Here is a 125,936-nt window from a genome sequence, read left to right on the forward strand (position 1 = left end):
TCTCCAAGGGCCAGCCCAAGGGCTTAGCCAGCTCAGCACGGCCCTTAGATTTCAGCATGTATCATTTACATGGGCCCCGTAGCAATACGGGCCCCAGACACCAACAGAGACCCTCGCTGCTGCAGGACCACAGACCCAGACATGGCCCTCGGCAGCGGCTTGTACATCACTATGGCCCCGGTGGCAGCACTAAGGTTGGCCTGGCCCCAGCAGCGACACAGCCTTGGACACCAACATGACCATAGGTGGCAGCCCAACCTCTGGATGTATGGCTTTTGGTGGCAACATGGGCCATGGACATCAACACAGCCCCTGGCTTTGGCAGTATCACAAACCTAGACGCCCAGGCCTAGATGTCACCATGGCTCTGGGTGGCAGTGCAGGCCACTCTGATCTGTATCACCCCAGTGGCAGCATGTCCCTCAGACACAACATGGCCTCAGGCGTCAGCCCAGACTCCGGGCACCTGCACGGCCTTTGGTGGTAACAGGAATCATGAACATCAACACAGACCCTGACTGCAGTAGGGCCAGGGACCCAGACATGGCCCTTGGCAGCAGCCTGGGTCCTGACATCACCATGGGCCCGGGTAGCAACCACGACACCCACATCAGTTCCTGCCTTCGCCTTTTTGGATCAGCCTCTCTCCACAACACATGTACCATTCCCTGTCTCTCTCTCATTTCCCCACCATATCTTTGCTCATCATGATGGTGCCCGCCCGCCCGCCCGCCCGCCCGCCCGCCTGACACTGCAAGGCACCAGGCAAGCCTCTGGTTGTCTTCTATCCACCCAAGCCAAGCAGCACCAGATGGGCCGGTGGGTGTCCTCCACCTGCTCCCCACTGTGGGCCCCTGGTTGTCTGATTTATTCCATTTCATACCCTTTCTTTTTACTTCCTATGTAAGTAATTGTTACGCTATAGAGTTTAGTTCTTACAGAGAAAAAAGAACCACTTAGAGAAGAGGTAGGAAAGGTGAGATAAAAGAATGTACACGAGGCAATATCTCATTAAAATAAGCATAAAAATAGACATTTAGAAAGAAAATAAAAATTACTTTAGGCTCATTTGAACCTTTACTTTTTAGAAAACAGCCTGGTGTGTGTGTGTGTGTATTTTTTTTTCCCCAGACAGGGTCTTTACATAGCCCTGGCTGTCCTAGAACTCACTATGCAGACCAAGAAGCTGGCCTTGAACTCACAGAGATCCTCCTGCCTTTGCCTCCCAAGTGCTGGGATAAAAGGTGTGTGCACCACCACTCCCTGCCTATTCAACTTTATTTTTCTTTTTAAAATTTTATTTACTTACATTTTATGTATGAGTGCTCTGTATATATACCTGAAGGCCAGAAGAGGGCACCAGATCTCATTACAGAAGGTTGTGAGCCACCATGTGGTTGCCGGGAATTGAACTCAGGACCTCTGGAAGACCAGCCAGTGCTCTCTTCAGCTCCCTCAACTTTTTTTTTTCCTGTAAAGTATCTGACTTTATTTATTTATTTATTTATTCATTCATTCATTCATTCATTCATTCATTCATTGTACAGGTATGAGTGTTATGCGTGTACGTATGTATGTGTACCAAATGTGTCCTGTGGTGTGCTCTGGCCAGAAGGGGGCGTCAGATCCCCTAGAATTGGAGTTACCAGTCGTGAGCCACCACAGGGTACTGGGAACTGAACCTGGATCCTCTGCAAGAGCATCAAGTGCCTTTCACTGCTGAGCCATTTCCTAGCTCCTCCTTCATCAACTCTTAACAATGAAGGCTTTGTTTCCTGTAGTGGTGGTTGGCTGGATGGAGCTCACCTTAAATCCAGATGATTTTATGCCTGATACACAGCACCATGTATTCAGATTCGTCTCCCCTGTTCCCTGGCTTCCCTCTGTTGGAGCAGCCATCTTTGGGACATTTACTTTCTGCTCAGGGAAGAAATGCACACTGTTCTTCTCTGGGAAGCTCCACGTTGGCTGGCATCCGTAAAGGGATTGCTGAGTCTTCCAAAGGATTAGCTCTGACCACAGGTTCTTTCCTGGCTTGGCACTAACACTGTTGCCTGCCTGCTGCCTTTGTTCATGCTCATCTGCAGGTAATTTACAGTCTGGTTCCTTAGGACCTGATCCCCACGGTATCTCCCTAACATGTTCACTAATTTTTTGTTTGCTTGTTTTTTTTTTGTTTTGTTTTGTTTTTGAGACGGGTTTCTCTGTGTAGCTTTGCGCCTGCCTTTCCTGGAACTCTGTAGTCCAGGCTGGCCTCGAACTCACAGAGATCCACCTGCCTCTGCCTCCCGAGTGCTGGGATTAAAGTAAAGTAACTCCAGCCTTCCCTGATCTCTGGCTCTTAACAATCTTCCTGCTCCCACTTCTTTGATGGTCTCTGAATCTCTGGGGAGGGGATGTGATGTGACATATGTCCCGTTTGTGACTGAGCACTCCACTGAGAGTCATTCTCTGCACTTGGACCAGTGGTGAGTTTTTGTGTTAACCACCGTCCGCTGTACAAAGAAACTTCTCTAGTGAGGTCTGAAGCTGCACTCATCATGGGTAGAAATATCAATTTAGAGGGCAGCTTGACACTTCCTGCACTTAGCAAAATAAGAGGAGTAAGTTCATCTGTGGGGCCTGTGAGCTAGTTTGTAGCCCGATTTCCGGCTTGTTCTCACAGTGCTGGAAGGTGCTGTGCGGGCTGCTGTCCGAATAGCCTTACCCAACTGTGAACATGATTTTTTTTTTTTTTTTTATGGTGAGAACACTTGAAACACTCATGAGCAAGTGAAGGAAGGAAAGAATAAATTCAGAATTGAATAAGGAATTAACCTCCTAAGATGAAAAATTCAATAACAGCTCCTTGATCAGAGGTGGGCAAAACTCAGCAAAGACATAGAAATTCGGAGAAAACAGAAATCCTAGAAATGAAAAACTCTAATCACTTAAAAATTCATCGGAGAGTGATGTGATCCTCTGGCCTCTGCCTCTCAAGTGCTGGGGTTAAAGGTGTGTACCACATGCCAGACATCTTATACTGTATTTTTAAAAACCAACTCAAAGCCGGGTATTAGAGCATGCATACATTTGTGACCCCAACACCTAGGTGAGGCAAAAGGATCTCACTTATAACCTGCCTGGGCTACATAACAAGTTCATCCCACTGCACCCCCAAAAGAGAGAAAGAAAAAAGCCTCAAAGTAGATTAAAGACCCAAATCTACGACCAGAAACTGTAGAGCAGTGCTTCTCAAAACTTCCTAATACCCCTTAACACATTCCTCATGCTGTGGTGACCCCCAACCATATTTCATTGCTACTTTATAACTATAATTTGTTACTGTTATGAATTATAATATAAATATCTGATCCCCAAAGGGGTCACAACCCACAGGTTGAGAAATATTGCTGTAGAAGTATTGGGGGGGGAACAGGGTCCCCTATGACTCAGTTGGGCAAGGATGAGAAAAAAGGTTCAGATTCAAGATGAAGAAAACACTTATGGCCAATAGAAATACTTTTATTTATAAAATAGCTACTTAAATATAAACATCTCTAAGTAAAAACACTTCATAAGAGGCCCCGACCAGTGGAGCAGAAGCTGTGGCTGGGGTGTCCACAGGCATGTCCTGATTCACCAGGATTTTAAGGCCGGATGGAGGAGCAGCGGCTGGAAGGGTGGTCCCGGCGGGCTCTCTATCTGGGGAAACCTGGAGTTTGAGAGCCGCGCCGAGACAAGTCTCGGGCCATTTCTTCACGCGAGGTCTGGTGAAGGCCTCCCAGCCCTGGGTGTGAGGTCTCATTAGGCACTTCAGCATCTGTTTGGCTTTGAATACTGTGAAGTATGGCAGTTGGTGGTGAGAAAGGAAAATTCTATTTCCAAGTCTGAGACAAGCTGCGTCCGTGGCCGCTGGTCCCACCTCCTTCAGATAAGCCACGACTGTCGTTGTGAGCGTGTGTGGGGCACAGATGGCAGCAAAGTGCTCGGTGGGAGAGAAAGGCATCGGCTTCCCCCAGGCTCGGCTGGCTGGAGATTACTGCAGAATGAATACTTTCCGGGGCCAGCTGGAGTGCTGACCCCGGGAGTCCTGGAAAGTGTCAGTTATTGTGTTCAGGGAGAAAGGTTAGGAACTGTCACACAGAGACCATATAAGGTTGATGAGTATCAGGGAGAGGCAGATGACCATGTCTGACAGGGAAAGAGAACCTTCCAGATGCAAGGTCAAAAGAAAAGGAGGACCATAAACGCCTAACAGAAGAGCAGTGAAAACAATAAGGTTAGCATTTCATGAACGAGGCGTCAGGAGCATGTCAGAGAGAAGGGGTGCCGGGCACTGGAGGTGTCTCAGACGTTTTGATGCACCAGGCTTTGACCTTGACAGAACCTTTACCTCGCATGGAGGCATGATGGCAGAGCTTGCTCCTCTTCCTCGCCGCTGACTGCTCAGTGGACCACGGAGGATGCAACAACCAGGGCACAAGCTTCCTGCAGGCAACACTGCTTTTCTGATCGGAGACTTCCCGTTTCCCAAAGCCGACGCCAGCACCTGGGCCGCTTCCTGTGGTCAGTGAATCATTGGCAAGCCCTGGGGTCCACTTCAAACTCTAGGGAGCATCAAGGTGTCCAACCCGATTGAGAACAAAGCTTATCTTGCACTCCACGACGTTATGGTAAGCAGTGTGGTGGGGCCTGTGCTCAGGAACGGGGGCCTGGAGCCCACCAGAACCTTTCAGCGGACTGAAAGTGAGCCAGGGAGGGTGGGGTAACCTGGGCTCAGGTGTACTCAGTTTTTCGGATATAATTGGAAGGGACATAGCCCTTCTTCCCGTTAACTTCAGCCAACCACCACTCTGTATTGCCTGTGACATCTTTAAACTCAAGGATCCTGAGTCTCTGATTGGCTGACACACTCAGTTCATTTGGGTTTCGTGCCTTGAAGGTGTAGACGGCAAAATAGACCTATGTGAGGGAGAGAGAGGATTAGGAACCTGCCTGCAACATGCTGTGAGGCCAACAGTCTGTACTGTGCCCACCGACCGACCACCCATGGGCCTCAAAGTGGAACTTCTTTCTTTTTTTGGTTTTTCATGACAGGGTTTCTCTGTGTAGCCCTGGCTGTCCTGGAATATTCTCTGTAGAGCAGGCTGGCCCCAAACTCAGAGATCCGCCTGCCTCTGCCTCCCAAGTGCTAGGATTAAAGACAGGCGCCACCACTGCCCGGCTGAAAGCTGACTTTAATTAATCTAATCTGATTTAGAGTTTAAAGAGCTACATATGGTTGGGTAGTCCATAATGAACAGGCAGAGGTAGGGGGAGTGCCCCCATCAGCAGGCCAGCCTAGGATACGTGGTGAGACCCTGTCTCAAAACCAACCCCCTCCTCACCCCTCTACCCCCCCATCCCACAATGCAGACTTTTCACTGTTTCAGAACAGCCTTAAAGAACAGCAGGAACCTTTGGTCAATATGGAAGATAGATAGGCTGGGAGGGAACCTTTCTATCCCCAATTCTGTACTCCTCCTAGAAATTCTCAATTAAGATAGCTCAGAGCACAGGGTTAGCCTGCTCTAAACCCTGGGCTCCATTCCCAGAACAGGAAAGAAAAACAAAACCCCGCACCAAACTAAAGTAATTATACGTGATTAATCTCAAAGCAAGAAAGGTCAATCTGTAAGTGCTGTAAAGAGGACACAGGGTACAGCATGGGGGTGTGGGATGCTCCTCGGTGATGGGAGAAGCCGTGAGGCCCCAGGGACCAGATACACACCCCAGGGCCATAGTTTCAGGACAGACAGGCTCAGGAGTTGATGAGGCTAGAACTGAGTTCCCTATCAGTAAGTCAGAAAATGCTGGAATACTTGCCCTAGGCTATTGGTAGAAAGAATCGCCTGCCACACAAAATCAAGCAGGCGCCACACTTGGCTGTGGCATGGAAGCGGAACTGGGAGATGGGAACTGGCTTTTGGAGTCCAGACTCCAGCCTCAGCAACACAGCACAGGCCACATCTCATGAGACTAACTCGGAAACCCACTGCTTTGTGAGCCTGGGCCACAAAGGTGCAGCCTCCAATCAATGTGGGGGACCAAAGTCTGTGACGGAAAGCCAATGCCTGGCTCTCAAGGCAGGAGCAGGCCATCCCAAAACAGGAAAAGCTGAACCAGCACTGACTTTCATTTCTAAATTCTAGAAATAGCTGGGTGGACAAAAAAAAAAAAAAGCCTGAATGGGTGGGTTAAACAGCAGCCCTGGTACGCACTGGAAGAATGCATAGGCTTGAAGAACAAACGCAGATTTCATCGTGGCATCTTTTAATGCCCAGTGACACAGCAGAAGGGTCCTGGGGATGGCTGGAAGCGTCTGTGGAAGCTGCAGGAGAGGGGGCTGCTCCCGAGGACAGCAGGGTTCTGGGGCATGGGACAGGCTAGAGTTCCAGCCCGGCTTGGCCCTCTCCTGAACTCCCTCCACATCTGGCCATGCTGTGGAGCCACCCGGGGGCGGGGTGTGCGTACCTGGTTGCCTTCCGTCTCACCGCCTCCAAGCCCTCTGTTTCTGTCTTCTGGAGTCGGATAGGCTCTTGTACTTCCTTTTATGGAGTCATTACCTTGCTCATGTCGCCCTGGTACAGAGTAACCGGCCACCTCTGGAAGCCTGGCGCTTCGCTGGCAGCCCCTCGGGGTTGAAGCAGGTTGGCTTATGTCTCGGGCGCCATCTGCAGAGTCCCCTGGCCTAAGCTGGCAGGTAGAGTCTGGGTCTGAAGAGCACCTGGAAGGTCCGGTTTCAGGACTCGTGGTGTTCAAGGCCACACTGGGAGTTCCCGGGTCACATTCCTTGAGTGAGGACGCGTCCTGGGGCTGCTTCTGGGGAAGTCCTGAGGTGAAGGACACAGTCATGCTGTTGGAGTTGAAGGTCAAGGTGTTGTTGCTGTTCTGCCGCTGCACCCGGGGGGAGGAGCTGCCGAGCTCCGACTCCGTGGAAGAGTGGCTGCCCACGGAGGCGTCGGAGTGGCTGCGCCGAGGATTGTAGGGCTTCAGGAAGGAGCTGTACACGAAGCCTTTGGTGACTGCAGAGGGAAAGACGTCAGTTAGACCTGCAGCAGAGGAGGGCCGAGGGCGGGGAACAAGGACTCCGTAAAGCATAGTATAAAAGCTAAGTCAGTGGGGCTGGACTGATGGCCGCTCTTCCAGGGGACCTGGGTTCGATGCCCAGCACCCACATGCCAGTCACAACCCTCCGTAACTCCAGGAGGTCCAACACCACCTTCTGGCCTCCACAGGCACCAGGCACATATGTGGTGCACAGATATGCACAGCCAAATTGCCATACTCATAATAAATTAAAAAAAGACAGCTAGAGCAAGGAAGACAAAACCAAATGCTTAGTGACGCAACAGCTTGCAACAGCCGACCCCAGAAGATGCCCCACACCCGCAGCTACCTTCCAGGTCATCCTTATGGCTGCACAACACTAAAGTGACAGGATGTCTGTGGACAATTGATAGGACAGCGAAAAGAACAAAACAAAACAAACCACATTTGTTTAAAAATAACTAATGACCAAAATTCAGTGGCTCACACTTGTGACCTCAGCACTCAGGAGACTGAAGCTGAAGGATTACTGCAAGTTCAAGGCCAGCCTTGTCACAAAGTGAGAACTTGCCTCAAAATAACAAGGCCAAAAACAAAGAGGAAACAAAAGCATCCCATTTGGCAATGGGCACAGAAGACAATGTATCAGGGATGCCCAGACCACGGAAGAGGAGACTTGGGTAAGCTCAGGTTCAATACACCGAGTCTGGCAAAGGCAGATTCAAGGCTGTCCTGGTACTGAGCCCCTCAGAAAGGCCATCTGCACCCGTCCCCTCCATACAGGAACCATCTTAGGGTCATGGAACGCTGTGCACTGCTGAGTACTCTAACACAGGACGCTGACCCTCGGGTCAAGTTCACAGCCCTGTCCAGTGTGGGCACGTCAACAAATCGCCTATGAGGCGACAGAGGGTTCTGGGCCACACATTTCAAACACAGAAACATCGCTCGTCATTAGAAAGAGAAATCTGAGGAGCACAGACTCTGGGCACGTAACTCGATGAGCGAGGAACATCTCCCTCATGGTTTCTTTTTAATTAAATGCTGGTATTTTAGTCTTATCACATTTTCCTTGTTTCTGTCCCAGGACTCTGCTCACAGAGGAATTTTGGCTTTCTAGAATAGAGGGACAATTCTGGGTCCCCACATGGCAGGCTGTCTTTGGACACAGCATGAGGGACGTCAGCAGCATGAGGTACATCATCCGGCTTTTTACATGGATCTGGAGTCTGAACTTTAAACCCCAGACCTGTAAAGTACTTCATCAACCTCCCCGGCCCAAAAGATGCTTTTAAAGAAACCCCTAAAGTGCTAAAAATTGGCCTATGCCCCCAAATTCTATCTAGAATACTTAGGCCAGGGGCTTTGGAACTCATAATTTTTTTGGTTTGAGGAATGTCGAATATTTATCTATTTCATAACCCTCCACAGCAAAATAGACAACAATTCCGCTTGGGAAAGGTAAGTTACAGCTACAAACCCTTCCTGCTGCTCTGTCCGGTTTGACAAGAGGACTCTGAAAGGGCCCTGTTTTCTAAACTTGCTGGATTTGGGAATTGTGGCAAAAAGGATTATACCAAAGTCCATAATCTTCCTCCAAAAAGAGAAAGAAAATGTGAGGTGTTTGATTTCAAATCCCTCTCTAAACGGCCCTGAAGTAGGAACATTATTACAGGGGACACTAACAAGTCACAGGCTTTTAATTCACTCACAGTTTACAGACGCGGAGGGCAGCTGCCTTGGTGACTTGGAAAAACATGGCAACAGTTTCAGGATAAATAGATAACAGAATCGTCTCTGAAAGTTGACCGGACAAAAGCAATCTGACGCAGGCAGCTTCACTATCAACCTGGGCACCACACCCTCTAGAAATCAGGACAATTCTAAAATTACCCCCCCCCCACACACACACACCTTAACCGAAGGCTCACATTCCTTTTTCCTCATTCAGAGTCACGTTCACCCACAGCCTGGAATCCTCACCTCCATTGTCGATGAGCCAGCGGTTCTGACTGCCCATGGGGTCTTTCTTTTTTATCACACCCACCAGGTCGCCTTCCAAAAGGGAGACATCCAAGTCCTGAGTAGCATTGAAGTTCCGTTCCACCTGGAAGAGCTTTTCAGGTGGGTACCTTGCCAGCAGGGAGGCCCTCAGCTCTTCTGACTGCAGCATGTAGCTCGGCTGAGGAACAGACCAAAAAAAACCCACTGTCACGCTTAGCCCAGGACCATAAGAACCCACTGTCCCCCAGCCCAGGACCATAAGAACCCACTGTCCCCCAGCACAGGACCATAAGACCCCCCACAGTCACCTTAGCAGTCATATGTAATCTCAGCCTGCCATCTCAGAAGTGAGGCACAACTCTCAGGCACCCAATTATCTACAAAAGACCCTTTCATAACCGAGTCAGGCTGTGTTAGGTAAAAATCGTGGTCCTTTAGGCAATGTTTTGATGTCTCTGAAGCCATGAGGCAAGCTAACACTCTTATTTTATGAAAATAAAAAATAAGATTAAAATGCTAAACAATCTAATACTGGGGCCGGGGGAGGGCAGCAGCCAGTAGCAGAGCACATTCTTAGCATGCACAAGGCCCTGGGTTCAATTGCTAGCAGCAAAATAAAATGAAATTTAAAATGCAAAAAAATAAATAAAATCCAAATACCAAGTATATCACTAGATCTTACATATTGTTGGATAAACCTAAATAGTGAGAATTAAATTAAAGGTAGAGGCTGGAGGGATAATTCAGAGGGCAAGGGAGCTCACTGCTCTTGTAGAAGACCCAGCATCCACGGCAGATGCTAGGCTCACAGCCATCTGAAACTGCAGCCCAGGGAATCCTGTGCCGCCTTCTGGACTCTACAGGCACCAACATACATAAACACGTAATCTAAAATAAAAAATCCTAAAAATGAAAACCTAGCGGGCGGTGGTGGCGCACACCTTTAATCCCAGCACTCAGGAGGCAGAGGCAGGCAGATCTCTGTGAGTTTGAGGCTAGCCTGGGCTACAGAGTGAGTTCCAGGACAGGCTCCAAAGCTACACAGAGAAAACCCTGTCTCAAAAAACCAAAAAAAAAAAAAAAAAAAAAAAGAAAAAGAAAACCTAAAGGTAAAAATAAATCCAGTTCTCCCTGTATTATAACTGACTGACTGTGGGATTCTATGGAGCAAATATCTAAGGAAGGAAGATCATGGGTCGGTCCTTCTGGCTAGGAGCCCACATGATCTGGTGTATCCTTTTTTTTTCAAGACAGGGTTTTTCTGTGTAGTTGTGGTACCTTTCCTGGATCTCGCTCCGTAGACCAGGCTGGCCTCGAACTCACAGAGATCTGCCTGGCTCTGCCTCCCGAGTGCTGGGATTAAAGGCGTGCACCCCTGCCGCCCAGCTGATCTGGTATATCTTACCGCTAATTTTAAAATATGAAAAAACTATGTTAAGAAACAAAACACCACAATTACTACTCCAGGTGAAAAAGCCATTAATAGTGTGGTTATGCTAACTTCCCTAATACATGACCCGACACAGGCCTGAATGACTCTCTAGTTCATTTCCCTTAATTAACCCATCATGTATTAATGCTTTACTAAGATCCAAGAATGATTTCAGAAGGCAACTTGAAATTCACATCAAGACTCCAGCTGGTCCCAGTCGGGTACCAGAGCCACATCAGTGATGCTCAGGAAATAGAGCCTGTGATGGAACAGGCCTGAAACAGGCCCGATAACCTCTTACTCTGCATTTATTATGAAAAGTCAAAACTCCCACTAAGCTGTCCATATGCAGAAGCACACCAGACTCTTCCATATTAATAACGTCTATCTGCACAGTGCTTACGTGCTGGGCAACCCCACACATTAACTCATTTAAATCTGGTATCAACTACCATCTGGGTTAGAGATGATGAAGTGGCATGCTTAGATGCCGGGTGTGTATCTATCGGTCCTGGGAGCCACATCAGGTACCTACTCACCATGCCAAGGAGGGACTTCCGGGACGACTGGCGGTCTGTGGTTTTCCTCTCAAAGGGCTTCCTGGGAGCGGGGAGGGACTCGGGGAAGAAGGTGAAGACCTGAAGCTGCTGTAGAACCCGGCTGTGCTCCTCATGGAAGATGGTGATCAAGTTGCCTTCTCGGTCAGTGGCTCTCAGGAGCTGCAGACCATAGGGAGTCCAAACAGGAAGAAGAACACACAGATGAAAGGTCCCTGGGCCTGGCAGTCTTCAGAGCCAACTACTCACTACAGTCAGCTGTACTTGGCTGCGTTAGGTACCAAAATGGCAGCCGATGCAAGAGACAAGGAGCTCGGTCACTGCCTGTGAGCCAACCCATCTAGAAATGGCTCAAGATGGAAAGAGATGATTGAACAACCTCAGACTTCAAGACACCGAGAACGGACAAAGAGTCTCTGGTGGGCAGGACCTAACGACTCGACCAAGACTAGAAAGCATCAGCTGTACTGCACAGCTGACTGGGCGCCAGCAGCAGGGAGGACTCACCGCCAGCAGGGGGGAGGACTCACCGACAGCAGGGGCTGCAGCTGCTCCAGGGCCCGCTGCACGAAGTCACAGTGGGCTTCGGCGTAGCCGTGGATGCAGTTGGTGAAGAGGGCCTGGGCGTACTGCTGGAACTTGGGCAGCTCGTCCAGCAGCTGGGCGTTCAGGGCCTCGTAGTTGTTGCGGGCCGACTGCAGCTCCTCCAGAGTCTTCTTGTCCTTCAGCTTCTCCGCCCGCTCAGTGCAGTTGTAGAAGTCCAGCAGCTTGTCGAAGCGCTTCTGCACCAGCTTGTGGGGCCCCGTGAACATGCTCAACAACTGGTTTAAGGGATTGATGACGAGCCGCTCGGTCCTCTCCTTCTGTAGGGACAAAGACATGTCGCTGGTTGGTACCTCATTTTGTCTCCAAAGCACTTTACAGTTGATCTGATCATGTTTTTTGTTTTTGTTTTTATTTATTTATTTATTTATTTTGAGACAGGGTTTCTCTGTGAAACAGTCCTGGAACTCAGAGATCCGCCTGCCTCTGCCTCCCGAGTGCTGGGATTAAAGGCGTGCGCCACCACCGCCCAGCGATTTGGCCATGTCTTATACCCTCTTTGCTCTAGGGCCCAAGGTGATCCTGTGCAGACCCACAGCCGTGCCCTACTGTGCTTCACCTGGCAATTCTCACAACCGGACCCTTGCCAGCCAGGCTCCCCCCGTTAGCTTCTTTGCTGATGAATAGTGAAGTATGCCTCAGTATGATGTGTGATTGGTCTATGTGGCTACCCCATGACATGCACTGGTCTACACAGCTTGATTTTTAACTGCAGATGAGTCCTGAAGTCTGGGATTACACCCTCTCACTTATTTTGAAGTCATCACTGCATGGTAATGCCCACTTTACTTTTCAGAGGGTTTTTCTCTTATTCCTTCTAGAAAGACAGACAATGAGGGTATGCCGTTAAACACATAAACATGTATGTAAGCACTCAGCAGTGTGTTATCTGCATGTGTGCAGGAGCGTGTGTGTGCAGATGTCAGAGGACACCCTTGGTGTCGTGCTCAGGGGCCGTTTACCTAATTTCTGAGAAGGGGTCTCTTGCTGTCCTGAATACACCAGTAAGCTTGGCTGGCCGGCCAGTGAGCCACCTGTCCCTGCCTCCCCAGTGCTGAGATGACAAGCATGTGCCACCACACCTGCTCTCTTTTAACAAGAACACTGGAGCTACAACTGAGGTCCTCAGGCCAGGCATGGTGGTGGCATGTGCCTTTGGGAGGAAGAGGCAGGAGGATCTCTGTGGGTTTGAGGTCAGCTTGATCTACAGAGTGAGATCCAGGACAGCCAGGGCTCCACAGAGAAACCCTGTTTTGAAAAACCAAAAACAAACAACCACAACACAAGTGCTTGGATCCTCAGCTCTTTGCCAGCTGGGCCGCCCCAGCCCAGTAGCACGTTACTAAAGGGATTTTCTGCAGGCGCCCCTGGAAGTTTCCCAGTGTGCACACCGCCCGCTTTAGCCCTACTCGGCCTGCAGAGAGTCCAACAAACCCTAACCCCGCACGGTCTACTGGCCATCAAATGACTGCACTCCTCTTTGGAAGTTCCCCAGCAATCTGCCTGCGGAACTTTCTCTAAAAAGCCACTTACTGTATGAAAACCTACTTGATGATATTTTAACTGCAAAAGGACTATTTAGGAATAATTTGTTTTGAGATCAGAATGCTCAGTGACTATGCCAGACTGAATTTCCTAGCTTCTCTCCACAGTTTACCCTCGGAAAGGAAGAACCTAAGTTATGGGAAACCCCAGAACACTTACAGGTCCTCCTACCGTCCCTCCACTGGTCACACTCTATCTTAAACTCAGATGTGGCACACAAAAGCTTGTGACTCTGGCCTCTGTGGAAGGGACTTCTGTGGGAGCTGCCTTTTGAGGGGACCCTAGGAAAGGAGGCAAGCCTTGAAAGGGGCTGGACAGTCACTTACAAAATGTGTGAAGAGCTGGTCACTGATGTGGCGATGCACCTTCTCAAACTGCTCCAGGTCGTGGTGGCCCCTCTCCATGCACAGATCCCACATGCTCATGGCGGCCACCACTTTCACACATGCAGACTCCTGGAGCCGTGGGAAAGACATGAGTGAAAATACGAAGAACTTTCTGGTCTTCAACAGTCACCCTGAGCAGTAGCTTGTCCTGCAACCTCCCCTCTCTCCTGTAATATTTTCACTTTGAAATAAGCATGCCTTTATAAATGATGTTTGGGGCACAGAGACAGGATCTGCGGTTATGGAAAAACTGGTGAATTTATCAGTTTAGTGTTTTTCTATACCCCAGTAGGAGAAAGTTATTTTTTTGTTATTGTTTAAGTTTTAAAAAAAAGCAGGCCAGTGATGCCGCACACCTTTAATCCCAGGGGTTGGGAGCAGGTGGATCTCTGAGTTTGAGGCTAGCCTGGTCTACAGAGAGAGTTCCAGGGTAGCCAGGGCTACACAGAGAAACCCTGCCTTTAAAAATACAAAGACAAATAAAGATTAAAAAAAAAATGTACATGTATGTGCACATGGGCCCCTGTGGAGCCTGGAGGAGGACATTATCCCCGGAAGCAGGAGTCACAGATGGTGAGTCACCGATGTGGGTGCTGGGAATCAAACTTAAGTTCTTCAGAATGGACCTGAAAGAGCTTTTCTCTCTTTGATTAGGGAGTCTTCACGAATGTGTGTGTCATTCCTGAGTGGGAGCCACGCTAATCTTGTCTGTATTGTCCTGATTTTAAGTATATGAGCTGTCAGACCAAGTACCCAAGAGGTTCTTAATTCACCGTAAGTAAGTCAACTCGGAACCAGAGGATTCCTGCAGGATTAATGAGCAATCCCTCCCTGCTCAAGTCTTGGCTCACACTGTCCCTTCCCGAGGTCTGCTGCTTCAACCTCCCTCTTGACAGCCTGTCGCTCCCCGCCCCCCCCACTCTGGCTCTGCTGACGGCTTCCACTCTCCTCAGAATCTTCCCATCACTACTGCGGCCTCTGTCAGATGATGTGGTCCTCTAAGCCTTGTTCGTGTCTCCTTGTCCACGCCCACTGAGATGTGAGCTCCAAGAAGATCTGTTGTGTTTGCTGGCTCAATTACCACGTGCTGACGAAGTGAACCCCACAGGAGAGGGCCCTGACCCACCATGACTATTTCTGAGTCCTCAGCTAGACTGTCTACTTGGCACAGTGACTGACGTTTTAAGTTTGGGGAATGCCTACTGTATTGATATTAATGCAGATGAAATCCAAATACTTAAAATCTCCATGAGTACATTTCAAAGATCAACAAAAATCCCCTTAGCAAAAACCATCTTAAAATCTTAAAATCACATGCATATGGGGAGTCTGATATTTAAAAAAGCCTATACTTTGTCAGCAGGATAAACTGAAAAGAATCCCCAACTCTTCTCTAGAGAACTAATGCCAACGGTGATGGTTTTCTCATTTCCTCTTAAAGAAATAGCTGTTCACAGGGTGTGGGGGTGCAAATCTGCAATCCCAGCATTCAAGAGTTAGAAGTGGGAGGAGCAGGAGTTCATGGTTATCCTTGGCTACATAGTGAGTCTGAGGCTAGCCTGGACTACCTAAGATTTACAAACAAAACTCTTGTGAAGCCCCACATGCGATGAACACAGGAAGTGCTCGGCCAGCGAGCCTCCACACACGAGCTGCCGGCTCTAGCGGTCTACGGCTGCTGGGAAGGACCTTTCAACAGGGACAGAGGTGTCCCATGCATGTCTCCTAACCTGCACTGCGGTCAGAGCCACACCACCCATCAGTCAAACGACTGTGAGTTAGATAGGCCCTGCCTTATCCCTTTGCCACTTTCTACTGGAAAAAAAAATTGAGACAGGCTTGTGCTGCGGCCCATCTGGCGTCAAACCACAGCAATCCCTCTGTCTCAGCCTCCTGAGACTGGGAGAACACACCATGCTCACCTTACCCTTTGTTCTTTTATATTAAACATTTTTTTTTCAAATCAAGAAATCTCTTTGAAAGGAAACAATACTCACTTATGGGAGAATACAGCAGACACCCTACAGTGCCTACACACAGTGTTCTAATCAAGAGAATTCCAAGAAAAACAGCAAGGACCCAGGCCCACGTGACCGCCTGGTGCCTTTAGCTCCTCCTGTTCCCTAGGGTTCTTGGGGTCCCGACAGCTCTACTTTACAAGGTGAAAGTTAAGATGGCTGATCATGGTGCTCACACCTGAAATCCCAATACTCAGAAGAGGGAAGAAGAATCAAAAGTTCAAAGCCAGGGCTGGAGAGATGGCCCGGGGGCTCAGAGCACTTGCTGCTCTTCCAGAGGACTGAGTTCAGTTCCTAGCCCCTGTGTGGGGTGGCTCACAACGGCCTGTAACTCCATCTCCAGAGGATCTGGCATCCTTGGCAGGCACCCGCATGTATGTGTGCACATACCCCCACACAGGCACACAAATAAAAAACAAGTCTTCAAAAAATGTCTAATTCCATCTTACAATACATAGACACAGCCAAATTCAGAAGGGCGCCTCCATAGCTCTATAACCTTTGTTCTGCCCACCTTTCGTTATCCCAGCCCCCAACTACGGCAGGCATTCCCTGGGAACCCACCAGCCAAGCCTGCCAGAGAAGCAGGTAGGCGAGCTTCAGATCTTCTCTCTCCCTTCTCCAAATCCAATCCCCCTGTCTCATCCCCAGCTCTGTTGCAGACTACCTGCTGTGGCCTCTCTTCAACACCCCACCACACCCCCCTTCACAGGGGATTAAATAGATCCTGGTGGAACACTCTACTGTCCTTCTCTCCTGTGGATCCCCACTGCTCCCCTCCTAGTCCATCCACAATCCAAAGTATCAGCTCTCAATACCTAGGAACACACTGAAACCAGAACCCCCAGGGGTCACACCCAGCAGGATCCCAGAAACATTTCCTACCAGGCAACAGCCTCCTAAGAACCAGAGAGGGCAACAGAAACCAAGGAACAAAACACCCACCCAACAAAGACAAGACCAGATATCAGCCTCTAGAATTACAATCATCCCAAATCCGGATGCCTAGATCCCAGCCCACACTACTATATGCAGTAAAACTTTCAATCACAAGATGGAGAAAGAAAGGCATTCCAAGACAAAACTCATATAAGCAGTCAATATCTACAAATACAGAAAGTGCTAGAAGGAAAACTTCAACTGGAAGAGGTTAACCACAACCAAGAAAACACAGGGAATAAGTAATCTCAGGCCAGCAAATCAAAATGGGTTGGGGGGAACACACCACAAGAATAAAATAACAGGAGTCAACAAACACTGCTCATTTACAGCTCTCAACGTCGATGGTCTCAACTCCCCAATGAAAAGACACAGACTAACAGAATGGATTCGAAAACAGGGTCTACCCTTCTACTGCAGCCCAGAAATACACCTCAACATCAAAACAGACATCACCTCAGGGTAAACGGATGGAAAAAGATCCAAGCAAATGGGCCTAAGAAGCAAGCTGGTGCAGCCATTTTAATATTTGACAAAACAGACTTCAAACCAAAACTAATCAGAAGAGATAGGGAAGGACACTAGATTCTCATCCCAGGAAAAACCCAAGAGGGCATTACAATTCTTAACATCTATGCACTAAACACAAGGGCACCCACGTTAATAAAGGGAACACTACTACAGCTTAAATCACATGTTGACCCTCACACACTGATAGTGGGAGCTTCAATACCCCACTCTCACCAGGGGACAGGTCATCCAGACAGAACTAAAAAGAGAAATACTGCAGCTAACCGATGTCATAAACCAAATGACCTAACAGATATTTACAGGACATTTCAACTAAAAATAAAAGAATATAACTTCTCAGCAGCTCATGGAACTTTCTCCAAATTGACCACATAATCAGATACAAAGCAAGTCTCAACAGCTACAAGAAAATTGAAAAAAAAACAAAAACAAAAAACCTACATCCTTTCTGACCATGGATTAAAGCTAGATTTCAACAACTACAGAAACAGAAAGCCCACAAACTCCTAGAAACTGAACAACTCTCTACTGAATGAAAAATGAAAACATAACATCCCCAAACTTATGGGACACATGAAAGAGGTGCTAAGAGGCAAGTTCATAGCACTAAGTGCTTACATAAAGAAATTGGAGAATTCTCATGCTAGTAACATAGCACATGGGAAAGATCTAGAACAAAAAGAAGTCACACCCAAAACGAGTAGGCAGCAAGAAACAATCAAACTCAACGCTGAAATCAATAAAACAGAAACAAACAAACAAATAAAAAACAGTGCAAAGAATAAATGAAACCAACAAAGAGTTGGTTCTTTGAGAAAATCAGTAAGATTGATTGACAAACCCGTATCCAAATTAGCTAGAAGGCAGAGACTATCCAAATTAACAAAAGTAGAAATGAAAAGGGGGATATAACAGACACCAAGGAAATCCAAAAACTCCTAAGAACAGAATTTAAAACCCTATACTCTACTGAATTGGAAAATCTAAAAGAAATGGATAATTTTCTTTTTCTTTTTTCTTTTTTGGTTTTTCGAGACAGGGTTTCTCTGTGTAGCTTTGCGCCTTTTCCTGGAACTCACTTGGTAGCCCAGGCTGGCCTCGAACTCACAGAGATCCGCCTGGCTCTGCCTCCCGAGTGCTGGGATTAAAGGTGTGCGCCACCACCGCCCGGCGATAATTTTCTTGATAGATACCACTTACCATAGTTAAATCAAGATCAGATAAACAATTTTAAACAGACCTATAAGCCCTAATGAAATAGAAGCAATCTCCTAACCAAAAAAAGCCCAGGGCCAGATGGTTTTAGTGCAGCATTCTACCAGACTTTCAAAAAAGAGTTAATGCCAGGACTTCTCAAATTATTCAACAAACTAGAAACAGAAGGAAAACTGCCCAATTCATTTTATGAGGCCACAGTTACCCTGATACCTAAACCTCATTCATAGAGACCTAATAAGGAAATAAAATTACAGATCAGTTTCCCTCATGAACATAAACGCAAAAATTCTCATTAAGATACTTGTAAATTGAATCTAAGAACATGTCAAAAAGATCATTCACCATGATCAAGTAGGTTTCATCCAGAGATGCAAGGATGGGGCAACATATGTAAATCAGTAAATGTAATCCACCATATCAACAAACTGAAAGGCAAAACCCACATGATAATCTCATTTGATGCAGAAAAGGCCTTTGACAAAATCCAATACCCCTTCATGATAAAAGTCCTGGGGAGATTAGGGATACATGGGACATACCTCAACATAATAAAGGCAGTTTATAGCAAGCCCACAGCCAACATCAACTTAAATGGAGAGAAACTCAAAGCAATTCTGCTAAAATTAGGAACCAAGGCTGCCCACTCTCTCCACACCCATTCAATATGGTACTTGAGTCTCAGCCAGAGCAGTAAGACAACTGAAGGAGATCAAGGGGACACACATTAGAAAGAAGACAAAGTATCTTCATATGAAGATGATATGATAGTATACGTAAGTGACCCCAAAAATTCCACCAGGAAACTCCTACAACTGATAAACATTTTCTGCAAAGTAGCAGGATACAAAATTAACTCGTGAAAATCAGTCTTATACACAAATGACAAATAGGCTGAGAAAGCAATCAGGGAAACAACACCCTTCACAACAGTCTTAAAAAATATAAAATAGCATAACTCTAGCCAAGCAAGTGAAAGACTTGTATGACTAAAATCTTTAAGACACTGAAGAAAGAAATTGAAGAAGATATTAGCAGATGGAAAGATCTCATGGACCAGTAGAATTAATATAGTAAAAATGACCATCCTGGGGCTGGAACTGGTTAAGAACATTGGCTGCTCTTCAGAGGACTCAGGCTTAATTCCATGGCTGTTCACCACTGCCAGTAACTCAAGCTCCAGGATATCGGACATCTTCACAGACATGCATACAGGCAAAATACCAATGCACATAAAAATAAAAATAAAAAAATCATTTTTTAAAAAAGGCCATCTTGATCAAAAACACCAATGACAGTCAATGTTGGAGAGGATGTGGAGCAAAGGGAACACTCCTCCACTGTTGGTGGGAATGTAAACTTGTACAACCACTGTGAAAATCAGTATGGCGGTTTCTCAGAAAATTAGGAATCGAACTACCTCAAGACCCAGCCATCCCACTCTTGGGCATATACCCAAGGAATGCTGATTCATACCACAAAGATACATGCTCAGCTATGTTCATAGCAGCACTATTTGTAATAGTCAGAACCTGGAAACAACCTAGATGCCCATCAACGGAAGAATGGATGAAAAAATGTGGTACATATACACAATGGAGTACTACTCAGCAGAGAAAAACAATGAAAGCATGAAATTTGCAGGCAAATGGATGGAACTAGAAAAAATCATCCTGAGTGAGGTAACCCAAACCCAGAAAGACAGTCAATGGTATGTACTCACTCATAAGTGGATTCTAGATATAAAACAAAGAACAATCAGACCACAGCCCATAGAACCATAGAGGCTATATACATAGTATGGAGGTCCCTAGGACGACTGTGGCTTATAATAAATTTCGGTTTTACTCAATTATTGAAAAAAAAAAATAGCCAAATGAATGGAAACACATGAACTATGAACCAAAGGCTGAGGGGCCCCCAGCTGGATCAGGTCCTCTGAATAGGTGAGACAGTTGATTGGCTTGATCAGTTTGGGAGGCAACTAGGCAGTGGGACCAAGTCCTGGGCTCATTGCATGAGTTAGCTGTTTGAAACCTGGAGCTTATGCAGGGATCTTGGCTCAGTCTGGGAGGAAGGGACTGGACCTGCCTGGACTGAGTCTACCAGGTTGATCGCAGTCCTCGGGGGAGGCTTTGCCCTGGAGGAGGTGGGAATGGGGTGTGAGCTGGGGGTGTGGGAGGGGGGAGAATAGGGGAACCCGTGGCTGATATGTAGAACTGAATGGTATTGTAAAATAAAATAAAAGGAAAAAAAAAAAGGCCATCTTTACCATTCTACAGATTCAATGCAATCCCCATCAAAATTCCAACACAATTCTTCACAGATCTTGAAATGACAATTTTCAGATATAATAAACCTGAATAATCAAAGAACTACTGGAGGTATCACCGTTTCAGATTTTGAGTCACACTACAGAGCTATAGTAATAAAAACCACGGTACTGACACAAAAACAGACACATTGATGACTGGAATTGAACTGAAGACCCAGACATAAATCCACACGCCTATGAACACCTGATTTTTTGATAAAGCCAGAAATACACACTGGAAAAAAGAAAGCGTTTTCAACAAGTGGTGCTGGTCTAATTGGATATATACATATAGAAGAATGCAAATAGATCCATGTCTATCACCCTGCACAAAACCCAAGTCCAAGTGGATCAAAGACCTCAACATATGACCAGACACACTGAACCGTCTAGAAGGGCAAGTGGGGAACAGCCTTGACACAGGACAAGACTTTCTGAACTGAACACCATTAGCACAGGCACCAAGATCAACAATCAATCAATGGGACCTCATGAAACTGAGAAGCTTCTGCACAGCAAAGGACACATCATTTGAAATGTGGCAGCCTACAGGATGGGAAAAGATTTCTCTAGCTCCACATCTGTTAGAGAGCTAATACCCAAAATATATAAAGAACTAAAAAAAACTGGACATCAAGAAAACAACCCAATTTTAAAATGGGCTGCAGATCTAAACAGAGAATTCTCAAAAGAGGAAACTCAAATGGCCAAGGAACATGCAAAGAAATGTTCAACATTCTTAGTCATCAGGAAAATACAATTCAAAACTACTTTGAGATTCTATCTTACACTAGTCAGAATGACTAAGATCAATAACACAAGTGACAGCTCACACTGGTGAAGATATGGAGCAAGGGGAACACTCCTCCACTTGCTGGTGGGAGTGCAAACTCATACAGCCATTATGGAAATCAGTGTGGCAGTTCATCAGAAAGATGGAAATCAATCCAGCTACACCACTCTTGGGCCTACACACAAAGGATGCTTCATCCTACTACAGAGACATTTGTTTAATCATGTTCATTGCTTCTCTATTCATAACAGCCAGAAACTGGAAATAACCTAGATGTCTACCAATGGATGAATGCATAAAAAATGTGGTACATTTACAAAATGGAATATTACTCTGCCATTAAAAAATGAAATTATGGAATTCACAGGTAAATGGATGGAACTAGAAAAAAATCATCCTGAGTGAGTTAACCTAGACCCAGAAAGAGAAATATGGTATGCATTCGCTAATATGTGGATATTAGCTATTAAGTTAGATAAGAAAGCTAGATGGTAGAACCACAGAGGTTAGGTGTAGAGTAAGGGACTGGGGGGGAGAAAGGAAGGGGAAAAGAATAATAGTTATGGATAGACTGTGGCGGTGGGGAGGGTTGAGGGGGAGGACAGAGACAGGGGATGGACTGGAACAGGAAGATCAAACAAGAAAGGGGAGGGAAGGTGGGGATGAGGGAGGGACAGTTAAGAGTCATTTGGGGGGTCATAGAGAGACCCAATACAGTAGAAGCTTCCTAAATTATGCACATATAATGAAGGCAATCTGAATAAAATCGCCAAATAACAGGGAAACAGCACTGACTAGATATCTTTCAACACCAAATGAAGTTTCGGCACTGGGAGTAGGTTACATCTAATCAAGTTGTTGGAAAGGGGTCCTATGAGAACCCCCAAACAACCCAGGCTGTTGCAAAGGCTCTCCACAAACTGATGGTAAAGACCTTAGTGCTGAAAAGAACACCCATGCAACTCACTGAACGTGGAGAAGCCAAGCTGGAGTCTGCCTAGAGCCTTCACGCCTGCTGCTCGTGTTCTTGGTCCTGGAAAGGCACTCTGCATGCTACCAAAGGAGACACGTACACACCGTCCCAGCTACAGACCCTTCGATCTACAGTGTGCCCCCCTGAAAGATACCCTGGTGCACGGTGGCACAAAGCTCGTGGGAGTCACCAACCACCCTCTGATCTGATCGAAGGCCCGCCCACTCCATGAGATGGAGCCTGGGTGGCCAAGAACATGACACTAGATAGCCCAGGGACCTAGGGGAAAACCAAATACTACTGTTCTACTAAAGGAACCTAGCAATAAAATGACTCCTGATGACACTCTGCTATCCTCATGGATCAGGGCCTTGTTTAGTCATCATCAGAGAAGCTTCCTCCTGCAGCAGATGGGAACAAATGGAGACCCACAGCCAGACACTATGCAGAGAGTGAGAGACCTTGGAACACTCTGCCCTAACCCAGATGCCACCATCAAATCCACCTGCCCCCGCCCCCTTAGGGCTCAGGGAATGCTGAGGAAGAGAACTTGGAAAGAGTGTAAGAGCCAGAGGGGACAAAGGGCCAGCAAGGAAACAACGTCTTCTCACACAGCAGGACTGACCCTTGTGAACTCAGAGACCGAGGCAGCAGGCCAAGGGCCTGCGTGGGTCAGTACAGAGGGGCCCTAGAGAAGGGAACACATGTCCCCAGCCCTAACCCAGAAGGTATCCCCAGTTGATGACCCCCCCAACACACACACAAATGAAAAGTTGGTTTTCTCCAAGGGAGTCTCAGCAGGGAAGCAAACTACTCTTAGGGTAGAGCGCATGCCCAGCAGCAGATGACCAGGAGCCAACAAGCAAAGTGGCATGTTTGGGATTCCTAGTCTTAGAATGTCATGTCAGGGCTTTCTTTTCTTTCTTTCTTTTTTTAAATCTATTTTAATTTCTATTTTTACATTTATTTATTTTTTTTAAAGTCCTACAGATTTTGCGTTTTTATGGGATTCCTGGATGTGGGACAAATATTTCTGTTTCTTGAGCCTTTTGTTTTGTCCTGTTCCGATTTGTCTGCTTTTGTTTTCTCTTACTACATTTTATTATTATCCCTAGGTGACTGTTTTCTAATGGGAGACAGAAAGAGGGCGGATCCAGGTGGGCGGGAAGGAGGGGAGGAACTGGGAAAGCAGAGAGTGTGGAAACCATAATCAGACTACATTGTATGGAGAAAGAAACTATTTTCAATAAAAAAAAGAACATACAGTGCTTATCTTCTAAAGGTGGACGAGCGGTCATTTCAGTCCAGAGCGCTTTCATGAAACAGCGTGCTGTGAACAGGTCAGAGGAGGAAGAGTGACCCGAACTGACACTCACCCGGATATGCTGGAGGTAGAGGGACAGGTCTCGGATAAAAGATTTAATCAGTCTCTCCTGCATCCGGAAGTTCTTTTCTGTCTCCTCAAATACTTCATCTTTCAGCTGTTCAAAAGGAGTGCTTTTAGAGATTTGGATTTTCTCTCAATAAGCCTGATTGGCAAAAACATCTTAGAAACATCTTTTACCAAAACAATGTAAATTTGCTCTTCCCTTAATCTTATCAAACTGAGTTTGTATGCCTGCCTCGATACTGTGAAATCTGAAACAGACGTGGACCTGCCTACTTCCAAACTGACACACTGACACTCTCTCCTCTCTCTCTCTCTCTCTCTCTCTCTCCCACCCACACACCTCTCTCTCTCTCTCTCTCTCTCTCTCTCTCTCTCTCTCTCACACACACACACACACACACACACACACACACACACACACATACACACTCACGCCCCTCCCCTGCTCTCCATGAAGGCTCAGATGAACTCAGGTTCAGAAGCATGCTTTCACCGAACTCCTGTTTAAGTACGATGGTGTTCAGAAAGAAAACTCGAGACGTGGAGAGTGAGTCTCTTCTGCCATGTATTCTCCACTCCCGTTACCATCTGTGTGTGACCACAGGATGAAGCCTGGAGACTTCCAGGTCTGCAACTGCCAAGCTGTGGTTCAAATTGCTCAATCTCTTACTTTCCCATTTCCCTCCTCACAACAGAAGGCATCCATCTAGATGATCTCTTAATCCCTTCTAGCTTGTACGCCTGCACTGTGGATCAGGTTCTCCAAATAGATCAGAAGCGTCTTGGAGGCATGAAGACCACAATAACTATTACAGGTTGGCCCAGCTGGCCTCCTCATTTGCCTCTGTGCACATACATTATAAGCAGCTTGGTGGCTGCAGGGCCCTATCTCCACTAACTGGCAAAACCAGAAGAGGCACCAAGTACGGTCCTGTGCCAAGCCACGCCAGCTGTCCTCAGGACCCTGCAGCGCTGTCAGACATGCTGGGCCTGCAAGCGTGGGTCTCACCTGAGGAGCGAAGCCAGTGAGGTGTTTCAGGTGGCTGCTGACCCGGTTGGACTTCTTGATGATGGAGTGGATGTTCAGCTTGGAGATCTTCTCCATGAGGCTGTCTTCGTCCCCCTTGCGGTACTTAAGCACTAGGGTGCAAGCCAAGGCCACTGGTCAAAAAAAGCCCCCCTCTCGGCCTGAGCTCAGCGGGTCTCCCAGCCCAGAAACACAGGGGTTTTTAGTGAACATAAAATGCAATTAACCCAAACAGGAACGAGGGCTTGTCTTCGGTAACTTAAAACTGAACAGACAAAATTCTAGTGAAAAACCAGTCTGGACAGAGGCGTGGCTCCCCAGGCAGAGAGAGCGACTGGCAGCCAGGGACGTCTGTGAGTGCAATACCCAGGTCTGTCACTAATCAAGGCTCAGCTTAGAAAAGCCATCTTACCTCTTCGAGCTTAATATTTTTGAGCCATCTAAGGTTAGTGTATGATGATCGCATACACAAATGAGATATTGACAGACAACCATTTCACAGGAAAGCCCCTGTGTCATACTTTAGGCATATTCGCAGACAGAAGTCTGGAGATTACAGTCAATGTGGGGCGGAAGGGACACCCTGTCACCGTAGAAGAGGACACTGTGTCAGGAGGCTGAAGCCAAAGGCTGCTCCAACAGCAGAGGGCTCCGGACGCCACAGCAGGCGAAGGCAGGGCTGGGGTTTCCATGTGGGTTACTCGGGCACAGTGCACAAAAGAGCCGGGAGAAGCCGAGAATTCTCCACAACGACCTCTGAACCCTGACTCAGTGCAATCACCGCACTGCGCCTGTTGAGGATTCTGTCAGGACTGTGACAGAGAACAGGAGCTCAGCTCCTTCTGTGGGGGAGCGAGTGGGCATCCCGTCAGCCCACTGCCCAGGGCTGGGACGGGAGCGGAGGGCGCTATCAGAAAGCAGGTCCCCGGGCACAGGTGGTAATAAAAAGGGTCGGGGGAGGGCGTGGTCGGGAGTTTTTAAGACAAAAAGCCTGAATTTAGCAGGCAGCAGCAACACTCGAATTAGATGAGTCAGAAAATAACCTAAGCAGGTGTTGAAAAGGCCTGCTTTAGGGGACCTGACGGGACAGTATGTGACGAAGACCCCTCATGTCACCACTGTCTAGTCCAGTGGCTCTCAACCTTCCTAATGCTGAGACCCTTTACTACAGTTCCTCATGTGGTGGTGACCCCAACCATAAAATTATTTCGACTCCATAACTACAATGTTGCATCTGTTATGAGTCACAATGTAAATATCTGATATGCAGGATATCTAATATGCGATACCCCAGGGGCCGTGACCCACAGGTTGAGAATCACTTGTCTCGTCGTCTACACATCTCCTGCAGAGGCATTCTCTGTCCCACCACTTCCTGCTTAATCATCCCATTTCCAGCTGTCCAGAGTGGAGGTTTGTTATCATCAGCCTGTGTTTCTCAGACCACAGCTGCCCCCAACTCCATCCCCGTTTCCTCCTCCCGGGCCCATCACACCTAGTGCCCACCTTCTCTAACTCTCGGGAAGTAATTCTTTGGAGAACAGCCCTCTCAGAGCAGAGCCTGGCAGCGGGATGGCCTCTTTACAGTAACTGTGCCTTTCTTACCTAGATCCTTCCGCCGCTTGTATTCGTTAATGTTAACATTGATTTCCTTCACGGCCAGCACTGCACTGGTTAAGGGCACTTTATCGGGGTGGGACTCTGGGGTAGAATTCAGCAACTCCATCAGCAGCAGTGGGTAACGCATTATTCTCTGCACGGGCTTGATGAGGAAGGAGCCCAGGTTGATATAATTGGTGCAGCCCCTGTAAAGGAAAGCAGAAAAGGACTCCAGCCAGCTGCCAATGCCACAGTGTTTCTGGATGTCATCTGCTCTCCCTACAGACAGTTTGGTCTTTGACTCTGCCTTCTGTTTTCACTTATACAACAAATACAGCCCTGTACCGCAGAGTGACGGCTGTACTCTGAGAGACGCGACGTGAAGTGACGATGTTGTACTAATTCTACAAAATGTACACCCAGCGAGACAGCCAGGGTGCCCCCAGGGGATGTGAGCTTCAGGAACCACTGCCACCATACAGGCGGCTAACTGCTGACTGGAAAGTTGCCATATGGTTCGTGGCAACATTTACTGGGCACCTGATAACTATTAAGCACTATTATAGGTGCTTAACAGCAACCAAAAGATAGCCTTGCTGTGGTGGAAGAAAATAAGCACTAAGCAAATTAATAAAGTGGTATTTGGTGTAAGTGCTATGAAGAAACATGGCAAAGTAGGTCTAGATTTCTGTCTATAAAGAAACGAAAGCAGCCTTCCAGGGGCTTGAAGACTCCCCTGAATAAATGGTGTGTGCATTAGGCACCAAGTGGAGGGGACTTACCATTCGTTGTACAGGCTCCTACAGGGCGGAAGCAGGAGGGAAAAAGAGTGGATTAGAGATGGCACTGATCTTCTCACTCTTCCCACAACAACCTACTCATCAGACAAAAGCCCCACGGGATAGAAGAACACCATGGATGCCAGCGGTGGGTATCCCTGTCTAGACAGACAGCCGCCAGCTTCCTGGCTGTTTTGTGTCTCAAACTTCCGACTCAGTTTGAGACACATGCAATTCCTCCCTCCCTCCCTTCCTCCCCTCAGACAGGTCTCACTATGTAGCCTGGGCTGGCCTGAAAGTCACTGTGCAGACCATGTTGGTCTTGAACTCACTGTAATCGTGCCTCAGCCTCCCAGAACTGAAACTAGAGGCACATGTCACCACCCCTGGCTTGCTAACCAAGCCATTACAACGGAAAAGTCACTTAAGATTTCCATGGCATCATGGGAAGGAGCAAGATACAGCACAGGACACAGGATGACGAGTCACTTATGTGTGATGTAAGGTCGGCAGGTAGACATGATAAGCACGGGGAACATCTAACAGGCGGGAACGAGAGCAAGGGCAGAGGTGGGCCCATCACATCGCCTACTTAAGATCTGCCAAGGAGTCCTGCAGATGCTTCTGGATCTTCTCATCCTTCTCGTAGATTTCTAGCAACGAGATGGCTTCATCATGGTTCTGGCAGTAAACCCTGTACGTTCCCTCAAGTTCATCCCGGTGATCAAGAAACACGGGTCCTTTGGAGCACACACAAACATACACTAACTTAGTCAGGACGACTCTTGGTATCCTAAACCCAAAGCATATCTACAAATGCATAGTCATTCAAGTTCACCTGCTACAAGAAACAATAAGATAATCTGTCAAGCTAATAGATACTCTTGTAATAGAGTAAACTGGAAATCATTTAAGCCATAACTGAGAGAACTATGCTACCCATGCGTTTATTTTTCAGAACATGTATTTACACATTCTGCCTTAAGACAGCTTTCAGTCCTCTTCATGAAGACAGAAAATAGCATCCACAAACACTCCCCAAGTGGTCACATGACCAGGCCACATGACCCTCTTGCTCTATATTCTCCAGGAACATCTGTACAAGGATGAAGAAATCCCTCTACAGCAGTGGTTTCTAACCTTATGTACAACATAAAAGCGTAAGGGTACAAATACAATTTACTACACTTCTTGAAATATCTGTGATTAAAAAGCCTCAACCTGTAATATGATGTGTTTTTCTTGTTCTTTGAAGTTTAAAATCTATTTGTTTGTTTGTTTGTTTGTTTGAGACAAGGTTTCTCTGTGTAACAGTCCTGGCTGTCCTGGAACTCCCTCTGTAGACCAGGCTGGCCTCCAACTCACAGAAATCCACCTGTCTCTGCCTCCTGAGTGCTGGGATTAAAAGAATGTGACACCATCGCCCAGCTTAATTTTTTCTTTTTTTGTGTTTTCCCTGCATGTATGTATGTGCACCATGTATGTGCCTGGTGTCCATGGATGCCAGAAGAGGGAATCAGATCCCTGACACTGGAGTTACAGACAGTTGTGAGTCACGATGTGGGTGCTGGGAACCAAACCCAGATCCTCTGTCTACAGAAGCAAGTGCTCGCTACTTGAGCCGTCACTCCAGCCCCTCACACATGCTTCATTATAGATGACAGGATGCAGCAATGAGCTCGGCCATCTCCACATGTTCACTCTATGATAGAGGTAAGCAACTAAAACCAACATTTACATCTGGCCGGGGCGGGGCGGGGGGGGGGGGGCTGAAACTCATGGTAAATGAAATAGTCTAAGGCGAAATGAACAGATGTGCCAGTTAGTGACAAAAATCACAGGTGACTGCTTTCCCTATGGTCACACTGCAAGTGAATTTTAAAGTTCAGCCAGAAATCAGTAAAAGTAAATAAAGAGGTAATGTTTCTTTTCTCTCCAAATTCACAGACTCTCGGCAGTCTATTCATAGGCCACGTGGTCAGTTAGCACAGCACTGACCCCGAAGTACATTTCTACACAATGATTTATTTTATTTTATTTATGTGTGTGGGCATGTTCTGGTGCTCACAGAAGACAGAAGAGGGCATCAGATCCCTGGAGCTGGAGTGCAAGCAGTTGAGAGCCACCCGGGAGGAACGCTAGGAGCTGACAGCCAGTGATCCTGACTGAAGCCATCTCTCCCGCCCACAGGCTTTCCAGAGCAGCCGCCTCAACTCTGCATTCTTCCTCTTTCCTTCATTCCTCCTTCTGTGTGATTTGTTAATGGCTCACGATGTTTTAATTTACCTCTCTCAGCCTCAAAGACCCTCCCCTCCTCGGAGGCTCGATCTCTTCCCACTCACTCCCTGCTGAAGACACGGGCCTGAGGTTGGCCTGAGGCTGGCTCTGAGGTTGTCTGGCTCGAAGCGGCTCTACTCATTGTCACGCTCCTGGCTCCCTCCCACGTCACTGCCACCTTCCTAATGTCTGCAGACCCTCTTCCTAACTGAGGCTGAACCTCGCGCCTGGGTCTCAGCCTTTCTGTCTCTGAGGCCGAACTACTTTCCCATAAATGCCTTCAGCATATCGAAAGCCGACACCTAACTTCGCGGCTGATTTTTGGTGAGAATGGAAGAAAGAACTAAAAATAAACACAACACCGTATGACGGTAGGGCTGTGGCTGCTCTAATTCCTCACTTTGTTCTTTTCTACCATGCATACCCTAAGAGACAGTGTAGACTAAGCGTAGCTCAGAGGTCCACTCAAACACCCTGTGTGGCCAACACCTACCACTTAAGAGTATGACATCTTGATCTGGAAAGTTCTAGGAGATAAAATTACCTCAGCCTAGAAGCAACTCTTACAAACTGTAGAGCAAAGCTCCCCCTTGTAAGAACTCCTTAAACGCCCCAATTCATGAAGGGAACACCCCATTGTCCTTGCCTGATGCAGCCAGGAAGGGGAGAAGACGCTCCACACTCTGAGATGCTACTTGTGTGGGGACCCTCTTGATCAGGTGGTCATCTGCGCCCTGACTGTGTCTGCCCATGTCACCACATGCTCCCCCTATCCATCTTCTAAGAGTGCTACCCCTCAAGCCCCAAACACCAGCTGGTACCTAAGACACACCTTTGGTTATGGAATATTCCTTTACACTGTGTGAAGATGTATCATTGTGACTGGTTTAATAAAGAGCTGAATGGCCAATAGTTAGACAGGAAGAGGTTAGGTGGGACTTCTGGGGACAGAGAGGACTGGGGAGGAAGAAAGGTGGGGTCGCCAGCTGGACACAGAGGAAGCAGGACATGCAAGGGGAGAGTTAAAAGTCATGAGCCATGTGGCAGCACACAGATGAACAGAAGTGGATTAATTTAAGTTAAAAGAGCTAGCTAGAAACAAGCCTAAGCGAAGGCCAAGCTTTCATAATTAAAGAAGTCTCCGTGTTGTTATTTGAGCCGGCTGCTGGGACAGAGACTCTCACAACCTTTGGCATAAATAGGAGCAGAGCGGAAAGTCACTCTGGTGAAGTCAGGACCACCTGAGGGCCCAAACATAACACATAACGGAACAAAGAGGGAGAACAATAAGTGCTTAATCCTCTTTAGATGTCAGCTAAATGTCTCATTTTTCTTCTAATTTAAATAAATCATCTGCAGGTATTTCAAATGCACGGCAAGATCTTAGACACCAGCCTTCACGCCTTATTACTGAATCCAGGCTGGTTCACCAGGACGCCAACCTATGTTCCCTTCTCACCTCCCTAACAGCCAGGTCCCAGCTTTCTAACTGCTCAGCAGCAGCAGCAGCAGCAGCAGCAACAGCAGCAGCACTAATCTAGCATGTGACTATACTGTGTGACAGTTTAACTGTGAGTCTGGAGGACCAAGACCCGAGTTTGAGTTATGAGCCATGTCACCCGGGCAAACTTCCTTCCCATGGTCTCTTTCCCATGTAAATAAGGTTAGAACGTCTAACGTCACAGGAGGAAACCCCTGAGATCCGGCCAGGCTGTATACATGCTCTGGCTTCACCTCACGGCCTGTGCCCTGCCTTCAGGAAGGCAGGCCCTGACTCTGCTTTGATGTCAGCCTTAGGGAGTCAGGCAAGTGCGGCGTTAGGACCCCACTCTCTTTCTAGAAGTCAGTCTAGGCACAGGCATGGCAACTACCACCAGACAATGACAAGGAGAAACCAGATGGAGTTCTGGAAAAGGTCTGCAAACGTAAAATGGCACTCTTATCTCTTTGAAACAGGGTCTCGCTATGTAGCTCTGGCTGGCCTGGAATTCAACATGTAGACCAGGCTGGCCCGAAACCTGCTTCAAGCCTCCTGCCTCTGCTTCCAAGTGCTAGGACTGTGGGCATGCACCCCATGCCCAGCCAAAACGACATTCTTAAATGACACAGGGGCCCCTTTGCTAGATGGTGCTGAGTTTAACAGGGCAGCTGCAACTGGGAAGAGCTTGTTTATGTTTCTATTAAAATAGCAATATTACAGTGTTCCCCCTCTCATGACTTCCCAACAGAGTATGGCATAAGGGGTGGAGGGACCCTTCTCAGAGCCTCCTGTCCCAGGTTTTCTCTCACTCTTGGCTCCCTCTGGTGACTCTCCTTTATGAGAAGAGTCCACTGAGAACAGTTGGCCAGGCCAACAGCCCAGCTTCAACCCCAGGAGAACCCTAAGCTAGAGCCCCTGTCCTAGACCCTTCCAAGTCCCTACCCCAGAACCTAGAGATGTATGCTTACTGAGTAAAGTCGCTAAGTGCCCACTTACATGGGACAATAGGTAATGATGGATAAGTTCCCTTGGCTATAAGAATCAGATGAATGTTCTTTGAATATTTTTTATAATTATCCACAAAAATTTGAGACAGGGTCTCACGTAGCCCAGGGTGGCCTCCAACTTGCTATGTAGCTGAGGATGACCTTGAACTTCTGATCTTCCCGTTACTACCACCTGTGCTTACAGGTGTGTGTGACATTCTAGCAGCAAACACACTGTAAATCACCACTGGGAGACATAACACAGAACTGAGATAAACGCTTCTAAAAATAAATACTGAATGTGATCCCCTAAGTTGATCTCATATTCCTCCAGCTGGAAAACCATCATATCTATGACACCCAAAATTTCTATGGCTAATACACTAACCACATCAAGACGGACTAAAGTAAGAGAGAAAGCAGGGCCTATTCACCTCTGCACTGCTGAAAAACGTCATCCCCTTGGTACACCACCTGGCCACAGAAGGGCCCCCTCTCCCACCACCCCGTGACCGAGACAACTGCATGAGCTCATACCTACAGCATCGCCGATTTCCAAGGCCGCCAACAACTGCTTTGAGACTTTTATCACTGTCTGCATATTTCCAAAAAGTCCCTCGAAATCAACGTTGGGTACCTGAGCAAGAGAAACAGCATCAAGATGCTTGCAGAGGAAGTAAAGGAAACATCACTCACATTAGGAGTACCGCTCCAAGGTCATCCACCTCACTCACTCCCACCTCGGCTCTCTAACAGGCACCCACGGTCATCTTCGCCGTCATCCTTTGTCCCTAACTAAGGTGTGGTCTAGCTCCAGAGTGTCCCCCCCCTGCGGCTCATGTGTTAAAAGCCTGAGGTTACCAGGAAGTGGGTCTTTCAGCAGGTGAGGACTACCTGGAGGAAGTGAGGTCACTGAGTAGAGAGCAGAGGCCCCGCCCCTTCTCACTCTGCTTCCTGGGTGCCAGGAGGAAGCTTGTTCTAACTGCATAATCCCTGCCCTGATACATAGGCTGCTTTGCCACAGGCTCAAAAGCAACAGCACCAACCAACCACAGGCTAAAAACCTGAAACTGTGCCATGGCAAGTCGGTCCTCCCACATGCTGATTCTTTTCTTCACCACTGAGCCACTCAGTCTGCAACCGTGGCCCTCAGCAGCCGCAAAGCCTTGCTCCAATCCCAGCCCTGCAGGCCTAAAGGACCACAATGTCAGGCCAACACCCAACCCCACCTGTGCCTGCTGCAGCGGCACCATGATCCGCTCAAGGCACATCTCCAGGTCCCGGATGTAGTCTTTTTCCGTCTGCACAAGTTCAGCCACCACCTTGGCTCTCTTCTCCAGCATCCTCTGCTCCGGCTTCTCAGGGGACACAGACCCAGAGGGGGCCGCCAGGGATGAAGACTGGGAAGAGAGGAGTGTCATGTCTGGAAGGAAAAGGAGGACCGGTTATCATCTGTGTGAGAGGAGGACTCTCTGGCACTTGGAACCAGGAAGCAGCATTCCTGGAGGGCCACCACCGAGATCTGAGCAAACATCCACCGTAAACACGGATGGGGAGCTCAGCAAGCTATCTCTGCAGGGGACACTCCAACAGTGCAGGATCCTTTTCACTTTGGTCCCCAAAGAAGCTTGATCACAATAAGGGGACAATTCACTAGCTACTGGTTCTCTGTGAAGTGGAAAGGACTGCCAGCCTTATCAAGAACTAATTTTATTTAATCAGATATAAAACTGCTTCGTAACCACGCTGGGAAAGGAGGACATTGATACTAACTTGGGTTAATCAGCTGGTAAACTCACTTGCTGCCAAGCCAGAGGTCCCGAGTTCATTCCCTGGGACCCACAGTGGTCCAAGGGCTCAGAGACCTGACTCCCTCAGGTTGTCCTCAGACCTCTCCATGTTGCTTCGATGGCACATTCATACCACATACATGCACACACAAAGCAGATTAATAAAGTGATGAAATGTTTTAAACATTATGAAAAAATTACAGGCAGAAAGTTAATTTAAAAAAAAAAAAAAGAATATTATGAGGAACACATAGCCATGGCAGATTGGAAAGAGAAAGGACTCGCCTACCTGAGAAGTGAGAACTACTGAGGATTTACCTCAGCATATTGTTAGGTATGTAAAGATCTGCCTCCCTAGCCAAACTGTAATCAAGACTCACAGTGGATTGGTTACTTCACACGGGTCCTAATAGACAGGTGTAAAATACTATAGACATTAATTTCCTTAATCAAATTTAATTTTTAAACATCCTGCCAGGTGTGGTGACATACGCCATTAATCCCAACACTCTGAAACAAAGGCAGAGGGATCTCTGGGAATTTAAAGCCAGCCTGTCCAGTCGGCGAGTTCCAGCCCACCCAGGTCTCTCCACAGGGAGACCTTTTCTGAAGGAAAATAATCTTTGTCATGACCCTGACAATTCCTGTTACTTGGGTGCACAGGGTGAGACTCATGGCATTTGCTCGTTGAAACAAACTGAAGTAAAAATAAACAACTGAAGAAATACAACAGCGAGACAATCTCCAGTCGAATTTCCTTTAAACTCTAAGACCTATTTAAAAATTACAGATTTGCTAAGTAAATACAATATGGAGTGTGAGCGCAATTCAAAGCAACAAAAAGTGTCCACACTACTGGTCTTTCAGCAGACTTGATTCTTCAAAACTCTTTTCTGCTGCCCCTAATCCTAAGGAGTTAGGAATGCCAGTGTTTACAGGCGGGGGCGGGAGGCATCTGGCTCCGCAAAGCAAGGAGGTCCTGAACAAGGGGGAGGCGGAGGGGAGATGCTAACAAAGACAGGGAGCCAGGAGAGGGCAACGGCCCAACCAGGCATTTCATACCAAAAGTAAGTCAGCAGCACACAACACATTATCATCCACTGAATCAAGCAAGAACGGGGAGCCCACAGCCCCAACACACATGAGAGGAAGAGGAGAAAGCTCTCTCTCTCGGAAGATATCAAATTGTAAGAACCAGAAAAATGACGGAGACAAAAAAACAAAACAAAACGAAGCATCAATTTCAGATGTGGTGGTGTGGGCCGCTAACACCAGCCTGCAATACATGGAGAATTCCAGGCCAGCAGGGCTACAGAGTGAGACCCTGTCTCAAAAACAAACACAAAAAAATCAAATCAGTAGATAATGCTGGTGATGATGGTGAGATTGAGATGATCAGAATATTTGCATAGTTTTAAAATAATTATTAAGCCGGGCAGTGGTGGCGCACGCCTTTAATCCCAGCACGCGGGAGGCAGAGCCAGGCGGATCTCTGTGAGTTCAAGGCCAGCCTGGACTACCAAGTGAGTCCCAGGAAAGGCGCAAAGCTACACAGAGAAACCCTGTCTTGAAAAACCAAAAATTAAACATTACATGTTAATTACAAAAATGTAAAAAAAAAAAATAGTAGTGAATACACAGTAGAGAAAAGACATCCTGACCTTCAAAATCAAGGTCACCAGTAAGAGGCAAGCAAATGTCACAGGCTTCTAAATACGACTGGAAACACCATCCACTCTTTTGGCAGTATTCTAGTCACAAATGTAGGTTTTGAAATGAATCAGGGGGAAACAGCAAACTCAAATTGAGGCTTTATAGTCTTCAAAATGTCACTGTCCTGGAAAGTCAAAATTGGGGAAGAGTTCTCCAGCACAACTGGCCGACCATCCTGTGCTGGCTCCAAGCACACCACCAGGGCATCTGCCAGGACTGGAGAGCAGCTTCGAGCACAGGAATGATTCAAATTCCCACAGAAGTGAACCCTTTCAGGTCACACAAGAAATACCCATGCTCACTAGGCTGGTGGTTCACCTGTACCAGACCCCAAGTTCTCTCCCCTACACAGGAAACACACACGGGAGCCATCTAGGTAGGGGGACTAGGCATGCAATAAACTCTCAGGTGACTGAGAAGGAAGAGAAAACCAGAAAGAATGAAAGAAGAGCACGCACAGGGAGTTCCTGGGACCATGGCAATTTTCTATCAACTGAGCATTATCCAAAACCCAGTTTAAAACTACAGCTAACATCTCTCCTGAACTTTCTTTTTGGCACCGTGAGTGGCGACATTTCAAGCATCCTTCTCATTGCATCACGGTGCTAAGTATCATTCGGAAGTCAGTTGCACCATACATACAGCTCGATTACTGCTGCGCTGGGATGGAATCCTGGCCTGGTACGGGTTAGAGAAAATGCTTCTTCACCCCTAACCTTGGAAGAAAACCTTTCTAATGGAATTGTTTGCTTTAAGTTCCCCTTGTGGCCATACTTGGTGGTACTTGTCTATAATGCCACTTCGGAGGAGGCAGAAGGATCCTGAGTTCAAGGTCATCCACAGCTACATTGTGAGTTCTCAGCTAGAGTAAGCCACATGAGACCCTATCTTGAAAAACAGATGAACAAAAATAACAACAAAAACCTGCAATTTCAACTCATAGATTTCTGTTTTATTGTTTTTTGTTTGTTTGTTTGTTTGTTTTTGAGACAGGGTTTCTCTGTACAGCCTTAGCTGTCCTGGAACTCGCTCTATAGACGAGGCTGGCCTCGAACTCACAGAGATCCATTTGCCTCTGCCTCCCAGTGCTGGGATTAAAGGCGTGTGCCACCACCGCTTGGCTTCAAAGTGATTCCCAAATATCTTAGATCTTGTAGTGGCCAACTGACAAGAGAGACTCATTAACACAAGACTATAAAACTCCAAAAAGGGAGACATTTACTAATTGCAACCACACTCCAGCTAATTTACAGATTATATCCCGGAACTCACTGAGTATGCCAAAGCTTTAAAGCACACGACAGTTATTATTCCTACTTAACAGAACCAAACTCTAAGATTTAGGAGGCTGACCAACTAGTCAAAGGTTCTGTGGCAAGCAGCAGCTCTGTAGGCACAGCCTCAAAAGATTAAGTCCAAACCCAGTGCTGCTGGACCTTCAAGTGGAGAAAGCCATGCAGCTTCCCCCGGACACGGTCTTCTGGGGACCAAAGATCTGTTAGTGACAGTGCCTGGAAGGACAATGCACCGGGCACGCTTTTACTCACCCGGAAGGCAGCCACCTGTGCCAAGAGATTAGGGTTTTATTTATATTAAAAGTGAGAAAAATGTATCCTAACCATTTTTTTCAAACTTCAATAATGGTTATGACACATTTTTCTCCCCAAACTTCCAGAGTGCGGGTTTTTTTTTTTTTTTTATTTTGTTGTTGTTGTTTGTTTTTGCAGACAGGCTCTTGTCTAGTCAAAACAAAACAACAACAAAAATACCAAACCTGTTGTTTAATACGATAAAAGAAAGGCCCTATGTGGGGTACTGTTTGCAAGTCTGCAGTTTCCTGGGTACCACTCCTGGGAATCTGACTCAGTAGATCTAGGTGGGACCCAGGAATCTGCGCTTTAACAAATCCTTGGTGTTTCTGAAGTCGTTAGTGACCTTCCTGCTGTACCGACCACTCTCCAGACAAAAATGTCTAGTCTGAAATCACTCCAAATGTAAAACTGATTCCCTTAACCTACATATCTGCTTAAAAAAAAAAAAAAAAAAAAAAAGCTTGATATGCCATTTTATAGGGTTGGAAGTGTCGCTGGGGAGTTGAGCTTGGGGCTAGGACTGAGAGGTCCAGAAGTTAGTTGATCGTCAGCACCACAAAATGAACAAGCAAAACTTTTAGTACTTGGAAAGCCAAGTGAGAAAAGACTTCACCTTTAACTAGGGGTGACAGGCTTTGAATCTTACCCTGGGAGCCCTACAAAAGTTCACCTCTGGGCAAATTCCTCATCTGTAAAACGAGAAGAACACCTGTTTTGCTGAGTCCTTGGGGGAATTAAACATGATAACTCAACAAAAGGTAGTCCTTTTCCCACGGTGGGTGAGACAGTGCCCTGAGCAGCAGACAAGAGTGGGGTCCACAAGTTAGAAAAATGCCCGGTGCATTGGTTCAAATACCCTACTTTCCCAAAAGAACAAAATCTGGAGATGAGCAATCCCACCGAGGAAGCTGAGGCATCAGTTTACCAATAACCAGTGCAGGCCAGCGGGCGCTTTCTTCTCACAGGTATTAAGGACCTGGGGCTGATTGCACGGAATTTGTTGATTTAAAGCAAAACAAAACAAAGTATTTGTACGGTTTGGAGCCGTGGTCGCTCCACTTTCTGTCGCCTCGGAACCAAGGCCAGTTCTCCGCAGGTCAGAGCGTTACCCCAGATTCATTTCCACCAGAGGGTGGACCAGAGCTTCCTCCAACTCTCACAAAGTCAGACGCAAAGCCAGGCCCTGTCCGCTTGCCTAGTGAGAGATCGGCTGTCGCGGGAGGGAAAGCCCAGCGTCCCGCCCCGGTCCCACGCCACGCTCTCTGCACCCACCGCTCCCATTATACCTGCAGCCCCGAGGTCCCGCGCTGGTGTGCGAGCATCAGCAGAGGAGCTGAACCTTCCCAGGGCCTAGGAAGCGCCTCTGCCCCTTAGGGCCCGCTGAGGAGGGTCTGCCCATCCCCCGGCTTTACGAATTTCCCTCTGAATCACCAAAAGCACGCAGCCACCGCCGCGGGGCTGGCCGTAAAGGATGGAGCCGGACTTTATCCCTGCTGGACCAAGCACCAGCGCGCCTGCGCACAACCCTTTCCTTGCCGGTTGCTTTCGCTCTCAGTCCTAAACTCCTCAAATTCCACCTCAGGACACTATTAGCTCTTGTCTTTTCAGCCACAAGCTAAACTTCGTTTGGGGAGGCTGTCCCTATCCCAGAGTGATGTGGGCAGATGCCCGGGCGATGCCCTCACTTTGCCCTGGTCAGCCCTATTGTAGGTTCTACCCTCAGAAGACAGAGGTTTCAGGGTAGCAGGTTCAGTAGTCAGAATCCAGAACCAGGAGAGAGTGGCATCTGAAGCCCCTTCACAAACTGCAAACATTCACACTTCAAAGGAATCTAGGGAGAAGAAACCTTCCAAGTGTCCTTCTGTAAATAAATGGAGAGAAAGAAAAAGAGGGATAAACGAAAGGAAAACTTGGAAACACTGCCATATATTTCTAAACACGTATACAATGTAAGCAGGTAGAGAAAGTTCTGGAAGAGGAACACACTAATTTCATCATTGAGTCAGCCTCAGGGAAGCTGAGATCAAAGGGGATTTTAATCCAATCTGTACTTTTGAAATTTTGCCGAGTGCTGGGAATGGAGCCCAGGACCTTGTGCACTAGCTGAGCACTCCACCTCCGAGTCCCACTACCAGCTCCAAGTCGGGATTTTCTGGTGTCACAAAAGAGCATATGGATTTTTAAGAAAGACAAAAACCAATACGCGACATCCCAAGACTGTCTTTGCAGGTGAAACTGTAAGCATGAGAGAGAGAGAGAGAGAGAGAGAGAGAGAGAGAGAGAGAGAGAGAGAGAGAGAGAGAGGAGAGAGAGAGAGAGAGAGAGGAGAGGGGAGGAGAGAGACAGAGAGAGAAGAGGGAGAGAGAGAGAGAGAGAGAGAGAGAGAGAGGAGAGAGAGAGACTCACTCTACCTTTGGTGTGCCCTTCCCACCGCTGAAAAGCACCGCCTCCAGAAGCTCGGGTTAGCTTTTGTTGCTTCCCTCCACTGTCAGAAGGTGGCCTTTGAGTTTTTAATGTTTTTAAACAATATTTATGTGGCACTTAGGATATGCGGCAAACATTGCTGCAGACGCCTGCCTCTTCCTACAACCGCGCTGTGACCCTGTTTTACTAATGACAGCGATAAATGGCTGACTAGACATTCTAGTCTCCAGGTCAGCTGGCTGTCTTGGTTCTACTGTTGGGCTTTTCCTGCCAATTGGGACCTGGACGCCACTTTTGGATTTTGGTAGCCATCGGTGGCTAATGATGAAAGAGGACAGTTTTAAAGTGCAGTTCTACAGGGTCTTTGCAGCCCCAGGTCAGCCATCCTAACTGCATAGTGGCGCGCTTGGTACAAAGGCTGTATTCAAACAACTGTCTACTAAACCCACTGAGTAGAAAGCAAATTATAAAGCCATCAGATAAAATCTGGCTCTTATCACGCACAGCGAATACTCAGCGGCATTCCAGAGATTAGGGCTGAAATGATGCAGGAGAAGCTTTCATTTTAAAAATGAAAAGACCAACAAAGGCACGGACAGCAGATAAAACTTCCAAATTTTCTACAGTTCTTACTTTAAAAAGACTTATTTGTGTATTTATAGAAGTATGAGGAATTGAACCCAGGACCTCGAACTCTACCTCTGAATGAAACAATCCCCAAAAGAGACCTGTTTAAATTAAAGGTTCACTTTTAGGAATTTATTGTGTAAATAATTGGACAAATGTTCATACATCAGAGATTTAAGCAGTCCAGAGCTCTTGCTGCTCTTGCACAGGACACAGGTTCCATTCCCAGCATTCACTGGTGCCTGACAACCTCTGTAACTCCAGTTCCAGAGGGCTCTGACGCCCTCTTCTGGCTTCTGTGGGCACTGCATGCATGTGATACAGAGACATACTTTTTTTTTTTTTACTAAATAAAAAACATAAACTTAAAATCAAGCTTAGAAATCATCTAAACAGAAACAACCAAACGTTCCTTCAAGTAGGCTGTGTAAATAAATAATGACATGTCCATGTAACAAAAACTATTATGGCCATTAAGATTTATGTAGGGGGCTAGAAAGAGAGCTCAGAGGTTAAAAGCACTTGCTGCTCTTCCAGAGGTCCTGAGTTCAATTCCCAGCAACCACATGTGACTCACAACCATCTATAGTGAGATCTGATGCCTTCTTCTGGCCTGCAGGTGTACATGCAGAGCATTCATATACATAAAATATAAATAAAGTTTTTACAAGGTTTATGCAGGGATGGGATGTGGCTCAGTTGGCAGAATGCTGGCTGGGCCACACAACAGCCTTGATTTGATCACCAGCATGTCATAAATGTCATGGTGGTATAGTCAGGCTTTTTTCTGGACTGCCAGCTCCCAAATGATGACATGGAGACTTCTTATTAATTATGAAAGCTTGGCCTTAGCTTAGGCTTGTTCCCAAGTAGCTCTTAAAATGTAAATTAACCCATTTATATTAACCTACGTTCTGCCAAGTGTTACCTCTCCTCAGCACTGGCCGTCTGACTTCCTCTGTGTCTGGCTGGTGAATTCCCCTCGCCTCAGATTCCTCCCAGAGTTCCTTTCTCTGTCTGGAAGTCCCGCCTCTCCTCTCCTGCCTAGCTATTGACTGACCATTCAGCTCCTCATTAACCCAATTAGAAGGTGCCTTAGGCAGGTGCAGAAGGACAGAGACACATCTTCACACGATGTGATCAAATATCCCACAACATGGTGGTGAGATGTAGATTCCAACACTCGGTAGGCAGAGGGTAGAGAATCAGTTCAGTCATCCTCAGCTACACAGCGAATCTGAAGCTAGCCTGGGATACGTGAGACTTTGTTGCAGAAAAAAAAGGGGGATATAGATGCATAGGCACCTGTGTACTAATATGCAATGATATTTAATGTGTGTTATTGAAAACAATCAGTATACAAAACAGTTTATGAAAGAGCTGTGGTTTTGTTTAAAAGGGAAGGTTTTGGGTTTTTTTTTTTTTTTTTAATTTTGTTGATCCTTATTTATCTGTATTTGTGTGTCTCGGGTGGTCTGCAGGTTCACCGTGTGCATGCAGCTATACAGAGACCAGAAGAGGACGTCAGAACCTTGGAATCTGGTCACAGGAGGCTGTAAACCACACAGTGTGGGTGCTGGGAACCAAACCCGGGTCCTTCGTGCTCTTAACCACTGAGCCATCCCACCAGCCCCTGGAAAAGCACTTTAAATACACATATTTGGAAAGTGTTGAAGGTGTAGAAATTGTGACTTTTTGATGTATATGTAATATTAATATCACACACACACACACACACACACACACACACACACACACACACAGTAGAGTGGGGGAATGGATATTTGCTGTAACACAGCGTATTCACCTTTCAATGAATTCACCTTGTAAATCTATCTCAAGCTCCTCACTGAACCACCTGAGGTCTCCTTCCTGACCCAATAATCTCTTTAAACTGATGGCGAAAACAGGCAATAAAACACTGTTGAAATGACACCTTGTAAGACAGAAAAGACAGCAGGAAGCCATGGCAGCCATTTGGCTCCCTTGACTGCTGTGTAGACGGAGTTAGTCTGTGCAGCAAGACCCCGAGGAGGCAGTCTCTGAATCTGCTCATCCTCACCCCCGACCCGCCAGGAGGAGTCATAAATCCTGGTTTTCCGTATTCCCATGCCCCTGGCCCCCGCTCACCTACCCAGCCCCGTTCTTTCTGTCTAGCACCCACTTCACATCTGTCTGGAGGCAGTTTGTCCTTTCTCCGTGAAACCCTCACGCTGGGCTCTTGCCTTCTTCAAGGATCACGGGAAATTTGTAGATCGCTGAGCTTCAGTGCTGAATTCATTGCATCTCAGGCCCCTAAATCCCAGCAGCATCAGAACAAACTTCCCCGTGACCTTTGCTCAGGGACTGCCTGCTCTGGCCTTTAGCTGGGAGACAATTCCTGCTGGGACAGAGTCTTAGAACCAGCTAGAGGCCACTCCCCTCCCCCCTTTGTTCTCCAGGCCCCTTCTCCAGAACCCAGTGCCTAATCCTAAAGGCTACAATTTATAACACCAAAGCATGCACAGGGCAACCGAGACACCATTTCTGAACGTGCACCAAATAAACATAAACCCCGGCAAAGGGGTCACCGGAGGCTTCGGACTCAGCTGTTGTCTTTTTCCAGTCTTTAGGTAGAAGTAAAATAATAAGGCAGGTAGACAATTAACTTGAAATATATTATCACTGCTTAATAAGAGGATTTCGAGGGCAGAGAGATGGCTCCATTAAGAGAAAGAGCACACACTGCTCTTCTAGAGAACTCGAATTTAGTTCCCAGCACACACTTCTGGTAGCTCACAGCTCCCTGAAACTCTAGCTCCAAGGGGTCAGACACACTCTTGATCTCTGCTGGTACTGTGGTCATGAGCAGAAGCCCACACACATACACACATAATTTTAAAAGTATAAACAAGCCAGGCGGTGGTGACACACATCTTTACTCCACCACTAGGAAGGCAGAGGCCAGCCTGGTCTACAGAGTCAGTTCCAGGACAGCCAGGGCTACACAGAGGAAACCCTGTCTTGAAAAACCAATACACACACACAGACACACACACACATACACACAGACACACACACACACACACACACACACACACACAAAATCTTTTTTTAAAGAGAATTTTTGTGTTAGCCAATAAAACTTTTTTCATTTTATTATTTTCGTCTTTGTTTGTTCTTTGTGTGACCAAGCCTCATGTAGCCTAGGCTGGCCTTGACTTTACTAAGTTGCTGAGGCTAGCTTTGAACTCCTTATCCTCTTGCTGTTACCTCCCAAGTGCTGGGATTACAGGCCTGTGGCGCTATGCTAAACAAAACTCTTCATGAAAAGTCTTGTTATGGAGCCCATCCTGGCCTGGAACCCAGAGCATCCTTTCCGCCTCAGCCTGGGAAGTGCTGAGATTACAGGCCTGTGCTGCTCTCAGCTCTCAGCAAACTTTGCTGGGGGTCACGCCTGGCTTCTGGCTGTTTTCTATACCACTTGGTGAACCCATACTTCCTTCCGTTTCTATTAGGTGACTTACTTTCTAGTCTTTCCACTTGGTCTCATAAATGTCTACCCCATGGCAGGGCTATCCAGGCAGAGGGATCACATCACATCCGCAATCAGGCAACAGAGACGATGGATGCGTTTTACATTCTGACATGGTCTGGAGACTCTGCGAGCAAGCGGTGGAAAGTGATGGCTAAAAAGGGGTGTGTGTAGGCTAGCTCAGTGGCTAGCGCAGTGGGTGAAAAAAAAAAAAGCATTTGTAACAGGAGCCTGAAACCTGCGTTTGCTCCCCAGGCTCCACAAAGAGGTGGTGGGAGAGAACCAACCCCACAGGTTTTCTCTGACCGCCACCTGCCACCCCAGTAATAAACTAAAAATTATAAGATTATTAACCTTCAAAGAGGAGTGATACATTTGAGTGTTGAGTTGACAAGGGGTGGGGCTGCGAGGGTTATTAGTGTTAGTCATCGACTTCACCGAACATAGTGTGTTGGGAGACTAGGCCCCTGGGCATCTCAGTTATATCCACTGATGTGAACTGTGGTTAGGACTATTCTCTGGGCTGGGAATTCTACAGTACATAAAATGGAGGAAGTGAGCTGAGCACTAGCATGCATACATCTCCCTCCCCTTCTGACTGAGGATGCAATGTGACCGGCTACTTTTAATGCTCCGCTGCCTCGATTTCCCTGTGCTGACAGCTCGGTGCCTTGAACTGTGAGTGAAATAAACCTTTCCTTCCTGAATTGGTTTTCTCAGCTCATTTTATTGAGTCACAGGAAAAGGAGCTCACACTCTGTAACCTCCGCCATGCTGCAGCCCTTCTGTGCGCCACCGGCTACCACAGGTGGGTCTCTCCGGCCACTGCTTCCCGGCCTCTGCTGTGTGGCCTCTGCTGTGTGGCCTCTGCTGTGTGGCCTCTGCTGTGTGGCCTCTGCTGTGTGGCCTCTGCTGTGTGGCCTCTGCTGTGTGGCCTGTGTTCTCCCCGGCCTCTGCTGTGTGGCCTGGGTTCTCCCCGACCTCTGCTGTGTGGCCCGGGTTCTCCCCGGCCTCTGCTGTGTGGCCCGTGTCCTCCCCGTTTGCAGCCCCGCTGACTTCCTAGTTCTTCCCTCTCTTCTAAGTTTGCTTATGCAGAATGAATCCTGGGTCTTCTGCTTCCGCTCTGCTAATGTAGCAAAAGTGCTGCTCTGGGCATCGAGGCCACAATCCCTTCTGGCCTAGGCGTGTCTAACTGCCTGGGACGTCTGTCAGTTTGTCTGTGTCCTCCTTATCAATTAAGTAGTCTGAATTTAAGTGCTTTTCAAACTTTTTAAAAATGTGGCCCACATTTTACTCAGTATGTGTATGTATACATTTACAAAGTGTGCATGTGTGTATATATATATATGTATGTATGTATACTCACACATACATAAGACATGATTTTTGACTATACTAGATGGGTTGGTGGGGTGTTTTGTTTGTTTGTTTGTTTGTTTTTTTGGTTTTTCCAGATAGAGTTTCTCTGTGTAGCCTTGACTGTCCTGGAACTCACTCTGCAGACCAGGCTGGCCTTGAACTCACAGAGATCCACCTGCCTCTGCCTCCTGAGTGCTGGGATTAAAGTTATGCACCACCACTACCTGACTGATAGGTTTTTAAAATTCCTCATTGGCTTTTATTTTAACCAGATGTAGTAGTTCACAGCTGTAACCCCAGCACTCGGGGTTTGGGGGGGGGGGCTGAGGTAGAAGGACCGCTCTGAGGTTAATGTGAGTCTAGCTATACAATGAGTTCTAGAGCGACCTAGCTTGGGAGTCTGAGAAGAGTGCTCGAACAACAATAATCAAGAAACAACAAAAACAGGCTCGGAAAGTTGGCTCAGTGGTTAAGGCACTTGTTCTTTTTTTGTTTTGTTTTGTTTTTGTTTTTGTTTTTGTTTTTCAAGACAGGGTTTCTCTGTAGCTTTGCGCCTTTCTTAGAACTCACTCTGTAGACCAGGCTGGCCTCGAACTCACAGAGATCCGCCTGCCTCTGCCTCCCAAGTGCTGGGATTAAAGGCGTGCGCTACCACCACACGGCAAGGCACTTGTTCTTGCAAAGAATTTGATTCCCGCAGCCACACGGAGGCTCTCCACCTCCTCACACACCGGGCATAAGTTTGGTGCACAGGTGCACATGCGTGCAAAAAACACCCATACACACAAAATAATAAGTAAATCTAAAAAAACTTTTAAGCTGGATGTGATGGTGCACACCTTTGATCCCTCACAAGGCAGAGGCAGCCAGGACTGTTACACAGAGAAACCCTGGGGCAGGGAGGTAGCCAGGGGTAGTGGCATGAATTTAATCCTAGTACTCAGGAGGCAGAGGCAGATCTGTCAGTTCAAGGAGCCAGCCTCGGCTACATAGCAAGTTCCAGGCCAGCCAGAGCCACATAAAAAGATCCTGGAGAGAGAGAGAGAGAGAGAGAGAGACAGAGAGACAGAGAGAGAGAGACAGAGACAGAGAGACAGAGACAGAGACAGAGAGAGAGATCCTACAATTTTTATTTTTCAGAAATGCCATTTGCAACCCACTAAATAAATACACTTTAAGACCCAATCATGGCCAGGCAGTGATAGAGCACATCTTTAATCCTGGCACTTGGGAGGCAGATCTCTGGGAGTTTGAGGCCAGCCTGGTCTACAAAGTGAGTTCCAGGACAGCCAAAGCTACACAGAGAAACCCTGTCTCGAAAAACAAACAAACAAAGACCCAATCAGGAGGGCTGGAGAGATGGCTCAGTGGTTAAGAAAACTTGATGCTCTGGCAAAGGACCTGGGTTTGGTTCCCAGCACCGACATGGTGGCTTCTAACCATCTGTAACTCCAGACCCAGGAGTTCTGACAGCCATGGGTCTGACCCTTCATGGGCACCAGGTGTGTACATGGTTCACAGATACACATGCAGACAAAACACTCACATACATAAATAAGATAAATCAATTCTTTAAAAAGACCCAATTACTATTTATTAAAAACATTAGACTTGTTGGCATGAAAGGTTCCTTCTAGAATTAATATAAAAAGATTCTGCTGTGTGAACTTTCTGGCCTGGAACCCTGAACCTTAGCTCTCACCTGAATTCTGCTTTCAGATTTTTCTCTGTTAAGAATTCTTCATCTTAAGAGGTGGAGAGGTGGCTCAGTGGTTAAGAGCACTGACTGATGTTCTAGAGGACTCAGGTTCAATTCCCAGGCCATCTGGTGTCTGATCATGCCAGGATTTAAAAAAAAAAAAAAAAAGAGCCAGGTGGTGGTGGTATCTGCCTTTAATCCCAGAGGAGGCAGAGCCAGGCAGATCTCGGTGAGCTCAAGGACAGCCTGGTCTACAGAGTGAGTTCCAGGACAGGCACCAAAACTACACAGAGAAACCCTGTCTCGAAAAAACAAAAAAAAAAAAAAAAAAAAAAAAAAAAAAAAAAAATCTTTGTCTCCAGATCCTAATATCACTTTCATTCAACACAGGTGACATGAGATTCAGGACAAGGTCCCTTCCTGTCATAACCACTTACGTTCTTAGCAAGTGTAAAACTTTAATGACAGCCGGTGGCTGATGTCGTGCTGACCTCCCTACTGATAACTAATTAACAACTGCAGACATGGTATTAAAAGGATAATTATATGTAGGCTTTATGAAACAATCAAAGGCAGCAGAAACTGAAGGGGACGTGACTCACAACAAGAAAATGCAATTAGACCACCTTTGTATTGACCCATTCTCCCCTGAGGCAGTTTCCAGCCTTTTGACAAGTAAGGGAATAAAGTAGCAGAAGAGAGCCAGCCAGTCGCCAGCCAGGACTGAGAAGGCAAGTTCAAGTTCAAGGCCAGGAAAGGGCTGGATATGAGTGAGGAAGTCCTGCAGGGGAGCCATCGAGGGGAAGGCCACAATGTACAGAGAAATCCCCTCAAGTCCTTGAACAGACTGTGCACGTGAGTGATGGGACTCCAAGGAAGCCACGAGAAAACAAGAGCAAGTGAGCTGGAGCGCCCTGAGTAGTCAGCATCTGAGAGGGGCTGGAAAACACTCCCGCTAGAGCCCAGAGCAGGTTCACTCAGCATCTCCAGTGGTCACAGAAACCTGACACTTTAGGAGTGAAGGCCTCTTAGCTCCGTGGACCACACCCTAGGGCTAAGGTCCAAAACTATTAACAGACTTGTCCCAACTGCCCAAGACAGACAGGGGTACTTGGAGAAGGATCTGGTGAGGTGGGTGAAGGGAGGGAGGGAAGAGAGCTGGGGAAAGGCTTGGCTTCCGGCCTGGGAAGAGGCTGGGTGCAGCCAGAGGGCAACTGTTTCTCTGATGGACGGAAGGATTTAGGGATGGATGGATGGATGGATGAGTGGATGGATGGATGGGTGGATGGATGGATGGGTGGGTGTGGATGGATGGGTGGGTGGATGGATGGATGGGTGGGTGGGTGGATGGATGGGTGAATGGATGGATGGGTGGATGGATGGATGGGTGGGTGGGTGGATGGATGGGTGGGTGGGTGGGTGGGTGGGTGGATGGATGGGTGGGTGGATGGATGGATGGGTGATGGATGGATGGATGGATGGGTGGGTGGGTGGGTGTGGATGGATGGGTGGGTGGGTGGGTGGTGGGTGGATGGATGGGTGGGTGGGTGGGTGGGTGGATGGATGGGTGGGTGGGTGGATGGGTGGGTGGATGGATGGGTGATGGATGGATGGATGGGTGATGGATGGATGGATGGATGGGTGGGTGGGTGGGTGGATGAATGGGTGGGTGGGTGGGTGGGTGGATGGATGGATGGATGGATGGGTGGATGGGTGGGTGGGTGGGTGGGTGGATGGATGGGTGGGTGGGTGGGTGGGATGGATGTGTAGAAGGAGGGATGGAGGGGTAGGAGGGATGGGGCAGGGGAAGTGAGAAAAAGATGGGATGTTTCACCATTAAAGCTGAAGTGTTTACAAATGTCCAACAGCAGCCATAACTATAAAGTCTGTACCTCAGGGAACCATGGAGTGACGGTCTAGTGGGCAATTTGTAAAGGGAAAGAGAGTTAGGTGGAACACACACACATACACACACACACACACACACACACACACACACACACACACACACAGAGTAGTATATGAGTACTCACTCTATTTACTCCAAACACGTGAGCAATATCTTTTAAAAACATTTTTTAAAATGTGTGTGCATGTTTTGCTTGCATGCACATATATGAGTACCATGTGTGTGCCTGGTGCCCACGCACAAAGGCCAGAAGTGGGTGTCAGATACTCTGGAAATGGAGTTACAGAAGGCTGTGAGCCACCATGTGAGTGCTGGGTACTAAAACTGAGTCTTCAGCAAGAGCAGCAAAGAGCTCTTAACCATTTAACCAGCCCCATGGGTAATATCTTGACTTAGCCAATAGGGAATCTAAAGTCCAGAGAGGTTAAATAATTTGCCTAAAATGGCACAGTTGGTAGACACCAGAGCTGAGATTTGAACCCAGGGCACACCCACTCTAACACTTTCTTCCTTCACAGTGAGTGCTGTTGCTGGGCAACACGCAGTAAAGGTCACGGCTACCATGGCAATGGAAGCTCAGTGATTTCTGGTGAGGATGAGATTTGATGACTGGTCAGGGGGATCAGGAGCATAAGAACGCCATGAGGAACCCTCACTGTCCGGATACAAACACAGACAGCTGTGAAAACGCAAATGATAAGGTGGAACCAAGCTGGTTTCAGAGAGGTCACAGGGCACATTACAACACCCCAAACAGAATAAACACCCTTGATGACAGTTAGGAGCTTCCAACAATAAGGAAGTGCAGGCTGGAAGCAAAGTTCACCAGGAAGAGGTGTGGGGGAGGGAAGAGGAGCCATATCCAAACCCACACAAGGAATCACGATCAGACTTCTCTGAGCTGAAAGGAATTTAGATGTCACCTAATCCCAATCATTTCAGAGAGAAAAATGAATCCACAGCAAGAAAAGAAGAAAGATTAGCTGCTAAATTCCTCAGCCTCCCAGCCGAAGCCGGGTTTGATCACATTTTTATCTTCGAGAGTGCAGGTACATGGAGCCAGCTTTGTCCAGGGACTTGGAAGTGTTGAGTTATATCAGGTCAGTGCCAGAGGAGCATGGGATAAGACCCCGGCACGTCTGGGGTTGCAATGAGAATTTATCTCTTCTGTCTCTGATGGCCCCAGTACAAACCTAAGCAGGCAGCCTTTCTGTGGAAGGCCTCAGTGAGGAAGCTTCCTCCTGGAGGGAGGGTATGAGGAGGTCTTCCAGATCATTCACTGTCTCCAGTTCCAACCCTTATCCTCTAGCCTTCACCCGGACTCCCACCCCCCACAACTGGCCAGAACAACAGAGGCTGTTTAGCCTGAGGAGAACACAAATTATAACAAGATCATCCAAGTACTGAAGTCAAAGCAAGAAGAGCGACATTCCCATTTTGCAGATCCCCGAGGGAAGGCTGTGGGGATGAAATGATTCACACCTCACCTAGCAGGTGCAAAGCCCAGGGACAAACTGGAAACAGCTCTGGACTCCACAGGAGTTCCGGGCCCCATCTGCCAGTTAGACAAGAAAAGAAGAGCAGCAACCCAAGCCAACGCTCCCCCTAAAGTCTGGAGAAGAATGTCACACTAACAATTGTGCTGTCCCCACAAGAACGAAAACATTAGCGTAAGGACGGAAAGAGGTTTGCATCCGAGGGCAGCAGAGAGTCAAGAGTGGAAGACAACTCCCAGGAGTGAGAGGCTTGTCTTGTTTGAGGGTCACAGCACATCATTTGTGACACTACTTGTACCTTTGTTCTGCAAAATACCCCCCCAACCACTGTGTCTCCAAATCAAGTGTCCTGTGCAAACACACTTGGTAAGAACTTAAGGGGTCAGGGTTCAGAACACACATCAGCACATCTCAAGACGATATTGCCATCCATGCCGCCTGTTTTCAGGATGCATTTTTAACCTGCCGCGAGGCTGGCTGGATTCCTACCTTGGGGCTTCTTCCGTCTCTGCACAAACTCTGAGCGTCTCAGGGTGCTGGGAGCCGTGCGTCGGAAGCAGCTATTCCTTCTCCAGGTCTCTGAACCAGTTAACGTTCTCACCTCCCCTAAGTGCCAAGTGCTTTCTAACGCAGGGTCCCCAGGAATCCCAAAGTGATGCTCTTCTTGCTCTCCCCCAGAATGCTGCTGCAGACCTTCAGAGCTGGCTCCTCTGGCACGAGGTGCCCCCATTCCCAGTCTGTCCATGTCATCAGACTGCAAATCCTCCCCTCCATACAGAGAATCCACTTGTCTGTAATCATGAGACTCAGAGTTTAGAGAGAAACTATCATAGCTTTTATTTTCTGTATCAAAATTAGCTAGATCCATGGGATAAGTCTTTGCTTTGGGGTAGATTTTATTACTTTGGCAAACCCTCCTGTCTTCTTCATAGTATTGAACAAATTCCTCACCTTCGTTGATCCCATTCAAATCTGGAGGCTCCCTAGACTCACCGTTGGTATGAGGCCCAGGAACATGATGTGCAGTGCCGTGATCTCTATAATCCAAGCTAATTCCTTTACAATCCTCAAGACTATAATTGAAATTCCCCAGGCCCCGGCACCAGTTGTGAGGTTGATGTAAATTCCCCAGAGAGTCACCCACGTCCCTGTAGCCATTCCTGTGTGTGGCTTTTTGCAGGTCCTCAGGATTATAAGTCAGATCCTTACGATCTACACAGCCATTCACCACCCTACATCCTCCAGCTTCCAGGATCCCAGCCCGGCGTCCCAGAAGCAAATGCTCCTCTGTCCCAGGCCTGAGATTCGCAGGGTCTATGTCCTCTGGGAAGAGACTATTCCTTCCTCTTCCATTTGTTTCCCCGGAGTCCATACAGTTTGGTTCACTCTGTTCAAAATCCCAGTACCCACAATCTCTTTTCCTGTAGGGCCGATTCCGCCCCTTGGCCCAGCGTGTGGAGTCCGAGTCATCTTCTGCCTGGAGCCCAGCCGCCTCGGCAAGGCTCCTTTTCCGCAGGCTCCTGCAGTCTTCATACTCCCACCGGAGCCCCAAGGCCCTTTCTGCTCCGCTCCTCTCGCCTTCCCAATCTCATGAGCTTCACTCATGTTCAATACGAGCACCGGTTTTACTTCTCGGGGCCATGGGCCTGGGTCGGGCTGGAACGCGGACAGGTGTGGTCTAGCCTAAGGCTGTATCTGTCCTTAAAATGTCTCCCAGAGCACTGGAGTCTTTCTGTTGCTGTGGCTGGAGTGCAGGGCTATGTGGAGTCATTTCAACTTCAGGATCCAATCAGTGAGCTACTCTACCTTCTCCTCAGAGGCCAGGAGATAATTAGTAACTAGAATCCTTGTGATTGGTGTTGGCAGCCTGGTCGGTGTTCCCCAGAGCTGGTCAGACTGGCTTGGCCGCTTTGTGTACTGAAGGTACAGGCATTCTGATGCCCTCAAGGTCTTGTAGAAAAAAAACGTCTTTGTGAAAGAGAAAGAACCCTTCAAAGCCCAGGCGAGGGTCTCAATCAGCCTGCAGACTCACTGTCAGGAATGAGAATAAACGCTGGCACAGGCAGCCGCCAAGGTTTCTAAGCCTGGGACCTCTGAAGCTCTTCTCCGAGAAGAAGAACACAGCTCCCCTGCCCTGAGTGTTTGGCTCCTGTGAGGTTCCAGTGACCAGTGCAGTGCACACTCAACTCGACCCCCACCCCACCCACTGCACCCACCCTCACCCTCCGCCGCGCACTCAAGCTCTGGCTGCCTCCACACCAGCCATCCCCCGAAGGAAGAATAGGGATTCCTATCACTCCCTCTGTCGTAGCAACCAATGGTGTGAAATGTCTTGTCTAGACAACAGTCATGTTCCCTTTTCTTAGATACTCTTACCAGAAAACATCAAGACCATCAATTTTCTAAAACTATTTTCATCCAATTTATGCACTATATTTAAGAACTAGAGAATGCAGCTAGAAATCATAAAGGCTGGTGTGAAAGTGCCTACGGGAATTCAGTAAGCTTCAGATAGACAGACAGACAGACAGATTGATCAATCCATCCATCCATCGGTCGATCTTGTACATGAGCATTGAGGAAGAGGAGATAAATGAGGGATGCTCACATGGACACCACAACTCCACACACTATAAAGTCACGTGACAAGCGCTACGTAAAAAACAACAATCGGCAATGGCAAAGTCAAGTGTTGGGAGACGTTTCCCACGGTTCTCAATCACACAGGCCTCAATCGGATCACTGATGCCTGCTCAGCCATTCGATGAACAGGGATAATCACTTCAACTTTTATCTAACTCGTAGTTTTGGAGTGGTGTAAAGAACGGAAAGACCAGAGTGATATGCCCTGTCCACAATTCAGTGTTTATCCTACTACTTATAAATTGTATCTTCTCTCCAGGACTCAGCTGGCCCGTCTATAAGATGAGGCAGGTGGTCTTGGTGACTTCTCTGAGTCTTCCAGCCCTAACAAAACTTGGTTCAATTTTTCCCTCACAACTTCATAGATGTGTTCTCAAAAACAGTGTTTCTTTCTTCGGTGGTCTGTGGTTTATTCTCAAGCATGCTAGCACAGAGCCGTATGTCCAACGCTCTCTTTGCTTTTGTTATTGCTGTCTGAGACAGGTCTGTGTGGCCCTGGCTGACCTGGAACTCACTAAGTAGACCAGGCTGGCCTTGAACTCACAGAGAGGCCTATCACCACCTCCTGAGATTAAAGGCATGCACTATCACCCTGCCTCCTCTCTGCAGCTTTTATTTTGAGAAAGGGCTCACTAAGTTGCTCAGCCTGGTCTTGAACTCACCCTGTAGCCTAGGCAGACTGAATTTGTGAGCCTCCTTCCTCACCTTCTTGAGTAAGCTGGGTTTTCAGGCCTGTGCCACCATGCTTGGATTTTGTCCACTTTGGGGATCCTCTTTACCTTGTCAAAATTTCTGATATTCCCCTGAGACTCAGCCCATGTGTTCTGTTCTCATGAATCTTTCGATCAGCAGCAGCAGTGACAGTTCCAACCAAGCTGGCTTCTGTGTGTGTGTGTGTGTGTGTGTGTGTGTATGCGCGCGCGCGCGCTATGATTGGTGCCAGAAGTCAAGAAAGATGTCCTGTTTAATCTTCATTATCCTTCAAAGGAAGAACTCAATTATTATTTTTATTACAGATAAAGAAATAATCCAGTTGAGTGGTGAGGAATGCATTTAATTCCAGCACTTGGCAAGAAGGTTGGGAGTTCAAGGTCATCCGCAGTTTGAGCTCCAGAGAGCCTGAGTGTTAGAATAACATCTAGGATCACATACACTGCTACATGAACCCGATCTGCTTGACTTCATGGCAGCAGACAAAGTGGACTATATTAAAACATAGTCCCGTCTTAACCCGGCCATTCTACCACGTTACCACGCTACCCTGGTGTAATTCAGAGGTACACGTCTCCAGAGGCAGGGATGCACCCACACCTATCTACCATTCTTCCCTCACCAGGCGTCTCCTCTCTCCCCAGGACACCAGCATCCAGATCCCCTCAGGAGTGCCTAAGAACAGTGGTGCTGACCACATTTGCAGTCCATAAAGACTGCGGTTTGCTCTCTGAACAAACAGGCAATGATATCTGGAAGGCGGATTTATGCAAAAGAGCAGCAAAATCTATAGAGAACTCGCCAGATAATGAAGCTGCTATTTATTTTTCCTTCTTTGTTTTTGAGACAGGATCTCATTATGTAGACTAGGCTAGTCTAAAACTCACAGAGACCCACCTGCCTCTGAGTCCTGGGATTAAAGGTGTGGGCCACTATGCCTAGCTATTTTCTTTCTTTTTTCTTAAAGATTTACTTTATCTTTTAAATTCTGTACATTCGTGTGTGTGTGTGTGTGTGTGTGTGTGTGTGTGTGTGTGTGTGTGTGTACACATGAGTGCTGGTGCCCATGGTTTTGAGCCTCCATGTGGGTGCTAAAAAATGGAACCTGGATCCTCTGCTAGAGCAATCCATGTTCTTAATGCTAAGACATCTCTTTAGCCCTGGGTGTTATTTTCTTATGTGCGAATAGAGGAAATTAATGGTCTCTCTCTTTTTAAGTCTAAAATTTGATGATCTTGCTTATTTATAATCCAACTGAAAACAAAGATTAATTTTCTGTGTTCAGGAAGGCAAAGGCCTTTAATTACAGCACTCAAGAGTTTGTTACAGCCTGGTCTATATAGCAAATCCAGGCCAGCCTGGTCTATACAGCAAATTCCAGGCCAGCCAGGACTCACCAGTGAGGTGAGACTCAGTCTCAAAAACAAAACCAAACAACAACAAAAAGATTAATCATCCTAGCTGAGTACTGTGCTACAAACCTATAATAATCTCAGGAAGTGGTGGAGGTGGGGGGGGTCCTCAAATTTGAGACCAACTAGGTTTAAAAACTGGGGGGTGGGGGGGCGGTGAGCTAACTCAGCAGGTAAAGGCATTTGCCAAACCTGTTACCTATTCAACTCCAGCATGGATGAAGGAGAGAACTGATTCCTGAAAGTTGTCCTCTGACTCCACCCACCTGCCGGGGCACACATACAGAAACGTAATTTTAAATTTTCAGAAAACAGGGGGAGGGGGCTCATGAGCTAGTTCGGGTGGTAAAGGTGCTTGCCACCGAGCCCGATAGGCTGGCTTCGGTCTCCCCAACCCACAGGCAGAAAGAGAAAACATCTTCTCCAAGTTGTCCTGTCCTTTGACCTCTACAAGCAGACACACACACACACACACACACACACACACACACACACACACGAGAGGGACAGAGGGGAGGGAGGAAACTGTTTCAGGAAAACAAAGTTCTCTAGCAACTGCGTATCTTTGATAAAGCAAGTATGATAAGAAGCGCACCTGGTGAGCGGCCCAGAGAGACAGAGAGAGAAAAGTAAATGCTAGGTCAGAAGACACTAGGGATAAATGATCAGAGGAAGATACTGTGGGAGCGGGGGGAAGGGGAGTGAACTGCTGTTTGCGGTTTGTGCTGGGGTTTAACTCAGGGCTCCCCACTCCCCGCTCTACCACTGAGTGGTCTACACTCCCAGCCCTGTTTGTCACTCTTTATTTCGGAGACAGGGTCTTGCTAAGTTGCGTAGGCTGGCACTGAACTCACTCTGCCAGGAGCTCCCATGCCACCGCTTCACACCCGTGTCACTGAGGCCAGCAATTCCCCTTTGCTCTGTTTGTGTTTAAATTCATCCTGCTCCCAAGGCCTTAAAGACACAGTTACAAACTGGTGGTGCACCCCTCTAATCCCAGCACTCAGGAGGCGGAGGCAGGCGGATCTCTGTGAGTTCGAGGCCAGCCTGGGCTACGGAATGAGTTCCAGGAAAGGCTCCAAAACGGCATAGTTCTCTATGTTCTCCTGTCTCAACACCCCCCCCCCAAAAAAAAAAAAGACAGAAGCTTCCAGACTGATGGGCTGCTACAAAAACCGAGTAGGGAAGAGGAGCACGCGGATTTCTCAGCTGGAACTGCTGCGGACGCACAAGCCTGAGACGGACACCCGCACGCGATCTTCTGCTCCCCCATACATTTTATGAGATGGGGTCTCAATAGGTATCCCTGGCTGACCTGGGACCCTCTGTAGACTAGGTTAGCCCAGAACTCAGAGTTGAAGGTGTGATCCGCCATGCCTGGCTTCCCAGCAGCTGTGACTGGGTAACTCTCTCCTTTTGAAACTTGCTTTACTCGGCTTTCCTTCTTCCCTAGGTCCCCACCCCACCCCACCCCCCGTGCTGGCCCACACCCTGGTGTCCCACACTGGGAGATTGCTGATGCTGAGTGCGGGGGTCACATTCTTCTCTAACCCAGTTAGTTGGTGCACAGTTAAGAGTCAAGAAAGGTGGAGGAAGGGGTGCAGAGACACCCAGAAAGTGCTTGCCAGGCCAGCAGGAAAACCAAGTTCGACCCACCCCCAGAACACACATCAAAAGCTGGGTGCTACGGTGTGTGTGCCTCTAAAACTGGCGCAGGGGAGGTGGAGGCAGGTGATCACCTGCCAGTCTAGCCTAATTAGAAAGGTCCAGGCCAGTGAGAGATGCTGTCTTGAAAAACAAGACAGAGCTCCCGAGGCACAGCACCTAAGATTGACCTTTGGCCTTCACACATACGCTCATGCATGCACTGACCTGCACTCACAGACAGGTACACACACAGACAGGCACACACACAGACACGCACTCACACAGACACGCACTCAAACAGACAGGCACTCACACAGACAGGCACACACACAGACACGCACACACACAGACATGCACTCACACAGACACGCGCACACTCACAGACAGGCACACACACAGACACGCACACACACAGACACGCGCCGCGCACACACACAGACAGGCACACACACAGACAGGCACACACACAGACAGGCACGCACACAGACAGGCACACACACAGACACGCACGCACACAGACATGCACTCACACAGACACGCGCACACTCACAGACAGGCACACACACAGACAGGCACACACACAGACATGCACTCACACAGACAGGCACACACACAGACAGGCACACACACAGACATGCACACACACAGACAGGCACACACACAGACAGGCACACACACAGACAGGCACACACACAGACAGGCACACACACAGACAGGCACACACACAGACAGGCACACACACAGACAGGCACACACACAGACAGGCACTCACACAGACACGCACACAGACAGGCACACACACAGACAGGCACACACACAGACAGGCACACACACAGACATGCACACACAGGCATGCACTCACAGACACGCGTGCATACACACAGACACAAGTTTCTCTTCTTGTTCAGCATAGCACCTCTAGGCTAAGGCTGAGAAGGAAACCTGAAGAGCACATCCAACTGTGTGGCTGACTTTAGCTCCTGGCTGCCTGGAGTCGGGATCTGGGAACAAAGGGGCAGAAAGGTACCAGGATCAAATAGGGTCTCCAGTGGAGGCAGAAAGGTACTGGATCAAATGGGGTCTCCAGTAGAGGCAGAAAGGCACCAGGATCAAATGGGGTCTCCAGTGGAGGCAGAAAGGTACCAGGATCAAATGGGGTCTCCAGTGGAGGCAGACTCTCAGTTCTGGGGAAGACACTGCTGACCAGGAACAGGAAGGACAGGAAGAGAGAGTCTGAGAACACTGGAACACAAGTAGACTGGATATATTTGTCCACTGTGTGTGTGTGTGTGTGTGTGTGTGTGTGTGTGTGTGTGGCAGGTGTGCAACACATGCCTGCAGGTGCCTGTGGAGGCCAGAAGAGGCATCAGATCCCCTGGAACTGGAGTTACAGGCATATAAAACGTTCAATTATTGCTTTTTCTCACCAAACTCAGAAAGTCGCTGGTCCTTCTTTATGTCTGAACACAGTCATTACTGCGGACCCAACAAAGCAGTATGGAAAGACTGTAAGGCCATGGAGCCAGCTTTGAAATCGGCCCTATAATTTCCTCACTGGGAGACTCTGGGCAAATCTTGGCTTTCTCGTCCGTCAGTCATGGGCAGTTTGGAGGACTAGGTAAGTGTATGAAAGCACCTTGCACACTGTTTGAAAAGTGGTAGGAGCACAGTTAGTCATGATTATTAGTTTCTTGGTTTCTGGGTAACCAGACAGCTAATCCACTAACGGGAAGGCCCGGTTCTTATTAGATGTCTCCTCTGTTTACGTGTACACTCTCTGTGCACTCGTATTCATCCTAGGTAACACCCCACTAAAGGGCGTGGCTTTGAATGGCATCTCTGTGCTGCTCCAACCCTACAGCAGGCTTTGGACTTCCAATCCTCCTGTCTCAGTCTCCGATGTAGCAGGGATTAAAGGTCTGTGCCAGGAGACCCAGCAATGTCTGTCTGCTTGTATTGCCCAGTCATGTCTCCAGCCTTAACTGGAGTCTTGAACTCTGGGATTTACCTCACACCACTTAATCAGTACTTTAACCTGGGCGTCTTAGAAATTCAGTCAAAACTGAGCCCCGACTGTCTCTTCCTGTCATAGTTTGTTATCCTGACACAGACCTAGACACATGTGAGAAGAGGGAATCTCAACTGAGGAACTGACTCCATTGGATCGGCCTGTGGGGGCTTTTTCTTAACTGTTAGTTATACAGGGGGACCCAGCCCTCGATGGGCAGTGCCATGCCAGGACAGGTGAGCCTGGGATGTATAAAAACAGTAGGTGAGAGACCAAGGGAAGCCAGCCAGTAAGCAGTGCTCCTCATGGTCTCCACTTCAGTTCCTGCCTCGGCTTCCCTGGATAATGGACTGTGACCTGTGAGCTAAAATAAACTCTCACTTCCCACGCTGCTTTTGGTCATGGTGTTTACCACAGCAACAGGGAGAGAATCAGGACACTCCTCCCTCACCACCCAGCTCAGCCTGAAGCCTCTTTACCATCTCAACCAGTCCTGGCTGCTGCTCAGACTCGGGAGTCATATCCCTCCTCTTCTCATTCTTCAGCCTCTCACACTCAGAGCAAGTCTTACTGGCTCAGATCCAAAATATCCCAGCCAAGCTGTCTCCCCCGTCTGCACCTCCCAGGTCCAGCTTGCTGGCATTTCTTTTCTGGATCATGGCAGTGATCTCATAACTGGTCTCTGCGTCTAGTGTCTCTGACTCTAAGTCAAATCATATTATCCTGTGTCCAAAACACGGTGGCTTCCCTTACTCTGGATGAACTGCCAAACCCACCCCTACTTGAGCCAAAATGGCCTTCCTGCTGTTTCCTCTGTTTCATCCCTCCTCTTCAAAAACAGCCTTGCTGGCTCCCTGCCTGGCATCAACTATCACCTCCAGGACACCTCTGCTTGCTTCTTTCCTCAGGATCCCTTTCCTCTAAAATGCTACTTATATAAGTAAGTAGCAATAACTGTCACTGCTGTCCTTCAGACGCCACCTTGAACATACAGGAACCCAGTGGTTGAATAAAGGTTCTCCTGTCTTCTAGGGCCTGTGACGTCGAATAAATGGTAAAGGAGAGAGTGGAGCGATGGCATGACCAGGGTCTCATTCCAGCTCAAGCTCCTTTGCTACGTCCTGCAAAGGCTCCGTAAACCCTGAAGCGCTGGGTCTATTGCAGTTTCCCACCCTGTGCCTGGCCCTGAGCACGAGGAAATAAACGTTTGCAAAGTCACCCCATCAACTGCAAAGAACCGTGACTCACAGATCAATCGTAACTAAGTAAACAATTCTAAGCGACATTAAACCATCAGCCCTAAAAGGAAAAACTAGTCACTGTTCAGAGTTAACAGACTATTCATGGGTTCAAACTGTGCTAGAGGCTTTGTACCAGGATAAAATCCAGCTGAATTAACTGAGGTAATTTGTACTAAGCCAACACCCTGAAGCCGACGTCACAGGGTTAAGGAAATTTGCTTTTTCCCTGTGTGCTGACAAGCTGGAAAAGGAAAAAGAGTATCATTGTCTTACATTCACTTCTTGGGGTGTTAGAGTGAGTCTAGGATTGAACGAACGGCCTTGTACAGCCTCAGCACACATTCTTCCCCTGAACTAACCTGGCTCTACACAAACTTTCATTATCTCAAAAAAAAAAAGATCACAAATTGGTTTGACTTTCTTTGTTTCATTCTCTTTTTTATTTTTATTTTTATTTATTTATTTTTTTTTTTTTGAGGCAGCCCTGGCTAGCCTGGAACTCACTCTGTAGACCAGGCTGGCCTCAAACTCAAGAGATCTGCCTGCCTCTGCCTCCGAGTGCTGGGATTCTCTCGGGGTCTCACAATGTAACCCTGGCTGGCTTGGAACTCACTGAGATCCCATTGCCTCTGCCTCCCAAATGTTGAGATTACTCATGTGTGCCCCCACAACTGGCCTGGGCTGGTCTATTTTACCCATTCTACTAACTGGAGAAAAAACTCTTATACCAGAGACATTTCAAGGAGTTTTCAGAATGTGAATTTCTTCTGGAGAGAAAAAGACTGTATTTAATATTTGGTCATCTGTCTAGAATATCATAGATGGCTTTGGTGTAATATACTATTGTCCCCTATCAGCGGTCTCCCACTGGTTAATCTATTGGTTTTCTTCAGTGGATCTTAGATCCCACCCAATGTTTTGCTGAAAATGTTACTTTCCTTAAAAACATATTGTGATCTCATGTGTAAGTCATCTTACTCTGAGAACTGGGTGTGGTAGCACACAGGGAGGCGAAGGCCGGAGAATCAAAGGTCAAGGTCAGGGGAGCTGGTTCACTGGAGAAGACGGCTTGCTACACAAACTCAAGGACCTGAGTTTGAGTCTTCCACACCACATTAAATAAACAAATGAACTTGCAATAGTTCCCTGGGCCTGTAATCCCAGCACAGTACGTTTGTGTATAATGTGACCGGGGCTTGGTGGTGGCGGACAGACAGAGGCAGGAAGATTGCTGGGGCCTGCTGGCCAGCTGGCCTAGCCAAACAACAGTGAGCTCCTGGAGCAGTGAGAAATCCTGTCTCAAGGGAATAAAGCAGAAAGTGGCAGAGCCCTGACATCCTCCTGTAATCTTGACAGGCATGTGCCCGGGCACCACATGTGCACACACACACACACACAAACACACACATATACATATACAAACACAAACACATCACACAAACACAAACACACATACACACACACAAACACACACATATAACACAAACACACACACCACACACACAAACACACACATATACAAACACAAACACACCACACACACACACACACACACACACACACCCCTTCGAAGCCAGCCTAGGTGATACAGTGAGACTCTATCTCAAATAAAAACTGAGTGCCTTTTGTTGTCCTCTTTCCTGACGTGACGTTACAGACTAGAATGACAAGCCAGAAGCCAGGTTTGCAATGCATGGGAGGCTGACTCACTGTAGAGAGGGTGAACGTGGGGTTCTGGCGCTGACCCACACTGAGAGTAACTCTATAGGCGTGATTCAAAGGCTGCAGGACAGAAAGTGTGATTAACTAGAGGCCAGTGTGAGCAGGCTCCCTAGAGTTTCAAACATGCACATGTGAGCGATACCATGAGTGTGCCTTTCTTTCTGATCAATGTGAGCCCCTGCTTGGCTCCTACTGAATGCCAGCATTTGATGAATGAAGAATGCGTGCACACGGAGATTATGCGTCAAAGTCAGGTATGTGAGCCTCACCTAGAGTCGGAAAAGGACTATGACATACCACAGGCTCTCCCGGGGCAGCACTCAGTAGCTCTGACTGGGGCTTCTAATGTAGTAAGTTCTAAGAAACCCCAAGGTCTGAGGACTGACCTATATGTGTCTGCTGCCTAGAGAACCAACACATTCAAAGGCACAGTGCTTTAGATATGGCCCCTGACTTGTTGATCTCAACCCATTCAGCTGGAAATTCCATAGCCAAACAGCACATCTAGAACGTTCATCACTCTATACCCTGCTCTCCGTATAATGCTAAAAATAAAGACGTTTTCTAGATGACATTGGCTTGACCTGAGCCCATACCAAATGACATGGCCCTTCCCTGACACGTGACCATCTATACATACCTTCTAGTGCTCTACCTTAACTCCATATAATAATTTGAAATTAAAACTCCCAATTCTCAGTCAGAGCCAAACATTGGTTACCTAACCTATGTATTTCCTATAATGAAGTCTAAGTTATCTGGGCCCTTTCACAGAAAAAAAAGCTAAAAATTAGAAGAAATATATATCAAAAACATCTTAAAAACTATCAAAATGATGTGATAATAATATAAAATTATAGGTCATCAAAGGCAACTCAGGAAGGAGAGGCACTCAGCAGTCCGCTCTTGGAGAAACCCTGAGTTCAGTTCCCAGCACCCATTTCAGGGGGCTCACAAGTGCCTGAATCTCTAGCTTCAGAGGGTCTCAGACACATGCACATAGTTAAAAATAAAAATAAAATCTAAAAAACAAACGAAACAAAAACAAAGGAAAACTAGAATCATAAAAATATGTGTAACGGTATTTGCCAATCTCCCCCAACCTTAAGCCTGAACTCTGCCAAAGACCTGAAGAAAAGGGGTCAGAAATACACACACAATAAATAAACGAATACAATAAAAAAAAAAAAAGGCCCAAGAAAATCAGGCGAGACACCTAGACAATGAGAGAAAAGACTAGAAATCTCCTGTGAGTATAAAGTCCCACAAGGAGTCCACCAACATCACCATAAAAAAAAAAGTGGGGGACACTGGTCCACCGAGGTAGAGACTGTGCCGACACCTCCAACCCTGGACGCCTGGTCAGGACAGTAAGACGTGGGCCGGACCCAAGCTTGGTTCAGAGCGGCTGTTGTGAAGCGTGAGTTTGTGAGAACGTGTGCTCGTTACAGCAGCTCACACTTAAGATCAAACACATCAGCAAGCTTAATTACACTCTATGATTTATACCAACTTAGTAACTGGTATACAACCACCTCTAACTCCAGCTCCAGGGGATCGAAGCCTCCTCTGACCTCCAAGAGCACCAATACCCATGGCATACATTCATTTTCTCTCTCCCCCCGCCTCTCTCTCTCTCTCTCTCTCTCTCTCTCTCTCTCTCTCTCTCTCTCACACACACACACACACACACACACACACACACACACACACACGAAGTACACATAAATAGAAATAAAAATACATCTTAAAAAAAATAGTTCCGGCAGGTGGTGGTGGTGGCGGCGGCGGCAGCGGTGGCGGCGGCAGCGGTGGCGGCGGCACACGCCTTTAATCTCAGCACTTGGGAAGCAGAGGCAGGTGGATCTCTGTGAGTTTGAAGCCAGCCTGATCTGTGATCTCTGCTCTGTACCACCATTCTTCTGCTATTTTCCTCTTTGTTTCCCGAGACAGAGCCTTGTTATGTAGCCAAGATAAGCTTTGAACTTGTGGCAATTCTCCTGCCTCAGCCTCATGAGTGCTCAGATTATAGGCAAGCACCACCAAGTCAGCTCCACTTTATATATTATTTCTCCTGTGGGTCTGATGAATAAGAACTCCCCAGAGAGAGCTGGGGAGATGGTTCAAAGAGCTTGCTGCACAGCATAGGACCCAAGTTCAATCCCCAGCACCCATGTATAAAGCCAGGTGTGGTGATATAGTGTGTAACCTAATAAACTTGCCTGAGGATCAGAGGACAGAGCCAGTCACTTGCTGCAGTACAAACACAATGTTTATATGATATCCAAACCTTAATTCTATGTCAAATGGCAGCCTTGAATGCATGGGACAGAGTTGAGGAACCAGGAAAGAAAACTGAGTCATTTACAAAGGTTATTCAGGGCCCAAAAGAATCTTTCACAGATTTTTTTTTTTTTTTTACAAAGACTGGCTTCAGCAGTAAAGAGAATGGTCCTGGATTCAGAAGCTAGTCAGATAATAATTGAATCTTTGGCTTTTGAGAACTCGAATGCAGCATGCAAGAGAATAATCAGGCCATTAAAGGCAAGAGCTGCACCCTTGGAAGATTGCATTAGAGACACGGTTAATGTTGAGTCTCATGACCAAGATGGTATGTGGGTAGGAGAAGCAATTTCAAAAGGTTTGAGGAATGTTAGATGTTTTGGATGTGGAAAGCAAGGACACTTAAAAAGGGACTGTAAACAGGTCATTCCTAGAAACAATGTTTCTTCAAAAAACAATGGCAACAGAATGCCCCTTCCTTCTGGAGTATGCAGAAGGTGTGGTAAGGGAAAACACTGGGCCAATGAATGTAGATCAACAAGGGACAGGCAAAGTAATCCTTTGCCTTGGGCTTCGGGAAACTCCCAGAGGGGCCTCAGGCAGGCCCCCACAGCAAATCTAGTTCAAACCTTTCCTGCAGTCAAAGAGGAAACCCCTACTTAGAGCTAATAGCGAGCCATAGCAGAGCCGGGGGTTGGTGGCACACACCTTTAATCCCAGGTCTTGGGAGGCAGAGCTAGGCGGATCTCTGTGTGGTCAAGGATACAGCCAGCATGGAGACACACGCCTTTAATCTCAATACCAACCATAGAAGACTTGGAGGTCTGTACAGATGGGCAGTGACGAGGAGGTCATGTGGTTGGGTTTACAACCAATGAGAAGGCAGAACAGAAAGTCTATATAAAGACAAACACACAGGAAGTAGGTCTCTTTGCTGAAGAGGCTAGCTGCAGCAGTGAAGGGTAAGGCTCTTAGCTCTGACCTCTTGGACTTTCATCCCTGCATTGACTCTGTGTTTCTTACTTAATAAGATGGTTGTTTACATCTACAGCCACTAGATTAGACACAGAGGTCAGGTAGTGGTGGCACACACCTTTTATCCCAGCACTTGAGATCTCATGCCTTTGCTTGGGAAGCACACACATCTTTAATCCCAGAAAGTGTATGGCAGGGCAGAGGAAGGTATATAAGGCGTGAGGAAACAGGAACTCACTCTCTTTAGACTGAGGATTTCCTAGAGGTAAGATCCAGTGGCTGGCTGTTCTGCTTCTCTGATCTTTTAGCTTTCACCCTGATATCTAGCTTTCAGTTTTTTATTATAAGACCATCTAAGATTCAAACAACAGCCAGGTGTCGTGGTACATGCCTATAATCTCAGCACTGGGGAAGTAGAAACAGGCGGGGCTCACTGGCTAGCCAGCCTAGCCTAACCGGCAAGCTCTAGGCCAGTGCTTCTCAACCTGTCGGCTGCAACCCTGGAGGATATTTCCATTAGTATTCATAAGAGTAGCAACATTACAGTTATGAAATAGCAACGAAATAATGTTATGGATGGGGGTCAACACAACATGAGGAACTGTATTAAAGGTCACAGCATCAGGAAGGTTGAGCGCCACTACTCTAGGCCAATGAGAGACCCTGTCTCAAAAAAACAACTGAGGAACAATACCCAAGGTTGACCTCTGACCTACACACATGTACACATATATGCATGCATACCTACATATTTACCTGTACATGCCTGCGCGCGCGTGCGCGCACACACACACACACACACACATCTCCAGAGACTAGCCACAGAACATGCATTTCTGCATGTACAAAGTGGGAAGTTAAAAGCTGTAGTAGTGAAAACACCAGCTTAAACCTCAGCTCTCAGCAAGTTCCTTAACAGCTGGGTCTTAGTCCCTCCCTCTGTACAGTGGCCATCTGAACAATCCCTGTATGTACTTCCAGGACAGCCGTGAAGACGCTGTAAACGAATGGTAATAACAAATGCTAACAAGTAAGAAATACAGGATATTGCTGCTGAAATACGGCCCCTGATCCCCAAGATACAAGTTCTAGTTTTCTCAGGAGATGTCTTGGCCCGGGAGACTTCAGTTTAGAAAGTCTCTTAGGAACTTCCTATCTGCAAAGCAGCGTGGATGCCACAGCGGCAGAGGGGGTACTGTGTCAAAAATATACACGTCTCTGAGGCTGGGCTTCTCTACTGGAGCAGTAAATGAAGTCAGAGGACCCAGTGGTCAGAGATAGAGCACGGCAGAGCAATGTAATTAGGTGACGGAATGGGGAACTGGGTAACAGACTGTAAATCTCTCTGTGAGGACCAGGATGTTTTTCAATAGCGAGGCCCTCACTGAGCCTCAGCCCAGGAGTCAGGGTCACGCGGCTTCCTTCACTTACCTCTCAGCTGCTGGAGCTCCAGGGTCAGACTCTGAATGGTGCTCTCGTAGAACTTGAGATTCTCCAGAGCCTCCGCCCTCAGCAAGTCACCCTGCTTTTCCCCTAACGTCAAGCTCAGCTCTTCCTGAGCCCTGGTGTACATGTCCAAGTCGTGTTCCACATCCTGAATCCTCGCCAGCACAGAGGGGCACGGAGAAGTCTGGGCTGGGCTCTGCTCCACGTGCTCGGGGCACTCCTTCTCTGGGGCCTCCCAACTGGAGTGGGCACCGGAGGTGGGCTTGGGGGAGGCTGTGTTCACCCTCGGCTGTGTGGAAGGAGGCAGTGGAGCAGGGCGGGAGGGCCGCACAGCCAAAGGGGGTACAGGTTTTGGGCTCTGGTCAAGCAGCAAGTGGGGAGAAATGGGTGTTGGGGTACAGGGTCTGGGCGGCGGCGGCCTCAGGGCCTTTCTCCTCTCGGGGAGATCCTGTGAGGACAGCAACTTTGAGGAGCCTCTGACAATATCCTTCTCGGAGTTAAAGTCCATGATTGAAAAGCGGCGTTCAGTTTTATCCTGCTCTGTGCTGGGCCCCCACAGGCTCTTCTCAAATTCCATCAGCTGTTGGGTCAACTTGGAATCCAGGTCGATGCTGTCCCCCTGTGACAACGCTGTGGTTACCTCTGTGGTGGGCCCCTTGTGTGGTGGCCCAGGCCTCCTCTCTGGTCTCCCTGGTGCAGAATAGAGGCTGGAGGCGTTTTCTGCAGACGTTTGGTGCCTCTGAGAATAGCTGGTCATAACCGGATGGCAAAAGTAGCTAGGTCTGGCTATCCTTGAGGCCGAGAGGGAGGAGGCCCTGTGAAGTGGGGGAGCTGGCTTCCAGAGGGACCTACACTGGGCATATGTCCTCTTGGGAGGCAGGCTGGAGTAGTCTCTAGTCCAGGCTTCTGGAGGGACAAACTCAGTGGATGGGTCTGAGCTTTGGTGGCTCCCTCTTGCTGTTGAGGAACACTGACTTTTCTGCACTTTGGGGTGACAAGGTACCCAAGGCTGGGAAGAAACACCATTGACTATCTCTGAGGGGTCAGGTGTGGAAGAGTCTTTAACAAGACGCCTTTCAGGATCCACCCCTGCGCAGCTTCCTGAGGCTTCTTCACTTTGACCAGAGTCCTCGCTTACAGCACACTCAGGGACCCCACGATCTAGGGGGACCTGGGGTTGTTCAGACAGACTCCAGTCACGCCTTTCTGCTTCACACGTCTCTGGTTCAAGTCTTGCTTCCTCCACCACTGAGTTCCCCAACCCATCCGCAGAACTTTCAGAGTTCTTAGGGAGACTGTCTTCCTGGGGCAGACCCACGGTTTCTTCTGTCCTGGTGCTAGGACATAACTTCACGAAGCGATGGGGAAAGATACCTGTCCTGCCCTTCAAACGTCCTTCCAGCCAGCCATCCTCCAAGGTCCCCAGAATTTGGATTTTATCCCCTATGTCAAAATCCAACTCATTCGGCTCCAGGGCTTGGAATCTGTAGAGGGCCAGTCCATAGGTCCCCGACGGGTGGTCAGCCTCGTCAGCCCCACTTTCTACTTCTCCTGTGGAGATGTCTACTTCGCCGTTAGCAACACAGTCATCTCCACTTCCAGAATTTACCGACTCATCCACAATCCTCAGGGGCCCCAAAAGCTCTACAAAGCCTTCTGGGAAAATGCCTCTCCGACCCTCCAACTCTCCTTCGAACCAGCCTGGCTCAGGAACTCCGATAATGGTGATCACATCTCCTTCCCTGAAGTCCAGTTCCTCATCCAGCTGGGCAGACAGCCCCATGAGGGCCCGTGCTTGTCCCATGGAGTATTCTGGAATCTGAAGCGAGGCACTTTGTGAGTGCCACTGCCGGCTTTGGGAGGAGAGGCAGAGCTCACGAACGCAAGAAGACGGAAAGAAGCCCCGGGCCCCCCAGCAGCTTCGGCCCTGCAGCCAGCCTGCAGTAGGGGTGCCATCAAGAATCACCAGGTCTCCTGAAGAAAGAAGCGAAAGTCAGAACCAGAGAATAACACTACGGCCTACAGTGCCATCGCCTCTTTGCCGTTGTTGAGACAGGGCTGCACTGCGTGGCCCCGGCTGTCACCACAGTTCTGCCTCAGTCTCCTGAGTGCTGGGCTTGCATGTCTATCCACCGAGAGTCTCTCCTCCTGCCACGTGGGGCCTGCAGACAGAGCTCAGGTTGTTGGCTTTCGCAGCAGGCACCTTCACTGCCGGGCCATCTTGCTGGCCCTATAAGAAGATTTAAAAATCCCAGGGACCTGCTCTTCTGTTGTTGCAAATAACCAGTATTTCAGGTAGCCGTCACAAAATATGCACCCCAAAATTGTGTCTGTCCGAGGGTTTAGATTCACCACAGTTCTAAAAACACATTCCATAGTTCTATAATCAACTGCTTTATAACAAACGCTTGATTATGCAACTACGGACATTCAGCTTGTGGATTACTAATTTTCATCTTACTCTGAGCCTTCCCTCTGGTCAGTGCATGGGCCAACTCTCCTGAGCAGAGCTGCTGGAGGGAGGCAGACCCTGGCTGAGGGAGGCAGACCCTGGCTGAGGGAGGCAGACCCTGGCTGAGGGAGGCAGACCCTGCTCGAGGGAGGCAGACCCTGGCAAACAGTCAGGAGGGGCAGCAGTGCACGGTTCCCAGTCAAATGCACCGGGGAGGGGCTAGCTGTTATGTTCTTGACTTTTATGCGCTCCTGGGCAATTAAAGGAGATTGCTTTTATTTTATATGTATTGGTGTTTGCATCTGTGCACCAGGTGCATGCAGTGCCTGAGAAAGACAGAAGAGGGCACCCGATCCCTTGGAACTAGAATTATAGGTGGTTGGGAGTCACTACGTAGGTGCTGAGAACAGAACCTGGCTCCTCTGCAAGAGAAGTCAGTACTCCCCTCCGCCCCCAAAGGGTTTCTCTTCATAGTTTTGGTGTCTATCCTGGAACTCACTCTGTAGACCAGGCTGGCCTCGAACTCAGAGATCCTTCTGGCTCTGCCTCCCGAGTGCTGGCCACCACCGCCGGGCATCAGTCAGTACTCTTAACTTCTCAGCCATCTCTCAGTCTCATTCCTGATTTTTAAAAAGATTGTGTGTCCTACCTTCCCAAGTGTGTGTAAGTGAATTGGTGATGGGCACACTTCTGTTTTGTATCTTAAGAGTCTGAGATGTTGCCTTTTGTGTAGTGAAGGCTAAGTAGCCATTTGTTAATAATGATTATTCTTTATTTAGCCTTAGCTCCCAAATTCATCATAGTCTTCTGCATCTAAAATTGGGTCTCATTGCTAACTTCCTCGTTCCCTCTAATTTCTTCTTTCAAAACATTTCTTCCATGTATTAATTCTCTTTGCTAATACCCTAGCCTAGTTTAATTCCCATCTTCCCTTTTAAATTTTATCCAAACATTATTTCTTCTAGCCCATCGAATGATTGTAAATGTGCCAATTTTACAGCATCCTTTTGCTTAAACTTTAGTCACGAGGCATGACAGCCTACTGCTCACCACTTTCTTTCCTAATAACCTCTCTTTGTTTTCTGAGATACAGTCTCACTCCAGAGCTCAGGCTGGCCTGAAACTTGTTCCAATCCTCCTGCCTCAGACTCCCACGTGCTGGGAACAATCCTGATCTTATTGAGTGAATTCAATAAAACATATTTGTTCTGTACTCACTCTGGAGCATCTCTTTACCTAGACAGCAGCAGGCTGTTCTGTTTCCGCCCTGTTCTAGCTGTGCTCGGGTTTATCCAGTCACCTCTCTGTTCTCCATCCATCCATCATGATCTCACCTATGATGTGAGACCCTGGGAAATCTCACACAAAGGGATTTTTTTTGCTTTGTTTGCTTTTGAGACAGGGTCTCATGATGGATCTCAGGCTGGCTTCAAACTTGCAACCCTCCTGCCTCAGCTTTTGAAGTGCTTGGATTAAGAGCACATGCCACCACATCCTGCTGAACTCCGAATCTTTATTACTGCTACTCTCTCTCCATCTGAAACCTTAGCAGGCCTCCTTAAAATCTTAGGAGCACATAGCTGCTTGGCCATCTGTGGCCTACCGAAGCACCCCACTTATCCCTTAAGTCCTGGCATTTGTATGTCAGCACAGTGCACAGCATATAATATAACATTTTAGACTTAGTGGTAGACGCCCTGTATATTTCCTGACTTCATTTTATTGTGCTTAGAGTTTTATTTGGAAATGCCTAAAAATGGTGTCTTGCTCCCATATTCCTGTAGTCCTTAATTTTGCACTGGCCAAAGCTTTGGGTCCTGAGAATTACAAGTTACCCCCCTCCCCCAGTGGCTCTGAAGCCTGCCATCCAGGCCACCACGGGAAGTCACTGGTGACATGACTGCTCAGACACAATGGGTCTCTTGGTGAATAGGAAAATCAAAGCATGTCCTAACTCCCACTCTGCTGGCTTTGAAATGCCTGGCTCACTTCAAACTGCAGAATGACAGTGCGCTCTGTCTGGCCAGATCTCCATGAACTTGGACAATAGGGCTTGTTTTCCTGTCTATTCCAACAGTGGTTTTGATGAGCTTTGTTTCCGGGCAGACTGTAGCTCTGCTGGTTATCCATAGTTATAAAGGAGGGTTCTCAAAACAAAACAAGATGACGGCCCTCTCCCATCAACACACACAATTTAGATGGCACTTTACTTTAGTTCAACATCCCCACCTTATGTTTTTGATTTTGTCCTTTGTTTTTTCCCCTTACTTGGTGATTACCTTTATTTTATAGGCCTAACTTCCCTGGGGTGGGTTTGTTGTGGTGGTGGTGGTGGTTTCTCTGGTTTCTGTTTTCAAAAATCTCTTGTTTTAATTAGTCAGGCAAGCTATTTCCCTGGAGTCTGGGTAATTATTTAGGAATGAAGGATACCCAGTCATTCTAGACTTCAAAAACACCAATATAAAGAATTCCTGGAATGGTGGGACCAGGTTTGGGAACAGGAAAGTAGAAACTGCAGTGACTCTTGGGGTCAAATGTGACTGCTCCCAACCATCCTGCTTGTTTCTTTGGTTGGAATTTTTCTCTGAACAGGAAGTGGATTGGAAGTGAGATTACAGGAAGGAATGTAGGTCTGGTTAGACTCTGATACACGCTGCCTGACTCCACAGGCCCAGCTCCTTCCTTACCTCCACTCATGGTGCTAACTGCCCAGGGGACTGTGTGCCTTGTGCAGACCACATATTTCCTTTAATTTATAGAGTTTATCCTAACACTTCATCTCATGGCATTAAAATCTAAGATGCTTGTGCTTCGACCATTAAAGATCAGTCAGAAACCTATTTATAAATTACCATTTTGAGAGGAGGTTGCCTAGAAATGCGAGGTGTAGACAGCCATAAGCATTCTGTGTTGTGTGAGGAAATGACCTCCTGATCTTCTTGTCTTTCCCTTGACACATTCTTTTCCTTTTCTTCCTTCCTCTCTTTTCCTTTTTTTCCCCTTCACTTTTCGTGTTCTATTCTTTATTTTTTGGACAGCTGGTGACTCTAGCCACTCACTCATACTGACACTTCCAGAAGACAGTTTTGTTTCTGAACCAAAACACATAGCACAGTCCAAAATAACTGAGTGGCTTCAGGAAGTGGGGAGGGTGACACCTGCTGGCAGAATCAGTGATGACTCCAGGTAGACTGGGGAAACATCCCATACACAGCAACTTCACAGAAGGAAGGCAGGCCTCAGGAGCCACAGAGCATGTCCCTCTGCCTGGTTTACAACCTCACTGGTCCTAACAGCTACCCTGAGGTAGGTGTTGCCATCTCCAGCCTTTACATAAGGCTAGCAATGCGCTAGCCCAACATCACAGCTACTATGTGGCAAAGATGGATTTAAATCTAGGACCATTAGAATTCCTATCCTCTAAGCCATATTGCCTAATTTTAACATACTAGTCATAACACAAATTACTCATACATACGCACACATACAATTTTTCTCTTTGGATGACTAAAGAACTGGAGTTACAGATGGTTGTGAGCCTCTACATGGGTGCTGAGAATTGAACCTGGGTCCCCTGGAAAAGCACAGTGTTCCTGACCACTGAGCCATCTCTCCAGCTGCTCTTATTAATCTTAATGCTACTTCTTAAGTGTAATTTAATAACAACTAAACAGGCAGGGTGGCAAGGCACAGGAAGGTTCTCATGTAGCCGAGGCTGGCAATGTGGCGGAAGAGGACTAAATTCCAGGCTGTTCTGCCTCTACATCCTGAACGCTGGGATTACTGGCATGTACAACTACAGAGGTGGATGCATCGTAAGACTGGACCCAAGGCTTTGGGCATACTAGCCAAGTACTCTACCAACTGAACTATACTCTTAGCACCCCAATACTCCTGGAAGTCTCCGGGTCTCCTTCTGGTTTGTTTATTCATCACTCCAGTTTTGTGTGCACAGAAGAGAAGCCACCCCACTGCTGTGCTGGCTACTCTTACATCAACTTGTCACAAGCTAGAGTTACCCAAAGGAGGGAACCTCAGTGGGGAAAATGCCTCCATGAGATCCTGCTGTAAACCAAACAGCGGTGGTGCGCGCCTTCAATCCCAGCACTCAGACGCAGAGGCAGGAGGATCTCTCTGAGTTCAAAACCAACCTGATCTACAGAGTGAGTTCCAGGACAGCCAGGGCTACACAAAGAAACCCTGTCTCAAAACAAACAAACAAACAAACAAACAAACAAACAAGATCTGGTTGTAGGGCATTTTCTTAAGTAGCGATTGACGGAATTTGTTTCCCAGCACCCACAAGGCAGCACACAGCATCCACAACTCCAGTTCCAGGGGATCCAGTGCCCTCTTCAGGCTTCTGTGGGCACCAGGCATATGTGTGGTACACAGACATAGACACAGGCAAAACCACCCACACGCAAGCTTTTTTATTTTTTAATGAAGATCTACAGATTCAAGTCTGGAGAAATAGCTTAGCAGTTAAGAGGGCTCACTGTTCATGCAGAGGACCAGAGTTCAGTTTCCAGTATCCACACAGAGTGACTCACAACCACCTGTAACCTCCGTGCCCAGGCACCGATGCCCTCCTCACAGGCACCTGTACACACATGCGCAGACACACACACACATCAGTGAAAACAAAGACCTGCCGGCTGGAGCCCAGCCTGACCCTGGCTCACTCACTCTCATCTCATGGCTAACAGGTCAGTGCCAGGGTCTTCCCGAGAACCTCTGGGTGGGGGGGGGGGTGGGCCTGAGTGCCTTAGGCGGATTTTACTTTCAGAGCCAGCTCAGAACACATCAGATGAGTCTTCTCAGTGCTGGCTTCAGCAGAAAATCTTGTTTTTTAAAAATGCTTTGAAGCCTAAGACTTGACCATACAACATACAGTGTTGAAGCAAAATTAATTCTAGCGGCGATTCCCTCAAATTCTTCATAACACTACATACACACTGTTTATTTCCACACAACACTCCTTCTATCTGCTGTTTTCAGCAGGAGCCAAGACTAGGAAAGAGAAGGCCCATGCTAAAGCTGGAGATGTGATTCAGTGGCAGAGTGCTTGTCTCGCCGTCCAGTGTGCTCACGGCCCGGGTGTCAACCTCCAGCACTGAAACAAACGAATAAGCAGGCCATGCCGCTCACGTCCTGTGCATGTCTCGCAGAAACACCAACCGGCTCTTGTCCTCCTTCCGCCCTACCTGGGGAGGCCTGCCCCGGACTCCAGACCGCCTTGGGATAGTGTGAGGAAGGACAAAGATCCTGCCGGAGTCTTAGGTCTAGTTTCCACTGTCTTCCCAACCCTGATTAGCAAGAAGGCTCCAGACCAGAGGGAGAGGCAAAGACTGAGAACAGGCGAACATGCACAAAACTCCAAGACAGGTCTTGAGGATGAACATCAAAAAACCCAATATTGTTTTCCTCTCATTGACCAGGGGCTAGAGAAGTTTGCTAGCTCTCGATTCCCTAGTGTGTGTGTGTGTGTGTGTGTGTGTGTGTGTGTAAGAATGCCTGTGCCTTCAGTACCATACTAAAAGGACAGTTACAATGCAAACAACAGAGCTTATAAGTAAGTTCTATTCTGATACGCTGACTGGACATCACAAAGCTGGGTGGGGCCACAAGCCTCAGGCTGCAGCACTGCTGGTCTCTGTTTTGTGTAGAACGGCGTAGACTTCACCAAGCGGACGTGGAAATGGTTTCCTGTCCATCTCTGGAAGTCCATGCCTTTAGAGTACAATGTGAGAAATACTTGAATCATCCCGGGGATGCGGCTGGCACCATCTGTTACAACTGTTTCTTTTACTCTACCCAATGGAGGCACAGCAATGGGACAGGCTTGCATCTATCTCTTCTTCATCAAAATCACCGTTTCCCTATTGTTCTTTAGTAAGTAGCAATGTTTTCAGCAAAATCATACAAGGTAGTATTTCTGAGGAAGAGATTAACACTGTCTGAAGTGTCTGCAGCTTAGGGTAGTGAACAAATAACACTGGACTGAGGATGTCCTGAGGCCATACCTCTTACCTGGAGTGAATTGCCTTTGAACTACACTGTTATGTATAACGTGCAGTTGCTAATACTCCCACTGTTGAAGATCCCTAAGAATACTGTTGTAGGGGCTGAAGAGATGGCGGCTCAGCAGCTAAGAACATAGACTAAGGCAGAGCACAGGAGTCTGGTTGCCAGCACACAGCAGGCAGCTCACAACCGCCTGTAACTCCAGCACCAGAGGATTCATATCCCCTTCTCACCTCCCAGATACCTGCACTCATGCGTACATATTCGTATCCCCACACACACGTAATTTAAAATAAAAACGGATTGGCGTGGTGGCTCACTCCTTTAATCGCAGCACTCAGGAGGCAGAAGCAAGTAGATCTCTGTGAGTTCGAGACCAGCCTGGGCTACATATGAAGTTCCATGCCAGCCAGGGAGATACATAAAGACCCTGTCTCAAAAAATAAAAGTAAATCTAAAACAACAAAAGAATACCTTTCTGAGGAAATCCCGTGAAAATTACCACGCACTATAGCATAAGGCCTTCCTCTCACGGGCGTTACGTCATTGTGCCGGCTGCAGAGACAGGCTAACCAGTGTAAACGTCTCTGAAAGACCCTGCTCTCAAGACTGCAGATCTCTGATGCTCTTACCCCGATGGAGAGAAAGACTGTTCAGCTCCCGAGATGTGAATTCGCAGGTGCAAACAAACAAATTCTCTCCCTCTTTCAGACTGGGGATTGTCACAATCTCCACAAAACTGCTGGGAAACTGTCCTGGAAAACAGAAGCGCACGTTAAACACTGAGTGTTCTCTTAAGATTGTTTTTTTCCTCTGTCTGTGTACAGTGTGTCTTTTTCTCAGTACAGTTGCAAATTCGGAATTGAAAATTGACCTAATGCTAATAATTAGAGAATTTACTACAGATCAAGTACACAGTTCAGAGCTAAATGTATGTATAGGGCAGAGAACACAACTCAAAAGCATTTATTGGGCCAGTGAGATGGTTGAGCGGGTAATGACATGCGCAGCCATGCCTGATGACCTGAGTTAGATTCCCAGGTCCCCACGGTGTAAGGAGAGAAATGAATCCTGCAAGCTGTCCTGTGCTTTCCAAATGTCCACTTGCATGCGCACGCGCACACACACACACACACACACACTACCTCAATAAGCATTAACCACTGGCACTCTATCAGGTTCACTGAAGAGGGAGATGTGAGTTGGGTGGTCTTGGTCTTCAAAGATCTAAAAGTTCACCTGGACAAAGAGGAAAATGGAATCCTGAAACCCACACACACGCCATGGAGGTTCAGAGGAGGAACAGAGTTTTTTATGAAATAGCAGTTCAGTCTGAAGATGGGTAGAGTTTTATAGGTGGTATAGGAAGGCAGGGCCTGCCAGCTGGAGGAACAAAGAACAAGAGATGTTTCCTGAATCTGCCCACACATCCCCAGACCCACCACTGTGGCATCAGCCATTATCACCTGCCTCCTGGGTAACAATAAATCTCCTGCAACTCACCCTATGGACCAGGCTGGCCTGGAACTGACAGAGATCACCTGCCTCTGCCTCCCGAGTGCTGGGATTAAAGGCATATGACACCACTGCCTGGCTTATCGTTCTTTTTTTTTTTTTAATTATTGCTTTATTTTATGTGTATGTGTGTTTTGTCTGTACACCATGTGCAGGTCCGAAGAGGGCACTGGCTCCTCTGAAACTGGAGTTAGACTGTTGTGAGTTGCCATGTAGATGCTGGGACTCGAACCCAGGTCCTCTAGAAGAACAGACAGTACTCTTAACCACTCAGCTATCTCTCCAGTCCACCCGTCCCATCTTCTTAAGCTAACAGCAGCAGTATTTCGAAGACAGAGGTCTGATGATGTTGAAAGCCACAGTGTCTGGCCCCCTCAACTTCTGACCTTGCACGCCTTTGTCCTCTGGACCCCCACCACTTGGTGTCCTACTGATTCTTCCTCGGTACCGCCGCTGTGTTCATGGCCATGTCAGGGCCACAGCAAGCAAGTCTCTCTGCCTTGCTAACACCTACTCGTCGGTTTGATCTGAACAGAAGCATCACTTCTACTAGAAATAATAATCTGCATATCTCCCCAAAGTTGGTTAGTGTTCACAGTACCTACTCTCAGAACTACATTCCATACTCCAACCCAGGTGCACACAGATGTGAAAATTAAAGACTAAATGAGTATAACTGCTTGATGTGTGATGAAAAGGGCAGTTAATGGAAGAAATCCACGTTAATATGAATCTCAGAAATAGAAGAAAGATAGCCAGAAGTACAAACATGGGAGACTGGAGCATCCAAGGTAGAAGGTAGCTTTAATTAATTTTTGCCCATGCAGATCCAGGAAGGACCGAGTGGGATAAGTGAGGCTGCCCTGAAGAGAATAGGAGACGGAACAGGAGCTGTAAAAGGCAGAAAGCCAGAGGGATGAGGTGGAGCGTACTTACATCCCACTCACCTGAGGCCAGCCCGCCTGCCAAGAGCAACGACAAATACCAAGAGTTCTGAAGAGAGGAACAAGCACAGTTTGAGGAGGGGAGCAAGAGTACTAGACATGAAAGACAGAGCATTGGGACGGGAAGAGAAAGACAGACAGAAACGAGGCTGGGGCAGCAGGTGTCTGCCCATCCAGCCTCCACAAGGAGTCGATATGGAGAGAACCTCGCCTCACAGGCCAGAGCCACGTGTGAGCGCAGAAGGCAGACATGGGGAAGTGAAAGGATCACTTGGGCTTCGCATCTGGCCTTTATCTTTAATGTGCAAGGAAGAGAGGAGGGGTACCTCTTACCTGTAACATCCTCCTTCTTTCCTAGAAGCCAGAATTCATCCACCACGGCCAACACCTCAATAACATCTCCCACAAACAGCGGCAGTTCCTCTGAGACGCTGGGGCAGAAGTCAAAGATGGCTCGGACCACAGAGCCGGCCTCCATGTTCCACAACCTGGAAAGCCCAGGGCATGAGAAAACAAAGCTATTTAAGACATACTGTAAACCTGGTTCTTAAAAACCTAAAACTTAAAATATGAAGATAATGTAAATGCTATATAATAAAATATAAAAATATAAAGTTATTTCTTTAAAAATAATAATTTCCTCATGGATCTTCATTAGCTTCTCAGTGTAAGCCTAGAATCGGAAACAAACAACAATAACAACAAAAACCTAACAACTAGCCCAAACTGTAGAGATGAAAGAATCAAGTTGGGGAAGACAGGTTTCTGAAGTGCCAGAAGAGGGAGGTAAGGATATTATTATTTTACCATGACTAAAGTTCTAGGCAATATAGTACTTTTAAAATACAGTATTTGAAATCCAAAGACTTGAAATTACATACAGCATTTCATCCATTTCCCACGACAATCATAAGACAAGGATGACGACAATCTGCAAGTTTAGATAATCTAATTTGTCCAAGTATACACACGGCAGGGTCAGGACTCACACACCAAGATTTAAAACCCACAGAGAAAGGAAGTCTATGAAAAGAATGAGAAGGACTGGAGATGGTGTCTCTGGGGGATATTTAGTACCAGCAGATCAGGCATATCTTTCTGGTTTAAAGATGCCAGTGGCCCAGCCTGCACTGTTGAGGGTCTGTACCACAATGCATGATGGGTCCATTACTCTAGTGTGTAGGGCTGGTGAGCTAAGGATCTGTCTGTACACTAGAAAATAAGGGCATGAAGGGCATGTGTGTGTTCACTTAGGAATGCCCAGCCATGACTGGACCCACATTCTCCACATGCCTTCTCAGAGGCTGCACAGGGCGAAGCTCAAGCTCTCCACGCTGGCCAGGGTCCCATGCTTCTTTATTCTTCTCCAAGACTCTTTCAGTATTGTTGAAGGTGGAGATTTTTTTTCATCTCACACATGACTAACTTCATCAAAAAACACCAAGACAGGCCAGTGAAGTGGCTCAGCTAATAACGGTGATTTTCTCCAAGCCTGGCAACCTGAGTTCGATTCCCAGGACCTATGGCAGGGGAGAGAAGCAGGGGCTGGAGGGATAGCGCAGCAGTTAAGAGAGCTTACTGCTCTTCTAGGGAAATGAGTTTGATTCCCAGGATCCATGTCAGGTGACTCACAACTGCCTATAATTCTAGCTCATGTGACTCCTAAGCCCTCTTCTGGCCTCTAGGCGGGTGCGCGGCGCGCGCGCACACACACACACACACACACACACACACACAGAGATAGAGCATGCAAGAGATAGTAAATAAGTATATATAAATATTTATTTATCCATTCATTTATTCATTACAGTACTCTGTAATAAATTTGTATACAGTGTTCTGCCTGCATGTGTCCCTGCAGACCAGAAGAGGGCACCAGATCTCATTACAGATGGCTGTGAGCCACCACTGGTTGCTGGGAATTGAACTCAGGACCTCTGGAACAGCAACCAGTGATCTTAACCTTTGAGCCATCTCTCCAGCCCCCAGTATATAAATATTTAAAGAGAACTGAATGTCTAATGGGAAGAAAATGATAAGATAGCTATAACTGTAGTCTATGACTTTCACTGGTGTGAAAAAAATGTAGGAAGCATCTAATAAACAGTTCAGTATATTGTCATTTTTAACTATGCTCCATAACTAAATATTACGCATTTGATTTGGACTGTCAGGTCAAAGCAGCTTATTCTTGCACTACTGGGATTTTTTTTTTCAATAATGAGATGACTGGGGCCACAGCAAAAACAGAGAAGTGGTCGCTGCACTCACTCCTCACCCTCCTCTACCGCAGGCTTTCTGCTTTCGGTTTCCTTTCACGGTGCTTTGCACAGAACCCAGGGCCTCATGCATGCTGGACAAGCGTTCTACTACTGAGCATCTCCTAAACACATCTTATCAGTTGTGCCTGGTGGTGCACGTCTTCAATTCCAGCACTCAAGGGGCAGGGAGTCAAGCAGCTCTCTGTGAGTAGGAGGCCAGACTGGTCTACATAATGAGCTCCAGGTAAGCCAGGGCTACATAGTGAGAACCTAAAACAGACAGACAAACAAACAAAAAACAAATCTAACATTTATATAAATAGACTCTGAAGAGATAGCGCAGTGTGCATGTAAAACACTAGGCTTCTTCAGTGACAAGGAGCGAAGTTCAATAATGCGAGAAATCCATGGAGTCTGCTTTAAGGGCAAAGGAATTTATTAGGGAAGGAAAACTCACGAGACAGAACAGAGGAATTGTCGCAGGATCCTGGAAGGGTGAGGCACAGTCCCACACTGTTCTTCCGCCTGAGATCATCCCTGCTTCCAAGTCCCATGAAGGAGAGAAGAGAGCACCACTTACGTGCATCCCAGGTCTTAAGGGTCCCGAGCGGCCCCAGGGGCGTGTACTTCAAGGTCATAGGCAGGTGTAACAGTTACCTGCTACCTTACTAGGGGCGGTGCTTCAAGTCATAGCTAGAACAGCCACCCACTACAGTTCAAATCCCAGTTTACTGTTCTTCAGCTTATTCACCCTGCACACACCACGTAAACTCTCAGGTCTTCCGTTTCCATGACCTGAGAAACGAAGATATTAGTACTTTCACAGTTACCATCATGAAGATGACTATAATGATAAAGATCAATGATCAACATTTACACAGTGCTTCCTCATTCCACACACTTCACTGTATATCACATCAGTGAGTCCTCACAATGACCTGCCCGTTTATTAGTAGTTCCCATTGGGCAGATAAGGACACAGGTTCAAAGATGGTCAATTCTAAGGTCACATAGTAAGTGTAGGGTAAAAGGGCCAGCCAAGGAAACCCGCCCTGGCCCTGAAACCCAAGCCAGTGAAAGAAATACAGTTTGGCCCTGAAACCAGAGCCAAATCTGCCCCTGAACAACTGAACATAAAACTAACCAATCCCTGAGCAAGAAAACCAACCAATTCCTGAGCAGAAAACCAACCAATCCCTGGGCACAAAATCTAGCACCCTGACCCTGAACCCAGAGCCAGTGAAAGAAACACTTTAGCCCTGAAACCAGAACCAAAGAAACACACTTTGGCCCTCAAACCAGAACCAGTAAAAGAATTACGCCCTGGCCCTGAAACTAGAGCCAAAAGGCTAAAAAGGGCCAGGGAAAGAAACCAGAGCCAACTCTGCCCCTAACCAACTAAACCAACCAATCCCTGAGCACAAAATCTAGCCAATTTGAGCTTGTCCAAGTTCAAGGGAATGAAAATCTGACCAATTCCCTTCTTGAAAACCTTCTCCCTGGAAAAACTCCGCCCCTAAGCAGCCCTACATAAACCCCTCCGCCTGTTCGGGTATCAGCTGTCCTTTCCCACCCTGGCAGAGGCAGCCACTCTCCTGGATTCCTCCTTCCCAAATAAATCTCTTTCTTAACAGAGTTTTGAGTAAAGATTTTCTTTCGTGGGTGAGGAGCAGAGTCTCTGCTGGGAAGCTTAAGAGGGGGCAGAGCAGAGCTCAGCTGTAAGCTCTCGGAGAGAGAAGCAGGATTGCCACATCCTGCGATAGACCATCCTCTACTGCCCCCCAGCTTCAGGTATAATCTGACTTCCTGGGATACCTTTCTCCTCACAGCTGTGGGTATCCAGAATATCTCCCTTCATAGCTTCAGGTGTAATCTGACTTCCTGACAAGTCAGGATACCTTTCCCTCTGGACTGTAACACTTACAATAAGTCAGAGACAGAATGGGCATCCAAGTGCATCTGCCACCCAAGCCTTACCCAGCATGCTGTGTGGATGTGCTGAGGACATGACTGATATAAACATTAGTGCCTATTATAAATCACTCCCATATAATTAACCACAAGTTCAAATCCGTGTCACCGATCACTAGAGAATGCACTGTCTTCTGGTAGATAAACACATCAGTGCTTCCTATTTCAACAGGGTTAATTTAATTTTGACCACGTTTAAAAATAAGCATATACCCACAAAACCCAGAACTCAAAAGGCTGAGACAGGAGAACTTTGAGACCTAGATCACCCTGGGCTAATGTAGTCAGATTTCTTATGTAGCTTTCTTTCTGAAAAAAGCGTAAACAGGCGAAGAATACATCCTTGCCTGCCTTTCATAAAGACGTCTCCCAAGACGGTGTAGTCAGATCAATGAATAAGAAAACAAGACACATGGTTCACTCAGACTGCCGGAAGCAAGGTCATTACTTCAGCTGTACAGCACTGTGCTGCATTTAACCACGGCCGCTGTCCTAGACAGTCACAGGTCCCCAGGCCTTCCTCCTCTGGTGCTAGCCAGCTTCTGCTTTCAGCTTCGTCAGCTTCATTTTTTTTTTTTTTTACAGATTTATCTATTTTTATTTTATGCATACGGGTGTTTTGTCTATATGTATGTCCCTACACCACACGTGTGCCTGGCACCTACCAGAAGAGGGTGTCAGATCCCCTGGAACTAGAGTTACAGCTGTGAGCTGACATGGAGGTGCTGGGAATTGAACCTGGGTCCTCTGGAAGAGCAGCCAATGCTCTTACCACTGAATTATCTTTTCAGCTGCATCATCCTCCAATCAGCTTTTCTACCCTTTTTTAATTTTATCTTTTTCAAGACAGAGTCTTACTGCGTAGCCCTGGCTGGAACCTGCTGTGTAGACAAGGCTGGCCTTGACCTTATAGAGATCCAACTGCTTCTGCCTCCCAAATGTTGGGACTAAAGGTATGCACCACCATATCCAATGCAACCCACTTTCTAGTTTGCTGTTACAATCCAGAGCACCAACATTACTAAAAGTTCCCACATAGCTAAAGTAGCCAAACTCCAGACGGCAGGCTGACACTCCCACAGGGGTGAAGGACACACATTGGCACTGGAGGTTTTCCACAGTTTTCATGTGCTCTGAGGCCCCTTTCTTATTTTCTGGCAGTCTTCCAGGCACCTGAAGTTACCAGATGTCAGATTTCTGCAGAAGGGTAGTGTCTGAGAAATTTTTAAAACAGAAAACCAAGCATAATATTTGACAACTCTCTCAGCCATCTATGTTATTAAAACAAGTCCTCAGGGTTGGATCAAGATGGACATAATTTTCTGGTACATTTTCTCAGAGTCCTCACTGTCTGACTAAACGTACGGCTTGTTCTCTGGAGTGTTAAGAAGCAGCCTCCGGCCCACTTGCACTTTAGACCTGGGAGCTGAAAGAGTTAAACATTCCTCTTGGCCTCTTTTCACACTACCGGAACATGACTCACACGCAGAAGAGAATCTGGTTCAATAAAGTCTTTCACTAACTGACCTCCTACTCTGCTGGAGTGAGTGTGTAATCCCAAGAAACACACACCCTAGAAGAGCACAGAAGTCACAGCCTCCATGATTCATGTGTGCAACCAGAAGGTGGGGCTTGACGCCCCCCACTTTACGTAGGTGATAGACTTTTCCGGAGTTGTCCATGCCCTGTACATACTCTGAGAAGCACCTATTGTTACCCACACGGGGGTCATTTTAGAAGCCCCACTTCTAAATGGGTATGCTTCAAAACTTAATCATCAGTGGTTTCTGTAAGCTGTTCTAGCTCCAGATGGGAGTTTTCCGAAGAAACTACAAGGCAGATGGGCTGAGGGAAAGCTGGGGAAGTTATTGTCCATTACAGCATGGTGTCAGGGACATTGAAAAGATGCAGAACTCCACCCCTTCCTACCAGTGAATACCTGTTTCCTCCTCTGAAGAGGTGCTCTACATTGCAAATACAAATGTCCTTGGAAAGATGATTCTCCAACCCTTTGGAAGGTAAACTCTGTGAAGGAAGCTGTTCTGTCTCTTTGTCTACAGTTTCAATCTCCAGTTTGTCTAGGTTGGACTGGGGGAGCGGCGTGAGCTCTCCAGGTCAAGTGTGGGGCACCCAGGCTCCTTGGAACAGTCCAAAGGACACTAAGAACAGCCACCGTCTGAGTGCCCACCATGCCACATGTGCCAGGCTGATCCAGGAGCCTGCGCCATCCGCTGCACCATGGGCAGCAAGGCTCAAAGCCCAGCACCACACCTTAGCGATTCACCCAAACTTGACAGCTAGCAAACAGCTAACCCAGAGCCAGAGTTCAAGCCTGGGGGCTGCTAAGTTCATAGTTTGGTTTTGTTGTTTTGTTTTTTACTAAAAACGTTGCTTTTCTTAAACCACAGCAATCTGTTCTTCAAAACCCAACAAAGCATCACTTTCCTCTTGTTTCTTCAACATGTTGTTAGGAAAACTGTCAAGCACTGAGGTAGAAAGAATTTTACAATCACCGCCATAGTTTTACTATAACATCTGAGCACAGTGGCCTTATCATATACTCTCTAGCTCCTTATCCATCTAGCCAAACAGAGGCAAACAAATTCAGTTCCCAGGCAGGCAAGATAAAACTGTGGCTCCAGTGGGCAGAGCAGTCAATGGACAGCCTTTTGACACAATTCTAGAAACAGTGCTCCTCCCCTCCCCCACCATGGCGGGACTGGCAGTGGCGTGGAGCCTGCTCGTCCCTGTTGTAGATAGCAGTCTTAACCCCTAACCCAGAGCAGCTTCCCTGGGGAGAAGAACGTTGACCTCTCTAATAACCTAAGCACTAGCCTCAGAAGGAAATAGCCTTATCCATCTAGGGGGAGGGTATGTCTTAAGTCTGCAGTGATTGTATGTGTATGTGTGTGACCGAGTGTCCATGTGTGTGTCTGTGTGTCCATGTGTGTGTTCATCCATGTGTGTGTGTCAGTGCATGTGGGCGTGTGTGCATGTACCGGAGACAAGAGGTCGAAGCGAGGTGTCCTACTTTTTTAGTGTTTTTTGCATATTATTTACTTGAGTGTGTGTGTATGTATGTGTGGTATGTGTGAGTGCATGTCACAGAGCACACTGGAGGTCAGAGGACAGCTTGCAGGAATCACTTCTCTCCTTTCATCACATGGGTTCTGGGGATCAAACTCAGGTCATCAGGCCTGGTGATGCACACACACCCTTACCCACTGAGCCATCTTGGGGACCCTCTCACCTTATCTCTTGAGACGAAGTTTCTCACTGAACCCAGAGCTCGCTGATTCAGCTGGACCAGCTGGCCAGCAAACCCGCTCCACCCTCGCCCCAAGTGCTGAGGTTACAGGTGCACACTGCCACCCTGGTTTTCTACGTGGTTGGTGAGGATCTGAACTCAGCTTAGTTTAGCCCCTCCCACGGCTGTCCCTTTCCAAACAGGCTCTAAGGATGCTAATCTTGGTGATTCAAAATACAGTGCACTGCAGTCATTATGAATTCAAGGAAGGCTGTGAACCATGGTCCCCTCTTGAAGGGGCATGAATACTGGCACATTAATGACCACCACAGTCAGGCAAGAAGCTCTTTTACTTATGTCTTTATACTTGCCTGGGGCTGGAGAAATGGCTCAGCAGTTGAAACCACCTGCTGCTCTTACAATGGACCAAAGCTGGAATCCAGCACCCCGTCAGGGTCAGGTGGTTTATAGCTCCCAGTAATTCCAGATCCAGGGGATCCAACATGCTCTTCTGGCCTCTATAGACACAAGAATGTATGCATGCATGTGTGCACGTATACATACATACATATACGTACACACAAGTACATTTGGGCCAAGTGTGGTGGCACACACCTTTAAACCCAGCACTCAGTGAGGTAAAGGCAGGCAGATGTCTGTGAGTTCGAGGTCAGCCTGGTCTACATAACGAGTTCCGGGACAGCCAGGGCTACATAGAAGAGACCCTGTCTCAGAGACAAACAAAACAGGACCCTTGTTTGGCCACATGTGATTGTTTTAAACTTTGTCCCACCTTGCTCATGGTGCTTAGTCCCATCCAACCCGAATAGTCCAGCTGGGGCAGGAGTGTGGCTCAGCAAAGGAGTGTCGGGCCCTGGGTTAGATTCTCCTGCCTAGACTCATTTCCTGCCTTGTTTACATGCCATTCCTTTTATTCACAGCAGGTTACACCTCTGTGTAAAAGCCATATATTTAAATACACACTTCCCATCACTGTTTCCTCCAAATGGTGCCCATCTCTCCTCCATAAGACCACCTCCATCTTCTATATTTCCATTCCCACAGACTTTTTGTATGTCATCTTGAAGACTGGGCACATAAAGCATTTTAAGTCTTTATTTTATATGTGTGGGTATTTTTGCTTGCATGTATATTTATCACCCAATGCATTTCTGGTGGCTGCAGAGCCCAGAAGAAAGTGAGTTTCCTGGAACTGGAGTTACAAATGGTTGTGAGTTGCCATGTGGGTGCTGGGAAGTGCCATGTGGGAGCTGGAAGAGCAGCCAGTGCTCTCAACCACTGAGCCATGTCTCTAGCCCTGGACATGTGAAACTTAAAGCTATAAAAATAATGAAAATATTCAGAAATAAGATATACAACATGTCATGCAATCCAAGTGACCATCAGAAGATGGATAAATGAAATGTGCTACACTACACACATACAATTATTCCATCTTCTTAAAAAGGGGAAAAAAATAGTAACACATACCACAGCATGGATGAAACTTACATTTGATGTACATTTGATGATGTACATTTGATGAAGACATTATACTAAGTGAAATAAGCCAGGCCCAGGGACAAACACTGAAGGATTCCACTTAGATGAAGTACTCAGAGCAGCCAGAGCCACAGACACAGGAAAAGTGGCAGTGTCCAGGGCCAGGAGACGGAGGGAATGGCCAGAGAGCTAGTGCTAAGTGGGCAGAGCGGTTCAGTTTGGGGAAATGGGCAAGTTCCAGGGGCGGACGACAGTGAATTAGTGACGCAGAACTGTATACTAAACAACTTCAAAATGGGAAAGTTTATGTTATATTCATTTACCACAATAAAAAAAATCAACGTTTAACATCTACGAAATATGACGGAATGTAAAAGAAAGCCTGGGAGACTCTGATTATTTTTAATAAACAACATATCCACAAGCCTGGACACACTGTTGAAAATCTGAGATCATGAGTTGTAAACTTTTACCCCAATAGATACTGATATCAACCAGCTTAATGAGTAATTTCCAACATGCCCTCTGGGGTAAAGGTCTGAACTTGGTACACACAGTGGATACAGAACTTCCAGGTCTGTCCTCCAGCCTGCTCTATGCCCCAAGGCAATCTCAAGCTCCAAATCCAGGTGCTTGCCTCCTCTGGATTCCTGCTAGTTCAACCACTGGGTTAGCAGAAATCTAAAGGCAGAGGCAGAAGCTGGGGTTCCCTCCCTGCTGGGCTGAGGTGGTGATGTTACTCCATCAAAGGCTATAGCCAGGAGGCTTTCTCCAAACAGCACTCTTGCCCAGTCAAGTAACTAATCCATCCCCCTGCCCTGGAACTAAAGTATTATTAGCCTTGGTGTAAAGTATAATCCTTTACTATTTTCCCTAAGCCCAGTCCATTCTAAGCTGAACTCCTCAAATTCTCAGTAAGCTGCTCTGGAACAATCTTTTTGTATACTGTAAATATATATTGCTCTCACTGGTTAATAAAGAGCTGATTGGCCTATGGCAAGGCAGGATTTTCAGGGTAGAGAGAATGCTGGGAGGAAGAAGGATGGAGTCTTGGGAGTCTTGAGGAGATGAAGATGAAGTGGGAGATGAACATGCTGTACTGAGATAAGGTACTGAGCCACATGGTAGAACATAGATAAAATATGGGTTAATTTAAGATGTAAAAGCTAGTTAGTAACAAGCCTAAGCTATCGACCGAGCATTTATAATTAATAATAAGTCTCTGTGTGGTTATTTGGGAGCAGCTGGAGGGACAGAGGTGACCAGCAGTCTCCACCTACAGTAAGCTCTCTGCTTCTGCTGGGCCCCAGGGTGATATAGGCCCAAAAGATTCCTAGAGCTCTATGCATTGGAAACAAACAACAACAACAAAACAAACAAAAAAAAAACGGAAACTGAGAGTATAGGAAAATATGAGATAGTTTCACAATTCTATCGCTGTAAATCAAGTGAGAGACACTGAGGACATCAATTTTGAAGGTTTAGAAACACATTAGGGAGCTGGAGAGACGGCTCAGCAGTTAATGTTTGGGTGGGAGCTCCACCTCAACCCCTGGCACTCTGGCATCCCTATACCAAAGAGTCTAGAATGTTTGGGTGGAAGACCCACCTCAAATCCCCTCCCCCATCTCTTTCCCCAATCCTGCCTCTTCAAAGCCCGCCAAACACTGCTCTTCCCCTAGAGATGCTCAAGACCACTCCCATACGGTATATAAGCTGCATCCCAGAAAACAGACATGTGGTTTTCCGGTCTCTCGACCCCATGGGGGGTGGGGGGGTGGGGGGCAGAGAATCACCCAGGAATGCTTTACCCATTAAACCAGGGCTTTTTCTAATTTGGTCTGATTTGGATTGCTATGTCAGCAGAGAGGCTTATCGATGCAAAAACTTATCAGTTAAGAGCATCTGCTGCTCTTGCAGAAGACCCAGGTTTGGTTCCTAGCAGTCACATGGTGGCTCACAGCTGCCTGTCACTCCAGTTCCAGGAGATCCAATGCCCTCTTTTGGCTTCCATAGGTGACACACATGCACGTGGTTCATATATATACAAGCCGACAAAACACACAAAATTAAAGAAAACTTTAAAACATATTGTGCCTGGGCCCTTCCTCACTCGCCCCTCAAAACTTAGCCAGTATATTCTCTCGAAAGCATGAAGACACGGTCTACATCCAGAACAAACTCTCTGAAGAGGTCTCCCTGACTGAAAGGCAGCAGCCTGCTGTTCCTCCTCCCTGTCTGGGGAGGCTTTGTGGAGATCTTGAGATTTCCCAAGTTTTATAACTGAATTCTCCAGAAAACATGACCTCCAAGGAATCCATTTTAAAGATGCCGGTGCCGGCAGTGAGAAGTGTTCAGCTTCACAAGCAACAGCCTGCTTCTCTTTCTGACAACAGACAAATGCGGTTTCTCCTCCTCGGTGCGGAAGGAGGTGTCAGAACATGAAGTCTAAGGCAGCTTCAGGAAGGAAGGAAGTGAGAGACTAGGAAATGGGCTTTTCCTCCACTGCTCTGTGTCCCTGCCAGCTGACTTTGGACCGGAGGTCAGCAGTTGCTGCCAGGCGATTCCTCAACGAAAGTACCAAAGGATGAACAGGAAGTGTAAGCGTTACAAACTGTGGGGAGCCCTCGGGCAGGGGAGAGAGCGTCATAGGGCTTTTCCTCAGCACCACCCCCTCCTCACCACCCCCATCCAGTAGACTCTGGCTCTACAGCCTACAGAACAAAGGAACCACGCTCTGGCTTGGAGGGGATGACTAAGGAAACTAAAGCAGGAAAATAAAGGAGTTTGCAGCAACAACCTGTCTTAACCTTTCACCTGCAACGGCTGTCACACCTCAAACTTGTCCTGAGGAGGAAGGCAGCATTCTCAGCTCATGGGATGGGGTATGTGGCACAGCTCCCGCCAATCATGGAAGGTGCCTTTTGATTTGAAGTGAACACCATGCAGAAAGACCCCAAGGTCCTATAAACTGTCCCAGCAGCAGTTGGAAGGAACTAAGGCTTCCACCTCACACCATGGAGCTGACACTCCCTCTCTTTCTGGGTTTAATCTCCCTCTCTCTTTTTTTTCCAGTTTAATCTTTTAAGAAAGAAAGAAAGAACGGAAGAAAGGAAGGAAGGAAGGAAGGAAGGAAGGAAGGAAGGAAGGAAGGAAGGAAGGAAGGGAGAGGGAGGGAGGGAGGGAGAGAGAGAGAGAGAGAGAGAGAGAGAGAGAGAGAGAGAGAGAGAAAGAAAGAAAGAAAGAAAGAAAGAAAGAAAGAAAGAAAGAAAGAAAGAAAGAAAGAAAGAAAGAAAGAAAGAAAAAGAAATCGCCCATGCACCTTTACACCGATTTTCTCTTTTGAACAAAACTGTGTTTACAGAGGCAGGCCCCATGATTAATGTTTTGAGACCTACAACATTTTAAGGCATTTATGAGAGAATTTTTTTTTTTCAAAAGACTAAACCTAGGAGTTCCTTAAAGTATGCTCTCAGACTGACATTTCTTAAATCATGCATGAATCTCATTTATGAGTGGAAATTTAAAAACCGCTGACTCGTAACTAGATAAATGGGATATATCTGAGCTGGGCAGCTTAACGACATAAAATCAACAGCCCCGCCGCAGTACAGATGGAGCACGCACAGAATCTATACGATAGTAATTGCACAAGCCGAGATTAAGGGGAAACTATAACGTGAAGCTTCAGGGTGCGGCCACAGGTAACAGCGCAGCAGACAAGTGAAAACAGGCATCCTGGAGACGTTTTTCAGGAGAGGTTCAGAGAATTTCTTCCCACAGTGCTCCAAGCAAGGAGGCGCCTGCTACAGGGATCTGGGGCACGCATTGTGTTTCTTTTCTTATCTACTGGTTGAATTAGGAGCTGGCCTTTCAGCCTCCGAAGATTTAAAGAGACACAGGAATTCCTTTACCCTCCAGTCCATGTTAGCCTGCAAAGCATTCTTGATGCTTTGGGAGAAATCATCGAGAAAGGAATTAAGGAAACTGAAGATTCGAAGAGAAAGAACGCGGAGACAACTACTGTCTTGCTGGAGTTAAAAATATCAGCAACTATTCCCAGGGTACGGAACGTGGGCCATTTTAAGAAGCACAATATCCAAGCACATGGAAAACAGGCTTGTAGCTTTTCACAAACAACAAAAATGACCAGGGGCCTCTTACAGAAGCTAGAGTCACCACACTAGGCAGAAGCCAGGAGTCTTCTGTAGCTCCTTTTCAAGGTGAATAAGGGAATTCGCCAAGATGCAACATGCCCAGTGAGTGGTTTAGATGGTCAAACAAGGACGTGATGTCCTAACAGATACCAGGCCTTCCCCCTAAACACAGGGACCACACCTTATCAGGCAGTGCATGGGAAAGTGAAGGAGTAGAGCTGTGGTATTTCAGTCTTGGTTCACATTCATTTATTACAATTTTGATTTAAGTTTTAGTTATTAGTAATAACTGAATAAAATACACCAGGAGTTAACAATATTCAATATGATTTGGTAAAGGGGTGCCGATCCCCATAAGAGTTAAGGAAGGAGAAACGGTTATAATTACTACAAGCTAAATTTTAGTAAGAAAAGGACTAATACACACCCTCTGATAGAGAACTGCAGAGCGCATGCAGGGCGGCATCTAATGGACGCATTGCACATGGAGTTGGCCATGCACACAGTAATAAGGCCTGGAGGATGAGCAGCAAAGTGTACCCCTGACTGCAAAACAATAAAGACGGGACAGGCATGGTGGCATGTGCCTCATGAGTTCAAAGACAGCCTGGTCTACATAATGAGTTCCAGACCAGCTAAGGCTACATAGTGAGACCCTGTCTCAACCCACCCCCACCAAAACAAACAAACAAACAAATAAAAAGGAAGACAAATCTAATCCTCCTGGGGATGAGGGGATTCAAAAGTAGGAGGGGTAGGGTCATGTCACATACATGGAAGTTTGAAAGTGAGCAATAATATGCAAGAAGTGATGAATCTGTGGGTAGCATGATTTTTTTAAATATTTTTTAGACCTTTACTTTTATTTCATGTGTTTGGGTGTCTAGCCTGCATGTAAGTCTGTGCATCACATGCATGCAGTGCCTGCAGAGGCCAGAAGAGGGTGTTAGAGCCCTTGGGACTGGAGTTACAGACTTGTGAACCACCATGGTGGTGCTGGGAATAGAACCCAGATCGTCGAGGAGAGAAGGGCAGACAGTGCTCTTTACTGCTGAGCCATCTTTCCAGCTACTACATGGTTTTAATAGCAGACGGGATAAGATCAAGCTAGAAAGAAACAGGGGAAGATTTATATCACAGACGGCCAGGATGTAGAACAAAAACTGCTTTAATTATGGTACAGATACTAATGGTAACGTCTGGCAGTTGGCCTAAGCTGGAAAGCTAATTGACTTACAAATAGCAAAATCATATAATCACTGGCCAACTAATTAACTATGTCCTAGAGCGGTGCTTCTCAGCCTTCCTAATGCTGCGACCCTTTAATACAGATTCCTCGTGTTATGGTGACCCCAACCACAAAACGATTTTCGCTGCTACTTCATAACTGTAAGTTTGGTATTGTTAGGAATCATAATGTAAATATGATTTTTGGATGGTCTTAGGTGACTCCTGTGGAAGGGTCATGACCCCCCAGGTTGAGAACCACTGACCTATCAACTCCACAGTCCCATGTTGGACCTGCTAGCACTTAGATTCTTGTTCAGACATGGGGGTCAGAATTCATTGTTTTGTTCTGTCTGGTTCTCCACACCATTTTGTTTTGCTTTTACAACAATAAGTAAAGGGGCTGGAGAAATGCTCCGAGGTTAATGCACCAGCTGCTCTTGCAGAGGACCGGGGTTCAGCTCTCAGCACCCACATGGCAGCTCCTAACAGTCCTTAACTCAGTTCCAAGGAGTCCACCACCCTCTTCTGACCTCCAAAGGTACAGGCACACATGCAATACACGTACATGCATGAAAGCAAAGCTCTCATACACATAAAATAAAAACAATAAATAAATCTTTCAAATAGTTGAAACTTAGCCCACGTTTTTCTGTGTCCTTTGAGATGAGCACATGCCCCTCCTTCATTCTGGTACCGTGGTAGTTACATTTTCAAACGTTAAACATTTTTAACCCTCGGGTTGGATGCTAGCCCTTTTTAAACTGAAGGTTTTGAGCTGCACCTATCAGTTAGAGATTTCTATACTGTGCTCCCGAGGAGTGATGATACATAACCCATCTCTTCCCCTTTTCCCCCTCAACACTGGGATCAACCCTTGTATATGGGAGACCAGCACTCCCACCAAGCTACACCCGCAGTCTGCATCAGACTTAACATGTGGAGCCTGCCTAGCCTCATAAAATGAACTGGGAACTGTAGCTCTCTCCTCTTTTCCCTTCCTCCCCTCTGCAGGCCCTCTCCCCCTTCCCTCTGCAGGCCCTCTCCCCTCCCTCTGGCCCTCCCTTCCCCTCTGCCCCCTGGTCCCTCTCTTACCCCTCTGCAGGACCTCTCCCCCTCTCCCCTACACCCCCCCCCAGCTCCCAGCAAACACTAGTCCAGTTTCTGTACAGCTCTGTCCCTTCTGGACATTTCAGTTCTCCTGAACTCCTGAACTCATACCGTAGGAGGCTTGAGTCATGCCTTCAGCGAGAGTCATGCCATTTTCAAATAGAAACTGTCCGTTCAAGGCATATGGAACCATTATGCACAGACTACAGGGCCAGGCAACTGGATATGTGTCCCAGCTCCATCCCTCACTAGAATTTCAGGATTTGAAACAAACCACTAGGTTTCCATGTCCTAACTTTTCCCATGAACGACCAGTTTACTGGAATGGGGCTCGCAGCTGTAGTGACTGAAATGAATTAATAGATGTGAAGCACCCAGGCCAGCACCTCATATAGATGCGATTATCTGCACAGAAAAGAGTCAGTTCCAGGACAATAGTCTCAAAATCTTCTTTTCTTTTTAAATACAGGGTCTTACCACGTAACACTTGCTATACAGACCAGGCTGGCCTCCAACTCTGCCTGCTTCTGCCTCCTTAGTGCTGGGACTCGAGGCATGAGCCACCATACCTGGCCCTCAAACTCTTTTTCATAGCACTGAGATGTTACAAGGTTTTCAAAATGAAGAGTCAGCTCAGTGACCAAGAGCACTGGCTTCTCTTGCAAAGGACCTGGGTTCAAGTACCAGCACCCATATGGCAGGCAGCTCCCAACAGTTTTTAACTGGAGTCCCATGGAATCCAACATCCTCTTTTGGCTTGCTTGGGTACTGCATCCACATAAAGTAAAAAATAAACAACAAAAAAAGACAAATCTTAAAAATAAAATTAGAGATCCTAAGGAAGAGGAATGGGGGAATGAGCTAATAAGTTCCCTTGGGGAATGAAAATGTTCTGGAATTAGTGATGACGGGGTTGGAAACACACTGAGAGCTACTGACTCATATACTTACTGGGATGTTTTTTATGATATATGATTATTTTAATTTAAAAAATTAATGTCTCTTCTATTTCAGAAACCTCAGTTTACTCAAAATGTCAAGGCTGACATGAATGCTCTGCCTTGAAAACCGGCCGACACTTACACAGCTTAATCAGTCCCCATCTCTGAAGCTTTTCTGGAACTTCCTATTTCAGTAAGTATTTTATTCATGCAACTTCTACCTGCTCTCGGGTGGAAACAGGGGCAGCACGGTGTCTGGGTACTTGCACGTTCACTGGGTGGGAAAACATCAAAGAGTAAAGGCACTCGACTGGTAACCTGAGTTCAATCCCTGGAACCCACACAGTGGGAGAGAACTGACTCCTGAAAAGTTTTCTTCTGACCTCTACACATGCGCTATAGCAACACACACACACACACACACTCCATTCCCACGTAAATAAGTATTTTAAAAAGAACAAGTGTGTGTGTGTGTGTGTGTGTGTGTGTGTGTGTGTGTGTGTTACTGAGTACTGATGTGCTGATGTGCCCAGAGCCTTAGGTGCTGTGGAATAACCCCTCTGTACACTGTAAATATGCATTACTCTCATTGGTTAATAAAGAAGCTGGTTGGCCTCTAGCAAGGCAGGATAAAGTTAGGCGGGACAATCAAACTGAGGATACTGGGATGAAGGAGGAGTCAGAGAAGACACCAGGAGACACAGAGGGAGCAGGACATGCTGAAGGACAGGTAAAGCCATGAGCCACGTGACAGAATGTAGATTAATGTAAATTGGTTAATTTAAGTTGTAAGAGCTAGTTAGTAATAAACCTTAGCTATTGGCCGAGCATTTAGAACTCATATTCAGCCTCTGGTCAGTTACCCGGGACCAGGCAGTTGGGACAGGAAAACTCTGCCTACACTTATGTATTCTATGCACATGCTCCACCCACAAAATAACGAGCAAGTTTAAAATGGTAAATCATATTTACTACTAGGTTGAATTAATAACTATATAAATAACAGGATCTGACCCTTAAGTGAGAGAGCATGAGTTTCAATTTCCTCCTCCTTCTTTTTCGTGTGTGTGTGTGTGTGTGTGTGTGTGTGTGTGTGTGTGTGTGTGTGTTAGACAAGTCTTTTGTATCCTAGGCTGGCTTTGAACTCACTAATAGAGCTACAGATGGCCTTGAACACCTGATCTACTTGCCTCTACCTCCTAAGTGCTGAAATTATTGGCATGTATCTGCCAATATCTGCCATTATTTGTCACAGCACCTGGTATATGTGGTGTGAGCCAAACCAGGGCTCCACTTGTGCCTGGCAGACTCTCAGCTAACTCAGCCCCAGCCCGAGCCCTAGCTTCAATTTCGGACTCCACCTGTCTAACTCTGTGACCTGGGGAAGGTCAACTGGAAATGCCCCCGAATCTTAGTTTCTTCATGTATAAATTAATAGTCATCTACTTCAAGGATTAAACCTGAAATGTCGCTAAACATCTCGAACACCTCCTGACACAAGGCAGGCACTCAGAAAAGCTGACTGTGATGATGACGCCGTGGAGGGCGGGAGGTGGACCATCGTCACCCCAACTGACTGCAGCACAAACACAGCCCAGGCAGTATTTCTGGGCAGAGCTAACTTCTCCACACTGCAACTGTGTTCTGGAGAAGAGGGGGGAATGTGACGCTGTGGTTACTGGTTGTGGGGAGAGAGTGACGGACATCCCTTTCCACTAAGCTGCACATGAGCTGTGGACTCATAACACACCTACACGGGTTGGGCAGTCACAAAGGAGATCCCTATATGGGTCCAAGAAAACCTTTGCCAAATGCCTTCTGGGGAGAAAAGGAGGATAGGAAATTAATTTATTTGCTTTTATTAAAAAAAAAATATTGGCTCTGCCATTAAATCACTAAACATAGCTGTCTGATTCTACCTGTCTTTTCTGAGGACCTACTACAATGGATTCCTGCAAGCTGCCCGCAGATCTCATCTCCCTCTGCCGTATTTCCCACTCTGTGGCTAGGAGAAAGCAACCCTCGCACTTCTCCGTGCCTGGAACTCTTCCACCACCTGCAGTAAAACTCCTCCGCAGGGCAGACACACCTGTTACGATCTCATCCCCACCACAGGCTTGGCTGCATTTCCTGCCCCCGTCCTTCTAACCAGGCACCCCACTGTCTCGCCAAATCAAATACCATGCCAGCAGTTCTCTGCAAGGCACAGGTACCTGTGCACGCTTGTCCTCTGCCCAAGTGGAGACACCACAGACAGATAACCGAAACACAGCAAAGCGACCCTCTTCACTGCAGACCACAGTGTAAGGCAGCAGCATCACGGATCGCATCACCAGCCTGCAATCGCAGGCGGCTTTCACCTCCGGTACCTTTTGTATACACTGTTGCTTCCCTTGCTTAGGCATGGATAATGAGTATTTGTTAATTTTTGGATTTTGATTTGAGATTTTTTTTTTTTTTTAGAAAGGGTTTCACAGTGTACCCCATGCTAGCCAGGAACGCGCTGTGTAGCCCATACTGGCCTCAAACTTGTGGCAATCCTCCTGCATCAGTCTCCCCCCTGAAGTGCCACAAGAGGAAACAACAGCAGGGCAGCAGGCCATCCCTGGTTAACACCTGACTTGCAAATGTTAATTTTAATGTAAGCATCTCAAGTCATAATAAGAGACAACTGACCCGGCTTGAATTTCCTCTGTGGAATATAAGAATAAACTTTGAGCATATTGGTCAAATTCACTTATAAGCTTTTCAGTGATTTACTGTTAATTAATGCTTTAATCAAAGCAAACCTATTACTAACATGACCAGCCTCCTTGGAGCTAGAATCAGTTTACTGAAAGTCTTTCTCTCTGTCTTGGTTTATTAATTATTTGGCTTTAAAACTAGATGAAAATACTGACCCTGAGATATTTTCTTTTAGAACCTTTGAATCAGTGACAGATCAAACATAGCAAACTTCAACAGCATTCATCTGTGTTACTTAACACTGGTTTGCTCTCCTACAGAACCATCAGGTCATGGACAAATGCAACAAACCCCCCAAAAAGAAAGAAAGAAAGAAAGAAAGAAAGAAAGAAAGAAAGAAAGAAAGAAAGAAAGAAAGAAAGAAAGAAAGAAAGAAAATGAACCTGGATTTCTTCATGTCCACAGTGATCCAGACACCGGATTACTCAACCTAGACACTGGCAGAAAGAACCTGGGGCACTGACAGCTGTGGGTTCAGAATCTTCTGTCCTAGCGCCATGAACCCCCGACACCCCGACACCCCGACACCCCCACTCCCAATCACCCCCACTCCACCCCCGCCACCAGCTCCAGGACCACATGCAGGCACATGCAGAGTCTGGTTCCAAAGCAAACTCAGTCTCCCCTACCTAGCCCCTCTAGGGGTCCTCAATGTTTCCAATAAGAGATATCAACACTGTTAGAGGACAACATCCCAAAGAGGTTCTGCCACTGAGCTCTGGGAATCCTTAAAGCAACACACAGTCCCTAAAGAAGCAAGCGAGAGCCCCCCCATCTCTCCACCCACCCCCAGGGCTAGGTAACATGGAAACCGCCTTGCCCGACAGTCACAACGTGTTTAAATGGAAATGGTTGGCTGTAGATGACGTCACTCCCTGACACCCTGGAACACTCTAGAAGACTCCTCAGAAATGACCTCAGGGCGAAAGCAAACTATATGGGCCAGTGATTTCTATTTATAGTGACTGAGCAATTTGGAACCTTCTGCAATGGTCATCAGACGAAAGGGTAAGTTGTAAGCTAACACACTATAAAAACAAGAGTAAAACTGTGCCAACCAAGCTCTTTAAAAAAAAATCCATATTGTAGAAAATCTTAGGACAAATGATCAGTTTCTTCAACAAATAGATTATAAGCAAAATATTTACATTTAAACTTAGAATAAATAAATTAAAGACTGTTTAAGAAATGGATGAACTGAAAATTTTTTTGGATTTATTTTTTTAAATGAATTATTTAAAAAGTAATGGGGCTAGGGAAATGGCTCAGTTAGGCTGCACAAGACTGATAACGCCCAGAACCCACACAAAAGCTGGACTTAGCAATACCCACAGCTGCATCCCAGCATGTCCCATCAGGAGGTAGCAGCAGCACACACAGCTGCATCCCAGCATGTCCCATCAGGAGGTAGCAGCAGCACACACAGCTGCATCCCAGCATGTCCCATCAGGAGGAAGCAGCACACACAGCTGCATCCCAGCATGTCCATCAGGAGGTAGCAGCAGCACACACAGCTGCATCCAGCATGTCCCATCAGGAGGTAAGCAAAAAAAGCATAAAGAGCAGCACACACAGCTGCATCCCAGCATGTCCCATCAGGAGGTAGCAGCAGCACACACAGCTGCATCCCAGCATGTCCCATCAGGAGGTAGCAGCAGCACACACAGCTGCATCCCAGCATGTCCCATCAGGATATAAGCCTCTGTGTGGTAATTTGGGAGGCAGCTGCTGGGCATTTGGGAGTTGCTGGTGGTACAGAAATCTCTACTTACAAAAAAAAAAAAAAAAAAAAAAATCCTACAAAAGAGAAGACAATGATGGGCTGTGCCTGTAATCCTAGCACCTGGGAAGCTGAGACAGGACCACCATGAGTTTGAGGCTAGCCCTTGTTGGCCTTGGTAAACTACAGCAAACAGCAGGGTCTCTGCAGATAAACTAATCTAAGCCTTGTGGGCAGAGATCTGTTATTGTCAGCAATAGAACTTTACAGAAGGTTCCTTACCAATATACACCGAGCTTCTCTACAGGAAACAGAGGCCTAAAGCACTCTCTTCCACATCATCATTCTGAAGATTAAATGAGCTGGGCATTTATGGAACTGGCTAACAAGCCCACTGATGGCACATTAAATTATATTATCATGTCATATTATATTGGAGATAAGGTCTCCCCACATAAACCAGGCTAGCCTTGAACTTGCAATCCTCCTTACCAGTGTGTGCCACCATCAGTTCTAGCTTCCTTTCATTTGAATTTGGACAGCTAATGAAACTCAGTAAAGGGGACAGGTGACATACCAATAACTAGAATAAGACACTGCTACATTCACTGTTGCTTGGGGAAAGTGAAGCCACAGAAAGAAATGCGTGTACCGGAGCAGATTTGGACGAGACCAGGGCAGCAGCGCTTGGGACCTGACTGAGACTGTAGCCGGAGTGCTGAGCACTGGGTAGGGGTCATACCCGCCCTGGCCTCGGGACAGCAGACAGAGTCCTTGCAGAAGCTGTCTGCTAATATCCCACACGGTGCTGTGAATGTGAGTTCTGGCCTATGAGGCATAACAGCCCAGAGTGAGATCCAGAACAATACTTATTGTTAGAAACAACAGAAAAGGGAAAAAAAAAAAAAGTGTCTACTTTACTAGGGACGGGAGGAGAGAACAAACTAGAAAGGGAGGTCATGGGGTGTGAGGCTGGGGAGTGAAGGACAGCTCGGCACATCCATTGCAACTTTTTCTGCTGACAGGGCAGGCTCATTTTTGCTAAAAGAATCAAGTCAGGAGAACAATGCCCAGTGTGCACGCGGCCCAGGACCCATGGCTGGAACGTCAGCACCAGCCATTCTCTCCTGGTCCCTCTCCCATCATGGCTGTCAGCATCACAAATCCTTACTCTGCTTTCAGGAAAAGGCAGCATGCCTCCCCGCCCCCAGGGGAGGCTGGCACAATGGCAGTGCCTCTCTGGGTGGATGGTATGCTTGGCTCTGCTCACACTGTCAAGGAGTCATGGGATTCCACCACCTCACCCCATCCTCACCTTAGAAGGAGGCTGAGAACTATCTTTTTTCATCCCCTACCACTGTGTGTTTCCTGTGTCTAGGTCACAAGATAGATGCATTTGTAGGGGCAAAGTGATGGAGGTGCCTGGGGTAACTTGGCAGGAAAAAAATCTTGTTCTCTCTCTCTCTCTCTCTCTCTCTCTCTCTCTCTCTCTCTCTCTCTCTCTCTCTTGCTCTCTAGCTCTCGGGAGGAGATCAGCTGCATTCTGGAAAGAAGCAAGAGTTAATGCAAACTGGAAGCAAACATTCCCGCAAATCAGGATCAAGGGATGGGCACGAGGAGGAAGTCCATTTGTGTGGAATTGAATTTGCTGATGACAGGAATGTTAACTTAGGAATTTGCTCACTTCCCGCTATAGTCAGTCATGTGTCTGTATCGGACAGACCACAAGACAAAGAGAGATTAGGGGACAAGTGAGTGTATGGGGGTCTATTTTAGAGTCAAAAGAAAACAAAAAGCCAGGTGCGTGATACTGCACACCTGTAATTCCAGCACTTGAGAGGCTGAGGCAGGAGGATCCTTGCTAGTTCCAGGCCAGTCTGGTCTATACAGCAAGTCCAGGCCAGAGGCCAAGAGTACACACTGAGATCTTGTCTTAAGGGAAAAAACCAACAACAACAAAAAAGACTTTATTCCATTTATTTTGTGAAAGGGGAAAGTGTGATCTTAAGAGAGGAAGAACCAGGGTCTGAACAGACGCTAAAGGGTCAAATCATCAAAGAGTACCTCCTGCTCGTGGGTTTGGGCCCCTCTCTGCTGGGATCTAGACCACGGATGCTCCGTGTTCAACTATGACGCTGAGCGTGGAGCACAGTGCATGGTGGGTGGCTTCCCTGGGCTCAGGCAGGTCCACGGGACCAGTAGACTTCTCCCCACACCTAACGCTATCAGAGCCTGTTTCTCTCCTTGATCCTTCCCAGAGGACCAAGATGAGATCAAGGTGAGCTCAGCTTAACCCTGGAAAGGAGGAAGGCTCTGAAACCCTGGTTTTACGTGCATCCCTTCCTCCACAATAAGATGGGAGAGAAATAACCCGTCAACAGGTTGGCACCAAAGCCAGGATTACAGGTGTGCTTTTCTATATTTTACAGACTTTCTGTGTTGAATACAGACAGGTTTTTTTTGTTTTTGTTTTTTTTTTTTGTAATGGGGGGGGGAATACTGATCTAAAGTGGGAGAGAGGAACAATGGTAACTAATTGCCCAGCAATTCACCAACCAGCATAACTGTCCCTGGAGAGCCACCTACGTCTCTACCTGTTAAATAACCGCAGTTTTTCTTAAAATATCCTCAAGATTTACGCATGGAGTAGAAACTGACCCAGAGTTAGGAAACTTGCTTTTCATGTCTTTGTTGATGATCACACTGACGGCTACAGTTGAAATGCTGAATGCGACTCTTTCTCCTTCACTCGGCTGTTTAAACTTTGACTCTCAACAGCAGAAGGAAGAACGTGCCCTCCTTGTGAAACAAGCTTATGTTAGACTCCTGAGATCTGACCACACATTAATGGATGCCGAGTGCAGACATATGAAGGCCTCTAATTGATGTTCTGTCAAAACAACTCGCCATAAGGCTTACGATTTGGGCTTGCAGCCGGAGTGAAGCCATCTTATTTCCTGAGGAAAAATCCGGCAAAGTTTTCCATAAGGTTATCCAGCCATCCATGATAGAAAAGCTCAATAAATTACAGGCAGGAGGAAACACCTGCCCCTGATAAAGGTGCACAGACAAACCCATTGGCCTCTATCCCAGCACTGGGAGGCAGGGGCAGGTGGATCTCTGTGAGTTTGAGGCCAGCCTGGTCCACACAGAGTTCCAGACCAGCCAAGGCTACATAGTGAGACCCCATCTAAAACAAAACCAAATCTACAAAATATTAAACAAACGAACAAATACTGCTCAAAATGGGGAAAATCTGGACTCATTCTTTTCAGCTTGTCAAGGATGCATCTGGCGGGACATTTTGACGCAGTCCTGGAGGCCCTGGCCAAGGCTACAAGAAAAGAACAAGAAATAAGGTACAAGGATGGGAAAGAAGCCGCGAACCCACCACTGTTTTAAGGATGTGATTAACTCCTTGGGGGGAAAGCGAGAAGAAAAACTAAACGACACAGTGAAGCAAGGCTGTTACACACAGGTCTGTCTAGAACAACCAGGAACCTCGAAAGCCTATAGAAGCAGATTCCACGACATCAGCCTACTTCTGCTAAGAGCCAGCCTTGATTATTACTATTATTACTACTAATAGTTCTGGAATGTTGTTGATAGACCTGGTCAAGCTGCCACTGCACTTTTCTGAGGGGTTCCCTGCAGAGGCTTCATGGCATTTGAAGGCACATCGTTCATTGATCAGGACTGCACCAGGCCTGATTATGACTATATTCACAGCATTAAGACACAGTTTGCACCAATTCAAACACATTTCAACACATAGTTTGGATGAAATCCTTTCAATTTCTTTTCACAAAAGATTGATAATGCATAGTGTATGGGACACTAAAAAAATTTTCAAGAAAATACAGAATTGTCTACAGCAGCATCATTCTAAATGTGCCTCAACTTCTCTGATTGGGGAAGCTAAGCAGGGTTGGGATTGGTTAGTACTTGGATGGGTGCTGCTGGTTTAAAAAAGAAGAAAGAAAATACAGAACTGAGAAACACCAATTTCCTAATTTGTATATTTTGTAGTACCACAAAGTAGGCCAAGGTTCAGTATTAAGAAAAAATAGATATTGCTCCTAATAAAAATGTTCACAAGTTTTCCTACAGAAATACATTCATAAGGCTTAGCACTCAGTTTCAGAAGAGGAGAGAGCCAGAATTTAATATCTGGCTCAGAAGATGAGAGAAAAAGCCAGGCTAAGCATCTTAAAGTACTGATGACCGTCTAGAAAATAATGAGAAATATGATTCACCATAGATCAAAACATGAAGTATCAAGAACCCCCTTCTAGGGTTTCCTGAAGGAATTTAAGGTCTATAATAAAAGGGGCTGAGGACAGCTCAGTGGTAGAGTACTCACCAAGCATGTGCAAGGCCTTGAGTTTGACCCCTGGGGCCTGGGGGATAAGGGACTTAAAAAATGAAGTGACGAGTGCCTAGAGGTAAAAATTGATGGAGACTGCGCCCATCTCAAAAGGATCAGGGAAACACGAGACACGCATAGAGGACGTAACAGAGCACCAATGGTCAGATGCTAACATCTGGTTATTCCAGGGAGAAAGCACACAGGAGCTCTTTGTACTATTCTTAGAACTCTTCTGTTAGTTTTAAATTATTTCCAAGCTCTAATAAACTGCTAGAAAATAAGGTGAGTAAGTAGAAAGACATGTTACTGGCTTTCAGGTAGAACATGTTACCATTAAAAAGATGTCAAGTCTACTCAAAATAATTTACAAATTTAATATAATCCCAATAAAAATCTCTCAAAATATAATTTCTGAGTAACTTAATGAATTTATTCCAAATTTTATAAGGAAAGTAACCTTTGGTCCAGGAACAGTTACATAAACTTTAAAATGAATGAGTCGCTGTGCTGGTCATCACAAGATGACTACGACGTCGATTTAATAAAAAAGAAGAGCAACAAAACCTGGAGCAAGAGCTACAGACTAGTAGACAAAACACACGTGGAACTACAGACCCGTGGACAAAACACACGTGGAACTACAGACCATACAAAAAATTCGTGAACTAAGACCAGGACAAAAACACGTGAACTACAGAGAGTGACAAATCATTCGTGAACACAGACATAAAAAACACACTGAATACAGACCAGTGGACAAAACACACGTGGAACTACAGACCAGTGGACAAAACACACGTGGAACTACAGAGCAGTGGGATAGGCATGGAGTTATAGACCAGTGTGCCATGGAAACCACAGAGAAAGGGAAAGAGTGCCAAGGCTCAATTAAGAAAAGTATGGAATTTTGTTCTGCTCCCCCCCCCTCTCTCTCCCCCTCCCTCCCTCCCTCTCTCCCTCTCTCCCTTTCCCCTTCCCTGTCTGGCCCTGTGAGATGTTATTAGAAATCTTGGCTCATCGAATAGAGGAAAACAGGACAGGGCTGGATGCAATGTCTATAAGAATTAAAGTCACAGAAGTAACCCAGAGATGGAGGTTTTAAATATTTAACCACCCCCCATCCCCCCCCCCCCCCCGTGTGTGTGGTGTTGTGGTGTGTGTGTGTGTGGTGTGTGTGGTTTGTGCATGTCAGGGCACTGCCTGTGGAGGTCAGAAAAGGCATCAGATCCTCTGGTGCTTAGGGCCTGACATGGGTCCTGGGATCCGAGCTTGGGTCCCCTGGGAGAACAGCAAGTGCTCTTAACGGCTGAGCCATCTCTCCAGCCCAAGATCGAGTTTTTTCAAACAAAATTTGAGATGCATAAACCTAGGTTAAATAACTTATTTGACAACATAAAATTAAGGATTTATCTTGACCAAAGAAAAACAAACGAAAATAGAATAGACCAGACGAGCCGGGGCGCACGCCTTAATCCAGCACGGACAAAGATATTCTGTGAGTCCTCTGAGTGAGCTCCAGGAAAGGCGCAAAGCTACACAGAGAAACCCTGTCTCAAAAAACAAAAACAAACAAACAAAAAAGAATAGACCAGACGAGAAGATAGCCTCAAAGTATGGACATGCCAAGGAGAATCTCCACTACGATCACTTCTGTACATCAGTGACACCACAGACAACGGCGACAGAATGACACAGAAAGAGCTCGCATTTGCAGGAAGCAGTGTGTCTAAGAGATGCTCAAAATGACTAGTAATACAAAGATGCAAACTAAGATAACAAGCAGTCACTTCACTAACAGGATGAGCAAAAGGCACACAGGCCGAACACTGGTGGAACAAGAGGAGGTGATACTTCCGGCAGGACAGAGATGGGGAGAACTATGAGTCTGGGGCCTTTTTAGCTTTGGAGCCTGTTCTGGATCTCACTACTGTAGACCGGGCTGGCCTCGAACTCACAGAGATCCGCCTGCCTCTGCCTCCTGAGTGCTGGGATTAAAGGCATGCGCCACCACCACCCGGTGAGTCTGGGGTCTTTAATGACATCTCAATCCATGAAAGCTCATACACAAGAGTGTCCTTCTAAGTCCGCATCCCACAGAAAGGTGACGTGGCTTCATACGCAGACATGTAGAAGGTGGTCACTGCTGTAATTTTTGACACAAGGTTTAACTACGCAGCCCTGGCCAGCCTGAAACTCTCTACATAGACCAGGCTGGCCTTGAACTCATGGATTTACCTCTCTCTGCCACCCCAGCACTGGGATTAAAGGCAGGCGTGTGCCACCATGCCCAGCTCTGCTTTTCATTCTTGTGGTCTGACTGAAAAGACCTGACCCAGTCTCTCTGGATTTGGGGTGATTCAGCTCCCTGTGGGTGTGTGGGTTGAGAGCCTCCTCCGGCATGCTCTTCTTGCCTCCCTGAAGAAGTATTCCACATGACCTGAAATCTTAAAATTCTTGAGCTAGAGGGGACCCAATTATTCTGCAGAAGAGGAAATGAAAGCCCAGACAAGATTTCTGATTTAGGGCCACACAACTAATATAAAAAGGAAGGCCTCCAATTCTGCCCTGTCTCCCACATTCCTCCCCCCCCAACACACCCCTGCCCAGCATCTACTCTCATCCTGTAGGTGGTTGTTTGAAGCAGCAGGTAGCTGTTACACCTGCCTATGACCTTGAGGTACATGCCCCTGGGGCGTGGCTGCTGGGGGACCCTTAAGACCTGGGATGCCTGTACAGGTTCTCTTCTTCGATACCTTGTGGTTTTGGAGGCTGGGTCAGACCAGGGCAGAGATTGCCAGAGAACAGCACTGGACCATGCCTCACCCTTCCAAGATCCTGGGACAAATTCCTGCATTCTGTCTTATGAGTTAACCCCCAAATAAATTCCTTTGCTCATTAAGTAGACTCCATGGATTAATCCCATTATCAATCTTTTTCCAACAACAAGAGGAAACCCCTGTAAAGGTTTCCCCCATACTCAGAGTCGATGCTGGATTTTTTTTTTTTTTTTTTTTTTTTTTTGTTTTTTCGAGACAGGGTTTCTCTGCGTAGCTTTGTGCCTTTGCTGAGCTTACTTGGTAGCCAGGCTGTCGAACTCACAGAGATCCGCCTGCCTACTACCTCCCGAGTGCTGGGAATAAAGGCGTGCGCCACCACCGCCCGGCTCGATGCTGGATTTTTAACAGTGGTCTATACTGAGACTCCCTTTCCCACTTCACCCCCTCTTCATCTGCCATCTCCCCACATCCGCCCTGCTGGCCTCTGTGACCCTGCCAGCCTCCCACCTACCCAGCAGTCTCCTGCTCCAGGGTTAGGCTGGGCTTGCTCCACCTCTGCCTCCCACTCTCTCAGTCAAGTCAGAGATCAGGAGACATCTCAGTAGAGGCCTTCTCCCATCATTCTGTAGGAAAAGTAACCCCCCACCACACACACACCCTTTCCTATCTACACGGCTTAGAATTTTCCGTGTATCCTGAGGACCGGATCCACTATGCTTGCTTACACCCCCGTCCCTCAGGGTCCCACTGAAGTACGTATTTCACCAGGCCTTTGCCCACTGTGCTCACGCTTCTCCCTGATTCCTATGGTAACGCCTGGCTCACAAAGTGCTCAAAAAATATTTGCTGAATGAATGAATGAACGAATGAATGAATGAATGAGCCACTCGGGGTCAGAACACAACCCTCAGACTCCAGCTCTTCGCACAACACCTTATTGTACTGTCAGTTCCCAGCCCCCACGTATCTTCACTGCGGAAAAGGCTTGTAAATCCAGAGATGAAATAACTCATTTTAGCTACTCTGCCTACTTGTTTCCTTGGGGCTGCTTTTTTTTTTTTTTTTTTTTGAGGACAAGGTCTCACTGTGCAGCCTTGGCCGGCCTGAAACTCACTATGTAGAGGGTAGCCTTGAACTCGCAGACACCCACTTGAAGATTAAAGTCATGAGCCACCACCACACACCGCATCAGGCAGCATGGCTTTCTTTTTAACACCAAGGATTAACCACCTAAAGAAAAGTTAGCACTCGGTGTACACAACTGCTCTTTCATGGGGGTTGGCGGGGGTGGGGGTGGGGGGGGGGTGGGGTGGGGTGGGGGGGTGGAGTGGGGTGGGGGGTTAGGGGTGGGGAGAGGGGGTGTAGGGGGCATGTGCTGGCTATGGCCGGGACTTTTCATCTCCCTGCTCTTCAGGCGAGAGGCTACTTCATAATGAACTCCCAACAGCAAGACCCAATTAGCCAGTCTTGAAATTATTTTATTCAGATGCTTTCATAGCTGGGTCTAATAAGAAACTATTCCATATTCACTGGTGTGGAACTTTTGAGAACTATTCTGAATGAATTTTAAGAACACTTTAACAACAACAAAAAGTGCTTGAGAATTTCACAGATGACTCTGTGATGGTGACAAGCTACAGGTGAGACGTCCCCTGACTTGTATTCGGTCCCAAAGGACAGAATAATAAACCTGGGAAAATAGGCCAAGCTTTGCATCTGCCAACAGGGAGCAGGCCTCCACTTGTACTCACTGAGTCATTTTTTAAAATCCGCCCCCAAATTTAAGACTAAGAGATCTGCCTCTTAAAATATTACTTTGCATTTATTTTAGTCCAGTCCAGATCAAAGTGACCCAGAGGGACGGGAACGGTGATGAATTTGAAGCACTGGAATGCACCATGCAGAAAGGGTTTCCTTCTAAGGCAGAGGAAGCGCTCTGCTCTGGAGACATCCCGTGTAATAATCTGCCACACGTGGACAGTAAACACCCGAACATTCTCTGCTCGGCCCTCTGGCAGGAGCGGAGCTGTCTACGCTAATGATGAACAGCTCCCATTCGCTTTTTAGATCTTAAATGGTATCTTGGCATCCAGGACTTCTCCTGTCCTGGAGGAGAGGACGTAAGCTCAACGGGCACTCTGGGAGAGGCCCTGCCCCATGGGTGAAGAGGATGTGACGAGGGTCTCTGCGGGCAAAGGGGTGCTCAGAGAATAGGGCCAGAAACGAGGAGGTGAGTGGGAAGAAAGGTTGGGAGGCCCGACTTTGAGGGTTAAAAGACAAATAACTCATACATATTCGGACAGCATCTATAAAGATTACTGTCAGCCAAAAACATACACAGTGTGAACGTGGCACAGAAGTTATCCGTTTGAGTCAGAATGTTCTTGGCTTGTTGGAAAACTCACCTGTGACATGTCCCCCATTCCCACGCCAGACTTAGAAGTTCTGCACCACCACACCAAGCACTCGGTTCTAGACACTAACGCAGAAGTGTGAGTAATGTGAGAAAAAAAAAAAAAAAAACAGGTTTCACTTATTTTAGCTCAATACTCAAAATGTGAGTGGAGAGGTGGGAGTAATAATAGAATTGAAGATCTGCTATACAATATGTAGAATTAATTTTCCCCTCTCAAAGCTGTATTTATTGTCACCAGGAATGGGTGTTTCAAGTCAATGCACAAATTAAGGGCTTTAGCCGTGGAAGAGCGAGCGCCTGAGAGATCACGTCACTCAGGAGTTGAGAGGAAGGAGTCCTGACTGATACACTAACATGCACATTATAGCGTGACTCTGCTTTTGCTTCCACCGTTTTATAGACCCAGCACTAACTGAGAAACTAGGTCTGGGTGTTGCAAACTTGGATTAAGCAGCTCTACTAGCATCGTGTAGCTCGACTAAGGTAAGTGGAGTCTAAACTATGCTCCAGCCCGAGTACCAGTGTCATACTAGCTCGTCACATACCACACCATTACTAATTGGGAAGTTTCACGAGGTGCTTCGATGACTGTAAGAGAATTACTGTAAGCCAGACCTAAAGGCAGGTTAGAGACTACGAGAATGAAGAAACATTTACCATCCATTACTCTACCTACGACGGTGCTTTTCGAGTTGGTTTTTATATTCAGTGTCCCAAACGCTCTTCGCGGTTCTTAACACACATCAGATGCCGGCCTGTTTGGTCATCCCAATCGCCCTTTTTTCCAGTGACAGATAGCACACCCTCCTTTGACACAGGGATGCTTTAGTGCAGGCGTCCTGGGTACCAAAACACTCCACTCAACCAAAGCTGCCTCTCCAGCTACACCGTCCCATAGGCTTGCTCGGGAAACCATGCCCGCCTTGCTGTCACGGAATCCCGGCCTCGCATGCCCACCGGGAACAGCAGCGACAAGGGACAGGACTGGGGCTGAGTGCTTCGGCTCCAGCCTAGAGGCAGGGCGGCGCAGTGACAGCGTCTCGGCCGGACACCTCGTCCCCGCGTCCGCGCCCGGGGACGGCCTCCAGGGCTGCGGGAGCCCCCGGCACCCCGCGGCCGTGCGTGAGGACAGCGAGGGCCCGTGGCGCCCCAGCCTCGCGCCCCGCTGAGCGCAACGCGACCCGGAGCCGCGCAGCAAGCCCGCAGGGACCGTCCCCGCCACCGCCGCCCCGCCACCCCGCCAGCGCGCGGCCCAGCACCGACCTGCTCTCCACGCCCGGCGTTCCCTCCGCGCACGGCCGCTGGTGGCCCTGGCCGGCCGCGGTCACCTCCCCTCGGCGGCGGCGGCGGCGGGCGGGACGATCCGGGTGACTCCGCGCCGCCCCGCCTCCCTCCGCGCCGCTTCCGCCCCGCGGCTCCGGCTCCGCTTCCCGCGCTCGCGCCCCCTGGCGGCCGCCCCGCCCGCCGCCCCGCCACGTCAGGGCTCGCCCCAGGGCCTCTCCGGGAAACTGAGGCACCGGCCGTGCGTTGCTTGGGCTAGGACCCACCCGTACCCCACCCCCACCCCGCGCACCCGCGTCAGCGCCAACCTAGAAAACTCAAATTCTCCGCTGCGCGATCAACTTACTCCGCGGTGGAGGCTGGCCTCGAACCTTTGATCATCCTCCACTCCCCAAGTGCGGGATTGTGGGGCATGCGCCACCAGGTCTCTTCCCCTCTCCCCATCTTTTTTTTTCCCCTCCTCCAGAGAAAAGTCTCGCAGAACAATGTTGAGAATTTAAAAGCAAGGAATCACAGAATACAGGAAGCAAACACCTCAGTTTTTCAGAGACCCCGCAGGATTTCTGCTTCTTAAAGATCGCAAGCGCTTGGAGGTGCTGCTGAGATTGCAGGGCTTCACTGTCAAGGGACCTGCCTAGCAGATTTGAGGAATGCAGGCATCCTCTATCACTATGCACACATAGCGAAGATAAGCCTTTATTTCAAAATTGTCATTAGCTATATCGTTCCTCGACTCCCCTACTCTTAAAAGATCATAGTAAACTAGACATAGCTTGAAGTGTATGTATCCTTTGGATCACTTTTTAAGCGCGCATGTCATCGGCAGTAGGTACATTCACGTTGCTATGCAACCATCATCCCGTCCATCACCAGAACCTTTTAATCTTCCCAAACTGAAGCTGCTCTCATCATGGAGGGACTCCCCACTCCCTAGCCCCGACAGCCCCTCTTCTCCTGTCCTTAAGAATTCCTCCACTCTGGACGCGTTCATAAGTGGAATCCAACATACTTGTCCTTTTGGTGCCTGCCTTATTTCAGATAGAGTAACGCCCTAAATTTCATCTGTGTTGTACTACGTGTCAGAATGTCCTTCCTTTTTACTGCTGAATGTATCCCATCGTCTTTACAGACTATGTTCTATTTATGCGTTTGTCCTTCAGTGGGCAATTCAGCGGAGTTTCCCTTTTGGCTATTGTGAATCACCAAAAGTGTACACCTATCTACTGGAGTCATTTCGTCCGGTTCTTTGGGGCATGTATCTAGAAGTGAGACTGCTGGGTCACCTATATTATTCTCCTCCTTTGCCGTTTGAACAGTGAGGGAAAAAGTTTTTGTAGTAAAACATAAATATTCCAGATTTTTGTCTTTAAAAAATTTAGCGAATGCTTCAGTCGCCTGTGGAACAAGGAGCTTCCCTCCCCTTTTCAAGTAACATAGAACATCTATTACCTAGAGAGATAGTAACAGTTATTCTTTTTCTTTTTTTTTGGGGGGGGGACAGGGTCTCTCTCTATTTTGTGTCTCAGACTGCCTTAGAACCCACTCTGTAGCCCAGGCTGGCCTCAAACTCCCAGAGATCCACCTGCCTCTGCCTCTGCCGAGTGCTGGGGTTAAAGGTACACCACCGTGCCCGGCTGATAATAGTTGCTATCATTAACTAACCACAGTTTTGTTTCCTGTGTATATAGTTTTCTAATGTGGTTTAGAGCCAAGTATTCCTTATGAAAACCAGATGAACTAAAAGCAAAGACTTCATTTTGAAATAAAAACACTGGGGTGTCTTAACTCAGCTCTATCTAGACTTTTCTCTTTTTTAACATTTATTTATTTGTTTACTGGGGTAGGGGACACTTGAGGCAGGGGTCTCATGAGGAGGTCAGAGGACAACTTCTGGGAGTCAACCTCTTCTGCCATGTGGCTATCAGGTTGGACAGCAAGTGTCTTTTCCTCTGAGCTATCTCTCCAGTCCCTAATCTAAACATTTTCCTTTCACCTAAGAGTCCGTACCTGAATAGCCAGGCTGTTGACTCTCAGAGCCCGGTTCTTTGGTTGGTGCACTGAGGTTGAGACTAATTGCCTGAGAGCATCACCAAGATCATAACACTTCTGAGGCAGGCAAGTGTAGGAACGGTTTAGTACCACCGAGATTCCCATTTAGTTTGGGGCTCCACATCACCTCTTGTAATAATACACACCCGCTTCCATCTCTCAAGGATAGTGTACATTTCCAGACCTGGAACTGGTAACAATCAAATAGTTTCTGTTCAAGTATATTCCCAATATAGTCACATGTAAAGAAGAAAAAAGCGGGGGAGCTGATCTGGCCTGAACTGGTTTTGTATGAATTACCAGTAAGGCAAAGCGATGCCCTCCCTTTTAGAGAGAATCTCCTATTTACTAACTTGTGTCTATGCATAATTGAGTGTGTGTATGATTAAAATCAGATGAGTCCAGGAAGAGAGAGGCAGGCACAATAAGAGAAATGAGTGTATGACCTAATCTATCAGTCAAAATAGAGAACCACCCCAAATAACCCTCCGGTGACAGCCCCTCCTTCCTTTAGGCCATGTGGAGAGCTCGGCTGCGGCCTGGGGCCCTTGAGTACTGTCTGTCCTGGGACCACTGAGAATCTTGGCAGTGTATCCTCTCTAGTCTCTACTCTGAATAAAGTTATCTTGCTTCTTTTGCAAGTCTGTGAGCCCTTGTTTTCAGTCCTTTGGAGAACAGCCTGAGAACGCGGCACGGTTCTCAGAAATACCCAGTGCACGGTAACTGCCTCACATTAAGGGACACTCACTGTACTCTTGACACAGAACGGAGCTGTGCTGACATTTGGAATTCAGCCTGCCCAACAGACAACATGCTGTCTGCCATCGTGGAAGTCATACTCCACAATGATGTGACAGGAAATAAGTTATTTTCTAGATCAGCATGGAGTGGAAAAAACAAGTCAGGGGACACAGATGAATGGTGAAGAATTAACCCCTGAAGCTCTGGGCATCCGTGGCATGGAAGAATTAACTTCTCTCAGCTGCAGCGGGGCTGATAGGAGTTGCTACAACAGGCCTTGAAGGAATGAAAAAGCAGTTACTCAACATGTTTCTTTTTCCTATTTGGTGGCTCAGACGAGGAATCTAGCTAAAACAAAGGGAGAGGGTTCTTTGACTCTAAAGGTGGTGGGGAAGTAAGTCTCTCTTCGAATGTGATACTTTTCTGAGACCAAAATGAGGAGGAAGACTCACCTTGCAAAGAGCTAAGGCAGTGCCTTTCAGGCAGAAGAAACTGCAAAGCTCTGAAGCCAAGAGCAACTTGGCACATTTCAGAGCCACAAGAGGATCTGGTGGGAGCAAGCAAGTAGAGAATCGTGAAATGGGACTAGAAGACACACAGAGGCCAGCGAGGTGCCTCAGTGGGTAGAGGTGCTCACTGAGGACCTGAGTTTGCTCCCAGAAAGTTGCCCTCTGACCTTTACATATGCACACAAACACTAAGTAAACAAAGAGCAATAGGAAGTAAACAGGAGGGAGGGTCATCCTGAGTCTAGCAGGCCACGGCAGACTGAGTTTTATCATCAATATCCTCAGTTGAGATAACTGGAATAAAACTGATCAGAAGAGATCTATGTGGGGCCGGAATATAGCTCAGTGTAGGGTGGATGATGAGGCTTGGTCAGGCCCACACAGTGGCGAGGTGGTGCACAGCTGTAATCTGAGCATCGGAGGTGGAGCAGGGATAGAAGTTCAGTATTTTCGTATGATTCAAGCACCAGGGACACCAACTCTGAAGGTGAAGAAGAGATTTTTGTGCTGTAAACAGAAATAGAATGAAATTAAAATTACAAGATGAAACTCATGGTAAGAGCTCCTGCTTCAAGACAGTATTCCAGCACATGGCACTCACAATCTGTACTCAGTCAGAGATCAGCTATGTTTCTTGCTCAACAACATGTACATGAGAAGACAGACATACTACAGCTACCCATGCACATAAAAGAAAAATAAATAAATCTCAAAAAAATTTATAAAGATATGCTTCCTTCCACTGCCAGTAATTTTCAATAAACCAAACACAGAATTCTTGTCGGCTTTGGTGACTCTTACCTGTCAGGACAGTCCGAGTCTGAATTTTCACTGTCCTCACAGGAAACATTGCAAAAGAGCAGCTGGTCAAAGGCTTGGCCCCGCCGCTGAGCCTTTTCTTGAATGCACCATGTGGCAACCATAAGCTGATTAGAGTAGCAGGCTGCTGAAGATGCCTCTCCCAGGATATCAGGCAGACACCAATCCTGGAGCAGCCAGGGGCCCGGCTGTGGGCGAGAAGCCGCTTCTTCCTCCTGATCCTAAGGAAAAGGTGGTCCAGAACTTGGTGGTGTAATACAGAAGACACAAGCTTGCATCTTCAAATGCCAGGAAGGAAGAGGCATCGTGTGGAGATTTTTGCGAACTATCCATAAAAAGGGGATCAGAACATGGGGGGAGGTCCGAAGACAGAGACAGTGGAAGCTGAGCCCTCGGAGAGGATGGGGATGGGAAGGGAAGGCAGTGCTCCCTAGAGGCTGGAGGAGTCTACGATGATTTTGACGCAGCCACGTCTGTGTGGAGGACCCGTGCAAGGGCAGGCCCAGCTCCCAGCAGTGGGTCTCAGCGTGTGGGGCGTGACCCCATCGGCAAACCTCTATCTCAAGAGACATTTGCACTAGGATTCATGACAGTAGCAAAGTTACAGCTATGAAGTGCGGTGATACTTCATTTGTGCTCTAACAAATAAAGCTTGCCTGAAAATCAAAAGGAGGAGCTAGCCACTAGTTAACCATAGAGATCTGGAGGTCTGTACAGACAGATAGAGCTGGGCAGAGAGAGGAGCTCACTCTCTTTCAGAGGAGGATCTTGTAGAGCTAAGAACTAGTGGCTTGCTGCTCTGTCTCTCGGATCTTTCAGCTTTTACCCCAGTATCTGGCTCTCGATTTTTTACTAATCAGACCGTTTAGCAATTCATGTTACAATGAAGTCACAGCGAGAACGATTTTATGGCTGGGGGTCACCACAACGTGAGGACCTGTACTGAAGGGTCGCAGCGTTGGGAAGGCTGAGAACCACTGCTGCCAAGGAACATAACAGTCTCCACTCCGGAACCCAGAGTGATGCCAATTCCTCTCTTGTTCTTAGAAAAGTTCCCTGCAAGGAAGCTTTTAAGTTGTAAAGAACAAAATCAGGGCTGGAGACATGGCTCAGAGGTTAAGAGCACTGGCTGCTCTTCAGACATCCTGAGTTCAATTCCCAGCAACCACATGGTGGCTCACAACAATAATGAGATCTGGTGCCTTCTTCTAGCCTGCAGGCAGGACATTGTATACATAATAAATAAATAATTTTTTTAAAAAAAGAACAAAACAAACAAAAGCTGCACCCCGTTTCTCTTTAGGGCCTCCTGGTGCTGTGCAGAAAGCCTGCTACCCGTGGGAGCTTCACCTTGCCTTCATATTTCATCACAGTCAAAAATAAAAACCAAGCCAGGCGTGGTGGCACATACATATAATCCCAGCACTCAAAAGGTAGAGGCAGGTAGATCTCTTTGAGTCTGAGTCTAGCCTGGTCAAAATGCAGGGTCCCAGACAGCCTCAGCTATGTAGTGAGAAAACAAAGCAAGTCAAAAAATAAAACAGCAAACAAATGAATACCCTTGAACACAAATACCCACCACAACATACCAAGCCCACCTGAACATATAAATGCTGAACTCAAGTAATATTTTTAATTTTTTTTCATTTTATTTTTATGTGTATGGGTGTTTTTCGCCTGATTGTCTCTTTGGGTACCAAATATGTGCCCAATGCCTGTGGAAACCAACAGAGGGCATCAGATCCCCTGAAATTGGAGTTACACAGTTGTGAACTGCCATGTGAGTGCTAGGAATCCAACCCAGGTCCTCTGAGAAGGCAGTCAGTGCTCTTAATCACTAAGCTATCTCTCCAGTCCCAGAAGTAATACTTCTTTTTAAAAAAATCCATCTTATGTACCTGCCAAAGATATATCACTTTCTAAAGAAGCATCTGACAATGTAGAAACTAAAATATAGTTTTCTCTTTATTTTATGTGTATGAGTGTGTCGTCCGCATGTATGTCTGAGCATTACTTGTGTGCCTGGTTCTAATGAGACAGGAGAGGATGTTGAATCCCTTAGGACTGGAGTTACAGATGGTTGAGAGGTGCCATGTAGGTACTGGAGATTGAACTCAAGTCCTCTGAAGAGCAGTCCGTGCTCTTAATTGCTGAACCATTTCTCCAGTTCCTGAAGACAATTTTATAGAAAATGTTTATTATAACTTGGCCTTCTATAAAGACCAGAGCATATATTTATACCTTTAGTTTTTCTTCTTTATCAGTGAGAAAAAAAAAAAAAAACATTTCTTCAAAAAAACAGAACCAGGATTCTTCATTTGAGTAGAATAGAATTAATTTTTTTGTAAAAAAAAAAAAAAAAAAAAAAATCTTAAGGGTTATTTTTGTGTGTGTGTGAATATTTGCCTGCCTGTGTGCACCACAGTGCTTCTGTGGAGGTCAGAGAACAACTTCCAAGAGTCAGTTCTCTCCTTCCACCACGTGGATTCCAAGAATGGAGCTCTGGTTATTAAACTGGGCAGGGGCATCCATACCCACAGAGCTGTCCTGCTGGCTCCTAGAAGTAATTTTTAGAAATACAATGTAGCTGAGCATGGTGACTCATCATGGGAACCTTAGCACTTGGAAGACTGAGGCAGGAGGGTCTGGAGTTCAAGATTAACTTAGGCTACCTAGTTTGAGACTGTCTCAAGACAACAGCAACAACAACAAAAACCCACAAAAATCCTTATAGGTCCTGTTTTCTTGTCTTGGTTGTTCACATTAATGGAGCAAGATAATAAAGTTTTCTTTTTCTCTCCAAATAACATTGGTTGTTCTCGGCACATGTCATGATGACCCATAGAGGTGGTCACTGTTACCCTTAGCATATAATGAGGAGCTGAGCCTCCATGAGGTTGGTTCATCTCATCTTCCCTATATTTTCCACAACTTAACCATTCTTACACTGTTTGTATCAGAAAACCATTATATATATGAGACAAGACGTCATGCATCCCAGGCTGGCCTTGAACTCACTATGTTCCTAAAGATGCCCTTGAAAATTTGGTCCTCTTTCTTCCATCTCCTGAGCACTCCGGTTGTATGGATGTCGGGATCGAAGTCCTGAGTGCTAGGCAAGCACTCTACCACTGAGCTACACCCCAGCCCAATAATTGCTGACATGTGGCATGCCACCTTTCTGCTTTTTAAGTGTTTATTTAAATTCACTCACTTTTTTTTTTAGAAGGGAAAATTCGTATGGACACCCCTAAGTGCAAAACCAGGCTGTAATCACAGGAAGTTATCATCAGAATAAATACAAAGAAACAAGGTTGATATGAAACTCTAGTTCTAAGAGTGAGGGCTACTCTTCCATGTGTTAAACAAATGAATAACGAATAAGCACAAAGCTATCCAGTGTTAGAGGTGAGGCTGCCCTGAGAAGCCACTCCCTATTACGGAAAACTGGCATTTTCAGACGGTGCCTTGCCCTGGGAGGTTCCAGTATAGAAGTAGCATTGACTCATTTTGGGAAAGGAGGATGACTCTGCACCTGGATGGACCAGCCATGCAGCATAGACTAAAAAATGACTTATTCCCCCAAATCAGAAAGTGTGCCACCCTGTAAATTTATCGGGTTGTATCAGGGAAAACAGGCCCAAGAACTTAGCAGCCACACCATCCCAAAAAGAGTGTGACTCCCTCACTTGGACCTCATAAAGAGGGGGACACCAAGCCACCTTGGTGACAGAGATGGCGGAAAGCTGGTCATCTGGTGTGTGCCAAGAACCTACCAGGAGAGAACGCCCAGCTATCTCGAGGCCTTAACTAGGCTCCATCCTTGCAGTGGAAGCTGGTACTAACTGCTATGTGCCTATCCTCCAGTTCATCAGTCTGGACCGGCCATCCATCTGTCTGTCCATTCCTTCATCTGGACCTCGTCCTGCCCTTTTGCCTCTACAGTCAGACTCAACTTAGCAGCTTTGCTCTGACCTGTGGCCACTGCGCATCCCTGGCTTCTTCACGGTAGCGCCCATCAATACAGACTCTACTTCCATGTCCCTCAGCTCCTCGCTGTACAGGACTTCAGAAACCTCCTGAACTCTGCTGTGGCCTCTTGACCCTTTGCATCCATTCTGTAACCTACACATATGCAGATGGATATAGATGTATTTACTCAGTGAAGTATATTGTGTCATCTGGGAGTTAATATTAATAATTAAAATTGGAGTAAAAGAACTCGTGTTATTGTTTAATGATAACCAATGTTCAATGCTAACACACACACACACACACACACACACACACACACACAGCCTCTTCCAGGAGTGGCAGATAACCACAAATTGACCAATAAGAGTCATTATTATAGTTTCTTAATTTGTGTTATTGGAAGTCACACCCAGGTAAGTATGTGTGTGACCCAAGTGTCAGATCTAGTCTGCTTCTAGGCTGGGAGAAGGCGAGCTTGTAGAACTGTTAGTACCATCCCCCCTCATGCGAGAACCCGCGGAAGAAGCTTTCAGCAAAGACAACGATACTAAAAAGTGGAGACAGATTTTAGACTGCAGACTGGGCACCTGATCCAACTCTTTGTGAAGTCTTCATGCATACATTTTTAGTTACCAAAAACGCTAATGCTAAGCAGAAATGAAACATTTACTGTAGCATCATGAGAAAAAAGGATGTATTATACTTTGAAAGATTATATTTTGTTTATTTATCTATTTATTTTTCATTTGAGATAGGCTGGCTAAAACTCCATATCTAAATGACCAGGCTGGCTTCAAACTCACAGAGATCCCCCTGTCTCTCAGTTGCTGCGATTAAAGGCGTGTGCCACCATGTCCAGCTGAACATTTTGTTTCTATTTATGTGTCTGTATGATGTGTGTGTGTGTGTGTATGTGTGTGTGTCCCTGGAGCTGGAGTTACAGGTGGGTATGAACTCCCCATGTGAGTGCTGGGAAGTGAACCCATGTCCTCTGGAAGTACGCAGCAAGATCTCTTAACTGCTGAGCCATCTCTCCAGCCCTGGCTCATGACTTTTAATGCTAAGATTATAGATTTCCTAATGTGGGGCATGAAAGCAATTATGAGTTCCTGAAGGTGGCCAGATAGCAGGTATATGTTTTCTAATTGACCTTACTAGAAAATTAGTAAACTACTCCAAAATAGTTAGTGGATCCTTGAACTTGCCACTAAAATTTTTTATTGGTCTGTAAAATAATAAAGTAATTTTATTGGCTGACTATAAACTACAGTGTGTATAAACATTTAAGTATTTTGGAAAAGGGGTAGAATTGTTCTGTAATTTCTTAGCTTGTTTTTGCTTGATCTGATTTCAGAAAGGATTTTAAGGCGGCTCATCAACTCCTTTGATCTTGTGCTCAGCATGGTGTCTCCAGGCCCAAGGCCTGGCTGGGACAATCTATGGGAAGTCAGAGAGGCCTTTTCCCTCCCCGTGAGGAGCCAAGAACGGGTTTTATTTGTCTGTTCCCAGGACTGTGTAGAAGGCCAGCAGGGTGTGAGCAGAAACAAGCAACGGCCCACCCTGAAGCTGCTCTCTGCTTTCCAAGCCAGGGCTGCTGGTGTCCTGGGCCACAGCAGACACTGCGTGCATCCCAGCAGGGAGAACTTAGCCAGTGTATCAGGGAAGGGAAAGTGGGGAAAGACCCAGGAAGGGAAGGGGTGTGGTGAGGATCCTTATGTGGAGGAGAGATGACAGATGACAGGGAAGCCTTTCTAAACGGTGGAACTTAACTTTTGGGAGGAGGGAGAGGACACGGACTTGCTTAGGCATCTGTCCAACAACGTTCCTCAAGTTTAAGAGTCTGAATGAAACCAGTGTTTCAGCCACCCTGAAGTCAGACCCCAGGAGGGAGAGAGGCCCTGCATGCATGCAGGCTGTGTATGTAGAGGCTGTGTGCATGCAGGCTGTGTGCATGCAGGCTTTGTGTGTGCATGCAGGCTCTGTGTGTGTGTGTGTGTGTGTGTGTGTGTATCATGCAGGCTGTGTGCATGCAGGCTTTGTGTGTGCATGCAGGCTGTGTGCATGCAGGCTTTGTGTGTGTGTGTGTGCATGCAGGCTGTGTGTGTGCAGGCTGTGTGTGTGCAGGCTGTGTGTGTGTGTGTGTGCATGCAGGCTGTGTGCATGCAGGCTTGTGTGTGCATGCAGGCTGTGTGCATGCAGGGTGTGGTGTGTGGGTGGGCTGGGCATGCAGGCTGTGGCTGCAGGCTGTGTGTGTGTGTGTGTGCATGGGGTGTGTGCAGGCGGTGTGTGTGTGGGGTGGGTGTGGGTGTGGGGGGTGGGGGGTGTGGTGTGTGGGGGTGGTGTGGGTGTGGTGTGTGTGTGTGGTGTGTGCATGCAGGCTGTGTGTGTGCAGGCTGTGTGTGTGCAGACTGTGTGTGTGCAGACTGTGTGTGTGCAGACTGTGTGTGTGTGTGTGTGTGGTGGATACTGTGGAGCAGCAGAGGAAGATGATCCTTTCCACACAGGGACTTCAGCTTCTCCTGGTCTGGTGCCAGATTTGCCCAGAGCCAAGCTGCCCCGTTTGCAGCACCTTGTTCTCGGGATGGTCGGGCTCATTGGTGTCTTCTGTTACTGTGGAAACAGGGAGTTTTACCAGCTCACTCCCGGCCAGACTCTGTGGTTTGGATGCTAGGCTGTCCCATGCTGAGTTAGATCCCCAGCAATGTTGACATGGTAGGTAGGGAGACTTGAGAGCACATACCCTTCACACACCAGACACACGCATGTGTACACACGTGTACTTTAGGTCCAGGAGACGCAGCAGCTAGAGACAGACAGGCTGATCCCTGCTACAGGATCCTTGGCCTTATGACCCCTTCAGCCTGGGGTGCTTACTGCTCTGTTCTTGGAAGCCTTCTTGTTCTCCTTCCGCCCAGTGTCACCTGCTCAGATAAGTCTTCCTTCATCACTGGGCCTCTACACTTTCCTTTTCATTTCTGGGCTTCTCATTGCAGATACAAATCCTTTTTTATGTTTTTAATGTAGTAAATTGTTTTAGTCTTTGTCTCCCCCTCCAAATTTATCCAACTCCAAAAAGGTAGAAACCACGTCTGTCTGGTTTGTCCACTATCTCCCCACCATCCAAACAGGGTCTGGCTTATGTGTGAGGCACAAATATCTACCTGGTGAGCAGGTATACTAGCAGGTCTATCTCTGTCTCTGTCTACTGTTTATTTATTATTTGTATGTGTATGGGTGTTTGGGGCCATGTGTATGTCTGAACACCACGTGCATGCAGTGGCCATGGAGACCAGAAGAGGGCATTAGATCATCTGGAGCTAGAGTGACAGATGGTTGTGAGCCACCACGTGGGTGCTGGGCACCAAACCCAGGCCCCAGGGAAGAGCAACAATTGCTCTTCAACCTCAGAATCATCTCTCTACCCTTCCCCCACACTCCTGACATCAAATATGTTGTTGTTTTTTTTTTCCACACTAACAACCAGTTCTTCAGCCCTATAGACACTAACTGGGTCCCCAATAATTTGATTCTGTTACAACACTAACTGCTTGCTTGGGGCTGAACTTGGATCCTCTGGAAGAGCAGTGAGCTCTTTTACTCAGTGAGCCATCTCTCTAGCTGTTCTTGGACTGATTGAAAGTGGGGAGGGGAGTGAGCACACACATTCACTGCTCTCCGCTCCTTGGCTATCAATTTGAGTGGCTGTCTCAAGCCCTGGCTACTGGGACTTGAGCTGTGAGTCAGAATCCCCGCCTTCTCCCCTAAGTTGCTTGAGTGAAAGACTTTTGTGTTTGTTTTGCTTTTTCTTTAATTACAGCAAGAGGAACAGAAACTAAGACACTCTTCCCTTGTCCTACCCTGGAGCAAAAGGTCAAAGGGCACACTGAAGGGATTGGAAAGATGGCTCAGCAGGGAAGAGCACATACCTGTAGCCAGAGTTCAATTCCCAGCACCCACAGCAGGTGGCTCACAACCAACTTCACCTCTGAGGACAGGATGCCTTTAGCTTCCATGGACACTATTGTACACACACACACACACACACACACACACACACACACACACACACTGTCTAATGTAAAATCCTTTCAACTCTCAGGTAAAACCTTTAAGACGTATTAACAAGCCAGGCAAGGTGGCATATGGCTTTAGTCCCAGCACCTGAAAGGCAGAGGCAGGAGGATTTCTGTAGGTAGTTTCTCTGTGTGCCAGTAGCCACTTCCCAAATAACCACTCAGAGACTTATTAGTTATAGATGCTCAGCCAATAGCTCAGGTTTATTACTAACTAGCTCTTACAACTTAAATCAACAGATTTCTATCCATGTACATTCTGCCACGTGGCTCATGGCTTATTACCTTATTTTCTATATGTCCTGTTTCCTCAGCAGCTGGCTGGCATCTCCTCTCACTCTACCCTTCTTCATCCCAGCATTCTCAGTTTGATTGTCCCGCCTAACCTTATCCTATGTTGCTATAGGCCAATCAGCTTCTTTATTAACCAATGGGAGTAATACATATTCACAGTGTACAAAAGGATTATTCCACAGCACCTAAGGCTCTGGGCACATCAGCACATCAGTACTCAGTAGCACACACACACAATTTTTTTTTTCAGAGACAGAGTTTCTCTTTGTAACTGCCCTGGCTGTCCTGGAACTCACTCTGTAGATCAGGCTGGCCTCAAACTCACAGAGATCCACCTGCCTCTGCCTCCCAGGTACTGGGATGAAAGGGATACACCACCATGCCCGGCTAAAACCAATTATCTTGCTCTCAGAGGTAAGAACTGTGTTTGGCATCAACACACCCATCACTCAAAGTTGTATGTTTTATAAACCTGAGGCCAGGAGATCAAGGCCAGGTGCATATTTATCAGGTCCTGAGATCACAGGCTGGATTAATATCCCAGATGTAACAGGAGTGAGTTCACACCTCAGTACCAGGATCTTAGAGATGAGAACTGATTTTCAAGGTCGTTGGGTCATTCAGTTTCCCCGCTCCACTTGGTCTTATAGATCTCTTAGGAAGAAGTCAGATGCTGCAGCGTTTAGTGAGTTTGACACTTTGGAGAAAAGAGACAAGCTCCCGTTGGAAGTCACGCGACACTGTCCACACCCGCTGACAGGCAGTTTGGTGCAAACATGGGAACCACTGGCAGCAAGTACAACAGGTGTTCAGAGGCTGAAGTCTCTGCTAACAGAGATAACCTCTGGGTAAAGTCCACTGAACTGGTCTCTTTAAACCTGCCGTACAGGGCCGTTGAGATGGCTCAGAGGGTAAAGGCAGCTTGCAGCCTGATGACCTGAGTTCAAGTCCCGGGACCCACATGGTGGGAACAGTGAATCTCCATCAAGTTGTCCTCTGATCCCACATGCATGCCACAGTATGTGCCGAACAATAATGAAATATTTTCTTAGATGTTGTACATTTTGTTTTCTGTGATTTGGGGGTGTGGTAGTGGCACCGGGATGTTACCCTGCCTGAAAAGTGGGTGTCCATCTACTTCAAGTAGGAAGAGGAGTCACTTCACTCATCAAAGAACTTTCAGTTTAGGAGGGAAAGTTCTAGCAAGTGAGGTTAATAACTGTTTTAGAGGCATGATGGCCTCAGGGCAGCCTGTCAGGAACTGCCCACTTCCCCGCCCCAACAACTTGTCAGTACCACCCCTCAACGCCCCAACACTTGTGCTGATGTGCTGGGTGGCATTTGACCAGCCTGAAGAGTGACAGTCTTCAGAGGAAGGATGGGCAGGGGTTGCTTCCCCTCCTCACTGTTTGATGAGAAACTCACCTTTAGTATCCACAAACTCTGGGTGAGGCAGATAATATTTCTGTGTTTTGGGGTTTGGTTTTGTTGTTGTTTTGATGAATAATTATAACTCAGAGAGGTAAGATTTTTTTCCCCAATGTAATATTTTTATTAATTATTTGGCAATTTCTTATAATACACCATGGTCACACTCACTTTCCATTCCTCCTAGATCCATCTTCCCACCCTTGTGTGCCACCCCACCCCCGCCCAGTAAATTAAAAGAAAAAGAAAATACACAAAGTCCAATTTGTGTTGCCCATATACTCAATGGAGTACGGTCAAACTCGCAGTGACTAACCCCTTAAAGATAACTGAGTCCTCCCCCCACCCTACCCCCACAAAAAGCCACCAACTATGAAGTATAATAGAATATTATTTTAAGATGTGTTACTGTTGTTTATGTTCCATTTGTTTAACTCTGTGAAGCTGTGTAACTGTGCCTGTCTAAAACACCTGATGGTCTAATAAAGAACTCGCCATTAGCAAGGAAGGAGAAAGGACAGGCAGGGCTGGCAGGCAGAGAGAATATATAGAGGAAGAAATCTGGGAGAAAAGGATCAAGAATAAGCCAGAGAAAGGGAGGACATCAGAGACCAGCCACCCGGCTACACAATCAGCAAGCCATGGCATAAGAGTAAGATTTATGGAAGTAAGAGAAGGGGAAAAGCCCAGAGGCAAAAGGTAGATGGGATAATTTAAGATAAGGAAAGCTGGCTAGAAACTAAGCCAAGTCAAAGCTGGGCATTCATAAGTAATAATAAGCCTCTGTGAGTAAGTTTATTTGGGAGCTAGTTGGCAGGCCCCCCAAAAGACCAAAAACCCCTAACAACATTATGGCGCCCAACATGGGGCATGAGCCTATGACCCAGAGATTAAGAGTTTCATGTTCTGCCAACTGAGCTAGCCAGGCATTTTCTGATGGCAAAGGGTTACCTTGTCTGTCCTTTGTTGAGCTACATTCATCAGTCCAATGCCATCTTTTGTCACACCTTCTGCACACTCAAAATGCTAGAGCCTTCTGTTTTAATTATTTCTATAATAAACATTATTTCTTGGAGCAATTTGCCTATACCCCCTTTTCAAATGACCTTGTCTACCACAATTAAAACACCTAACATTTTGATTTTTCTTCATATTTTAGAAAGCAGTACTCCTATCCAAGTATTATCATTATAAGTATGGGGGCCAATATCAATTATATATCTCATCCATTCTTCTATGGGTGCTGATCTTGCCCTTGAAGGCCTAATCACCCTTTTACATTTCACATTAGCATTTTCAAAAAGCCAAAGATTATATTAAAATTTGTCTAGTGTTTGGATCAGATACCATTCTATTTACAGCTGATGATCTGCGCAAGAAATCAATGAAAGCTTCTTTTGGGCCTTGTATAATTTTAGTAAATGATTCAGTCCTCTTTCCTGATTTGTCAACCCTGTCCCAAGCATTCAAAGCTGCTATATGACATAGAACCAGGGTGTTATCATCCAACATGCACTGTCTTTGCAAATCAGCATACTGATCCTCACCAAGGATTTGGTCTTGGGAAATATCATGACCTCTAGCCCTACCTTGTTGTTCCAGGTCCCTGGCTTCCTCTTTCCACCAAGTTCTCCATTGTAATAGAGGACCAGCTTCTAATACTGCTGAAGCTAAATCCTTCCAGTCTTGTGGAATAATTCTATTCTTAGTTGTCCATGAATTTAACATCTGTCTTACAAAGGGTGAATGCACACTACTGCTTTCTTAACTCTCTTTAAGTTTAACATATCTACAGGATTCTAATTAATTTCTGCATAGCCTTGGGTATGCATATTATCTGGTGGTGATTGTTGAACAGTAACTAGATATATTAAAGTTGGTGTTCTAATAATCTTAGGCTGTTCTTCTCCAGTTTCACAATGCAATGGAGTGGCAAATTCTGCTCTAAATTCCTCTGTGTCTGAACATTTTATTTTATTTTTTTATTATTATTATTATTATTATTTTGGATTTTCGAGACAGGGTTTCTCTGCGTAGCTTTGCGCCTTTTCCTGGAGCTCACTTGGTAGCCCAGGCTGGCCTCGAACTCACAGAGATCCGCCTGGCTCTGCCTCCCGAGTGCTGGGATTAAAGGCGTGCGCCACCACCGCCCGGCTTGTTTTTTTATTAGTATATCTTTCTAAGGCCTGCATTCTACTAATCAGCTTGTTATATTTAGCACAAAAAAACTACCAAGGCTATTATTGGTAAGATATTAATTACCATACTGATAACAAGTTTATTAGTATTATATCAATGTAAGTTAAATCATCAGTCTTCCCATGTTCTGCTTCTAACTTCAAGCCTTCTGAGGTAGCAGTATAGAGAGCCCTAGCACCCTGCATGGTTGTGTTTCCCATTTTTAACACAGAAAAGAAAATTCTTTTCAATGTTATTTAATTCTCTCCTACTCTCCTAAAGGATTTCCCAAGTCTCTTATCAATTCTGTTCATTTCTCTGGGCAAGCAGCAGCCCATTGCTAGCATGCAGAAGTTCAAATGGCAGATGTAGCAGAGCCGGCTGGCAGAGAGCTCCAAAGGGCAAATGCAGCAAAGCCAGCTGGAGTAACCCCTTTTTCTGTGTGGTTCTACCACCCACTGGTGCTCCAATTGTTGTCCTTTTAAAAAACGGTTGCTGCCTTTTAAGCCACAGCTGTCTGAATCAGCAACTGCAACTCCATTGATACCACCAGTGGTCAGGCCGCAAGGGCTGTAGCTGGAGGGAAATCTGTTCCCTCTGGTTCCAACTCTTGCAAAGCTATGAAGGGAACTTAACTAAACCTCTCTCCCTCTAAAGAACTCAAGATTCAAAAGTTAATGTGGAATTCTGCTCTTCAGAGAGGCTGAATAGCAAGTAGTTCATCTCCTCTCCTTGCTCACATCCTCCAAAAAGCTCCTTTTCACCTGTCTCCTCCCTACCACTTCCTATCAGCCAGCTGCTGACACAGCCTCCTGACCACAGGTGAATTTTATTTAATCAAACACATCTTTGAATCATTAAACAAACATTCCTCTTGTACATTATAATATACTTCCCAGGGTGCCCAGAAGAGATGCTACCAACGGTGACGGAGTAATTTTTGGGAAAAGAATCTAAGTACACCAAGCTCTTTGTCCATCTACTTTATTCCTCTGGGATAAAATCCTATCTGCATAGCTTCAGTTCTGTCCTGACATTCAGTTCCTCTGTCCCTTCTTTTACTGACCCCTCACAGCT

The 125,936-nt window shown here is 47.0% G+C and overlaps 1 protein-coding gene across 2 annotated transcripts; it reads right to left on the minus strand.

Moving 5' to 3' along the window:
- Positions 1-3,488: 3,488 nt before the first annotated feature.
- Positions 3,489-108,874, minus strand: LOC114706420 (dynamin binding protein). 2 transcript variants are annotated; one of them, XM_028888795.2, is made up of 17 exons: positions 108,776-108,874; positions 77,402-77,556; positions 75,242-75,364; positions 66,116-68,104; positions 33,149-33,342; positions 32,457-32,556; positions 27,769-27,916; positions 27,180-27,197; positions 26,404-26,603; positions 24,781-24,911; positions 23,758-23,862; positions 13,539-13,667; positions 11,595-11,927; positions 11,047-11,226; positions 9,055-9,253; positions 6,496-7,046; positions 3,489-4,944 (listed from the first exon to the last, which is right to left on the minus strand). In XM_028888795.2, the coding sequence occupies exons 2-17, from the start codon at positions 77,544-77,546 to the stop codon at positions 4,759-4,761; spliced, it is 4,731 nt and encodes a 1,576-aa protein (XP_028744628.1). In that variant the 5' UTR covers positions 77,547-77,556; positions 108,776-108,874; the 3' UTR covers positions 3,489-4,758. The 2 variants fall into 2 exon arrangements, with proteins under 2 accessions (XP_028744628.1, XP_037062984.1); XM_037207089.1 differs by lacking the exons at positions 66,116-68,104; positions 75,242-75,364; positions 77,402-77,556; positions 108,776-108,874 and adding an exon at positions 38,301-38,646.
- Positions 108,875-125,936: the final 17,062 nt, after the last annotated feature.

The sequence above is a fragment of the Peromyscus leucopus genome, chromosome 1 (assembly GCF_004664715.2).
Source record: "Peromyscus leucopus breed LL Stock chromosome 1, UCI_PerLeu_2.1, whole genome shotgun sequence".
NCBI lineage: Eukaryota > Metazoa > Chordata > Mammalia > Rodentia > Cricetidae > Peromyscus > Peromyscus leucopus.

What these genes read in the sequence shown, in the direction of transcription:
- LOC114706420 (XM_028888795.2), bottom strand. Translation starts at nt 77,546, where the DNA reads ATGGAGGCCGGCTCTGTGGTCCGAGCCATCTTTGACTTCTGCCCCAGC. An exon ending in ACCAGCTCTTCACACATTTT is followed by an intron (nt 11,928 to 13,538) that starts GTAAGTGACTGT and finishes TTGTCCCTACAG; the next exon opens with AAGGAGAGGACCGAGCGGCT. An exon ending in GGAAGTCCCTCCTTGGCATG is followed by an intron (nt 9,254 to 11,046) that starts GTGAGTAGGTAC and finishes TCTGTTCCTCAG; the next exon opens with CCGAGCTACATGCTGCAGTC.